General features: G+C 40.3%; 7 protein-coding genes and 1 long non-coding RNA gene across 16 annotated transcripts; 3 read left to right on the plus strand and 5 right to left on the minus strand.

Moving 5' to 3' along the window:
• Positions 1-3,828: 3,828 nt before the first annotated feature.
• LOC114572139 (eukaryotic translation initiation factor 2-alpha kinase 3) lies at positions 3,829-16,308 on the minus strand. Of its 2 annotated transcripts, none has more exons than XM_028603603.1 (10): positions 16,290-16,308; positions 8,327-8,400; positions 8,095-8,244; positions 7,838-7,970; positions 7,651-7,727; positions 7,412-7,531; positions 7,156-7,329; positions 6,980-7,076; positions 6,070-6,132; positions 3,829-4,592 (listed from the first exon to the last, which is right to left on the minus strand). In XM_028603603.1, exons 1-10 carry the CDS (start codon positions 16,290-16,292, stop codon positions 4,467-4,469), a joined length of 1,017 nt encoding a protein of 338 aa, XP_028459404.1. In that variant the 5' UTR covers positions 16,293-16,308; the 3' UTR covers positions 3,829-4,466. The 2 variants fall into 2 exon arrangements, with proteins under 2 accessions (XP_028459404.1, XP_028459403.1); XM_028603602.1 differs by lacking the exon at positions 16,290-16,308 and adding an exon at positions 11,307-11,352.
• A 1,021-nt stretch (positions 16,309-17,329) lies between these two features.
• LOC114571671 (interferon-induced, double-stranded RNA-activated protein kinase) lies at positions 17,330-26,433 on the minus strand. 2 transcript variants are annotated; one of them, XM_028602738.1, is made up of 17 exons: positions 26,049-26,433; positions 25,044-25,167; positions 24,760-24,833; positions 24,538-24,678; positions 24,263-24,395; positions 23,286-23,353; positions 23,104-23,194; positions 22,937-22,989; positions 22,770-22,857; positions 22,443-22,501; positions 22,188-22,307; positions 21,971-22,102; positions 21,687-21,870; positions 20,057-20,188; positions 19,614-19,712; positions 18,942-19,004; positions 17,330-18,790 (listed from the first exon to the last, which is right to left on the minus strand). In XM_028602738.1, the coding sequence occupies exons 1-17, from the start codon at positions 26,153-26,155 to the stop codon at positions 18,656-18,658; spliced, it is 1,803 nt and encodes a 600-aa protein (XP_028458539.1). In that variant the 5' UTR covers positions 26,156-26,433; the 3' UTR covers positions 17,330-18,655. The 2 variants fall into 2 exon arrangements, with proteins under 2 accessions (XP_028458539.1, XP_028458538.1); XM_028602737.1 differs by having other exon boundaries at positions 22,188-22,322.
• Positions 25,925-35,492, plus strand: LOC114571673 (uncharacterized). The gene is made up of 3 exons (XR_003694702.1): positions 25,925-26,006; positions 34,152-34,245; positions 34,469-35,492. It is a non-coding gene; the product is annotated as an uncharacterized LOC114571673 (long non-coding RNA).
• Positions 32,557-41,539, minus strand: eif2ak2 (eukaryotic translation initiation factor 2-alpha kinase 2). The gene is made up of 17 exons (XM_028602739.1): positions 41,189-41,539; positions 40,256-40,382; positions 39,965-40,038; positions 39,727-39,876; positions 39,472-39,604; positions 38,906-38,973; positions 38,729-38,819; positions 37,780-37,811; positions 37,657-37,699; positions 37,485-37,561; positions 37,189-37,308; positions 36,922-37,056; positions 36,597-36,813; positions 36,364-36,507; positions 36,138-36,239; positions 34,146-34,208; positions 32,557-32,838 (listed from the first exon to the last, which is right to left on the minus strand). Exons 1-17 carry the CDS (start codon positions 41,281-41,283, stop codon positions 32,701-32,703), a joined length of 1,809 nt encoding a protein of 602 aa, XP_028458540.1. The 5' UTR covers positions 41,284-41,539; the 3' UTR covers positions 32,557-32,700.
• Positions 41,540-44,453: 2,914 nt separating this feature from the next.
• Positions 44,454-46,896, minus strand: gpatch11 (G patch domain containing 11). The gene is made up of 8 exons (XM_028603753.1): positions 46,744-46,896; positions 46,263-46,489; positions 46,129-46,170; positions 45,908-46,028; positions 45,704-45,794; positions 45,333-45,467; positions 44,630-44,711; positions 44,454-44,548 (listed from the first exon to the last, which is right to left on the minus strand). Exons 1-8 carry the CDS (start codon positions 46,791-46,793, stop codon positions 44,493-44,495), a joined length of 804 nt encoding a protein of 267 aa, XP_028459554.1. The 5' UTR covers positions 46,794-46,896; the 3' UTR covers positions 44,454-44,492.
• Positions 46,897-47,074: 178 nt separating this feature from the next.
• On the plus strand, positions 47,075-66,401 carry heatr5b (HEAT repeat containing 5B). Of its 2 annotated transcripts, none has more exons than XM_028603294.1 (36): positions 47,075-47,155; positions 47,528-47,692; positions 47,783-47,994; positions 48,696-48,804; positions 48,976-49,125; positions 49,404-49,575; positions 49,682-49,839; positions 49,931-50,225; positions 52,130-52,285; positions 52,656-52,906; positions 53,060-53,171; positions 53,282-53,434; positions 53,527-53,626; positions 53,817-53,926; positions 54,000-54,163; positions 54,320-54,495; positions 54,655-54,760; positions 54,855-55,045; positions 55,325-55,484; positions 55,650-55,839; positions 56,039-56,208; positions 56,307-56,445; positions 56,546-56,725; positions 56,913-57,164; positions 58,176-58,357; positions 58,464-58,532; positions 59,546-59,725; positions 59,828-60,068; positions 60,503-60,718; positions 60,988-61,115; positions 62,341-62,485; positions 62,690-62,962; positions 63,320-63,544; positions 63,675-63,826; positions 63,953-64,166; positions 65,078-66,401. In XM_028603294.1, the coding sequence occupies exons 2-36, from the start codon at positions 47,567-47,569 to the stop codon at positions 65,383-65,385; spliced, it is 6,165 nt and encodes a 2,054-aa protein (XP_028459095.1). In that variant the 5' UTR covers positions 47,075-47,155; positions 47,528-47,566; the 3' UTR covers positions 65,386-66,401. The 2 variants fall into 2 exon arrangements, with proteins under 2 accessions (XP_028459095.1, XP_028459096.1); XM_028603295.1 differs by having other exon boundaries at positions 49,931-50,180.
• A 219-nt stretch (positions 66,402-66,620) lies between these two features.
• LOC114571990 (striatin) lies at positions 66,621-96,536 on the plus strand. Of its 2 annotated transcripts, XM_028603342.1 has the most exons (17): positions 66,621-66,958; positions 79,069-79,172; positions 81,233-81,306; positions 83,968-84,046; positions 84,793-84,963; positions 86,368-86,503; positions 86,599-86,761; positions 88,147-88,257; positions 89,594-89,740; positions 90,175-90,311; positions 91,945-92,120; positions 92,758-92,805; positions 92,896-93,017; positions 93,110-93,277; positions 93,379-93,519; positions 94,212-94,400; positions 94,950-96,536. In XM_028603342.1, the coding sequence occupies exons 1-17, from the start codon at positions 66,746-66,748 to the stop codon at positions 95,117-95,119; spliced, it is 2,349 nt and encodes a 782-aa protein (XP_028459143.1). In that variant the 5' UTR covers positions 66,621-66,745; the 3' UTR covers positions 95,120-96,536. The 2 variants fall into 2 exon arrangements, with proteins under 2 accessions (XP_028459143.1, XP_028459144.1); XM_028603343.1 differs by lacking the exon at positions 88,147-88,257.
• Positions 96,537-96,882: 346 nt separating this feature from the next.
• On the minus strand, positions 96,883-117,547 carry vit (vitrin). 5 transcript variants are annotated; one of them, XM_028603046.1, is made up of 23 exons: positions 117,485-117,547; positions 112,113-112,203; positions 111,829-111,894; positions 111,032-111,188; positions 110,803-110,936; positions 110,645-110,722; positions 109,799-109,975; positions 109,097-109,141; positions 108,627-108,665; positions 108,485-108,535; positions 108,101-108,163; positions 107,473-107,535; positions 105,161-105,235; positions 104,339-104,404; positions 103,539-103,601; positions 102,874-102,936; positions 102,576-102,620; positions 101,914-101,979; positions 101,141-101,288; positions 100,948-101,051; positions 99,854-100,080; positions 98,893-99,406; positions 96,883-98,373 (listed from the first exon to the last, which is right to left on the minus strand). In XM_028603046.1, the coding sequence occupies exons 2-23, from the start codon at positions 112,144-112,146 to the stop codon at positions 98,195-98,197; spliced, it is 2,457 nt and encodes an 818-aa protein (XP_028458847.1). In that variant the 5' UTR covers positions 112,147-112,203; positions 117,485-117,547; the 3' UTR covers positions 96,883-98,194. The 5 variants fall into 5 exon arrangements, with proteins under 5 accessions (XP_028458847.1, XP_028458849.1, XP_028458850.1 ...); XM_028603048.1 differs by lacking the exon at positions 107,473-107,535; XM_028603049.1 differs by lacking the exons at positions 108,485-108,535; positions 108,627-108,665.
• Between the last annotated feature and the right edge of the window lie 2,292 nt (positions 117,548-119,839).

Raw genomic sequence — 119,839 nt, forward strand, 5'->3', positions numbered from 1 at the left:
CTGAGTCTATCTTTGACTTATTAAAGATTTAGCAGGTGAGGCTGCCGTCGTGCCCTTGACCTTTGAGGCTGCAAGGTATGGCAGCGACTGCACAAAGACGCTGAGCGGTTTGGGGATTAGAGGGGGCAGGAAGTTGACAAACGACTTTTCTGGCTTTGCCAGTTGACAGCGCTGGCAGGCTGTCAACAGAGAGAATGCAATATCATTTGTAGTAAATTACCAGCCCACACAAAGTGACACAAGGCAGCGTAAGTCAAGTCGTTCTGACAGCTCCTTCAGCTGCCACGCAGAGCACACATCTGCCAAGACAACTGCACACACACACTCAGACACGTACCACACTTTTCCCCACATGTGCCAACTAAACAAAACACACACACCACCATGGTAAGATCCATTTTACATAAACATCAGAAATCTTGATAAAAGACGATAAAAAAAATCCTATTTTCTTTAAAGAAATAATGTACACTTCAGGTGAAATTCAACCGAATATTTCTTTATGGATTAAAGGCTGGGGACCTTTTAATTCAAACTAATAATGTCTTTGCTAAATTCAGTCAAATGTTAGCATAAGCTGACATGTAATATTTTTCTTAAGTCAAGTGAAAAACTACTTTTGGGGTTGGAATGTTTCATGTTATTTCTCGAATCAAGTCAAATCTTCTTGCATCAAATGCTGCATCTTCATGAAAATTACATTAGAGATGAGTTTTAGATATATCAGAGAAAACAGAGTAGAGAGAAATTTGTTTACATCAGTTGGATTTACAAGACAAACCAGACGGGATTGTGAGAAGAAAAGGCAGAGAGGCAGCCACTACCACAGTCTATCCAGCAGTGATAAACAACAACAGGAAACCAAAGAAATCCTGTGATGTGAAAGTGTTATTTCTTCTCTCTGAGAGGCCTACTCTCAGGAGACGGTGGGGTGGTATTTTTGAGGAGTAAATACAATAAGTGAGAATGAATATTGTAATATGCGGAGGAATATTTGGCTGATGTTGAGCAAAGTTTGCCAAGTGTGTTGTCTCTGATTTACAGTGCATAATGTAGATCAGTTGGGAGTTCTCACATGAAATGAGTTTTATGTAACTAGAGCACAAGAACTTGGGGGAGGATGCACTGTAGGTGTGAGGTGGATCTGATCTCCTCTGCTGACTGGAGCTGAATCAGGCGCATGTGAAAGAACACAAGGTGTTTTTCTTTAAAATGGGAGCTCAGATACACAGCTCCAACTTGATTGTAATGGCTTGAAAGGAAAAGTGACAGCAGATCTTTTTGTCCTATATTTAACATAATCTCTAGGGGCAACGGAAATAAACGGGAAACATTCTCCTGTAGTTAAACCTGAGGTAGTCTGTGAAGAGAAAAGTACGAAATAACTAAAACAATTTCTGCAGACTGTCGTCGTGCAAGGACATAATGTAGATTTTTGTGTAGATTTTAACTTCTTTTTTGCATTATAAATATCTGGGGTGAATGCAAATGTATAAAGTCCATGTCCCACAACACACCGTCTCCCTAAGACACCAGATATAAAGTACACTGTATTAAAAAATATATATATATCTTATTCCCAAATCCTCAAAAACAAAACAAAAAAATCCTAGAAATAGTCTAGAAGACATGGCCTCAGTGCTCCAAATGGTAGCTATGTCCCTGTTTGACATATAGTTAAATGGATTGTAACTCTCAATGAACCACAGCAGGGACTTTGTATGTTTTAACCAATTTACTATAATAAATCCATTATCAAAAACATTAAGTCAAATGCTCTAAGAATGTAGATTACAGCTGCCTGATGAGTATAAAAATGAGCAGTTAGAGTGAAAATAGTAACGTTGTGGGCCGTAAACCAAAACAGTGAGCTGAGACGTGATCTTAAACTCTTAAATGCCAGTAGTAAAGTTTCCATAAGTTGTAGTAAATAGGTCAAAACATGCTAAATCACTGGTATGGCCCTTTAAACACCACAGGCAGTGTTGCTTAAATGGACAGTGGCAGAATGTGGTTCTGGAGAGATGGAAAGTCCAGAGTACAAGCCAAGTGGTACCTCGGGCGTGGCACAGCATGCAGTCATGCTCCAGTTAACTGGAGTTCACCAGAGGTCAAGTGGGCTTCAACTTAATAACAGAAACTTCTGAAATATATTTACATACAGGGAAGATGACAACATTATCCAACTACTCGCATGTATCCACAACGGTTATTTGGATTTTGATGTCTGCTGGTGGGCGATAGCTTTGTCTTTGCAGCAAGACTGATTCCTTAAACACACAGAGCAGAACAAACTCTAGTTGTTGCTTCGGCAAAGAGGCTGCAGACAGAGTAATCGTTGGCTCCGACCCCTGGGATTTTGGTGAGACACTCTGCTGCTGTGGTCCTGACTGGTGGTGAGTCCATTTTACCCCAGGCTGCATGGTCCAGGCCACTGACTAGAGCACTGCTTCAGTGCCCACAATGCTTTCAGAGGAAGTGACCTCAATACATCCAATAACCCTGTTCGCACAAGCGCGACCGCTGGGGAAGATTGGAAACATATCAGGTTTCATATCTTAAACACAGCTAAAATGAGAGAAGCCTACATGGTTTTGGTGTAAATGTCGAGAGATTGCAGTTAATATATCTACCTGACAGCTTCAAATGAAAAATACAAATTCAGCTTAATAGTTATTAAGGAAGTGAAATAACATTTAATCATAGAGTTCTGACTATCACAAAAAGCAACAAAACTGGGTACACGTTATGGATATTAAATGAAATAGCAGTATCTACATGCTGGCTAAAACTAAATAAAATAATGTGACTTTTGTTTAGTTATACAGAACACAACTTTACGGTTTTGATTCACTTTTATGGCTTCCATAGTGTCATTTTCAACTGCAGCTGCTTTCAACCAAAAACTGTGATAAACTGACTGGACACTAGCTGCCCAGGTGAACATATAGCGAATCATTTAGCAGCTAAAGAGCCAGATATTTCCCATATGAGTTTGTGAATATTGGACCTATGTTCATCAGATAGACAATAACACGACTCCAGATAAATGCTAATGTTAATACATTGCTGCTTGATGTGTAAATAAGTGACAGCAACATGTTAGCCATAATGAACTTGGTATGGTGGCAATATGTTACTGTTGTTTTCGGTTGGTTGTGCTGCCCTCAAGTAGCCAAAAATCTATATTAATGCAGGTTTTAAATTATTTTGCAATTTTCCTTGCAAAACAAGGAAAGCTGCCAATTAAATCTTAATTCAGAGGGATTGCCTGGAGATCTTTGCAAAACTTCAGTGAGCAAGGTTTAAAATACTAGGTAATTTAACCTACATGAAGGTAGTTGATCTGCCTATGCTTCCATCCACAGGCACTAAGCAATTTTTAGCTCTGCAGTGTGGTGATTGTTGAGTGAACATACTGAGCCGCTGGAGCTGATTTGTGCGGATTACCGGGCCTTACGGGACTGTGTGCGCTACAGCCAGGTGATTGTGTGGGATCCTACATTTGGCACTTGTTACTGTTGTTTTCCACAGAGATGCTAATCATCAAGCATGTGCCAGAGGCATGATTAAATGTCACACAGCTCCCTCGGTTTTTGGCCCTCTCACTGTGAATAAACCTCTGCAGCCACACTGTGAACAGCCTGAGATACACAGAGCCACAGCTCCCCCTACAGATCACTCTACAAAAGACAACCACAATAAGGTCAGTGTGCAAACTCGTTCTAAATCACCCCAAACTGAGCCATTATGCACATTACTTTTTTTTGGATGACATTCATCAAAAACACAAAATCAAACAGCAGTGTCGGGAAGTAGAGAATTGTATGGAAAAACTTGCACATGTTCGGATTTAACAGATGTAAATCCGCATGCTTGCTTTTATTTCATCACCCAAAGGTGCCAAGCACACAGTCTTACAATGTATTACTTTCACTGCATTAAGGCAAGATAAAAAAACTAATTTAAAAAAAACAAAGCAAATGGCAGTGTCCATACATAAAGTATTAAACTAGACAAACCATTGTTGATGCCAGTAAAAAGAAATCTGTAAACATTTACTTGGTTCAGACAGCAATGTCTGGCTTATTTTAAAAACAAACTCAATTCTGAGATCAAGATAAACATTCACAGTGGGATATAACATTTATTTCATTGCCAAAAACATTCATGATTTTTTCAGCAACAATGTTTTCAAATAGAAACACTGTCAATGTTTTTTTTTTTTTTGCTCATCCTTTTTCTCTAAAATCACTTCCAGGTGTAATCTTAAAATCCTGGATTTAAAGCTGGGTTCCCACTACAAGACTTTCAAAGTTAGCAATTTGCTTTACAACTCAGCTTGTTTATATATTTAACATACCCTGGAGATCCTTTTCAGATATTAAAAACAGATCCATCTTTTTTTTAACAGGTATGGGTTAGGATATAAAACAGATAGCCATGATTTTTTCTTCTTCTGAGGATCAGACACTGCTCATGCTTCTACGCATGATTTCTTCAGTTTTGAGTCTTTCCAAGTTTGTCTTAAGCTTACTTGCTTCGGGTCGTTCTTCTGGCTTCACACACAGCGTTGATCGTATTATGAAATACTGTAACACAGAAAGAACAGCTACTGATATGTTGCCTTAAGAAATGATATCAAACTGCAGTATTACTGCACTCTGCAGTTTTTTCAACAAATGGACATCATTGGGCAACCAACAACGATAAGTACTTTAACAGATTGCTTCATTCTGCTGGATATTTGTCTTTGTCAAGAGTACATTGTCCTTGTTTGGCACCATTGAGATTTAACAGAGAGACAATGTAATAGAACTTCAAACAACGGTATGTCCACCTCCCACCTGCCCTGTTGGTGAACATCACAAGTAAACTGGCATCCTGTAGAAAATACTCAGTGGGTTTTCATGCACCTACTTACGACAGTGGACGGAAACTTGTTCTACCTGTGTAACCCAGTTTCTTGTGGTAACCAGTGTTGGGAGTAACGGCATTTAAGTATAACAGCGTTTAAGTATAAAGGCGTTACTAACGGCGTTATTTTTTCAGTAACTGAGTAATCTAATTAATTACTTTTACCATCGTTGCAACCCCATTATCCTTACTGAGAATGTAAAGTGGCGCGTTACTACAATTCGGTTGAATGAAGTGCGAGGTGTCAGGCTTTGGCTACACACCAGCTGCCTGGAGAGAGCAGGTGTGGTGATGATGACACCATTGCAAATGCAATGATGATTGGCGGATGCCCTGCTCACGCTGTCTCACTCATAGACAGTATATAAACTGGACCATCAGATCTCGTTGCTCTGGACGGAGACCAGTGAAGGATATTAGAAGCACTTTTCTGGTGAGTACTGAGCGTTACTTCGCAGCCTCCAACTGAGAGAGAGACGACGTAAATGTGACGTGAGCAACCTGTCTGAAAGTTGTAAGTCTTCTGGTAGCTGTGCCAAGAGAAATCTCAATCATTCCCAATCTTGCAGAGAAGGAGAGCGTAGGTATATGTAAGGAGATAACATAGGCACACAGGCTAATTATTGCTAACTAAAATGCTAGTTAACATTAGTAATTAAACCTAAACAGCTCATGTAAGTCGAAACTGCCTGCGAGCTTCTCCTGTACTATACAGTAATTCCTCAAGCTTCTTGAATCTTATGAAGCATCCCACATCAACACATGCTAACACGACACTTGTTCCTGCTGCTAACCCAACCCCCCAAGCCCAAATGCAGAGCGTGAGCTCCAGCGAAGGAGACGGAGCCACTCTGTTAAAACAAGCAACGCTTGATTTTTCGGGTCAGCAACATCTTTGATGTTAAAGATGTTGTAGAACGTAATAGCGTTATAGAATATAAAAAAATAACGTCACAGTTACTTTGCTGAGTAACTAATTACTTTTACAATGTGGTAAATTACTTTTTGGGAGAAGTAATTTGTAACTGTAACTACTTATTTTTTTAAAGTAAGATGACCAACACTGGTGGTAACCTGGTTACATAAGTGCCTGAAAACATACTGGCTGATCCATATTGCAAGTACATTAACAAAATTTACAAAATGATGTACCTCATCGGGAAAACTGTGTCGAAACCCTTGGGGAAATCTCTGTTTTCTGATATCAGGCCAAACCTGGAAGTCATGCAGTGATAGAAAGGAGAAATATGTAACTGGCTTGGCACATTCTCTGTTGAACTGAAATATTATTAGGATTTCTGATAAAAATTTCTGGCACGTTTACAAAAACATGAAACACAGCAGGCTATTTACAGCTGATAACGACACACTAATGGGGCTTTCACACCTACCTCGTTTGGTCCGGACTTTCAGACTTTTCAGTTTGATCCAAACCAAAATTACGGTTGTGAAACCTCCCCCAGACCACGGTACAGACCAAATGGACGAAATTTGGTCCGACCAAGAGAGGTAATCTCGGTCCGGATCAAACTTCCGGTTCGTTTATAGTGTGAAAGCATTTTTTGGATATTTCGGACTTTCCAAATAAGGGAATCTCTGGCAGGCTATTGTCATGGTAAAAGACTAGGGAAGCTCCTTTAAGGAATAGTTCAGTGCTTAGTGTGTATGTCAGAGAGAGTGTGACAGTGTCAGCGCTCAGAGCAGACAGCTTTTGGCTGTCAGAGCTGAGAACACATCAGCAGTTTAGTAAATGTACAGTGTAGGTTTCCGTTTCTCTGAAAAAATGTTACAGAAAGAACAGCAGTCACGTGAAAAAACTCTGACACACGGTGAGAGGATACGAGAGGACGGGGAAGCGTCTACAAACTAATCAATTCTAAGTATCTGGAGCTCACATAGTTTTGTCACGTATAGATCTTTAGTGCGTTTGCATAACTGCAGTGTGAAACCAAAACGTACCGGATCAAATGCAAAAACATGAACCTTGGTCCGGACCTTGGTTCGGACTTTCAGGTGTGAAAGCCCCCAAGGTATAATTTTGGATTGTGACTAAACAACTCACCACTACCCTTTCATGACCAGTGGGAATTTTCCAAAGGACCTCGAAGAATATCAACCCCAGAGCAAAAATATACCTGCATGAATAATCCATGGAGGAGCTAGAAAAGTAAGAAAAGACAAATAAAGAAATTATGTACTTCCAATAAGTAAATACTTTAGTAATAGTTTGTGACTTACTTTGAAGGGCTGCTACTGTCATCAGCATTGTCCCTTTGGTATCCTGAATCATCCAACCAACATGCATTGTCCCATTGGTGTCCAGAATCCTCCAACCAACATGTATAGTAACGAACAATGTTGCAGTGATTGAGGTCTGATAATGCTCTCACCTCTCGTAGAGCTTTTTCAACCCTAAGGATAACAAAATAGTTCAGCTCAAACTTTGACTTGTTTTGAAAAATATAAAAAAAATATAATTTAGTATTTCACTTACTCTTTAAAGCGGACAATCTTTACAGCATAATCCTTCTTCGTCAGTTTATGTTTTGCCTTGTGAACTTGACCAAAGGCTCCTTTGCCGAGGACAACTTCGCAGTCAAAATCTGATTTAAACCTGTAGAAAGACAAAATGTGTGTCTTTCTTATTGTATATCAGTTGTTAGAACATGCAAACAAATGTACTAAACACCGCAGAAAGAATTCAATTTAATGTTTTGTTTTTATTTACCATACCTCGAACTTTCTGATTGGGTTGATGTCTTCTCGCTGGGACGGTTTCCTGTGTTCCCTTCTTTAGGAACCACTGCATCCTTAGAGGGTTGATAGAACGCAAAACCGATTTTACCTTTTCATAGTTGAAGAACAACAGATTAGTGGTTTACCGTTACATCGGTAAAATGGAGTGGAAAATATGAAATACCTTGCTGTCCCAGTCTGTCTGTTCTTGAAGAGCAGACGAGGCCAGCTGAGCTGCATTTTGTTTGGCTTCCATGGCACTCTTACCCTCACCCACAGGGTACTCCTTATTGTCGATCACTAGTTTGTAGAAAAACCTGTGGAGGCAGAGAGGAAATATTTAGATTATTGTGTTAAAATATCTTTCTCATATCTATCAAGATTTTTCATAGAGTGTCTGTAGTGTCTATTCAGGTTACAGAGGTCCAGGTTCATACTCACTGAGGGTTATGAGATGAACTGCACTTGTTTTCTAAGATGTAGTTATGGATGAGGTCTGTTTTGGCACAGTACTGGTCGAGGAGTCCTATGAAATTTGCCTCTGTAAAACCTTCGTCTTTGGTTATCACGCTCAAGCTCTTTGTCTTTTCACTGTAATAACAAGTAATTCAGATAGTTATTAAAACCTTTCATAATCAAACAGAAACAATGTGTCTCCACCGTTTGTGCTCACCAGATGTCCGACTCATTTTGATCCAATTTCTCCTCTGGTTGACTTGATGCACATCTGTATTTCTCCTCTCCAGGCTTGAAAACAAAACTGGAATTACTACTGCACATTGATTAACATCCCCATTCCCCACAGGTGAAGCTAAGTAGACCCAATTCATTTTATAATGCGTGAATAATGCTGTGATTTGTGTATTAGGCTACTATCAAATTAATTTAGTGCAAGCCAATAGAGCTGGTTATGATTTGAAATGTTTCACCACTGGTCAGTAGGCTACCATACCCGAGTTGTGTATTGGATCCAAAATAATTATTTTTCAGTATACTCAATGCAACAGACCAATACTACATTTAATAGCCTACTCAAATAATATTAAAAGTTCAACACTGTTGAATTAGTCTTTTTTGAAGTTACACCAACATACGCTTAACATTTTGGCTATTGCTTTTTTCAACAGGGGTTGTCAATATGCAGAAAACAATAAATACCATCTCCACGTATGTTGATCCTAAAGTTACATTTAGTTCATGTGTGATTTCAATGTGGCAACAGCTGACAACGTGTGGGACAAACAAACCTAACTCAGGAAGTCAGTGATTGGCCAAAAGCAATATATAGGCAATATATAGGCCTAGAATACACCCATTTTCTATTTCTTCTCAATAGAAAACACCAAATATACTAGAGCATGTCCTTTCAAAGTAGCCTACCAGTTTTCTTAAATCCTACATTAACTGTCCAGGTCGTAAAATCCACCAGTACAGAGATTTTATGTCCTCACGTTTTACTGTGAGCAAGGCCAACAGATCCGACGTCCGCATATTTCAGCTCCAATTTACATTCCAGTGCAGCTACGTCCATTAAATAACTCAACAGTCGGAATGTTAACAGAAAATGCTGCTAATCTCAGACTAGGCCTAGGCTACTATGTCTATATCATTTCTGTTTTCATATAAATTCTGCTTCCATAAATTCGCTACGTCTGGGCGCAGTTTGAACTCCAATTCAGTCTAACCGGCTTTGGTCTAACCCACTGTAAGTTTCGTTTTCTCGATCAACGTCACAGTAGGCTAGTCTCGCTTTGCCAGAACTTCCCTAAAAGCGCGCTGGAGGAGAAAAAAGGCTCGTTCGAGATGAACTGCGCCTCGCCTGTAAAGTAGACGAGAGCAGGCGGCAGCAGCGGGGGGCGGTGACAGAAGTCCGCTCTCAAGTCGGACAGTTTTCCAGCTGATTCCAGCAGCCTTCAGGCTGAACAGGAAGTGACACAAACACTGTGGTTCGATTCCAATTTAATAAAATGTTATCAGACCCATATATCAGCTCCTACACAGTCTCCAGTTGATTTTATTATGACAGAGTAGCTGTCAAAATTCTCTACATGTGATCTGTTGCTGTTTTTAATTAACAACAGACTGTAGATGATCTGTAATCTGAACAGATTTAGTCTCTCTGACTTCTAAACATAACTATAAACCTCACTACAGGTGTTCTGTACAGAATAAGCTTTTAAATCAGACAAATCGCAGTTAAAATCCCTCCGATTCAAAATCAATAAAAAAGTTTATATAAAACGTCATCATGTTGAGTCGATTCTGAACCAATCAGCTGTTCGATCAGCTAAGAGACTGGCGTTTCCCAGCATGCAGTGGGTCCACCTGCGTCCGCCTGGCTCCATACTGTCTATGCCTGGCTCTTGCAGTTGGTGAAAAGCAACTGCGCTACCTGCGTCTCAGAACTGCGGCCGCCTTGGTCTCGTGAGATTATCGTTGCCCACGTGTGCATGACGTCAGAGCAAGTCGGACAAGAATCTAACCGGCATGCATTTGGCGGCGATCGCCGGTGATCGATTCTGCGCAGATCTGGCTCATCTCGAACGAGCCTATTACCACGCCAAGACCCGCCCTACGAAGCAGCTCGATTGGTTGGGGTTAGGCATTTCACCTCGAGTGGTTAAGGTTAGGGTTAGGGGATTGGTCAGGGGATAGGACCTGTACATGTAAGCATGGACGCCTGGCCAATAGTAGTGTGTGAACGCTATTGAAGGGCGGGTCTTGGCGTGGCCATAGTGGGATTCGTAATATCGCTTTCAGGGATGGGAGGAAACCATTGACATATATACAATGGACCAATAGACCCCGTGTCTCTGGACGGAGACCAGTGAAGGCTATTAGAAGCACTTTTCCGGTGATCACTTGCTTTACTGCGCAGCCTCCAACTGACAGAGACAACGTGAGCAACGTGTCTGAAAGTTGTAAGTCTTCTGGTAGCTGTGACAAGAGAAATCTCAATCATTTCCAATCTTACAGAGACGGAGAGTGTAGGTATATGTAAGGAGATAACATAAGCACAGGCTAATTATTGCTAACTAACATGCTAGTTAACATTAGTAATTAAACCTAAACAGCTAATGTAAGTCAAAACTGCCTGCAAGCTTCTCCTGTACTATACGGTAATTCCTCTACTATGCGACAGTAAGTCAATTGGTTATGACACAATCGTTAGCTTATTTTTACAAAAACGTCTGCTACGGAGCTATAACGTGAGGTACAAGGTAATGGAGCCTTTTATACATTGTCGTGTTTCTTTAGAAATAAACAATGGACAAATAGAGTCTTTAAACGCTTCAGATGTAAAGTTATTCGCAGTCAAGTGACGTAAAAAAAAAATGGCGGTCAGTGTAATGCTAACGAGGTGATCGCTTTGTAGCAACAAAATGGCGCCATCGGAGGTTCGCGTTCTGAAGCGAAGCTTACCCCCTTGGAGGAAACATGCTCTGGTTTATTGCCATTTCTTTAAACCAATCACAATCGTCTTGGGCACCGGAGAAAAACCGCGGTGCAAAATAGGCTTGGAAGGAACTTGTTTTGGTGGAAGATGCATCAACAACTTTTAAACATAGGACACGTGTCCTATGTTTAAAAGTTGTTTTATCATGCAGAAAACTACCATTGGACAGATAGTCTAGCTAGCTGTCTAGATTTACCTTGCAGATATCTGAGAAAAGGTTACCCATAGTCCTCAATTTGTAACTGGAATAAGATGTCCGTAAAGAGAAAGTGGTTAGTAACCTATTCTTTGTTGACTTTATGTCAACAAACCGTTTTGACGTATCGGCATTTTTATGTTGTTGCGAGCTGTAAAGATTCACTCATGGCCCAGACTTACTGGATTGCAATCTATCTAGCCAAAAACTATATAGGATAGTCTCTGCCCAGACTGGATCAATCCCCACCTGGGTCTTGGTAGGCTAATACCAATAAATGTAAATAAACATAAACACACAGCCTAAATCAACCACACAACACTTAAACCCATACAAAATGCACACCCAAAACATTAACAGATCATCAGAGGTGTCAAGTAACGAAGTACAAATACTTCGTTACCTTACTTAAGTAGAAATTTTGGGTATCTATACTTTACTGGAGTAATTATTTTACAGCATACTTTTTACTTCTACTCCTTACATTTTCACGCAATTATCTGTACTTTCTACTCCTTACATTTTAAAAATAGCCTCGTTACTCATATTTCAGTTCGGCTTGTTTTCATTCCGGCTTGTCATCGTTAAAAAAAAACACACACAAAAAACCCTATCCAGATCGCTCCATCCGGATAGAGTGAATTTGATTGTGGTTGGATGAGAAGTATAAACATAGTCATTCTGACACCCTATTGGTTTGTACGCGATCCATCAAACCTGCACAGACCCGGTGCTAATACGCCACCGGTGCTTTAACGACCGTTATCTACCGGACCGAATAGCAACGCGGATTTCGGTGCCTTATTTAGGTGCCACTTAGATGCCTGCACTTCTCTCTGATGCTCCAAAAACGGACGTTAGAGGGAACCGAACATCGCCGCACGGGACGCTAGTTAACACTACAGTTGGCAGCAGCTAACGTTAGCCTACGGTTAGCTAGCAGCTGGAGTAAACACGGTTAAAATGCTGAGAGCTAAACGGTGTAAAGTGTGTCTGTATTTCACTGGAGAGGATTGTAACACCAGACTGTAGCTGCCGTTGTCTGAAAAACACAGAAGAGATGTGTCACTTTTTTCAGCCCTTCTGAGTTTGCAGGTATGATTTTAATATAACATTATTATAGTCATATGATTTTGTCCTAACGTTTTGGGGTTAAGCTGTTGTCCTTAATGGCATTGTTTCCCCTTACATCAGGGGTCTTCAACGTTTTTTAAGCCAAGGACCCCTTAACTTAAAGTGAGATGTAGCAGGGACCCCCTACTACATATTGTATGAAATTAAGTTGCATATTAAACTGGGCCTACAATAACAGTTAGGGCAACCTAAAGCGTTCTTACATACCCTTTTTTCATAAGCTATTAAAATATTAATTGTTGGCATGATTTTATAAATCATATTTTAATGTTACATGCTGTATGTGACATACTGTATGTGGCACAGTAAATCTAGGATTAACTGTATCTGTGGGCTGATATCTTAGGGACTACCTTACCTATAGGCCAGTAAGCTTATCATCAGTGGGAATTTATGTTTGCTAATAATATGTTGGAATTATGTTAAGGCATTTTAATTTTAAAAGACTCAAAGATAATAAAAAGACTCAAAAATGTACAATAATTTGGAGGGCCCCTGCAATGACTTTGAGGACCCCTTGTTGAAGATCTCTGCCTTACATTACTACTTTTATACTTTAAGTAGTTTTGAAACCAGTACTTTTACACTTTTACTTAAGTAAAAAGCTTGAGTTGATACTTCAACTTCTACAAAAGTCTTTTCAAACCCTAGTATCTATACTTCTACTTGAGTAATGAATGTGAATACTTTTGACACCTCTGCAGATCATTAAAACATACTTCAACTTGGACAGGAACAGATCAAAAAACTATGTCCCATGAGCCTTTGCACTGCTACTGTGCAGAACAGTCACAGCGCACAACGACGTCCTGCTGGCCGTTATAACAATATCGCTTTTTAACACATATCTGCAATATGTCTGTAAGGGCAATGATGCACAAATTGATAGTGTAACGTCTGTTGATAGTTCATGCTAAAATGATGGCTTACCTGGCCTATTTCCACCCTTTTTGTCGTTAGGCCTATTTTAGCGGGGCTGAAGCTACCCCAAAATGTTCCTAAGCCCCCCTAAATAATAATAAGAACAACAATAACAATTCGATTTAACCTCATTCATATTTAGACGCAACAAATGATATAGCCTATATAGCTACAAAAAAATAGCCGAAAAGTCGGAAGTTAGACAGAAGTACAGAGAGTCGTTGTGCTACCAAGATGATGCAGCGCACCGTCTCGTTGCATTGGTGTGAACCATTGACATATGGTGTGAACTGGCAGCTTTAAGAGCGTTGCGAGTAACTGGAGGATTCATCTCGTCTCGTCACTACTATTTGGTCTGAACTCGCTATGCACCCTCCCCCCCACACATATGCTGCGTTCATGCCACCTCGGAATAACAGGCACCGCCCCCCTGGTTACGTTGTTTTTCCGACTGGCAGCGTTCACATGGTCGGGATCCGTCGGGATCATATATATGTCAATGGTTGGGATGCGTGTTCTTCTTCTTCTGTTATATTGGCGTTTGGCGTAACAACTTTTTGCATGACTGCCACCAACGGTTGGCCGTAGCCGAGAGCATCAGGTGTGTGAAAACATGGAGGTCACAATAACAAAAGATTTTCTGCTGTTTTCTTTTGCGAGCATCCAAACAGCACATCGCTGTTTGTGTTATCTGCAGGACAACCAACGGGAAAAGACATTAAAGAAAGAAATAAAATGTTGCCAGCTAGCTGATGATACAGCCATTTTCTTAAAAGATGAATTTCAGGTTAAAAAAGTTATTGATTGTCTTAATGTGTTCTCTAATTTCAGGATTAGTGTTAAATATTAAAAAATGTACCCTTTTTCCACTCAAAGAGAGCAACATACATACAACAGAATTTGAGGGCATTCCTGTTAAAGAGGAAGTAACATACTTAGGAATTAATATCTGTAAAAATCAGACAGAAAGGATGAATTCCAACTTTCAACCTCTCATTCCAAAAGTCAAAAATAAATTTGATAAATGGCTCATGAGAGATTTATCACTCAAAGGTCGGGTACTTTTATCCAAAACTGAAGGATTATCCAGATTAGTTTATCCGGCCAAAGTCTTAGATGTTCCAAAACCTTTCATTAAGAAAATAGATTCTGCATTATTCAATTTTATATGGAAAAATAAGCCTCACTATTTAAATAAAAATACTTTATGTAATCCATACAATCAAGGAGGTTTGAATGTTCTTGATTTCCATACATCTAATATAGTTTTCAAGGTGAACTGGATTAAACATTATATAAAAAATAAAGATAAAATGTGGTATTTTATTCCAAACTTTATTTTTCAAAAAGTTGGTGGTATTGAATTTTTACTAAAGTGCAATTTTGATATTGATAAAATCTCTATTCAGCTATCTAACTTTCATAAGCAAGCTCTTTTATGTTGGCTTCTTATTTATAAACACAATTTTTCACCCCACAAACATGTGATATGGAATAACAAAGATGTAAAGTATAAGAACAAGTCAATATTTTATCCCAATTGGGTCCAAAACAACATTTTATTGATTTCCCAGCTAATTAATGACAATGGTCACTTACTTACATATTCAGAATTCTTAATTAAGTTTAATATTCCAATAATTGCAAGAGAATATAGCATAGTGTTTGATGCTATACCCACGGGTTATAAAAGACTGCTGCAGAGTAGTAATGTGTATATAATAAATGTTGTTAGTAATAAAGTTAAGGAAGTGTTTTTCAAAATTGTCCATTGCATCTACCCAACAAATCAAATTTTAAAGAAATATAAACCTGAACTTTCTGAATCCTGCACATTTTGTGGGGTTTTCACAGAGACGATTGCACATTTGTTTTGTGAATGTTTTTATGTCAGATTGTTCTGGATTGATGTGGAGGATGTATTTTATGTATTGTGTGGTTCTAAGATAAAATTACAAAGTAGTGACATTATTTTTTACTATGAAGGAAATTATTTGAATAAATGCCATATTTTCATTTTAAATCCCGCCCAGAGAATTTGGCCCACCCATGAGAGAGAGACATCATGGCTTTCAAACGAGCAAAGTGGCAGTTGGTCAAGGCCACACCCCCCTGTTCAATAGCTACAGACACAGAAATGGCACATCCTGATAGCTCATTGTGGGACTGGCTCTAGTGGCTGTAATTCTGCACCAAGGCTGAATTTTGGGAAAGAGACTTCAGATACAGTATTAGGGGACCACTATGGCCTATATAAAAGCATCCAAAGAGCACCATGTTATGGGACCTTTAATAATATTTAAAATGAAAGAAAACAAACAAACCCAACTAAGAAAGAAAACAAATTATACAAATAAATGCCCGTTACTCTAAGAAAAAAAATGACAGTCAATATTACACTCGAAGCAGTCCTATTAAAAAGATAATTAGACCACTTTCCAGCATATTTTAGTACACAATGCGTTTCATAAAATGGTCAGACAATGTACCTACACCTTCAAGTCATTTAGGTTTAATTCAGACCAGCAGCATGTTTTAATGTCATGATGACCTATACTAAAAAAGGCAAAACAAAGACAATACACTGAACATCTCATATACATTCTAATATATTTGATATATTTCACGGTTCATAGTTTACAATTATAATCGCTGCTCCAAGTTTGAGCTTATCTAAACAGCTGACTGGAAATGCAGTCTTCTGCATTCTATGAAAACAAATGCACTTCCTAATTGAACAACTTTTCTTACACACTCTCGCGTTACATGCTGTAGATGTTTAAATGAACACAGCACCTACTGCAAGGCAAAATGTTTGACCTTCATACACCCCGCTGCACTTCCTGATTCTGCGGACCGATAGAGAGAGCGCAAATTACCGGTGTCCCATAACCTTTGCCCTTCCAATAGTCATGACGTCATACCCACCATAACATCAGTTTCACATTAGATCACGTTGTGGATACATCCTGTAGACCTCTTCTTATGCGCATGCTCTGTCTGCTTCTTTACTGCTGTTGTGTGAAGCCATCACTTTATTCGTTCACAAAATTCACCCAAAAAATATTTATTTCCCATCAAACTCTATCTTGTGTTAAGACATGAACGTGAGTAAATCATTGACAAATAGTAAAAAGGAATTATATTTACAAAATCTTTTTAATGAAGTAGTTAGATATGATGGTAATGTTTTTTAATATTAAAGAAAATACTGATATCAACATCGGTGATTCTGGCCCTGTATTACTTGTCATTGGATTTAAATCAACTAATTAATTAATCAACCTCTGAATTCTGTTCAACGACATTGTTGAAACAAAATAGAAATATTGACAGTATTTCCATTATTGTTTTTAATGATTATTTTATGAACAAAAAACACACACAAAATGAGGGTCCAGCCTTGGGAGACCATGGCCATCCAAGCATTTTTATCTGGCTACCATACTGTCTACATGAATAATGTGTGTGTGTGTGTGTGTGTGTGTGTGTGTGTGTGTGTGTGTGTACATTTAGTGTACTGTAATAATAATACATTTTATTTATATAGCGCTTTACATGGTACTCAAAGACACTTTAAACATTAAACACATTAAAAACAGATAAGCAATAAAACCAACACATAAAATAAACATATTAAAAGCAATTAAAAACAATAAAACCAGTAGCTATCAGGTGAGAAATGTAAGACTATTGTATGTAGAAAGCTAATCTGAAGAGGTGTCCAGGTCAGTACAGTCACCGATGTGTATGGGTAGGGAGTTCCAGAGGGAGGGGGCTGCAATGGTGAAAGCTCGGTCATCCCAGGTACGGTGCTTGGTTCTGAGTGGTGGGGAGAGGAGGTTCGCGTCAGAGGAGCGGAGGTTACGGGGGGGAATTATGGCGGTGGAGGAGGTCTGTGAGGTAGGAAGGAGCCTGGTTATGGAGGGCTTTGTGGGTGAGGAGGAAGACTTTAAACTGGATGTGTTGGGAAACCAGCCAGTGGAGGTTCTGAAGGACGGGAGTGATGTGATCACAGGAACGGGTGTGGGTGAGGAAACGGGCAGCAGAGTTTTGGATGTAATGGAGTTTATTTAAGGCTTTTGCAGGTGAACCATAGAGGATGCTGTTGCAGTAGTCAATTCCGGAAGTGATGAAGGCGTGAATTAAAGTTTTGGCAGCAGAAAAGGTGAGTGATGGGCGGAGACGGGCAATTGTTTTGAGGTGAAAGAAGGCAGTTCTCGTTATTTGGTTGATGTGGTTTTCAAAAGTGAGGTTGCTGTCGAAGATGACTCCCAGGTTACGGATGTGTGGGGATGGAGATGGGGTGGAGTTGTTGACAGTGAGACCGAAGTTATGGGTGTTCTTTGTGAGGGATTTCGGGCCGATGAGCATCAATTTTGATTTATTGTAGCTGAGTTGGAGGAAGTTGGTTTGCATCCAGGTTTGAATATCGGTTGTAGGATGTAGGATGTAGCTGTGGTGATGGATTTGGTAAAGATGTAGATCTGGACATCATCGGCGTAGCAGTGGAAGTGAAGACTATGTTTGCGTACGATACTTCCGAGTGGCAGGATGTAAAGGATGAAAAGGAGAGGACCAAGCACCGAACCTTGGGGGACACCTTGTGACAGAGGAGTTACGGAGTAGGTGCAGTTGTTGGTGTGTGTGAACTGTTGTCTCTTGGTGAGATAGGAACGGAGCCAGGAGAGTGCGGTGCCACTGATGTCGCAGTCGGGACTGTAGATGCATGACCATTATGCTCCAAATAACCATTATTTAATTTTTAAAACTTAACATACCGGTATTCAGTACAAAACACAGGCTGTAATGTGACACCACTTTAAATACATTTAACCATTTCCAGCATAGAATAAAATGTCAACTGTGAACACAGAAATTACAGACGTGATTATTTAGAATAAAAGCTGGACGGATGTGAATTCATGTAAAAGTACTTTTTAAAATCATGATAAAACTTGATTTCATTTTTCTTTCCCTGTCCTTCAAAACCAATAATATTAGGTCCCCTTCTTAGGTTATTCATAATTTGCAGGGTTAATAATTCCAGCTCCTGTTTGCATGTTGAAGTGTCTTTGAGCAAAACATAGAACCCCAAATTACCACCCACTGCCATAGGAGTGTCATTTCAAGTTCAGGTTAAAGCGCTATACAAGTGCGGTACATTAAACATTTTCATAAAAATGTAATAACATATTTATAACAGTATATCAGATCATTTGATTTAAGTCACAGACATCAGAAGAGCCACGTTTCTATATGCTAATGTGACTTGTCACAATTGCTTGTGATAATCAGACAGTTGCATTTTCCTGACGCACATTTTTTGTGCTGAATGTCTGAGCCCACTTCTCCAGCTCTGCCTTCAGTTTACTGGCATCAGGTCGGTCTTCTGGCTTCTCACGCAGCATTAACTTGATGACATTGTTCTGCAAAAAAACAACAAAAGACAGTGCAAAGCCCTGCATGTCAGCCTCCCTGCTACATGGTGACCATCATGACTAAACTGACACCCTATGGGAAATACTACTTCATGTTCTAAAGGGAATCAGTAATGATAATAAGGATATTGTAACCTACCTCTTGGGGAAAAGTCTTTGAAAAGTCTATGGGAAGCTTCTGATATCTGGCGTTATCCAGAACCTGGTATTGAGGTAATAAAAGGATGAAAAAATATGTTAGCCTGAAATTAGTCTATATCCTTCGCGTTCCACTTCCGGGATTGCTCCGGTGCCACAGAAAATTCCGCCGGATGCATGTATTTTCCATTTCCTGCCGCTTTCTTTATGTTGGAATTTTTTATTTGGTGGATTTATGAGGACTATTGTTGACTGCTCCTCAGATCTCTGCATGGTAGCTAGACTATCTGTCCAATCTGAGTTTTCTCTCGCACGACTATTTTATAGCGGCTCTGTGCGGAGTTTAGCACCTCCCATGACGATTCTGATTGGTTTAAAGATATGCCAATAAACCAGAGCACATTTTCCTCCCATCCCCGAATGGTGTGTGGAGTAGCCAGACTCTCTTTCAGCGCGCTTTGGAGGAGGGTCTGGCAAAGCGAGACTAGCCTGAAATTAACTAGTAATTCAAAATATGCTCTGAGAAAAAGGTTAAGCAAGACCAATTACAAGAGGAACAATAAAGTTTCATCTCATCTCCTATCTTCAGTGATGTAGTTAAATTTTTGTGGTAAGTCATTTAATCAATCTTTAATAACAACACAATGTTACGTCCTATTTATGCAAGACTCACCACTCGTCTTTCGTGGCAAGTAGAGACTTTCCAAAGAAGTTCCAAATATATCAAGCCCAGAGCAAATATATCCACTTTTCGGTCATAGTTCTTCGTCCTCTTTTGGGACAGAATAAAAACACAGTATTGACACAAGGTAGCAGCAAAAAGTTATATTTCATTAATCATTAAGATGAGGTAATTGAAACTTCATTTTTCAGCTCAGATTTTAGGGATTAAATTTGCAATTCAGTTTAAAACATTTGTTATGTACTGTATATTGATATAAAATCTCTAACGCGTTTGATGTAAAAAAAAATTGATTTGTAAAGCTCTCACTGCCAAAGGTAAAGATAGTTGAGACTTAAGTGTGAAAGGACATATAGGTAGCCTAACTAATTAAGCATATTAGAAAAACATATTACAGACAAATTAAAAGTAATTGTCAGTAAAGACCATCTCACTTGTTCCGGAGCCATGTAAGACCGGGTTCCTGTGTTCTCTGTTCTGTCCATCAAAGCATCATCATCTCTGGTGACCAGACCAAAGTCCCCAATCTTCACTTCTCCATCCAGTCCAAACAGGATGTTTTCAGGCTAAACAATAAAAAGCAAAAACAGAAATTGAAACAAATAAACATCTATCTCCCCACACGATGAGTATTAAAGTGCTCATATTATGCTCATTTTCAGGTTCATAATTGTATTTAGAGGTTATATCAGAATAGGTTTACATGGTTTAATTTTCCAAAAACACCATCTATTTGTTGTTGCAGCTCCTATTTTCACCCTATGTGTTGAGCTCTCTATTTTAGCTACAGAGTGAGACATCTCACTTCTTCTTGTTGGGAGTCGTACATGCACAGTAGCTAGGTAAGGACTTCTACCCAGTCAGAACAGAGTATGAGGGCGTGCCATGCTAGTAGCTAGGCGAGCATTATAAGGTGTGTTACAAAGTGACGCAGGTTCGTCACAGAAGTAAAGGCTGGACTACAATAGAGCTGTTTGGAGCAGTTTGTGAACACTGTTTTCTGTTGGAGATGGTAAGTCCTTTTGGGCTTTGGGCTTTTTCACTTTTTAAACCTATAACGTGCACAAAAAAGATATATAACAAAATAAGGGAAAGGGGAAAAGCCAAAAAGCATAATATGAGCACTTTAACACATGAACTAGTGAACTTAAAGCTTGCAGTAGCAGCACCTTTCCACTAGGGGCCGGATCTGGCCTAATACTAGTGAGGGGCAAAAGTTTAGTATGTGGTGCTGCTACTCTCTACCAGTGAGCACCAATATATATATACTGGTTCTAGGTACTCTGCCCTCAGACAGGCTTCACTACTGGTTGATTTAGGATCTGTCTTAAGGTACTGGTGGAGCTTCGGCAGGGTAAACCTGAGGACATTACAAACGCTCATACACCTGAAGTTACATACAGGGACTGTTGGGCAAGTTACTTTCAAAATGTAATACATTATAGATTACTAGTTACTGTCATTTGAGAGTAATTAGTTATATTACAATATTACTGTGTCTGAATTGTAATGCTTTACACTACTTTTGCATTACTTTTGAGTTACTTTCACCAAAATCAGCGGAAGTTTGACTTGGCAGGTAGCTTGTGAATTTCACCAACGGATCAATAAAGTCTCATCTTTATCCACATACATCATAGATTATTCATAATATTTTGTATAATTAATATATATAAGTAAAATGCTTTTTTATTAATAAGGAAAAAAAATTCCACTAATTAACCCTGACAAAGCACACCTGTGAAGTGAAAACCATTTCAGGTGACTACCTCATGAAGCTCATTGAGAGAACACCAAGGGTTTGCAGAGTTATCAAAAAAAGCAAAGGGTGGCTACTTTGAAGAATCTAAAATATAAGACGTGTTTTCAGTTATTTCACACTTTTTTGTTAAGTACATAATTCCATATGTGTTCATTCATAGTTTTGATGCCTTCAGTGAGAATCTACAATGTAAATAGTCATGAAAATAAAGAAACACTTTGAATGAGAAGGTGTGTCCAAACTTTTGGCCTGTACTGTATGTCAGCTTTGCCTCAGCCACACACTGCAGAGTCTGCTCTCACCTTGAGGTCCCTGTGGATGTGCTTCTTGGAGTGAATATATTCCACTCCACTAACTATTTGCTGAGTAATGCTGAGACTTTGTTCTCTTCTCTTGGAGTCTTGGGGAGACTGACTGTTCTTCTCATCAATCCAGTCTTTAAGGGTTTTGGTGTCACATAACGCCATCTTAATATAGAGGTACTTTCTAGAAAAGTAGGAAAATGATTGAAAATGAAAAAAAAATTAATTTCACCTTCAACTTAAAATGAGAAAGTTCAGACATAAGGTAAGTGCCTGGGACTCACTGGGAAGAACTGTTCCTGTTGCCAGTGGAACTGTCCCCTTGGTATCCTGAATCCTCTGTCCAAACTGTATAGTATCTGACGATATTATGGTGGTGGAGGTCTGATAATGTCTTCACTTCTCGAAGAGCTTTTCTGATCCAAAAGTAAACAAGGAAAATTAATGAACAAAACACAAATGCTGCACATGCACAGTGGAACCTCTCTACTGCATACTTACTCATCATATTTGACGATTTTTACAGCATAATCCTTATCCACCAGTTTCTCTCTTGCTTTGAAAACATTACCATAGGCTCCACTCCCAAGACACTCCATGGGCTCAAAGTCTGAAGTAAACCTGCCAGGCATAACACTATCGTTTTGGCAAAAAGTTAAAACAAATGTATTTTTGATTGTACAGCACTTCTTGAGTGAGATTCAAGTTCACTTCAGTATAAAACGCTATAAATGCTATAATGCATTTTGTTCATACCTTAACTGGGTGGATGTCTCATTCTGACTTTTCCCCATATTCTTGTCTTTGACAACATGCTTAGAGAATAAAAGAATAAAATGTATTTATAAATTTGATCCCTACTCTGATTATTAAGTTTTACATGCTATATGAAGTATGACATATGAAACAGCCAAGTAGTATATTGTCTTTTGGACAATATACTATCTCAAAATGTGCAACTCTCTATTTTCCTTGACTGGACAAACTAAACTTTCTACTCACCATTATTCTGTTCCCCTATCCACATACTGAGTAAGCAGATTATAACATTGTTTTTATGAGATTGTGATAGAAAGTGCAGACCTGATCCTTGGAAGAGTTGGATGAATCAGTGAATATTCCTGAGCCACTTGTACCTGTTGACATACTTTGTGGCGATGAAAGAGACTCCCTAGGAGAACATAATAAGATGCATTTTTAGCATTAAGCTCTACAATCTGTTTTAACAATTGGGTCCATAAGTAGCTTACAGTGAAGTTGACAACCTGGCATCATCTTCAGATGCAGTTGACCTTATGGGAATCTACAATTCAGAAAAAAGTGGTTGAGTAATGTAGAATGTTCTAAATAATAATTAATTATTTAAAGTGATTTTTCACTAGATTTCAATTAGATTTTTTATTCTGAGAGAGCACACCTGATCCTTGGGAAGGTTTGATGAATCAGTGAATATTATTGATCCACTTGTGCTCACTGATGTGCTTTGTGATGATGATTCATGGGACTCCCTAGGGGAATACAATGAGAGATATGAGTACAGCTTTCTCAGTATTTAACTCAATGTTCTGCTCTTTTAGTAATAACAATTAAGTGCCTTACAGGGTAGTTGATTGCGGTGAGAACATAGGTGGTGCACCATCTTCGGACACTGTTGACCGGACGGACACCTAAAGTGCACAGAATGTTAGACATATATATTTTATGTGATATTTGACCTCAGTGGAACCAACCAAGTATTAGGAAATATCACTATGGTGTAATCTTTGATGGCACACAACACCATTAAAAAGTAAGACAGAATATGTGGCTGGGTTAGCACAGTTGGTACAGCAGGCGTGGGCCTGTCACGATAACAAATTTTGCTGGACGATAAATTGTCCCAGAAATTATTGCGTTAAACGATAATATTGTCGTTCATTGTCAAAAAATTATTGAGCTCATTTTTATTTATCGTGCAATCAATTGATTTATTGCATATTGCGACAGGCGATATGCAATAATAGTCTGACCTGGACGATTTCCTGCATGTCTTCCCCTTCTCTCTTCCCTTTCACATCTAACTGTCCTTTCCATTAAAGGCTGAAATGCCCAAAACAAATCTTAAAAAAATAAAAAAATAAAAAAAAGTGTCAGAATGTGACATTTTCTAGAAAGAAAGAAAAATTCTATCCCTGGAATAAAAAAAGAAAATGTGTTGCTTGAATGTTTATCGAAAGGTCTTTCAAAATAAAAGCAAATATGCTGTGGTGACTGTGGCCCCTGTGAGCAGGACATTTAGAGGCTGATTAAAAGCATCAGGAAGAATCTGTGATGAAAATATACTTAGCTGCCAGTTTATTAGACACACCTAGCTGAAACTAATGCAGTCTAGTACAACTGTCCTGCAGTAAATCCTAGCTTCATGAAGGTTATACAGTCATGTACAGTGTGGTTGTTTTAGATCTTCATGAAGGTAGGCTTTATTCCAGGACTGATGTATTAGCATTCATTTTAGCCATGCTAAGTGTACAGTACCTAATAAACTGACAACTTAGAGTGATTATATAAAGGGAGTACAAAATATAAATAAATAATACCTTGCTGTCCCAATCTGTCTGTTCTTGAAGAGCAGACCAGGCCAGCTGAGCTGCTTTTTGTTTGGCTTCCTTTACACTCTTACCCTCACCCACAGGGTACTCCTTATCGTTGATCACTAGTTTGTAGAAAAATCTGTGTAGAGTTTAGAAAAGGAGCAAATAGTTAACATAATTATACGTACGCTAACATGTTAATGTTGTTTACAACTGAACATCAATAGCAATAGAGTGTCTGTATGTCTATTCAAGTTACGGAGGTTCAGGTTCATACTCACTGAAGGTTATGAGGTGGACCGCATCTCCTTTCCTCAATAAATTTAAGGGAGGTTTTTTTTTTCTGACAGTAGTGGTTGACAATTCCTATGTAATTTATCTCTGTAATAATGCTGTTCATACTGAGGCATCTTGTCGTATTACTGTAATAAAAAGTAACATTTCACACTGATGATTATTATTTGGATATGATTAAAAATGAACTGCTGCTATGATTTACTCACCAGATATCCAAAACATGTTGATTTGTTTCCTCCTTTTGTTGAGCTGATGTGGGGTTGTGATTCTCATCTGCAGTCTTGAAAAAGAAAAAGAAAATACAATTTTAGCCTGCTGAGTATGTGACGCCCTACAACATAATACATTGGATAAGCCAGGAGAAACTAATAATGTGTTGTTTTAATACTATAGCATGTAAACATGTTCTAATAGAAACCCAAAATACAGGTACAAAACTAAAAATTAGCATAATATGGGAACTTTAAGCAAAGAGGAGCAATAATCTTACTGTGTCAACTGAGTCCAACAAGCATTTCAGGACATTTTTAGCAGCATTTTGTTTGGCTTCCTTCTTGTTCTTTCCCACACCATCTGGATAAACTTTTCCATTTAGGACTACCCTCTGGGTGAATCTGTAGAGGAATTGTCACATATCAGTTTTTTGGCAAGTTGATTTGAAATTATGTTAGTGGGGCTGGGGTGCATTAAATGACATGACTCTGCAAACCACCATATTCAGCCTGTAGAAGGACTGGACCAGGATATTCACACGCCAAAGCCTAGGTCAAATGTGATTACATTCATAGGCTGAAATTGTAACACACATTATTCAAAGAATGTAGGCCTACGTAAGAACAAATTTCAGCTAAGCCTACCTATACTCGATGTAGCCAGCCTTCTTAAAGTATTTTGTTTTAATGCAATTTTACTGCTCTTCTCTATTATACCCTTTACCTTACCACAATTTACTATTTACTTCACAAATAAAGATTTTACAGGTCACAGGGCATAGGCTAGCTGATCCAGAGCTAGGTAGCAGGTCATTACACCCATGTTATCTGCTGCAATTAAAGGGCTTTATTATTACAGTATGGCCACCCATTCACTTTACCCCCAAAACATTACTTGAGAATTATCACATTGGGCTCTAAGTAAAAAGTTGACAGTCCTTGGGCAATTATGTATTGAGCTAGCCTCTGTTAAATCCTGCAGTGCCGGTTGATACATTTATACTGTATTTAGTTGGTTCTAACCAACAGGTTTAATGGTAATTTTGGAGTTCTCTGATTTACCATCTGTTCTCCTAAATCTATTAATGAGTGACGTTAGCTTTTTTTTTTCTGTACTGGATATTGCACCACCACCACCCTCAGCAGCGCCATAGTCATCCATGCCAGGAAGACTCTCGCCCAAAATTACACCCATTGAAGTCTAGCACGACTGCGACAAAATATGTGCAAAGCCAGCAAAGGTGTGTAAAATCCACGGTTAACAGAAATTGTGTTCAACTCACGTTTTAAGATGAGCGGGGCCAACAGAGCCGACGTCCTCATATTGCATAACAGAGCTTGTTTTCTGTACGTACTCGTTTAGTCTAGCAACATAGTTTCCAGTTTCCATCTTTAATGACGAAGCTGTCGGACTTTCAGCTCAAATGATATAAAGTACAAAGCTCATAATAGTACTGCTCCTCGTCCTGCGTATATCCGTGCTCCTCTGTTTCGAATAACTATGGACTCATGACAAACCTGTAAGTTTCGCTTTCCTGGTATGAACGTCATTCACGTAACGTGCCGTAGCTTGATAATCGAAACTAATACTTGGCACCAATAAAACCCAGCATATAACAGTAAACGACGGCCGCTGGCAAAATTGCAGTAAGGTGTTGTTCGCATGGACACTGGTTTCATTTTAACATTATTGGGGGCATACATATATATCTGTATTGCTTTGGGGATGCCCTTTTTAATGTGCATGCATGTGGCACCTGTTCGAGTCAATTAACTGATTCATTGTTAATTAATTTATAAACCCCTAATTGTTGTTTGAGCAACAGCTCTGCTCATGCACATGCAGCAACACAGAGCTACAAGTCAGAGGAAAGACCCCACACTGTAGTCCAAACGTTTTACACGTCGAAATAAACGATAACTGGAGGAACATGTCTATGCATTTAATATCAAATTAATGGTGGGGACAATATTAGGTAATCAGAAGTGGTAGGGACATATCCCCACCATCCCTACACCATGGTCGTTTGGCAGTAGTTATCAATAACTGCAGTTATTTTGTTATAGTTGGTGCATACTTGAGTTAATCTGTCCAGTGGTGTGCACACAGTGTCTCAGGGTGCTGGCAAAATTCTTGGTCTAATGTCACACCAGAGTCTAGGGCTTAGCTCTGACTAAAGTCATACCCAGTGGCTGTGACCATAGAGCTAGTGGGCACACCCAGTGCCAGCTGGTTGTACCTGACTGGGAGTGGGCACAGGTAACCTGTAAATGTTTTGTGACACTAGTCATGCCAGCCTAATGACAAATGTATTTTATATTTATGCTCTGCTAGATTAGCTAGATAAATGCAGAAATAGTAAATTTTAGTTTTGTTACAGTACAGTTTGTAAATTGGAATTGTTAGTCACAGTGCTGTGTGAGATGGCAGTTGAAAATAATGTATATCATGGTCAATGATAGCAACTCCACAGCAATTCTTTATCATTGCAGCTAATGTTCTCTGAGAGCCTCCTAGTGGTGCAATAACTTTATCTTTAAACTTAAAGTTATTATTATTATTGGGATAAGACTATGGCTGTGGCTATAGATAAGAGCATTGCTGTTGCTGTGATTGTTTTTTTGCACCATTAACAGACCTACATGCCAGTGTCAGCTGAAAAGGTCAAGCTGGGTGAGCGCTGTGGTGAAGCTATTCCTGAACTACTGCGGTGTGCAGTAGGTTGATAACAGATCTGTCTATGTGATAAAAGTAGACTACAGTAATGGCTCAGCTTTCCTCTCAGACTGGCACTTAAAGGTGACAAAACCAAAGCACTTAGGTGTCCCATTAAGACGGTCTTAAAAAGAGCTTTCAAGTCACGTCTCTGCCCTTTACTATCAATTTTATTTATCTATCTAACTATATCATTAGAGGATGCCACACCATCCAGCACCCACTACCATTCACAAATTCAGCAAAATACAACTGTACATATATTAACTTTTATACAGAGGCTGAATGACATTACACCCTAGTTGGCAATGTTTTATTTCGCTATTTAATTTATTCATTACAAAGCAAAGTGTGTAATATCACTTTAAACACATTTAACAATTTTCAGCATAGAATACATTATTTTAATATCAGTTGTCAAAATAATTACCCAGGACATGATTATTTGTTAAAAGTACATAATGTTGGGGCGACGTCTAGCTCACCCGGTAGAGCATGCACCCCATGTCGTGGCCATTTGCTGCTTGTCATCCCTTCTCTCCTCTCTCCCCCATTTTTCTGTCAATTTTCAGCTGTTCTAATATAAGCAATAAAAGCCCTAAAAATGTAATAATGTTCCATTCAAGTCATTCCGTGTTAAATCAGAGTTTTGTTTACATTTTAGAAATATTCTGTAAGATATTTGTATGGTGGCCCTGAAAGGCAAACCACAGCATTAAATTCCACAATGTGACAGCAAATGCCACAGCACGACAGCATTTCGCCACAACACGACAGCATTAGTAAGACTCAAACGGAAAGGGTAGGTACATACTGGACACTAATCCTTGTCCTGATTGGTTGCACTGTCTGTAATTTACAAATGGGTCCGTGTACATTTTGATAGTTTTTATTTTTTTCATTTGAACCAAGAAATGATCAAACAGAAATAGCAATTGATTTTTGTTTCAGTTAAAAAAACGGAATAAATAAAAATGCAGAGCCGTATTTGCGTTTTTGGATTATGATTTCAAAATCGAAAAATGGACCCATTTGTAAATTACAGACAGTGGAACCAGTCAGGATGAGGATCAGTCTACACTGTAAATGACAGACAGAGCAACCAATCAGGACGAGGATCAGGTCCACTATGTACCTAACCTTTTCGCTTCAGTCTTACCAATGTTGTCGTGTTGTGGCGAAATACTGACGTTGTTTGCACTTCAGGGCCAACGTAATTTTGGCAGAACTATGAGAATTGCATATTTTTTTGCCCCATGGAATTTTCTCATTTTAGTACCCTAAAAAAATGTCAAAAAAGGCCATATTTGGTAGGGGCACAGACAAAACGGTGAACAACAAATCCAAATGATTGAAAGGCACTTGGCAGATGTCATATTTTTTATTACCGGCCCTTAAAATGGAAAGAAAGTGCAAAATTTGTGGATTGGGGGCCCCAGGCAGTCCCCTAAAGTACAGTATATACATATGGAATTTCCATACTTTTTTTCTGGCTAGAAAAGCAGCATTTGATTGATTGTATTCCACATTTCAGGGACTAACATAAACAGAATCTAATATATGGTAAGTATGACAAGCCAAGGTTGCAATTTGATGCCTTTTTGAGATGCTAAAATGGCAATGTGGACTGTTGTGAATCGGTTACATTCCATTCTGTGAAAACTCTGAACCTTTCTTATTAGACTTTGATGCACAGAACTGTTTCACTGTTCTCCCTGACGATGTATCTGTGTGAACCAACCTTGAATCAATCCTCCTTTCTTTTGGTGCCCCTTACATATCATAGAAATGACTGGAGCAATTGTTACTGGCAATATGTATATTCTCGTGTGTTGCATTAAAGGACAATTCTGGCGCAAAATGAACCTAGGGGTTAATAAAATGTGTGTACTATTACTGTGTAATGTGTCTCTAGCTTGAAACAAGCTAGCGCAAACCGATGATTAGCTTATAACGCTAGTCTTCAAGGCAGAGGGTAAATCGCTATTTCTACACCACTAACAAGGCTCAAAATAGCACCACGCTTCAACTGTAGCATAATGAGGGTCCCATCTTGGGAAAACAGTTGTGACTAGTCGAACACCGGCGTTCGTGGTTCGACTGGTCATGACTGTTTCCCCAAGATGGCGCCTGCCTGTATACATGAACGGTCTTTATAATCTATCTTTTTAATAAACGGTCTGTACACTTACAAAGTTCTCAATGCTTCGGTTTGCATGTAGGGACCCTCATTATGCTACCGTGGAAGTGTGGTGCTATTTTGAGCCTTGTTAGTGGTGTAGAAATAGCGATTTACCCTCTGCCCCGAAGGCTAGCGTTATAAGCTAATCACCGGTTTGCGCTAGCTTGTTTCAAGCTACAGACACATTCGATTAGCATGAAAACAGATCCCAGAGAACGCTCGACTCGGTACACATATATTATTAACCCCTAGGTTCATTTTGCGCTGGAATTGTCCTTTAAACCTTTAGAATATTGACCTAAATCCTGCTTTGTGTCACTTTGTTCTGCAGCTTTCAGAGTTAACTCACAAAAGGACAAGATGATTGTCATCTTGTCATGATGACAGAACCATCGCGATCAGATTGATTCACATTGACTCATTCCTAGGACCATGAATGTGTGAAAAGGGTTTAATATATGGGCGTTTTGTGTGTAAAGTTACAAGTTCCTTCCATGTTGTCTTTATATTTACATTGAACAGGATATGAGGCTTATAATACATAACCAGCAACTCATGCACACTGTATACCTGTATTGAGCAAATGAAGACAGAAATTGATAAAACTCAATAAACGTAATGTTTAAACACATCATGACGCTGTAATATGGCAAGTGAAGTGGAAATTAGTGACTCCTAAAGGTAAAAATGAAAAACAATGCAAAAGGTTATTATTCCTTAATTAAATGTACATTCTGATGGTTTTCCTATACAGATTGTATAGTCTTCTCCCAGTGGTAGTTGGGTTGGTGTACAGAACATCTACAGTTGGCATCCAACAGATATCACTCACTTATATATCCAATGACATAATCCTAACCCAATGTCTCCAACCCTGCTCCTGGAGAACAACCCTAATCAATTACACCTAATCATATGTACAAGAGAAGTCACATTTTCTCTTTTTAAGCCGCAATACATGGGTAGTTGGTTATGCATAATAAGCCTCATATCCTGTTCAATTTAAACATGCAGAAAACGTGGAAGAAACTTGCAACATAACACACAAAATTCCCACTTTTCACGCAAATGTTCATTGTCCTCGGAATAAGTCCACATGATGATGTTAGCCCTTAACATTTGGCAAATCAATCAAATACTGTATTTTTGGGATGAAATATGGACATGTCCTTATGTGTATACTTTGGGGGACTGCTTGGGGCCCCAAACCACCCATTTTGCACTTTTCTTTCCTTTTCCAAGGGCCAGTGCTAAAAATAATATGACATCTGCTTGTGCCTTTGAATCATTTGGATCTGTTGTAAATTGTTTTGTCTGTGCCCCTACCAAAAATCATGGCTCTAGCTCCTTGAGTCTAGGAGCTATATTTCTGAAGATTAAATTTGCTTAGCTTTTAAATGTTTTTTTTAGGGTGCTGAAATGATAAAATTTCAAGGGGCAAAAAAACAAAGAAATTCTCAAAATTCTGTGAAAATATGTTTTGGTCCCAAATAGCATACATAAAGTTTGAATAAAATCGAAAATGTAAAAAACTAAAAAAAACTATTTGATTTGACAAAGAATTACCCAATTCTCAGATTATGAAATGCACTATTATGATACATTTTGTCACAACCGTTCATGAATACAGTTATAAAAAGAGAAACTCTCCTTAGCAATCAAAAACTTGCAAGTTAAAGGACAAATCCGGCGCAAAATAAACCAAGGAGTTAATAACATGTGTACCGATTTCGACCGTTCTCTGGGATTTGTTTTCATGCTAATCGAATGTGACCAGTTTTAACGCAAACCGCTAATTACCTTATAACGCCAGTCGTCGGGGCACAGGTAAAGTAAAAAGAAATCACTATTTCTATACACTGACAAGGCTCAAAATAGCACCACACTTCCACGGTAGCATAATGAGGGTCCCTACGTGTAAACCAAAGTATTGAGAACTTTGTAAGTGTACAGACAGTTTATTAAAAAGATAGTTTAGAAAGACCGTACCTTTCACGTATACAGGTGGGAGCCATCTTGGTAAAACAGTCCGACCAGTCGACAATGAACGCCGTGTAACCGTATGGGGCCCCTTCTTCCCCGTAGTTAGTAACCCATATATTTTAATAAACAGATATAATTCATGCATTTCCATGTAATTACATTTTACAAACGTAATTTCTATCGACCCGCTGGGAAACCATGGACCATGGGAGATTTCAAGGGACAGTTCAGCTCACGTTGCACGGCATTCTTCGTTCGACTGGTCGTGACTGTTTTCCCAAGATGGCGCCCGCCTGTATATGTGAACGGTATTGTCTTTCTAAACTATCTTATTAATAGACTGTCTGTACACTTAAAACGTTCTCAATGCTTCTGTTTACATATGCTACAGTGGAAGTGTGGTGCTATTTTGAGCCTTGTTAGTGGTATAGAAATATTGATTTCTTGACTAAATGGTCTCAGATTACGACGTATCTTTTCAAATGATGTAACTTAATTCTCAGTGTTTTTTTTTGGGAATGCTTACTTAAAAGAGAACATTATAACCAATATCTGTATGCATGCATGCATGCATATGTATATTTGTGTCTCTGTCTCAAACTCTTTACATTTGTCTCTTCCTTGTGTTTCTGGGGGATTGTTGCTCGTCCAAACTGTGAGTGGATATTAAGGTGATGCTGAAATCCATGGACTGATTTCCCAAGACACTTATGCTTGTATTGTGTCACTGAACGGTTGACTGTACTGTCTGCTTGATTGCAAAAGGAATAAAAAAGTAAAAAAGAAAAAAAAAAGAAATATTGATTTCTTTTTACTTTACCCGTGCCCCGACGACTAGTGTTATAAGGTAATTAGCAGTTTGCAATAAAACTGATCACATTCAATTAGCATGAAAACAAATCCCAGAGAACGGTCAAACTTGGTAGACATGTGTTATTAACCCCTAGGTTCATTTTGCGCCAGATTTGTCCTTTAAAGTACTATGGACTATTTGATGCTGAATAGTCTTGCTTGTGATGACTGATGCTTTGCTGATTGCTTTTCCTTGTAATAATCAGACAGTCCTACTGTCACGACGCATATCTTTAAACATTGTAATTGTAGGAGTGCACTCTTCCAAGTCCACCTTTAGTTTACTTGCTTCAGGTCGGTCTTCTGGATTCGCACACAGCATTGACTTAATGATTTTGGTCTGCAACAAAAAGAACAGCTATTGTGATCTCCATGATATTAATAAATGCTGCTAGTGTATTTGAGGCGTCACTTAATTGTATTACCCTCAAGCTGACTTTACTTTGGCAAACTAACAAAGCAATTCTTTTCCCAAAACAGTCATCTGTCCTGCTCGATATTTAACGTTTTAATTACATTATACATACACACATCAACAGTCCTGCTTTGGCTCCTTATCCTTTAAAGGGTAACTACCATTTTTTTCAACCCTATTTTCTTATGTTTTTGTGTCTAAGTGACTGATGGGATCAACAATCTTTGTCGTTGGTCCAGTATTAAGCAAGATCGCTGCAGTTGGCAGCGGTAAAACAAGCTACAATGTAAGTTAACAGGGCAATTGTTAAGCTTGTATTTACATTCACAAAAGTGCTTGTTTGGCCACTGACAGGCTCGGATTAATATTCTAAGGGCCCTATTTTAACGATCTGAAACGCAAGTATCAAACGTGAAACGCAAGTAGCTTTGTGGGCGGATCTCGGGCGCTGTTGCTATTATACCAGCGGGATAAATGACTCTTGAGCCCGACGCAAATCTAAAATGGGTTGGTCTGAAGTAGCTAGGTGTGGTTTGGGCGTAACGTGCAATAAACCAATCAGAGCGTCATCTCACATTCCCTTTGAGAGCAGGCGCGCTTGTTCCATGGCGGATTGCTATTATGACGGCGGATGTGCCTGGCGCACGCCAGCGGGAGCTGTCCGGGATGCGGCAAAGTAATAAATGCCGGTCTTGACCGGGTGGCGATGTTGCTGCGGCCTCTCGGGCGCATCTCTTCAAGTCTGTGTTTATTTCAACCCATACTAGAGTTGTGATTGTTGGAAAAGTGGAAAGACGACCTAAAACGGCTTTTCATAGTTTTATTTTGTTTCTGTCAACTTTGAATGAAGTGTATTTTACGATACTAAAATTACTGTTTATCTACAATTTCACGGATGTTTTTATGTTTAAAAAAAGGATCTTACTCTTTAACAGAAAGGTTGACCTCCTTAAAAATCCTTTCCATAATGTTGTCAGACACGTAAAATATTAAACCTGAGCCTGTCAGTTGCAAAATGAGCACTTTTGTGAATGTAAAATACAAGCTGGACAATAGCCCTATTAACTTACATTGTAGCTTGTTTCGACGCCGCCGCCTACTGCAGCGATCTTGTTTAATACTGGACCAATTTCAAAGATTGTTGTTCCCATCGGTCACTGAGACACAAATGACGGCCACCTTGAGGAAAATACAGTTTTATCTGTCAAGTGAAAGAAATAATGCTTGTGTACCTCCAGGGGAAAATTATGTGGAAATCTTTGAGGAAATTTCTGGTTTCTGGCATCATCCCAAATCTGGAGACCGTGCAGTGAGAAAAGGAAGGAAGAACATGTAAGTGGCGTGATACAAATTGATAAGCTTTCCATAAAGGCCCTTTTACAGGTGGCATTTTGACATGTCACAGTAGAAAAAGTATAAATAATGTGTTCACCCCAAGTTTAACTGACATAAATATTATTTCTGTTATTTAATATGTTTTGTTTGTATATATATTTTTTATAAATATTGATGTGTCGATGTTAATTAGGAACTTAAGTTCATTTTGGCGTTGCAGGTGAGATAAACATCAAAGATGCTTTGCTACAAGCAGAAATTGCAAGAGCTACTTGGATATGGTGTCTTTGTGATGGTATTCCACGGTAAGAAGGTGGGCGGAGCATCCACATTGTTGAGAACCCCTCTGCATCGTCAGCAGGTATCTCGGGTTCACTAGCGTTTCGCCCCTTAACCTGTACGCTTCACATGAGTGGGGCAGCAAAGAGCATTTAGCCTTCGCCTGCAGAGGGGTTCCAACTGTGGGCTCTCTTCAGCCACAACCATCTTGAGCTAGTCTCGGCAGCCACAGTTATCTCCCTGGTGGCTTTCTTCAGATGTTTTGGATCCAGGCCAACCTTCTGTAGGAAATAGCGCAAAGATGTTGCTGGGAAACCCCGACAGCCGACTTCGATAGGATTGGTTGCGTGCCATCCTTTGATAAGAGCCTCATCGATCAAGTCCTGGTACTTAGCTTTCTTGATTTGGTGTGAGATAGCTAGCCTGTCCTCCCATGGCACCGTAAGTTCAGCTACTAAGATGGTCTTGGTGATCCTGGAAATCAGGACCAGGTCTGGACGGAGTGAGGTCGCTGCGATGTCTTGTGGGAAGACAAGCCTACTTCTCAGGTCCACTTGCATCTCCCAGTCAAAAGCACGCTGTAGAATGGATGGAGAGTGCTTGGCAGTTGCCTTTACCGTGGGAGTATGGTTGCCTTCACGCTGGAAGTTGCACACAAACACTGTGAGGAGCAACACACACACGGGGCGAGAAGATATTCTCCGTGTGTGGATGAAAGTAGTTACTTTGTGTGTTGAGCGAAAGAGGAAAGAAGAAAATGTTTTTCATTTTTGTTTGTTTGAACCAGGTATTTTCAAGTGAATCCATTCCCTCTTGCAAATGTAGCCAGCAAGGTGTGTGTATTATGCTTGTATTACCCAAGTGTATTTGTATTTACTTTTTATAGTTTATGAATGTGTTTATCTTTTACAATGTCATACTGTAGTACGACAGTGGATTGTAATGACGGTGGATGTGATGAGGACGACAAGTGCAATAAATCCATCAGTAACCAGAACCATGGTGTCCTTTATTTCCCCGAGGGAGTGATACCAAGTCTGAAGCAAATTTTCATTTTGCATTACTCACCAGGGTTTTTCCTGCATAGAAGAATTTTTGGCACCCCCAAAGAGGTTTTTGCCAGTCCCAAAGGAAAATCACCAGCACCAAAATGATAAGAATTGAGAATAACAATAGCAATTCAAATCTTCTCTAAATGTGTTTAAAGCTTTAGTGCGTATGTTTTTGATATTAATGAATGTCCGTTACATTCAAGCCATTGCCAAATGAGTTGCTACAAAGCTAGTTAAGACTGTCAGGCTGTACCGGACTCTTCCCGTGATTTATTTAAATATTAATATTTTTAACCAGTTTGGTTAATTTGGGGTTTATGGTTATGTAATCAGTAACACTTGTGCTTTCCCTATCAAGACAAGTCAAAATCTCTACTGTGAGAAAGGCCTATGATATTCGGTTAAAATTTGACGACCAATCAATCAACGTCTGTTATCTGATTAAGCATCTGGAACTTTGTTTATCTATAAAACAAACTGAAAGGCAAAGCAAAAAGCATTTATTAATTAACAGTTATTATTGACATATAGCAGGAATTTGGACCTTAATTAACTCACCACATTCCTTTCGTTGCCGACAGAGAGGTTCCAAAGGAGCTCAAAATATATCAAACCCAAAGCAAATATGTCCACTTTTCGGTCATAAGTGTTCTTTCTCTTCTGTCATAAAACAAGAACACAATATTTAAAAAAGGGACTCTAGCTCTACAGCACAGAGTAGTGGTTAAAATCCCCACGTTTGCCTTTGACTACCAATATTTAATAATACAGAATCTAAAGTCACCTGCTCAGGAGCCATGTAGGATGGGGTTCCTTTGTACACGGATCTCTCCAACAGGTTCTCAGCATCGTCATTGTTCTCAGCAGTGACCAGACCAAAGTCTCCGATCTTCACTTCTCCATCTTGCCCAAACATGATGTTGGCAGGCTAACCGTGGGAGAGAAATTAACAAATGAATATGTAGCTCCATGACTGATGTGATGCAATAAATGATGATTTTATTCACTTCGTCTCACCTTCAGGTCTCTGTGGATGAGCATCTTAGAGTGAATGTACTCGACTGCACTGACCATTTGCTGAGCAATAATTAGACTCTCATCTCTTCTTTTGGAGTCTCGCAGAGATTTCTTCACATTCTGAATATTCTTCTCGTCGATCCACACTCTAAGGGTTCTGGTGTCACACAGCTCCATCTGAATATAAAGGTACTTTACCAATGAATTACCAGTCGACCTAGAAAAGTGGAAACGGAAGAAATGTGACAATGTAGTCATGACATACCTTCGTGTTCAGTAAAATAAGTACATATCAGTTAGGATTTCATTAATGGATGTGACTTACTGTGAATTGGTGCCACTGTCATCTGTCTTTTCCCATTGGTATCCTGAATCCTCCAACCAACATGTGTAGTATCGAACAATGTTGCCGTGATGGAGGTCTGATAATGCCCTCACCTCTCGTAGAGCTTTTTTTATTCTAAAAAGAACAAGAAAAACGTGACTCAGTTAAATAAACTGTCAACTTATTTTGCATTGCATCTGTAACGGATTTATTTTTTATTTTATTTTAAAAAAGAACAAAAAGAAACATCTTTCTTACTTGACTTACTCTTTGCAGCGGACAATCTTTACAGCATAATACTTCTTCAGCAGCTTATGTTTTGCCTTGGAAACTTGACCAAAGGCCCCTTTGCCGAGAGACACTATCGAGTCAAAATCTAACGTAAACCTGTTGAAATTAAGTAGTATTTGAGGCAAAAAGGTGAAAATATGGATTACATTTTTTCAAGTATATATAAAAACATCATTCTGGTTGTATATAAATGCACAAAACACAAACTAAAGGCCACATCACTGCTATAAATCACTTCTTATATTGTAATACAATGTTTTCATTTTCCATACCTTGAGATCGCTGCCTGGGTTGTTGCTTTCTCACTCTGACTATTATCTGTATTCTTGCCATTGAAATTGACCATATCCTTGATGAATAAAATAGTAAAGTCATGTTATGATATCATCATAGTGAAACCAACTAACAAGATAACCTACAATAATTAATATGTTCTTACTTTACCTCTTTGCTCTTTCTGCAGGCATTTTGGAAATTTGCTGCAATTCTAACAAGAAAAGAAAAGGTACAATCAGCACTAACATCAGGTGAATACTATTTTACAGTGAGTCTCAAAAGATAGCTTACCTTATTTTGGGCTTCACATCAGGACTTTTAATCTTTTAATGGGAAGTAGAAAAATATAGCCAATTATAGTTAAGCATACAAATATTCAAATTCCATTATACAAGGTGAAGAGGCACAAATTCCTTTACTTTTCAATAATCTAAAGAGCTGAAAGAGCAATGGTGAAAAGTTATTTGGTTAAGAGTGTGCTAAGAACTAACTTGGCTAAAAGGTACTGACAAACTCTTGGTCTTGCAAGACTATTGTTATCGTTCACAATTGTGTGCTCTCACCAAATACATGTGTAAACCTAAAAAGCACCCTGGTAATGTGTTAAGTGAATTTCTGGCTTTGGAATAATGTGAATAATACAGGCCAGTTAAGTTAAACTGGCTTACCCTAAAAAGTAAATTAAAGGAACATGCCGACTTATTGGGAATTTAGCTTATTCACCGTAACCCCAAGAGTAAGTCGATACATACCCTTCTCATCTCCGTGCGTGCTGTAACGCTGTCTGACGGCTCCAGCATTAGCTTAGCCCAGCACAGATCCTGCAGGTAACTGGTTCCAACTAGCCTACTGCTCCGAATTGTGACAAAAGTGACAAAATAACGCCAACATGTTCCTATTTATTTTTCTATTTTTGTACACGATGTGACTCAACAAATCACAACATGTAAATAGGAACATGTTGGCGTTATTTTGTCACAATTCGGAGCAGTAGGATTGCTGGAACCATTCACCTGCATGTTCTGTGCTGGCCTGATGCCGCTGGAGCCGTCAGACAGCATTACAGCACGCACGGAGATGAGAAGGGTATGTATCGACTTGTCTAACTCTGGGGGTTACGGTGAATAAGCTAAATTCCCAATAAGTCGGCGTGTTCCTTTAAAGCAACTAATCTTTTGCAATAGACTGAGCATTACAACTGATGAACAGCTTTAGCAGGATTACATAAGAAATAACAGACCTGATCCTTGGGAGGATTCAATGAATCGGTGAAAACTGCTGAGTCACTTGTAGTTGTTGGCGTGCGTACTGATTTTGCATCATGGGACTCCCTTTAACAATACATTGAGACACATTAGTAGAATATGCTCAACATATAAACTTTACCATCCGTTGTACTGCTTGGTCAGTGCCTTACGGTGTGCTCGGTGGGGTGGACAGCTTGGCTGGCGCACTGTCTTCAGACACAGCTGGCCAAACAGATACCTGAAAGCATAAAGGAAGTGTTGGGCTGTTACATGGTACCATGTTTTAGAGTAATTGACGCTCCGACTTTGGGAATCACTGGTATAGAGATAGAAAAGCAACACCACTGCTACATACAGTTTTACAACTGTGGGAGGTGCAACCAAGTTTAAACAAATGTGTCTTCAACCCTTAAAGTCATTATGATCAATCACTGCATTGTAAATTTGTTTGCACGCACAGCCATGGTGAGAGTTGAACACAAAACATTTACAATGGACAGCGTGGGTAGTAACTGTAATGCTGATCTTGGTTCGAACTTCTGAATAAATGGAGTAAGTAATATGAGGATGTTTAAAACCTGCTTTTGACATGATGGCTACAAAAAAAGAAAAGAAGAAGACTGGGCTTTCATATTATATAGTAAGAAATTTCAAAGAAAGTTGTGGCACCTATGGTTTCATGATGCAGAAAAAATTTGATGGTTAGCATATCAAAATAAAATAAAATATGAAATACCTTGCTGTCCCAGTCTGTCTGTTCTTGAAGAGCAGACAAGGCCAGCTGAGCTGCTTTCTGTTTGGCTTCCTTGGCACTCTTACCCTCACCCACAGGGTACTCCTTATTGTTGATCACTAGTTTGTAGAAAAACCTGTGTAGGCAGAGAGGAAATATGTAGATAATCTTGTTAAGATGCATCTCTCATATCTATCAAGGGTTTTCATAGAGTGTCTGTAGAGTCTATTCAGTTTACAGAGGTTCAATCATACTCACTGAGGGTTATGAGGTGGACCGCATCTTTTCTCTAAGATGTAGTCATGGGAGAGCTTTGTTCTCTGACAGTGGCTGTTGATCATTCCAATGTAATTTGTGTCTGTAAAAACTTCGCCTGTAGTTCTCACACTCAAGCTCTTTGTCTTTTCACTGTAACACCGAGACAAATCAGAATCAAATTAAAACCTTTAATAATCAAACCCAATTAAAATATTTAAACAGAAACAAATGTGCTCACCAGATGTCCAACACATTTTGATTCGATTCCTCCTTTGGTTTGCTTGGCGTGCCACTGTATTTCTCTTCTCCAGTCTTGAAAACAACAAATATGATATTATATTAAGTGGTCAGAGTGCTTATTTGAAACTCCAAAATACTACATTCATGACAATATTTCAGCTAATAACATGCATGTCAATTCATTACTTCCTGGGACTTTAATTAAGCTAGGAGAAACTAGTGTGTATTACTACTTACCTCTGTAGTTTTACACAAACAGTAGGTCAATAAAGAGGTATAATAATCTTACAGGGTCAATTGGTTCCTCCAACAAGCATCTCAGTGCATTTCTTGCAGCGTTCTGTTTGGCTTCCTTCTTGTTCTTCCCCACGCCATCAGGATACACCTTGCCATCCACAACTGCTCTTACGGTAAATCTGAGAAAGAAATATAAAGGTTGTTAAATAGACAAGATAATAAAAGGAGTACAGACATGAATTTGCACACTTAATTAACATTCCCACAGGTGAAGTTATTATCATATGTTGGACCCCCTTAGGCCCTCATTAGAAAACTGTGTGGGACTAATGGGACTAATGTAAAGTCATTAATTTTATTACATGTGAAAAATACTGTGAAATGTGTGTATTAATTGCTATGCAAGCACTAGAGCTAATTACCTCAAATAAATGTATTATAATACATTTTTTATTTTTTACTACTTGTGTCAGTATGATACATGAGTTGAGTATCAAATCCAGAATAATTATTTTTCAATATCTAACTCAATGCCACAGTAACAGTAGAAACAATACTTAAAGACTATTAAGGTTCAACACATTTGCATCTATTAGTCATTTTTTAAAGTTGCCTTACACTCATACCATGCCATTCATCAACATTTTCTTACAGCTATTTTCCACGTTTGTTTTTTACAATATAATGTAGTAAACAATTCATAATATCTGAACTCAACTCTAAAGGTATACACTGTTAACTTATGTTACATCTATTGCCTGCGTGGTTTAAATGTGGTAAGGAAAAAGTGACAACAGCTGGGACACTGATTGGCCTAAAAGCAACATAGAATACACCCTAACCAACGCCATGGGAAAACACTATCCTTCCATTCAATAAGAGTATGAGTTTTTCCCATTGAAGTCCCAGATCTTTTTAAATCATACATAGCCTACAGGACATGCATGCAGGTCGTAAACCCCACCAGAGAATGCATACAACTCACGTTTTAATGTGATCAGGGCCAACGGATCCAACGTCCTCATATTTCAGCTCCAAGCGTTGTCTCTGTGCATACTCGTTCAGTTTAGCTACGTTCATTATAAATGACTAGTCGGAATGTCAGTTAAATTACGAGCACAAAGTGCAAGGATACTATATATTTTTCTTTTTCATCTCAACTTTACTTCCACGTCTTGTCCTTCGTACGTCTGGGCTGTTTCAATTCAGCCACAGTAAGTTTCGTTTTCTCCGGCAACGTCACACAACATGGCTCCTTCAAAGGATGTCAGAAATATCAAAACTGGTTATGAACCAAGTGGAAGCTATCACCGTGGATACGTTTTAACAGGGGGGAAGTTAGTATAGTGAAAGCATGGATGTATTAAGAGAACTAAAGTGCGGAGTTTCTTTGGGCTAGCAGCCGTTAATGTTAAGTATGCTACTGTTAATTATTTTTACGGATATGTTAACTTACGTCTGCTTGATTTTTGTTTTGTTTTGGTCTTCTTGAAATGTTTTAGCTTCAATGAAAGTCTTTTTTTGGGGACAAAACCATAGACTGTGTAAAACAGGACAGCGTTTATTTTGTTAGCAATCGACAACTACAGTTCCCAAGAAGCTTTACCACCGCGCCTACAGCTAATACTCATGGGAGTTCGAGTTGTTAATGCCAATTAAAAAAAATAAAAAATCGTTGAGGAAGCTACTGTCAGGGTCTTAGGTGCAGCATCCGAGCCGTTTTTGTCAGCACCTTAGCTGAATGAATGTGAAATGCTGCAAAGAAGCGCCAAAAACGTTGAAAAATCATCAAACTAACTAAAAGCCTTTTCAGATCTTAGATTGATTTCTTTAGCAAGTTTTTTCATAAAGCTTTTTGAGTGTTAATTATTATCTGCTCTAACTTTTCCAAAGTTTTAGACACCAATATGGTGATGATAATGGTCGAAATTATATATATATATATATATATATATATATATATATATATATATATATATATATATATATATATATATATATATATCAGTGATTCTTGAAACCTTGGCAAAAACATGTCCCACTAAGAAAAATGCCAATTCTGTTGGAAATTAATAACATTTTCATGAATAAAAAGAATCAAGGTTATAATCAAGGGGTCCTTTGCACATATGTAAGGTTTTTTTATAGTTTAATTTTTATTAATTTAATGATTATTTGCTGGCCCATTGCCTACAAAATCAGTTGTCCTCGGATAGGAGATAATCATTTCAACTTGATTAAAAAAACATAAAATAATAATTGAATTGAATAATATCTTTACCACATGAAATAGTACATTGTAATATGTTTTAAAAACTACAAACAGTGATTTTTTAACAATATTTACTATTATTTTGTGCTTGCTCAAAATGTGTCCCACTTATTCGTCAACACCGTCAGACATTTATAAAAAGCAATAAAGTCAGGCAACTAAAAGGTCAACTACATTCCTGAGGACCCCATTTTCAAACCTTCAGCTCTACTGCATGCTTCAATATCACTCAAGCTCCCTTAAGTTTGCTATTTTCTCTTAAACTTGTTCATATTTTTGGACACTGCTAGTGTCAACACTGTCTCTTTTGTATAAAAATATTAGATTAGATTATGACATAAATGTATACTTTTTAAGAAGAGGTCTGAAGTAGCTAGCAATAGAGGGGAAACAAGATGGCTAATGTGAACAACTCATGCATATCGTGTGAAAGAGTAGGTTTTTATCACCACAGTCAGACGTCACCACCGTCAGGTTTTCGTGAATATCACAGCCATGAGCCCGTATTTATTGTGATCAACAATTATATTCTAGCCTCCGTTAAGGACTATATGGAGGTTTTTGTCACCACCGTCAGACTGTACGTCACAAAAAACCTGACGGTGGTGACAAAAACCTACTCTTTCATATGATATGCATGCTCAGGATTGTTATTTTTTGGACCCAATAGTTAAATGAATTTGTTAAGCGAGAAGCCATCTTGTGTGGTATACATTTTGGAATTGTTTGTTGTTATGAGGCCATTGTCACCAGATTAGTGTCACCAACGTCAGTTCTAAAGTCACCACCGTCAGAGGGAGTTTTATTTGTTTTAAATGAATATGCTTACAATATGTTTCTTCAGTGCTGTTGAGTTAATAAAGTAAAAGTCTCTTTTAATACAAATATGTTTGTTAAATAAAAAACATTACTTTTTCTATTTAGGCTTAAAGTAAACGTTGTATGATGTTAGATCTTGTAAATGAGTACACGTGAAACAGTATAAAAAATGAACAAAAGTGAATATTCAACATTTAACAGCATATCTGTGTACAACAAATGTCAGATAATGATTTCAAAACTATACAAATACATATTAGACCAAATAATACATAATATGCTTTTTATTGTGTCTGACGGTGTTGACAAAAACAAAGTAATAAATGGAAAAACGTCTATTTTATGAAAGAAATAAAAAATGACGAGGTTGCACCAGTACATTGCTGAACAGCCAACACTTTTGTCTATAATGATATACCTTCAGATTTTGTAATTTAACTAACTTTTTATTTTCAAAATTAAAACCTGTTTTATCCAAATTCCCAAGAATCAGTGATATATGAATGTCAAGTAGTAGATGTCCAACAGAAACAAACTCACAGTCTGAGGGAACTTGGACCTTTCAAACAAGCAAAAAGGAAACCATAGTGTATTTACTGGTACGCTTATACAGACTATATCCAATATTGTGGTGGGAAAAATGGTATCGAAATCCAACGGGGACACCAGACAGGATATTGAAGCAAAGACACATATAAACTCACAATTGAGCACATACGCTATTATGGCAATATCAGGATTAGAAAAGAGTGTTAGGAGTACCTCTTACATTTGTAAATCAAGCAAAGTAATTGATTGTATTAGTAGCTAACTTAAAACAAGATCACAAGGTAAGATTCTTAAAACATTTTAATGAAAAAACAGGTATGCAATTGCTCTTAAAACATTTCTTAATAAAAAAAAAAAAAATCAGCATCTTGCAAAGTGCATCTTTTCAAAAATATAAACATTAAAAAGGTATTATAAATTTCCTACAGGATTTCTAAATGTAAAGAAAAATTCAAGACCACCACCCTCAAACAGGGTTAGTTTCTTCCTTCCAGAGATGGAAAACAGATTCAAATAGGGATGATAAATAAAAAAAACTCCACTTCTGATCACCTAATTGCCTCAACTGCATATCAAATATAATGCTTCCAGGTCAAACATTTGTAACTGCTTTTTCCACTGGGAACTACTGCACATATTTGTATTAAGTTCATTCATGGTCTGCTGCTGTATCCCCGGGACAGTTGGAGCACAAGTCCTCTTCATCTGTAAAAATATATACAGTATATCAGCAAAGGCAATAAAAAACAAACATTAAAACTACAGCCATGTGGTCATCACTCTTACCATTATATGTTGTCCCACACCATATGCAGTAAAAATGGATTCCTCTCAAATAGGAGGTCAAAATGTGCAGTTTGTCAAACGACTGTAACAGAGAGGCACATATCACATACACTTTAATTTTACTTTGGATGTCACAGCATATAATTCAACTAGATGCATTTATCGTACCGTATGATCACTGATCACACCCCCATCAGACCTCTTAGGTCATAAGGCAGAGGTCTTCTAGTTATACCTATAGACTATCTATGGTCTATGGTTATACCCAGAGTTAGATCCAGGTCCAATTAGGGGGGCTTAAATTACTGTGGTCCTGCTCTCTGGAACAAGCTGAGATCCATCACAACTGTGTCCACATTCAAAAGTTAATTCAAAACCTTATTTTCTCAGGCAGTGGGCATTTGCACAGTGTGTGTGTGTGTGTGTGTGTGTGTGTGTGTGTGTGTGTGTGTTTATATTCTTGTTGTGTTGTTGTTTTTGCTGTATTATTTCTTCTGTTTATGCTTGTAATGTTTATGCTGTTATTTAAGCACTTTGGGTTTCTGTGTAATGAAAGGTGTTGTCATTTGCCAATTTTATAACTGTGTACAATACAATGGCAGATTGTGCCAGTGCAACCTATTTTCATTACCAATGGATTTGGGATCATATATTAGGATTACACATGATATCATTGAATAAACAAGGTAAACTAAATACTAACGGTTAATTCCACAATCTCCTCTTCCTCCTCCTCCTTGTCGTCCTCCTCATCCTCCTCCTCCTCCTCAAGACCGTCTTCATCGTCATCTGTCTCTGCTTTAGGCCAGTACCATTCTTCCCTAGGCACAGTGATGCCCTGAAAAGACAATTTAGCCAAATAATTCACAATGAAAACTCCAAGTGTTGTTTTTATAATGATGTAGAGTGAATTGTCAGAATATACAGAATTCCTTCTCTGGATTAAGGCATGGCAATTTTCTTGGCACGTTTGTATTTATTTTCAGTGCAGAAAGACTGAGTAGAGATCTGCAAAAACAGCATTTGCTCTGTGATCTACTGATGAGCCTGTGCTATAGCCATAATTCTTCCAACCTTCTGACTGTCAAGCTGCTCACAGGCTTGCTTACTCCTTCTGAGATCTCCTTCAATCTTTCGCTCCTCTCTCTCTGTCCTTACTCTTGACCTGGAATGAAAAAATACAACATTACACACACACAGTCTATGAAACATGTGTATTATAGGAGGGTGGCCATGTTTAGAGACATGGTGCATCTCATAGACAGCTGCAAACTTGACCTAAAATCTTCCAGAGACTTGCTCTCATTCTGTTGTCTGGCTCGTACTTTCTGACGATAATGTTCAAGTTCCTCCTCTGCTTTTCTTTTTTTCACCTCTTCCATTCCAATGCCACCTCGGTCTGATTTAGCATAACAAGAATAATACATGTAAGCCATCAGTTGGATTGCACATGTTGTTTCCAAATACACTAAATATAAATATAAAAATGTATCACCTACCGGTTTTAATATTAAGAGGAATTGGATCAACCCTTCCTGCTCCTGTAAAGGAGATAACATAGATTAACAGTATTACAGAAGCAACAAATGGAAAACAGATTTAAATAAGATAACTCAGTAAAGAAGAAACTTGCCCGCCTTCCCGAGGCCTTGGCCAGCTTTGTAACCCATTTTCTGCAGAAGTGCAAATCCCTTGTTCGCATTGCAAATGGAGTTTTGTAAAGCTGCCTCTCTGCTTTCCTTCTCCTGCTCCTTAAAGGTCTTTTGACGGTTTTTGATGTTCGTCTCCTTTTGCTGTGTCTCCTTCTTCAAGGCTTCTTTTACTCGCCTCACCATGCTGACACCTGGCTTCACATCTTGTCTGACACACAGAAGAACACAGAAACAGTTATTGGCATAACACAACACTGGTAGCTATTATGCCAACATGACTGTAAACTCCCACTACTTTGAAAATCCCAGAATTAACTTTAATTTTATAGGACTGACACCACAGGGCAATACGATACACATGTAACAGTGCATGTAATGTAACAGTTAACGTTAGCTAAGTTAACAATCTCGACACCCTTATTTTATGTATTAATATAAACTGCGGACACACAACATGCTTACATTTTACTGAGAAATGCATCAGACATATAGTCCTCCTCCTCATCAGACATTATGGCCGCGCAAAAGAGAAATAATGTAGAAAAAAAAAGCTACAGCGCTGAATTAATAATCCAGTTGTGCATTTGTAATGGCTTCACCCGATGTTTGGTTCGTTCAAAGATACATTCCGAGTAGCTACATGGTACGCAACAATTATACAGTTCCGGCGGTTTTGAAAAATATTTTAGAAGAAGGTATTTATATTAAATGCACAGAGACAGCTAGAGAAAAAGAATACACATAGATAACACTTAAAAAAAAATTAGGACACAGCAGTATATTCTGCCCATTATTTCCTTGGTTTCACATCGGGCACTTTCTAATGCGACACCGCTGATACTCGTCGTCATTCATCCTTGGTTATCGAAAACAGGTAGAGGGAACAATTTTCAAAATATAGCACATATTTCATACATGTGTTGTTACTGAGCAGTTTTTGAACAGCTGGATGTTGTAATGGATTATGATAGATAGATAGCTAACGCTCAGTTTGGGTGAGAGTGTGTAGCCGCAGTTTAGCTTTTTCCTCGTAGGAACTAGTTAGCTTGTGTTGCTAACCAGCTCGCCTATCAACAGCTGGAGTCAGGCAGCTGTCAACCCAGAACAGCAAAGTGTTAACGCTACCCAGCTTTGACAGTTTAGTTTGCTACACAATACGACAAATAAGCAAAAACGTCTAAAGCAGTGACAGCTTTTTATAACTTTGTAATTACTTAGGGATATGTCCCTTGCATAAACATTGCAGTGGCGAAGGTGTACAGGACTGTGTTACAAGGTCTTCGCCATGGAGCTGGCTCACAGTCTACTGCTCAATGAAGATGCCTTGGCCCAGATCACTGAAGCAAAGAGGCCTGTCTTCGTCTTTGAATGGCTGCGCTTCTTGGATAAAGTGCTTGTGGCAGCAAATAAGGTGACTATTCAGATTATGGCATTGTTTTTTCTGAGTGAGTTTCATTTTTAATGTGTTCCACTGTGATTTTGTTTTGGGTTTGAATGACAGGTGGATGTGAAGGAGAAGCAAAAGAAGCTGGTGGAACAGCTGACAGGACTGATCAGCAGTGCCCCTGGACCACCGACAAGAAAACTGCTGGCCAAAAACCTTGCTACGCTCTACAGCATCGGCGACACCTTCACCGTTTTCCAGACTCTGGATAAATGCAATGAGATCATCAAAAGCAAGGATGACACACCTGCGTACTTGCCAACAAAACTGTAAGATATAATTGCTGCTCTGTGTATTTCCATTGGCTATTTTTTGAATACAGTCATTGTGTTTTTACATATTCTACTTGATATTATACACATTTGCATTAAGATTTAATCCATCCAGCACTGGTTTCCCTGTTGCATGCATATGCTGTAGGCCCACCCTCAAGGGTATTAGCTGTGAAGCCAAATGTTAATCTGCAGAATGACATTTCATGCTTAAAAGGGGAGCTTAAGTGTAGATGAGTAGATATTATGCTGTGTTTCTTGCTGGTAATGGAATCATGGAAACAGTGGTTAAAGCTACATCAGTGTTGTTGCAGGGTTTTATCCATCATTCTTTCATACCTGCGTGTGCCACTATTCTACTCCTGTCGTGTTTTAGTATTGATAATAATGTTTGGAGATCTGAGGTTAAATCTAACTCATGGCACAGGGTATTATGTTGTTAACATCAATTATCAATGCAATAAAAGCCAGTCTCAGTGTTCTCAAGAGGAGGTTTACGTTATGCATGTGAGAATATCTGGATTTAAACAAAATCCACAGTTATGGCAGTTCAATTTCAAGAGATGATTCATTTTATATGTTCATCAAAATGATACTGAGTTGTCATCTGATTATTGCATTGCATTGTTTATCAAATAATTTCAAGTGAACTATAATGTGCGCTTTTATTTTAATGCATACAGTAACTTTTCTTGCAGTGCTGCAGTGGCATGTGTTGGAGCTTTTTATGACAAGATGGGCAGGATGCTGGGCAGCTCTTTTCCAGACACCATTAATAATCTTTTGAAGGCGGTAAAGAGTGCAGAGGTATGACTTTTAAGAGTATGGATTTTCTTATGGCAAGTACTGTATGTATTAGGTCCAATTGTATATAAGAATATAGAAACAGAAGTGGATAACTAAAAAGATTAATTATTCAGAAACCGATGTAACGTTTATTTTTATCCTCCTGTTTTCACCTTTCCCTTGTTGATGTAGTCTCAAGGCAGAGGAGAGATCCTTCTCAGCCTGCAGAAGGTGCTGTGTGGACTTGGAGGAGCTGCAGCTTCATGTCACAGAGATATCTACAAGAATGCCCGCTCTCTACTCACAGACAGGTCCATGGCTGTACGCTGTGCGGTAGCAAAGGTTGGTCTTAGAAAAATGTCTAATGGAGCTGTAAACCAAATTACACACATTTTTGCTATGTCATTTATGTTGCCCAAACTCAAATGTGTTATGCAAATCTCCTCCCTGTTGTGACGCAAAATATGACAGTTGTACTGCATATTGAGCAAATTGTGTGGCCAGTACATTGCAAAGATAAGTATAAACTTAGCATCTGGATTGTTTGCATGCATCATCCGTATGTCTATAATAAATCAGATGTTTCCTGGACTCCATCTTTATTCTTCTTGCCTGATCAGTGCCTGTTGGAGCTGCAGAATGAGGCAGTATTCATGTGGACCACAGAACTGGAGAACGTGGCCACTTTGTGTTTCAAAGCCTTGGAAGGATCTAACTATGGTGTTCGGGTAGCAGTGGCCAAACTGCTTGGGACAGTCATGGCCACTGCCCTGATGCCCAAACAAGCAGCTGGTAGGTTAAAGAGTTGATTTTTGTGGTTTATGTTTAGCTACTTTCCTGTTAAGTAGACTAGGCTCCCCACTTTTGTTCTTCATGATCTCAATAAATTTTTCCTCAGTGATGCGTCAGAACGTAAAGCGAGCCACTCTGGAGGAGGTGCTGGAGCTAATGGCCACAGGATTTCTGCGTGGAGGATCCGGCTTCCTGAAGAGCGGAGGGGAAATGTTGAAGGGGGGAGGCTCTGTCAGCAGGGAGGTGCGAGTGGGCGTCACACAGGTGAGGTGAATTGTCAAACATAAGAATCTGAGCCTGCGTTATCTGAGTCAACCACTTCACATGGGATTTTTTTTTTCCCAATTTCCCTCAGGCCTATGTTGTGTTTGTGACTACACTTGGTGGTCAGTGGCTGGAGCGCAACTTTGCGACGTTCCTGTCCCACGTTCTGGACCTAGTGTCTCACCCACGAGCCACGCAGACACATGTTGAGGCTGTGTACTCACGCCGCTGTGTCTCTTTCATGCTACGTGCCACCCTGGGGGGCTTACTTGGAGAGAAAGCACAAATTGCAGCCGGCAAAGAAATCTGCCAAGCCATCAGCAAGCAAATGAGGGCTGTGGGTAAGGAGGATGGGGGGGAAATATCACGGTTCAGAGCATTACAGAGTAAGTACTCATCCATTATTATTACTTTGAATTCACCCTTCATTCAGTTTCTGCAATTCTTGCATGGTTTGGGCTTGTGTTGTATATAGAGATGGCTTTTCTTTTCTGTCTTTTGTTGCGTGGCTTTCCCTATTTCTGCTTTCCTTCTTGCTTTCTGCCTTTACTTCTTTCAGAACACTCTATTTTTTCCTTTCTTTTTAACCACAAGCAGCATCATCAGTCAGTAACATTATCCATTGCCAGCTCAGCATTTGAGTTACTCATGCTTGCATTATTGCATAGCCTCCATGGCTGTTTGCCATTCTGTTATCGTATTATAATCCCTACAGAGCATGACAAACTCTTTCTGACTGTTGACATCTGGCTTACACCAGCAGAAAAACTGCATGTGCCACTAAAATTCACAGACACATAGTTGGAACAAGCCATTTCCCCCCACAGCAACAAGACATGACATTTGCAAGTTTGTCATCATTTAGTTTAATTGGTTTCAGTTCCTCCAAATTTAATTTCTTCCCCTGTAAAATAACACATCAATCATTTTTATAATCACCGTTATCTCATAAAAAAGGATGATTCTTGCTCTGATGTGCTTTGCAACCTTTACACTATGTTAAACATACATGCTCTTGTTCACATTGATGCTAAAACAGAATTTGAAAAATATGTTGAATGTCGGTTTCTCTTGAGACGAGGTCCTGGGCTCTTCACTATACTTTACTATATTTTCCAACCAGCTGGATCTGTGAGACTTGTTGAAATGAGACTTTGGGAAATATCTATGCTAAAAGTAACTTTAAAAATGTTTCCTGGAGACATGATGATAGTGAGGCCTCCTCATGTTGGTTAGTTTGGAACAACATGACTGACGCAGTTTAAAGGTGCCCTGCCACACGTATTTCATTACTAATTTTTGTGGAAATGCCTTGGTTACCTTGATTCAAGCCATTCTAGCTTGGTATAGAATGCCTGCAGGAAGACTGAGCTCGATTTGTGCCAGTTCTCATTAATATTCAACAAGCTAAGCTGCTTGACTCTGATTGGCTAACAGCTAGCCAATGAGAGCCTGACTGTCAGCATCCTTTACCCAGCCCAACTGGGCGAGCTCATGAATAGTAAGGAGCTCAGGCAACACCACATCAGACTGACCAGCTTTTGTAATTGGCCTGATTTCTCCGCCTATTTCTTTTCAGTGGCTAGAGCTGACAGAGGAGATAGCAGTTCATTTTCACATTCACGACATAACACAAACACATATGGACCTAACATATTTCAAAAAGTACAAGTAAAAACAGTTTTGTGTGGCAGGGCACCTTTAAGAAGATCTGTCTTGACTGCTGCCCATTTAGAGCTCTGAGGGTTTAAGATCTTCATAAATGACCATCAGATGGCTTATCAGCGATTTACTTGAATTCAGATTTAGTTTTACTGTTATTCTCTTGCCACATCCTTTATCCTTTAATACAACTATAACCATTATTTAATGCATTGTACTTCTAAAAAAAATCTTCAGAGCTCTGTGTTTGTGGCATATAGCAGAGTGTATTTTAGTATTTTAGAGGATTCTAGTGCTGCAGTAGAAAAACTTTAAAGATTGATGGTGTGTGACAGCAATACATGGACTAATGTGGACAGTCAGTTATGTTTTTACAATGTATTTTGATGTAACATGTCAGAATTGTGATTTAACTAAATTAGTTAGTGCCGTATTTTGAGAAAAATCTTAATCTAAGTTGCAATTCAGTGCAGGTCACCTTATCCATCAATGCTGCACACATTCTTAGTTAGTATTATTATCATGTTTTTAAGGATTTGTGATCTTGTTCAGCTTAGAACATTTTTTGCATTTTATACTGACAAACCCTTCTTGTTCATTTCTCTTTCTCTGACGCATGTATTTCCAGAGGCAGTTGTGAATGACATCAGTGGAGAGAACAAGGCAGGGGCAGCGGATGTCTCTGCCAGTCAGCATGTCATGGTGTGTGCCCTAAAAGAGCTGGGCAGCCTGGTTCAGAGCTTGAGTGCCACAGCTTCACCACTTATCCAGGAGCCTTCTATAGGTGAGACACACAAAATATTCAATGGGACATTTGTTTCAGTGCTCTTAAGTTTCTATAAACTGTGATTATATGGATAAAAAAATTCTCCCAACTGGCGTGAAAATGTATGACATTGGCCAGCATCTTCTCAAATTTTGTGTTTTAACATTTTCACTATCCATTGAACAGAATATTAGCTGCTAACAGCTATGTTCATCTAAATTATTGACTACTTTTACTGACTAAAATACATAAGTTCCCACTGTATATGCAGTTGTTGCATATTTTTCTTAAAGTTAATCGAATATGTTGAAATCTACAGTCAGATAACATTTTTTTTATTTAAACCGGATTCAGTCACAACTCAAAAACACCACGCCCTCTTCTCCAGGACTCCTTGAAACTGTGACCTCAGTGCTGCTGCACCCAAGCATGGCAGCTCGTTTAGCTGCTGCATGGTGCTTGCGCTGTGTTGCCGTGGCGCTGCCCTATCAGTTGACCCCACTGCTGGACCGCTGTGCGGAGAGAATCAACAACCTGAAGAGTTCACCGGAGGCCGTGAGCGGCTACAGCTTTGCGATGGCTGCTCTTCTGGGAGGCGTACACCAATGTCCACTGGGTATCCCCCACTCCAAGGGCAAGGTGTGTAGCCTCAGAATGTACAGTAATCTTATGGGTTCCTTCTCTTGCATAACTGTCATTGGGTCTTTCTACTTATTTAAGCCCTGATCGAACTTCTGTATCAGCCTCTTGGATTACCCTGTATAGATTTAAAGATTGTCTGTGTACTTGTAGTTGGTGGTGAGTATAGCTGAAGACCTCCTGAGGACCGCTGCTCAGAATAGTCGACTGTCCCTGCAGCGCACACAGGCTGGATGGCTGCTGCTGGGAGCCCTCATGACTCTAGGTGAGCCTGCCAAGCATCTCTCTCTTATCTCTTGTTTTTGATTTGTCAACAATTCTGTCTCCCTCTGCCTCTCGCTTACAACATTGACACCACATTGTATTTGTGCCCAGGTCCCTCCCTAGTGCGCTATCACCTTCCCAAGATGCTTCTGCTCTGGCGAAACGTGTTTCCTCGCTCCCAGAAGGAGCTTGAGGCAGAAAAGGCCAGAGGAGACTCATTCACATGGCAGGTCACCCTGGAGGGCCGAGCTGGAGCACTGTGTGGTAAAGAAACATACCGGCCTGTATAACTGCACATCCTCTGTAATGTTAGAAGACACAATTCTGACCCACACGCCTGTTATTTTCTTCTGTAGCCATGCGTAGCTTTGTGGCCCACTGTCCCGAGCTGCTCACAGAAGATGTGATCCGTAGACTGATGACTCCCATTGAATGTGCCATGACCATGATGTCTCAGTGAGTGTGATGCTTTCAAGTATGATTGTTTGTTGACAACTTAAAGACAAAGAGGTATTTTGTCTTTGTTGCAGGATTTCAGGATCTTCGTAACACACAGTTCATTAATTTGTTTTTGTGTGATAACTATTTCCTGGATTTTTTTCATTGTGTTTGGATTAAATATCTAATGATTGTAATGTTTTGTCAGAGTCCCTGCCATCATTAAGGTCCATGGTGCTCACCTGAAAGCAAGTGCAGCGATGGTGAGGCTCCGGTTGTACGACATCCTGGCTCTATTGCCTCCCAAGACCTATGAAGGTAACGCAGTAACTTTTTTAGAACTTAAGAACATTTATGGAAGGTGTTTTTTTAAAACATTCTTCTCATGTAGGCAGCTTCAACGCCCTCCTGAGGGAGCTGGTTGCAGAGTTCACTTTGACTGACAACTCGGCCAACACTACCACCTCCTTGCTGCGCTCTCTCTGTCACTATGACGACAGTGTTCTCATGGGTTCCTGGCTACAGGAGACTGACCACAAGTGCATAGAGGATCAAGTGAGTAAAATCATCAATGGCATGATGAATCCAAAGTATAATACTAGCACATATTCTAAGAATAAATGTAACTGTCACTATCTGTACTAAAGATAATCCATTATTATCTGATGTCTTGGTCACTGTTGATAATACTGTGTTATCGTTCCTACACAGCTGCAGCCCAACAGTGCGTCTGGCAGCGGAGCTCTGGAACACGATCCCTCCTCAATATACCTTCGTGTTCCAGTAGGTGAGGCCATCCCAGGGCCTCTCCCATTGGGTGTGTCTGTCATCGATGCTTCGGTGGCTCTGTTCGGTGTGGTTTTTCCCCATGTCTCCTTCAAACACAGGTGAGAAGTTTAGTTATTGCTGCAGACATACAGACATATTTGCAACATGTGTGTATATATATATATAATATATTATATTATATTATATTATATTCACTGTTGGCCTGTTTTAAAGCTCTTTGTGGCATGCTTGTTTACCCATCTTTGTATATGATTCAGGCTGCAGATGCTGGATCACTTTGCAGAGTGCATAAAGCAGGCTAAGGGAGTTCGACAGCAGGCCGTCCAACTGAACATCTTTACTGCAGTGCTCAGTGCCCTCAAGGTGAGAAGACTTGCCTCATATCCTCATAAGATAGGAATATAATGTTTCATTTGTCATGTAATGAGAATTTTTTTTTTTCTCTTCCTGAATAAAGGGTTTGGCTGAGAACAAGAGTACTTTGGGTCCTGAGGAGGTGCGTAAGTCGGCCCTGGCTCTGGTGATGGGAGCGTTGGACAATCCCAACCCCATCCTCCGCTGTGCTGCTGGAGAGGCCCTGGGCAGGATGGCTCAGGTGGTGGGAGAGGCTACCTTTATTGCCAGAATGGCACAGACCAGCTTTGATAAGTACGCATTTCATATATGTATTATCGGTGGATTTTGTTTTCTATATTCTTTTATTTTTCCTGTTCAAATCAAGACAGACTTGGTCAGCACACCATATAAAATCAGTTACACATAAAAAAGCAATATTCCTACATTTTATTGTAGGTCAAGGATGTTTCAGCAAGATACAAGTTTCAGTTTTTGATTGTCCTCATAATCTATCTTGATCTGAATCAGTCTTACCTCTCTATCCTTGGCTTTAATCATGGATCCATATCTCTCCTCCTCCTCTATTTCCAGACTGAAGTCGGCCCGTGATGTAGTATCGAGGACGGGCCATTCCCTGGCTCTTGGCTGTCTGCATCGATATGTTGGAGGAATTGGCTCAGGCCAACACTTAAAGACCAGTGTCAGCATCTTATTAGCTCTGGCCCAGGATGGGTCCTCTCATGAGGTCCAGGTACAGTGAATGGATATTTTTAATTCAATCACAGTTGAAGGAAAATAGGAGAGATATTTTTTTTTCTGTTGTATTTAATTTAAAAGCAAAGTTTTAATTCAAAAACATCAGAATTTCTGCTTTGCACATAACTTATTCAGATATTCTCCATTTATTTTGTATCAGACATGGGCTCTGCACTCTCTGGCTCTGATTGTGGATTCCAGTGGTCCCATGTACAGAGGCTACGTGGAACCTACGCTGTCCCTGGTACTCACCCTGCTCCTCACTGTGCCGCCGTCTCACACAGAGGTGCACCAGTGTTTGGGCCGCTGCCTGGGAGCTCTCATCACCACTGTGGGACCAGAATTGCAGGGTAACTGTGGCAGAAATAAAATCACAAACCTGCTTGTATGACAGTGACTCTCTCATTTGACTCTCATTTCTTTAAAAGCCATGTAGACCAACAGGTGGCAGTGTAATCACACTACAAGCCACTGAAGTAGCTACTCTAACTACTAAAAATGCTGTTCCTTTTTGTCTCTCTTCCTAATCTGTGTCATTGGGTTTGCTAGGAAATGGAGCCACTATCTCCACTATCCGCTCGTCCTGCCTGGTTGGTTGTGCCATAATGCAGGACCACTCTGATTCCCTTGTGCAGGCAGCTGCCATCTCATGTTTGCAGCAGCTGCACATGTTTGCGCCACGTCATGTCAACCTGTCCAGCCTGGTGCCCTGTCTATGTGTAAGACATAATGAGACATAATGAGTTTCATACTATCGTAGTTATAGTTTGTCTTAATCTTAATCATAATTTCCTACTGCACTATGGGATCCCTGCAGGTGCACCTATGCAGCTCTCACCTGCTGCTGCGCCGAGCTGCCGTGGCCTGCCTGAGACAGCTCGCTCAGAGAGAGGCTGCAGAGGTCTGTGAGTATGCCATGAGCCTGGCCAAGAGAGCAGGAGACAACAATACAATCAGTGAGTAAAAATCGTGAACCTGACTAGAGGATTCTGTTTAGTTGATATACCTCAGTGAGACACTGGGACTCTTACTGTGTTGACTTTGTCCCTGGTTTAGATCTAAATATCACGGAGACCGGTCTGGAGGGTGTTCTGTTTGGCATGCTGGATCGGGAGACAGACAGGAAGCTGTGTTCTGATATCCATGATACACTGGGCCACATGCTGTCATCTCTAGCTGTGGAAAAGCTTTCCCATTGGCTGAAACTCTGCAAGGATGTCCTGGCAGCAACTACAGGTAAACCTTCAAAACAACAAAATATGACGCATAACAATTTTCTGTCTCCAAGGAAATTAATGCTGACACAGAAGACAAAATAAGTATCACACAGCAGTCAAGTTTATTCTACAGTCCAATGTCAGTTTAAATGTTTTGTGACAAAACCTTTTCTTTTAATCATGAATGTGTCCCTCTCCTCTTTCAGATGTAGCAGCAGTCGTCGTATTCGAGGTGGAAAAGGATGAGGAAGACTCTGAGAAAAAAGACGAGATGGACGATGACACCATGTTCACAGGCCTGGGCGATGATGACAAGTCCAAGCCCTCTGTGGCGCCGCGCTGGGTGACGCGGGTATTTGCCGCGGACTGCTTGTGCCGCATCATCCTGCTGTGTGAGAATGACAAAGCACACTTTGACCTAGCAGCTGCCCGCTCTGCACAAGCCAAAAACCCCAAAGGTACCATTCATCAGCATGCTACCAGAATAGAGTAGCTCAGGGTTCACTTCAAGGATTTGGGATTGATTTATGCCACCTGTGATCTGTGTCTGTGCTTCACATAGATTTTCTAAAGTCATATACCAATATTAAAACTGTTGCCTACATAATAATAATAATTCATTACATTTATATAGCGCTTTGTCATAGACACTCATAGCGTTAGGAACTGTTTTTCTACTATCCAATAGTCAAACAACAACTGTTTGTTTAGTACAGACTGCTGTTTGGTTTGGTATTTGATTTGAATATCTGTTTGCGACCTTCAGGCAGTTCAAGTGTCAGCTGCTAAATAAAGCTCATTCATGTGCTTTTATGTAAAGATGGAACAAAGCAAGAGATGAGTAAGCTCAAGTGGGAGGGATTTTTTTTCTCCCACTGTGACCGATAGAGAAGCCAGTATTTATATAAGCTCCTCCGAAATAAGGCAGCATTCTACAGACCAGACATTAATGGCACAGTGTGTTGATTTTGCATCTCTGGAAGCAGCTAAGCCAAATTTAGTGGCTGGGATTAAGTGGATGGTTGGTCTGCGTGTTGGTGTGTCCAAACAAATCCCTTCAAAGGTGCTCAGCTGAAACTCAATTAAATCTCAGCTTCAAGGTCAATATCTGGTTTCTTTCGAGTCACTGCAAGCATGCACTGAAACCCTAAAAACTGGTTTGTTGTGTCCTTCTGTATTTAATCTTCAATTCATTCTCAGGAAAGTAAAGTGTCAGAAAAGCAAACACAGAGACCTTGAAGGAGGCAAATCATTGTACCTTCTTGCTGACGTGCTATCCTATGTCAAAGGATTACAAAAGCAGAAAAAAAACAATGACTAGCAAATGTTGAAATGACCAGAAATCTTTAAATTCTATTTTTTATTGATTAATGTGGCTGCTCACTAAGGTCACATTCCTTGCAATGATTGTGAATCCATTTCTATTCCTCACACAATCCTTGTTTTTCTTTCCATCTCTGTTCATAAAGGAGATCAGTTGGTGCTCCATTTGTCTGACCTCATCCGCATGGCCTTCATGGCTGCCACGGACCACAGTCACCAGCTGAGGATGGCCGGCCTGCAGGCCCTAGAGGACATCATTAAAAAGTTTGCATCCGTACCAGAACCTGAGTTCCCAGGACATGTTATCCTGGAGCAATACCAGGCCAATGTAAGTCAAATTGCATTATGCTGCAAAAGTCCCACATTAATAGTGACAAAGCAAATGTTAAACAAAGTCAAAGAAGTGAATATTCACCAATCATGTATGCATTTAGGTCGGAGCTGCCCTCAGACCTGCATTTTCACCTGATACTCCATCTGACATCACAGCTAAGGCATGCCAGGTAAGACACCCTGCTTCGTTTACGGAAATTTGGAAGAAACATTTTAGCAGCTGAAATGGTTATACACCATTGCACTTCATAGCCCTGTTTGAGGTGTGCACCGCCAAAATGAAGAGAAGCACCTAGCCAGTCTGTTTGTACTGTAACATTCATTCTAATCAACAGCCCCTATATACAGTATATTAATATATTTTGATGATGCTAGAGGCTTTTGAAGCAATTCTACTCCTCTGCATAGTGACTCATCATCTCCTTAGAACCCAGCAGTGTCTTAAGTTTTCTGCCTTAATGCTTTACTTATTTTACTAATGTGAAGAATGAGTGACCGTGGAAAATTACCAACATGCCTGTCAGCAGTATTATCGAAAGAAAGCGTTCTCTCTTTGACATTCCCCTCTGTTTCACTGGCTTAGGGTGAGTGCCTACTGAGACTATCTATGTTCTTTCGGAAAGTGGAAAGCTTGATCACAGGGTTTCTCTTTTCTAAATAGAATTAGTAACGTTGAAGAACATAGAACACAAAGGAAATATCCATGATACCTTGTATCCTCTACGTGGTAAAACACATATACATAATTAAAAGAGCATTTAATACATACCTGTGGAAATTCAGGCTCACATAACATGACCTATGGAGGAATGTGACTATAGTTACACAGGTAACAAGGTGGCTCGCCGAGTACACTTGCAACATGACTCATTTGTATCTCTCCTTCTACTGCCCTTGGGCAAACTGACACTTTAATAGCAGTTCTCCTCAGAAGTATATCACCTTATATAAGTTTCTACTCCACTTGTACAGCCCTATTTATAAATAACTGTTCTTTGACAACCCCAACCCCTTTACTGACATGTATGATAGCTAATCAACCTTGAACACTCTGTTATGTAATGTAGGCGGCTTTCATTTTTCTGATTAGTTGTAAGAGAAGTAGCAGTTAAAAGGCCTTGGGTTCTGTAAATGGTCAATTTGTTTCACTATTTATTACCTTGACCCCTCTCTGTGACTACAGGTGTGTAGTACGTGGATTGGTAGTGGTGTAGTCAGTGACCTCAATGACCTGCGGCGGGTCCACACCCTGCTTGTGTCGTCGCTGGACAAGGTGCAGGCTGGGAAAGGCTCATCCAGTCAGCTGTACAGTGAGAGTGCCACCACAATGGAGAAATTGGCTGTGCTAAAGGCGTGGGCTGAGGTGAGACTGAAGAGCCTGATCAGACCACTGTCTCATATTTGTTATACTGCAAATGATGTACACAAAATAAAGCTGACTATACGCACTGGCTTTCTTTCTCAGGTATATGTGGTAGCGATGAAGATCAAGAAAGAGGCCCAGTCTAAGCCTTCCAAACCAGTCCGAACTGCAGACGAGGATGAGGAGGATGAGGATCTGGGCACCAACGTGCTTCCACCCGACAGCCTCATCACTCTGGTGCAGCCGGAACTGCCCTCGCTGAGCCGCCTGTGGCTGGCTATGCTGCGAGACTACGCTCTGCTCACTCTGCCTGCCGAGTTTTCCAGTCAGCTGCCCCCTGACGGTACTAGACAGATTCTTGCCTACCGAATGCAGTCTTTCTAGTAGTACATGGACTATAAGTTCTTTGCTCTAGTTTTGGTCCCAAATTTGTGGTTTTATTTTCCTGACAGCAACTCCAGACAAAAAACAACCTTCAATGTCATTTGGACAGTTTTTTGATAAAAACAGCTTTCTATTGTACTGTCAGATAGCCCTTTTGGTTGAATAAGATGTTCCAACACATTGTTGGAGCTGTCTTGGGGCACTTGTTCTTAAATTAGAATTTGTCATTTGAATAGTAATGGAAGAAATGTAATGAATATTTAAAGTAAACATAAATATACAAGTAAGGAGCATATATGTGTATGTGTCTACTGTAATTATTCTAAACAATTCACATTACATTTCAAAGTAATATGGTCAAAACAAGTCTTTCCCATTATTGTCTGTATTTAGGTGGAGCGTTTTATACTCCAGAGACTATAGACACAGCAAGGCTCCACTATCGCAGTTCGTGGGCCCCCGTCCTGCATGCTGTGGCGCTGTGGCTGAGCAGCACTGGGTTCGGAGCTGGTGAAGAGGAGCTGGCTCCTGCCATCCCTCAAGCAGCCTCCTCCACCACCACAAAAACCTTTGAGGAGTCGGTCAAAGACAGGATGCATCTAATGTTGGGTAAAGAGACACCCATCATTTGTTGTATGTAGTATTCATGTTACTGTGTTTTTTGTTTCAAACGGTTTGGCTCTTATTGAGGTGGTTGTCGTAAAGACTCAATACCCCCTTCTGCAGGTATTCTTCTAAAACTTATTCATAACCGCTTTTTGTTTAGCTACAGCCATGGGTCCACCTCGCATCTGCCGACAGTGGAAGGGATGGTGGTGGATAGAAAAAGAGAATAGCATGAACACACCCTAATTGCATTTCTGTGTTCTGTCTCTCAGGTGTCAGTATAGAGTTTCTTTGCTTCCCCCGGCCCGAGGAGCCCATTGAAAATGTGATGTCATGCCTGTTCGCCCTATTCACTCTGCTGGAATCTCCATGTTTTAAGATCCATATCGCAGAGGACCAGGTAAAGACACAAGTCGGAGTACAGAAATTACGTGTGTAAGAAAGAAAGATATGGTGGAAGATATACCACTCTCCTAGAATTTTAATTTTGTTTAAAAATGTATTCTGAATGACACATTCAGTGTGGTGTTTAAAACCAAATCCACTATATATAAATATTAAAACTCTGTGCTGCAATTTGTATCTGCATTTTAAGAAACTTTCTTATTTGTATTTAAGAAGCTGTTTTTTTAAAAAACTCTTTTAACTTGCAATTAAACAACAGCATTACTGTCATATCTTAACAGAAATTTAAGCACTGCATAAACCAAAATTACAAATTGCAATGACCGAGCGCGAGTTTCTGTGATTGGCTTTGTTGATTGCAGATGTTCTTTATTAAAGTAACAAATAGGAAACAGCTGATGATGATTTAAGCATGACATGATGTAAGCATGGGCCCTGTTATTTACACCTTGCAGCAGTTATTTCATTGGTCTAGTTGAAGTGATATATTTAGCAGTGACTGATTACCACCTTGGTGCAAATATCTGGTGGATACCGCAGAGTCAAGTGATGTTTACTGACTTTACAAGGGTGACAATGCTCACTCCGTTGCTCTATTAAACAATTGACTGCCACATAGTGGTTAATAGGATACTGGGGGCTTCAAAGGATACAGAGATTGTGTCCTACAAATAAAAAAATAAAAAAAAGGCTGTCTGTATTTCTCGGTTGCATTTGGTGGAGCATTTGAAACAGGACAGGTCTTAGTTGGCCCTATGACATATTTGGCCTCAGAGTGTGGACTTCAGAGGATCCAGACCATAAATTAGGACACAGCATGTGTCTCTGCTGCTGCTGCTGCTGCCACACAGTCATTACAGTCTCCTGTCAGACTACAGTAGAACCACATACTATGTTGGTGTGCGTGGAAAGGATTTGATAATTCTCACTTTTAGCCTATTTTATACATTGATGATTTTCTTTTCTTTTGTATAGAAAATAATGAATATGAATTTCTGTTAACATACAGTATGAACGTTATCTAAAGATGTTTTTATTGGGATTGAAACTTAATTTGGAGAAACTGTATAAAACCATTTACTACTCTGACAAAACATCTGCTTGCCTGTTGGCAATGAGCCAGAACAGATGAGTATGATGTGTCGGGCATTATGAATATCAATGTTCACATTCCCAGTTTTTCCACAGAGGCATTACTGTAAATGTTATTTCTGTTGTAGCTGTTGGCAGTGGAGCTCCTGAACGTGCTCCACAGGCTGCTGTTGACCCGGGATCCTCCTGCTGTACAGCTCCAGGTCACGGCTGTCGTACAGGAGACCATCAGGGCTGCACAGAACCATCTGCAGCGACAAAAGGCCAGCAATGGTCAGGAGCTAACTCATTCTACATTACACCTAAAAATTGTTACAGTATATTCTGAAAACACAAAACTCAGCATTCTTATTTGCTTCATCTGAAAGATGACTGATCAAAAGAGTGTTAATATGTTGTATGTTTTATATTCATAGTAAAGTTGTTTCAGTCTTGCGGCTGTTTGAGTGATCTAGGTCACTATGTTATTTTGCTCAGGCAAAGAGGAAGAAGGCGAGAAAGACTCTCAGCCCAGCGTAGGGGAAGGAGGAGACACAGGGGAGCTTGTCCCCGGCAAGTCTCTGGTGTTCGCAGCCATGGAACTGCTCGTGTTCGTCCTGGTCCGCCACTTACCACAGCTCAATGCACGTGTGAAGGAGTCACCCAGCCATGTGCCACACAGGCCTCAGCGACTACCTGAAGAAAGTGCCCGCCTGGTGGCAAACACCGTCTCCATCCTGGCAGAACTGCCCTCGCTCTGCTCTCCTGCTGGTGAGGCCTGGAGCACACTGCAACAACAACAACAACAACAACAACAACACACAAACCATGCAAAATATGTAAAAGACCCATAGAAATTTGATAGCAAGTCTTTGTTCCAACTTAGAAGTTTTATTTAGAATTATAAGCTTGGCCAGCGTTGTTCAGATTTGTGTATGCTAATGATAAATTAAACTCACACTGACAACGCTGTTGCTGCTGTGCTTTCTTTGTGCCTTTCAATGATCATATGTTATTAGAAACTGCAATAGTCATTTGTGTGAGATTACTAGTAAGTATGGATATTATTAGCATAACAATGTGGTGTTCACTATGAAATCTCACTGTTTTTTTTTCCCGCCTCTACAGGAAGCATGACCATCCTACCCACTGTGCTCTTCCTAATCACGGGGGTGCTGAGGGAAACTGCAGTTAAGACTGCTGACAACTCGGTGCCTGTGACTGTGTCAGCTGCGCTGCAGGGCATCAAGACCATAATCACCTCCCCACTGGCCCGGGTGGAGAGCATGCAGACACAGTGGACTGGCCTTGTGAGGAGCAGCCTGGCATCTGTACTTGAGCACTCACAACCAGGTAAGCAAATACACACTTGTTTAACTGTAACCGCTGACGCTGACCTTTCTGTGGAGGAGGCAAGAAAAAAAGTATGACATCATTACTCATTGACAATATGTACTGTATGCTTGTTCGTGTTTTTCTGTAGATGAGTCCAGACCTGACATGGATGAGGTCAGTATGTTAACAGCAATCACACTCTTCCTGCTGTCTGCCAGCAATGAACTTGTAGGAGTAACCGTCCTGCAGAAGGGCTGCATGGACCGCTTCCGAAACGCCCTCAACTCTAGTGATCCCTGGGTAAGAACCTGTGTATACAAACCCAGCTGAAGTATGAGAATCTCACATTTTGAATGCCCGATCAAAAGGTGTATTCCAGCTGTGTGTGGCCAAGTTAAGTGAGGGATTTCCTTCTTTTTGCCACAGGTTCAGGCACGGTGTTACCAGCTGCTGTTGTCAGTGTTTCAGCACTCGAGCCGTGCCCTGTCTACGCCGTACATCCACGCTCTGGCTCCACTCATGGTGGAGAAGCTGAAAGCAGTGGAGCGCAGTCGGCCTGGGACAGCTGCCGAGCTGCAGGCTGTGCAGGAGGGCATCAGGGTCCTAGAGAATCTGGTCGGCATGGGTGAAGAGCAGAACCGTAAGTATGCCTCCGCCTAATGGACCACTAAAGTACCGTATTTGTTCCATTAAAGTGTTTAGCTCCATTAAAGTAGGTCTCTTAAGTATTTAGCTCAGTGCCTTTGGATGTGGGCTGTCAACGATCAGAGCAATATAGCATTAAATGCTAAATTTAGAATCCCTGCACTGGTTTACTGTCATATTTACTATTGATTTTAACATTACACTATATTATATATCATTTATTCAAATAATACATTTTGTATTTTGTGTCTCCGATTATCTTATTCCTGCTTTCTCTTGTTTTTATTTCCCTAGTGAAGCAAAATGCACAGCATACTTCAATTCAAAAATCCAATTAAAAAAAGTTGATTGATTTCACATTTGTGTTAAGCTGTTGTGTATTGTAGTTTATTCCATGTTTGGGATTCAAACTGTTTCTATTTAAGATACAGCTAGAGCTATGCATAACATATTTAGGGCCCCAACTACAGATTATTTTTTAATTACAAATTGATCTGCATTTTGTTTTCTTGATTAATCTATAAATCTCTTGGCCTTTAGAAATGTCAGGAAACACAAATATACATTGCATTTTCATCGCACTCATTGAACTTATGTATAATTTCGCAGATATTTTAACATTTTTAACATACTTTATCTGGGTTGCTTTGTTGTAAGGTCTTTTTTTTAAATACATTTCACAGTGTGGTGAATTATTCCGCCAGGGCCTTTTGGTAACCACTGTCTCACCTCTCACTTGAGTGGTGCCTCATAAATCTGGTCCAGGAGTATTGAGTCGAAATGTGTGGCCTCACTTCCATTTGTGTTCATTGCAGTTGAACTCTCCCTGCCTTTTTCTGTTGAACTAATTACTTTTTCTGTTAGTGATTATCTTTTTTTTATGTCTTGTTTGTATGTGTTTAATAGGGGTGCAGTTGCTGGCTCTTCTTGTACCAACTCTCATCTCTTACCTTTTGGATGAAAATGCCATCTCCTCTGCGCCCCAAGTCTCCAAAGGCCTGCATGATTTTGCCCTTCAGAACTTAATGCGGATTGGCCCCCTCTATCCAGCTGCCTTCAAGATAGTGATTGGTGCAGCACCTGAGCTCAAAATCCGTTTGGAATCTGCTGTACTGGCCAACCAGGCCAGCAACAGAGCCAAAGCTGCAGCCAGGCAAGCTCAGCCGACTGTGCAAGCTGCCCCAACCATCAAACTCAAGACAAGCTTCTTCTGAACTCTCCAAAATAACCTGTACACTCTCACAGCCTAAATAAATGTTGTCTTTTTAGGTTTGTTTTGTTGTCTGTCATCAAGTACCACAGAAGAAGAAGAAGAAAAGTACCACCTGTCATGTCTGTATCACCTACAGTTTCTTAAGTGTATTTATTTATTCTACATATACATTCATTTTTGTTTTTGATGGGTGGGAACTCTTATTGAAGTAAAGAAGGACATTATGTAAATATCATTAAAAGGCATTTGAATGTTCACTTTAAAAAAAGCTCACTTTAAAATCTGTAGGCAGTTTTGATTCTGTGAATGTATCATTTCTGGACCCGATGCACATTTATAAAGGGACACCATTTACATTTTGTTTAACATAGTTTTTTCTTGATTTTGTTCTTTTTGTCTGGTCATTAGCCCTCACTATCCAAAAGTTGATGTTTACTGTGCCATACTTTGCATCACCATGAGCATGGCAGCTCCCCCCCCCACACCCACCTTTTGATTCCAATTATGCATGTTTGTTTAATTGAGCTGGTTTAGTATATGACCTTAGAGTCTGCTGATTGTTACCAATGGATGTTTTTAAAATCTTTTGTGTCATTGTTTGAAGAGGGGTTTTTCTCTTTATGTTCTAAACATTCCTGCTACATGTTCTTAAACATACCTAAGCAATTACTTTTGATCATAATTTTGAGTCCAGAAAGAGATTTTATTACAGCCCTTTTAAATGTCAAATGCATCACACTTTCAAATTGTTTTTGAGCAGAAATTGTAATTATTACAGAGACAGTTAATTGGTCTGCTGATAAATGGAGGGCATACAGGGGGCATACAACATAATATAATGTGCTGCATATCATACAGCCTGTTGTGTTGCTTATAATTAGATTTTTGCTCCATATCTGTCTGTCTATGTGTATAATAGCTACATGAATGGGTGAGCATCGGCATTTGTTGTTGAAATGATCCTGTTACATTCCACCCTCATTTCTTCGAAATGTAAATAAAGTTGCTTAGACCTCATTGTGCTGATGTCTGTATTTGGTTACACAGTTTTGAAATAAATACTGAAGCAGGATCTGTAACAGAATTATGAGATGTTAACCTTTGGTAAAATAAAACATGAAAATAAACAAGCGAGAGTGTTCCTTCGGGGAGCCTGGGTAAGAGAATCGAGCGCCCCCAGCCAACATGTTGTGGGCGTGGCCGTTGTTACTGACGTCATTCAATGACAGCTAGCTGTCAGAAAGTGAGTTCATTCCCTCGAGCCCCGAGCCGAGCGCAGTCGATAGATTTGTGCCCTTCCGTTGATATCTAGCACTACGAATCAGCGAGACAACGGACAGAGCTTCTCACCGAGCCCGGCCATGGACGAACAGGCGGGGCCCGGCGTGTTCTTCAACAACAATAACAACTCTGTTTTACCCGGCGGTGGGAAAGGACCGCTGCCTGATGGCGACGCTGGAGAGGCGGCTAGGGCGCAGTATAGTATCCCGGGGATCTTGCACTTCCTGCAGCACGAATGGGCCCGTTTCGAAGTAGAGCGAGCACAATGGGAGGTGGAGCGGGCTGAATTACAGGTGAAAACCACTACATTTTATGTATACACGGATATATATTAGTGGCACTACCTGGGCATTGCGCTGCTCCTTTCTAGTAACTTGCGTTGAGTTTCTGTGTTTGATTGTTCTGGTTACTATGCTAGCTTGTTAGCTTTAGCTCAGAAGCTAAAGGAGCTGCAGCGCCCCCTGACCCGACTGCACGACGACTGTTTGAGACCTCTTGTGACTGAAACCACTGAACTTGCTTGTTGCCTTTAGGAGTTGCAGAACAGGCGTTATAGTAAAAAAATAAGTGTAATTAAACGACCTACTGGAAGCTACATTTATTAGCAAAGTAGTGAATGTATAGTGCTAAAACGTTGTGTAGAAACACACAACGGCTACCTGCCTACTAACAGCTAGCTAACGTATAACGTTAGCACCCCGCCTTGATTTTTATTGCATTTTACCTCTAAACCCACAAAAAAAACGTGTAGGAAAGGTAGTAGCTACATTTCTTCTTAATTGCTTTGATATCTTGAGAGCCGTCAGTGCAGACCGCTTACAACACGTAAGAGACTGTGGAATCAGTAGACTATGTCTTGTTTATGAATCTTATTATGAGCTAGTTGCCAGGATACTGCCACTACTGGAGAGAAAATAAAAAAATGCCACAGTGCTTTTAATTGGTCCACTCTTTAATAGTATATTTGACCCTTACTTTATGGCCAAACAACTCAAATATTCAGCTATTCATAAGATATAAGAAGGCAGTAGGTTTTCCTGTTGTGAACCAGACATTTCCAAAGGGAAACATGGCACAAACCTGGACACTTGATTTGTAGTGTGCTTGAACTAGAAGTTAATACCCAGGTTTACTCTTAAATCTTTGTTTTGTTGTGTTTTCCAGTCCAACTAGACTTCTAATGTCTTCTTTTTCCATGTTTGATTGCACTGTTTGGGAGTACAAAGTGCTATACCAGTCATCTTGCAGGTGAATTGGTTGACAGGAGTAATGTTTATAATATTTTCTTTAACTGACCCTAGAAACTATCATCATCATCCTACATCATCGACTTCTCACACTTTAAGTATATAAATGACTTTGGACACAGTGTGCCAGACCATTCTTATTCAACATTTGAGTAGGAATTGTTACAGCTTATTACTATTTTACTTGAGTCTACTGTTTGGAAGAAAATGCTATTTTTTTCCCCATAATTTTGACCTAGTTGTGGGGCTATAATTGTTGGATCACAGACTGACTTTTTGGGGTCTGACAGCAGGCAGATCCATTGACAGACTGACCTCATCTAACAAAGAGACGAGAGGGAGACACTGCATTGTTTTTAGATTGGTGACGTATACCCTGTTCAGTGTAGTAGGGTTTTGACTCATCTGGCCCGTGTATTAAGCTTCCTGTCTGCCGGCATTAAGCAAGCTTATCAGCGAAGCAGCAGCAACTGCAGCGTAGCACAGTGAGGTTCCTATATGGCTTGTTTGGTGGTTTGTTTTGTGGCGGCAAAATAGTGCGCGCTCAATTTGAGTTCTTGTTTTTGTTGCACCTAACCCCAAATATGAGGCTAGTTAAGGTTTTGAACATGATTTTAACCTGCGTTATACAGTACCCATTAAAACGTCTGCCTTACTTACAATTGTACTCTAATCACTGTAGCACATTACCTATCTGAATAGATGTTTGAAAGGATGAATTCTCTATTTTGTCAGCTGTGACCATAATGGTGGTCTCACCCATCTGGAGCAATAATGACAAATCAAGTATAGAAACGCTTTGAAAATCCACATAGGATGTTACCTTGTTTTGTCCTTGAGGGATGTGTACATATTGCAAACATATACAGTACTTTTACCCATAGAAGATATTGGTGGATTAACCTTCAGTTAAGGGACCATAGTGAGGAAAAAAAATAGAAAGTCATTTAGATGAACCTAAATAGACATGTATGAATAATGAAAAGTTCTGGTGGGCATACTAGAGCCTTAATGGAAGGTACCCTGCAGCATCTACTGAGCCGTATGTTCTTTTTGGTCCACTTCATCCTTCTGAACATGCTGCTCATCATGTCCACACACTTATGTTTTAGAATCAAAACTGACGTGCTTCTTGTAAGGGTGGGGGGAAAAAAACGAAAATCGTATGTAACGTGATTTTTTTGTTGTTGTTGCGACAATTATTAAAATCAATTCTTTTCCCAAGAATCAATATTTTTTTAATTATTTTTGTTACCAAAGATTTACCTAATTATTTTTCAGTTTATACGGTACCGCCGATGGCGTCTACACCAAATTCGTTTCCGGCTAAACTGAGCAAAAGCAGAAAATACCGTTACTACTTTACAAATTAAATAAATGTCTGACTGACTGACATGTGATGTGCATTCTTTTTAGAAAACAATACATTTTTAGAAATGTCTCCTGATTAGGGCTGTAACGATACACCAAACCCACAATTCGGTTCGTATCACGATTTTTGTCCCACGATTCCATACAAACCTCTAATCTTATAGTTACGAATAGTAATTTAAAGATGTGGTAGCATTGGATCTGGACAGGATGGATAACTCCGGGAGTTGGAAGGGGTGTGTCGCGATCTGCCTTCTCACACTGCGACACAGGTTCGTGGATCTGAGTGTTGCGATTCCGGTTTCATGTCGCATATCGTTACAGCCCTACTCATGATACATTGTCTCTAGAAGTCTATTATTCAACTTTTGTTTTTGTTAAAGAAGGAAAAGAAAATCGCATATACATATTTTCCCAGCCCTACTATCTTGCATGTTTTAGGTTACACACAAGAGTTCAGATCAGAGACCATTAAGACTGTACATAAAGAAATCGTCCCAGCCCAGGGAATACTCTTCTCCCAGGTTTTTCTTTTCCTTGTTGGCTGTATAGACATTGAATGAAAGACTGTTGAAATTATGCCTTATGTCGCTGTTTGGGAGGAAGGCGAACCCAAGGGCTTGGAGGAATGTCGTCCAGCCAGCCTGTTAGGTCATGCTCAGAGCCACTCCTTTCTACTGGAGCAGCACAGAAACCGTACTGTATGTGCCCGACTTGTCCTGCTGCTGAGCCGTGTCTGTGTACAGCATAGGCTGCTGTCATTCATGGTTAGACTCTAGTTGAGTGTTCATTGATAATCAATTGATTGGCTCAATCAAGCTGATTTGCTTAGCTAGTGATAGGTTACAGCTTTAGTCAGTTTTTAGTATGTTATCTTGGTAATCAAAGTGACAAGGGATGCAACTAATAAGTAGCCTAATTTAGAGCTGGGCAATATATCAATATTATATCGATATCGTGATATGAGACTAGATATCGTCTTAGATTTTGGATATCGTAATATCGCGATATGACATAAGTGTTGTCTTTTACTGGTTTTAAAGGGTGCATTACAGTAAAGTGATGTCATTTTCTGAACTTACCAGACTTACTGTAACTGTTCTATTATTTGCCTTTACCCACTTAGTCATTATAACCACATTACTGATGATTATTTATCAAAACTCTCATTGTGTAAATATTTTGTGAAAGCACCAATAGTCAACACTACAATATCGTTGCGGTATCGATATCGAGGTATTTGGTCAAAAATATCGTGATATTCGATTTTCTCCATATCGCCCAGCCCTAGCCTAATTCATTATCAGTTAACCAATTCATTCTTTAAATTGTCAACAAAAATAGTGAAAAAAATGGTCTGACTGTTTAATCTATAAAATGGTCAAAAAATGTCCATCGGACCATCACAATTTCCAATGTGACATCTTGAAATGTCTGGTATTGTCTGACCAACAGTCTACAATAAAATAAAATGGAGAAAACCAGCAAATATTTTCATTTTAGAAGCTGAAACCAGAGAACGTCCGTCAGTTTTGCTTGGGAAAAAAAAGCTTAAATGATAACTTCATTTTTTTTTTACAGTCGTTGATTAATTTTGTCGATCCACAATTCGTTGTCGAAATGGTTGTTGATTGATTTCCTTCCTGAATAGTTATTTGGCTAATCATTTGAACACTTAGTAACCTTACCCAACCTAACGTATCCCCATTTGTGTTTTTTTTTTTTTTTTTTTTTTAAACCGCACTGTATACACATCATGCTGGCATTGACTTTAAAGCATTGTTTAAATGGGCAGGGTATAGTTATAATCATGTAGCAATTATCATTGAAATTGCATTGTGTTAATGTTGTTTTACAATATTCTGTTGTCCAAATGATTTCAAGCTCATTGTAATGAAAGCACTAAATGCATTTTTGCTTTACATGTCTGCAAAGATATACAATTTGCTACATACTGTTGCAGTAAAAGCAGGTTTGTTGTATTTAACTATACTGTGATTGTATTACAAGTGATTGTGCCATATTGTAACGTAAATCTGTCAGAAAAATAGTCTTGTGTTATATATATGGTGAAATTGATTTAATTGATATCACGCTGTCACACTGATTAGCACAGATCTTTCCCATGCCGGATGACTGAGTTGAGTCGAGTTACGCCCTGTTCAGGCCAGGCAATGCTCCAGTGTGCTTCATCAGCCCTCCAGTTATGGGGAAATCCCTGCTCCATAGGGTATCTCTTTGCCAGAAGTATCTGTTAGCAGCCATAATTTGACACCAGGAAAAGGTTGAAGGTGACTCAGGGTGTAAGGTGGCTCTTTGTGGGTGCAGACTGAAACTTGGACCAGCTTATTTTCTCTGGATAGAAGTGTCTCTTGTATTTCTAAAGAAAAGGCTTTTAACTTGAGCAAGATTGTTTTGTGGATAATGTTATTCAGTTACGTATCTTCATGACGGAGATGACTGCAGCTAACTGTGGAGCAGCCTAGAATTAGCCTGCCTCTGTTAGATGACTTATTACTGTGATCTCATGTTTACTTTTGCTAATGACAAAGCCTGAGGCATATTTGGCTCAATGGTGTAGCAATAAGAATGCACAAACATACACATGCACGTACCATGGCATTGAGAAATTCAGAAATGGGTGTCACCGTCATTCCTCAGTCGACTCTACCTCAACCCCCAAGCTGCAGTTATTTTTGTTTGCCCTCCCAGTGTGCGTCTCGGCGTAGGAAAGTACAAAAAAAGTACATGCTTCCACACCCAGAGTATAGCAGTTCACATAGAAGCTAATGCTACACCACTGCTCACCTCTTTCTCATGTAACAAGGCTGTAGACCACAAAGAAACATCTCCATCCTCAGCCATAGGGTTTAAGACAGACCGCAGTAATATTCACCAGAAGCACCACAAAGACAGTCATTGCAGTGTATGTGAAATATTCACTGCATAGATAATAGAGAGTGATTTAAAAGCGTTTGTGTTTTTCCCAGGGAGAGCCTGAAGGGACCCTTGTTTATTAACTAAAGCCTGGTCCTCTGAGCTATGCTCTTCTGTCCCTGTTGTACTTACACTGGTAGAGCCTTTCTCTTTGCTCTAGAGCTGCCTGTTAATTTGCCTCTCCTTGCTCTATTCACACTTAACAGCCTTCATCTGTCTATGTGGGTGTGTGGGACAGCTGCCTGGTCCCCCAGTTTTACAGTCACTCTGAGGTTGCCAGTCTGTCAGAGTTGTAAATTGGTGTACTCACCACCAGACTAAATTGCTGTTGTCTGAATGTGATGTGGTGATGATGATATTGTTGTTTTCACACATTTTGATGGCACAACAGTGTTTTCCTGCTTCGCTATGTATACTATACAGTATATACTGTACATCTACGGCTCTATGTAGATTTTAAGTATATCGTGCAACTTTGTTCTTTGCACAAATTACTGGATTTTTTTTTTTTTTTTTTTTTACATTGACCTGGATATATGTTAACCTGTAACACGTGTTAACAAGTTAATAATTTTATTCTGCACCTTTTTTTCATCATAATTATGCAAACGTCCTTAAAATTGGGGTTAAGGTGCCAATCATAAAGCACAATGTCTCAGGTTCAACTTTGGCCGTCTTTCATTGGGGAAAATTTGTCTTTGTCTGCGCATGTCCTATTTCTCTCACTTTAGCAGAGCACTTTAGTACTTCTGTCTGAGATACTTACCCACATCAGTATATGTTCTCTCTCTTGATAAACTATATAAATGCTCATGGTTTCTGATGCTGGTTAGTGACAAGACACCAGAGTACTTTCCTCTTGGGGGATCAATAAAGTATGTCTTCTTTGTTGAATAATTTTTACCCTATTTTAAATCTTCGCTCGGCAGTGCATCTTTACTCTAGATTGCGAAAGCTGTTGTAAATGTTGTTTTCAATGTGGTTGTGTCAGGACCACACCTTATAGTCACACAACATATTTGTCAGAGAAAATGTTGATGTTGAAAAACATAACTCTTTGCCTGCACACAGCATGTGAGCATGTAAATGTGCGCCAAGCACCTTTATGTAATATTAATGCAGCAACTTGGGATGCGACACCCTTGTCCTCAAGAAGCCTAACATACTGCCTTTGTTTGCAGCCTGTGTAAAGTAGCACTGCAGTGTCAACTTGACGCAAGCTTTGTGACAGCAAAGTGTAAAATGAAGCTCAAGTGGAAACTCGTGATGAGATTAAAACCACAAATCTGTGTCTCTGTGAAGGTTTAGTAAAAGAGAGAAGATGAACTTTTGTTGGTGAGCAATCTTTGGAAGTGTAAGGATTCTCTTTTGTTTAATTATATAAGAGGTGAAAAGCACAGTTTGGCTCAGTCCAGATAACTGAGCAGAAATATGTATTAAATCCCAGTTTGAGCAGCTCACTGTCTCACCCTGACCCTCAGAGCAATCCTGAATCTGTGTCTGGGCCATGTTGGATCGATGTGCAGCGTCTGCATTGTGAAGGGGTGGGTGAGCTCCAGCCACAACTACAGGTCCTCAGTATTTTACCATGTAACTCACTGCTTCTGTGGCACACGAAGAGTAAACTGGAGCAGTGGATTAAGCTAAGCAGTTTGTTTGATTCCCACACCCAACAGTCAGTCAGATGGTTGTGTTATACGTGTACATACAGTCAGTATGTATCCTTTTTACAGGTGGTCTCCGAGACAGAATGCGGTTTTGGGAAGACGACCAGTTTAAGTACAGAGACTGAAATGACCCTCTCCATCTTGAGCAGAGAAGGAGGTGAAGAGGCAGCTGGAAGTGAAACTGTAGTTAGTAGTTACTGAAGCTGATTTAGGAATGTAAAGGATAATCCACCTGAACTTGACCTTCATTTTAGAAACCAGTCATTATAGTCAGACATCAGGTCATTGCAAATGAGGGTGGGTGGAATGATGATGTATACGGTCAGACAATATAAATATATCTGTCATCAGAAATATTACCCTAAATTGCCCTACCTCGTATTTATTTTATTTATTTAGACCATTGTGATCATCGATGCACATCATGAACTTTGACTTGTCAGGTATTTATTTGCTGGATTTGCCAAAAAACTATCTATATCCAGGGTATCTGCAGGTCTATTAAAGCATTGCATTCAGGTTCCTCTAAAAAATACCTGTTTTAAAATTTACAGAAGTCTGTAATGTGACTATTCCTGCAATAGGCTGTGTAACATTAGTTGTGAAATGTTTTTTTTGTATTTGATTGCAAGGTTTAGGTTTATAGCTGTTGTACCTACAAACCAAAAGTGGGATTGTTTTGGCCGTTGATTGTACATACAGGCCGCTCTTTTTTTGTTTCAGTCAACACTGTCAGACCTGTAGCAAGTCCCCAGCACCTCTGTCTTGCTTGAGTTTTTTTAATCTTGCTACTAGTGTAATGGCATGTGTGGAATGCACTTGGCTAGCCATCAGGTCGGCCATCTTGGTGCTCATTGGTTTGCGGTAACTGTGAGCGTAAATCCGGTGTTCACTGAAAGATTGTTTGCATTGTAAATGTGGGATTTACTCCAGCCCCTCTCCTTTCTTCAGCTCTCACAGCCGCCACGGGGCTAACATGTGTGACCATTTTGTTTGTGTGTCAGCCCTGAGGTTGTAGGAGTATCCACTGCATTTCTTTTACAAATGGAGTGAGCTCAGTCTTGCCGCTGCTTGAGATGTACCGGATTTTTCACATTGTTCACTCTGTCTAGATTAAATGGCCTCATTGTGGAATGAACGTCTTTGGCATTGATTTACTGAACAAGTATGGAAGAAAACATGTCTGGAATTCACAAATCTCAGACTTCATGGTCTTTTCTATTTATAAATTGAGTCATCATACATTCATTGACTGCAAATTAAGTTGAAAAGAAGATGTAAAATTGGGTGGAATTTTTTTCCTCTTGTTACTGTCTGTGTAATCCACTGCAAACAATGTGAGAGTAAATGATCTACATGTTAACTTTGTTTTTGCAGTTTTATGCGTATATGTGCTTTCTTCAAATGTGTCTCAAATAGGACTGGAAGCTGCTGTCAGTCCATTTTTCCTTGTTTTACTGATTTAATTACCGGTAATTAATAAAGAGTAGAAAATTTACATCCAAACTATGATTGACTTTATGCCAAAGGAGAAGGTATTGTGACCAACTTTCGTGGCTTAGTTTACCAGAATTTAGGCAGTGGGTGGTGTTTATTTTTCCCCCTAGCTATTAGCCTATCTCTTCTGCCTCCTTTTCCTGTCTCTGAAAAGGCCTGCGCTCTAGGTGGATGCCCAGTTCTTCATGTCTCTTACTCAGACAGACTAAGGAGCCCTTATCCAGCAGCCCAATAATGCAGGCAGTGTGAGGTCGGGAATTAAATGCTTCCTGTGTCTCTTTATGGCCCTAGTTGACTCATTGCATTTCTCCCAAGGTTAATGTTTGATGGAGGAGAGATGGCGAGCCAGAGATTCACAGAGCTGCACTCTTCTCTATCTCTGGCACCGCAGGACGCCAGCGGTCCCTGGGCCAGCGCTTCATGTGGATGAGGAAGTGAATGGTCACTCGCTATATCAATCAACGCAGATGTACAGTTTATCCACGGTGAAACATGAATCAATGTGCAATCTCCATTTTTGACATGTGAGGTTATTTATTAAAGGTGGAGTCTGCGATTCGGGAGAAAGATTGTTGATATTTGAACTCAACACCCAAACAAATACACCCCTCCCGTCAATGCTCCTTCAGAACTTTAGCATGTGCCAGATTTACCGTCCCTCTCACTGCCTTTCTGTTTATACATCCATGGCCTATCCCTTGTACTTTGCACGAGCATGAAAGGAATAGTGTTGTATGGCTCGGTCAGAGAAACTTTGTTTCCCATTTACAGAGCCAGGGCTGTGTTTAAACTAGGGCTGGACGATTAATCAAAAATCTATCGACATCGAAATAATAGTTCCCGCTTTGTGTTTTTCCTTCTATTATTTTAAAATCACAAAATTAAGCAAAATATATCTCACCTTCAATATTTGAGCCTATTTACTGTACAAAAAAAAAAAAATATCACAAAAAAATGTAATTATCGTTATGGAGGTCAAATTTGCAATTAATCGTGCAGCCCTAGTTTGAACACCAGATTTATTTATTTTTTTTCTCAGCACACAAACAACGGACAGCTGAATTTGACAAAATGTCTATTGGATTAGAATCACGGGCTACAATTTTGAAGTGCGTCCAAATTAACAACCTATTAAGCTGTTCTTACACTTTGTCATCTGACATTCTTGAGGACTTTAATGTGTGGTCATTGGTGAAACAAGTGAGGTGTTTTAAAATAATGATGGCACTTTTCTGTTGGTATTTTATTGTTCTTTGCCTTTCTGCTCAGCATTTGAGCCATACAGACTCACTGTGTTCAGCTGGACATCAAGAGACCTTTTAATGGAAAAAAGCTCTGCAATTAGCCTAATGAAGATTTGTAGCTTTTGCAGCCCAGTTGCATGTGATGCAGTGTTAATGCCCCGAGGCAGTGGTCCACACTGATATTTGGATCGGAGCCACTTTGGCCAGAGTTAGTTATTTTGGGATCCATACAGTCTGGCCCAATCCAAACTGAAAAGTTTCCATACTGTTTGCCTTATTTTTGCCCCTTTTTATGTGCCTCTTCTTCCATCCTCCAAAAACAGCACTGCTTTATTGAATATAAGCAAGTTCATCTTTTTTTACTCCTGTCAATTCAATTTTATTTATAGTATCAAATCATAACAAGAGTTATCTTGAGACACTTTACAGATAGATTCGGTCTAGACCACACTATAATTTACAAAGCCCCAACAATTCCAGTAATTCCCCCAAGAGCAAGCATTAGCAGTGGCTGTTGCGACAATGGCGAGGAATATCCAAAAACCTTTGTTTTAATCTGCCTACAAATCAATATTTTTTTATTAGTTAAAAATGAATGGCTTACTCACTCTTCTATGACTACTCAGACTTTACTAGTATTTTTTCTATTTCTGCTCCATGTTACTGTAACTGAGCTTATAAATGCACCAGAGGCATTTTCATGGAGTTTAACTTCATACAGAGCCACCTTCCTTTCTTGTTTTGGCTTTCTGTTTTAACCCTCACTGATACTGGTTTAAGGATGTCAAAAGTCAGATGCATTCTAAACATTAACAATCCTGAATGCATGTATAGATCCAGCTGAGGCTAGATGAACATAAAATAGAGTGATTAAGAAATTATACACCATGTAGAAGTAATCTGTATAGTGTGAGAGTGTATAGAGTGATGTATTGTGTATGTATTGTATAGTGCTGTGCTGACACACCTTTCAAGAGCATCAGTTGTTGACATCTATGCAGACTGCTATCATGTGACTGGTGCCAACTAAACCTGGTGCTGTTTACATTGTCAAACTGAGAACCAGTAACCTAAATCCTCAGTGCACTGTAACAGGCAGGTTTTCTATGAGTTCCTCTATGGGGAACTGTGGATGGTAAGAAACTGTTATTAATACGAGGCAGATTGAAGTGCTCTCATGACTCATTATTGCAGGCAGCAGCAGCGCTACTTGCTATCCGTGTGAAACTGTGATCCAACCCACTCAAGCTCACACCATCCTCTGGTTCAGAGTAACAACAAAATCAAGTCAATATTCATTCCGATACGAGGTTAAATGTGTGGTTTTAGAATTGTAATCATTCCCAAGGGAAGACTTGTATTCTCTTATTGAAGTTAGACAGTTGAAGGCTACCTTTTCCATCCTTGTTTTCAATAGATCTACCATCATGCTGCCGCTCTTTGTTTCAGGCATTGTTTTCCATTTTGTGTTAATCCAAAATAAACATTGCACTCAAATGATTGTTATTTTCTTCTAACTACAGAGTGGTTGTTGTCTTGCTGATAATTTTCAACAACTGAGATAGACTCTAAAGAAGAGTGTAATTTCGATAAAGTGGCGAAATGAAAACAAACTTTCTGTAAACAGTGCAGCCTTAAGCGACTCAATGGTTTGGTACACAATGCACTTTAATAAAAGCCTAAATAATAATGCCTTTTTATTGATTCAAGAATTGTTTTTAATCTGAAATTGATTCTGAATCAAATTGAATTGTGAGATTGCCAATGATTCCAACCCCTAATAGTAACACCAGATAAAGCAGTCCTGCCTAAAGCTACCTAGCTTAGCTTAGATACCCTTTAGACTATCACAGTGTGATTTTATCTTTATCTTTTTTTCCCATTTGAAAGGCTGAATATATTGTGATGATTACAATGGTACAAATGTCTGGTTCTGCTGTAAGATGGATACAGGTTTGCCCAATGTGTGTTCTGCTCTGTTCACCTCGACTACTCTCATTACAAGTGTGTGCACACAGACATGCATGTTTGTGTGGTACCCAGCTATTCAATGTAATGCTGACTCAGACTGAGTGCGTCAACAGCTGCTGCCCGTTACTGAAGAGAGACAGTGATGTGTAGAGGGAAGGGATTTTAGAGAAGGGAGGGGGGACGGTTGGTGTGTGGGAGAGTGAGTAGGTTAGATTAAAATAGAATAGAACAGATTTGTCTTTTTTTTCCCCATCATGCCACGCATATTGATTTGACATCTTCCTATTTCTGTCTTGACAGAAGTAGTTGTTCTCAGATGCTGCCTCATGAAGGTTGTCTTTGAAGTTGAGTCTTTGTTGCTAGCTAGCTCATATCTAAGATGCCAAAACATTGGAATTATTAATTCTATTTATAAAAGCAACTTTTACTACTTTAAAATGTGACCTGACAATCCTATTTATGTTTTCAGGCCCAAATCGCCTTCCTGCAGGGGGAGAGGAAAGGCCAGGAGAACTTGAAGAAAGACCTTGTGAGGAGGATCAAAATGCTTGAGTACGCACTGAAGCAAGAGAGGTGAGTTCCTTACCACCCACTGCTGCCTCAGCCCACCCACAATACACACAAACATCTCAGCTAGTTGGCAACAACTGCAGTGTTTCCATGTTTTGCATGCTCCTAAGAATAAATTCCTGCTTCTGAGAAATATGGAAAAGGAGAACATGGCATTGTTAGATTCTCACTGGTCAACATCTGCTGCACCTGCACAGAGCTAGTACACTCCAGAGTGCAGCTCTCTGCACATTTTTTGATAATGTGTAAAAGCGTACCAGTCTGATGTCTCAGCTGTCGTCAGCAGAGGCAGTGTTGGCACGAGAGTGTCAGAGAGATTCCCGAATCCAGTTGGTGTGATGTCTCTGGACGTGAGCATGTGTTGGCATGAAGGCTTTATTTGCTGTCAGATGCTGATGACTCTGCAGCGTCTTTAGTAGGAGGACGAGACAGGAAAGGAGGAAAGAGGAATTCTTTCACCACCCAAGACGAGGTCACCGTCGCAGCTTTCTTTCTCAAGTAAACCAGAAGAATTACATTGTTCTCATTCGCATGTGCATCAGCCCTTCCCCGTCGCACAAAAGGTCGCTGTGATAGCTGTGGTGATACACTTTGCATTTCCCTTTCTCCTTGACGCATGGCTGCACTCTGGAACAGAGATATATTGGTGATTTCAACACGTTACACCTCTCTATTAATGTGACTTTAACCATTGAGTATGTCATTCAAACAGACTGAAGAAGTAGACTTGTACAAAATCGTGTGTAAAGCATTTAGTTCAGTATTTCTAGCAATAAAGCCCAGGGTCAACTCAGTCAATTTTAAGGATAATTCCAGTTTTTTACAAGCTGGCTTATAATTTTGTAGTTTTGGCCATCATTGCCATCGATGATAACACAAAATCGCCAAGGTAATTGCTGAGAAAAAAGTCAAACAGGGTAAGAAACACGAGCAGTCAGACAATTAGACAGGTTTTATATGTAATTTTATTAGATTAACCACATTCATTCAGAACTGAAGCAGAAGGCAAACGGTAAAATTATTACCCAAACTGTGTGTCATCAACATTCATCACAGGTTACAGACTGACATCTTTGTCCAACTTTGTTCCTCCAGTCAGCTCAGAGGTTAGTTCCATTTTGCCAATCTGTGCTCTGAGGAACATCATTTGATTTGTGAAGTATGGAACTGTCCTCTGGCTATTTGTAGTGTATATTTATCTACTTTTCTCCGGTGAGATCATCGCAGACTCTGCCTCAGGAGCAACGCTTAACCCAGAATTACTACCACTTTCCCTGGTTGCTAAGCAACAAGTCATGTTTCCGAGGGTATCTGAAAGCTATATCAGAAATGGCTTTCTGAAAGTGGGATGTACCCAATTTAAAATAAATTTGATCATTGGGGTTGCTTCCTCTGGATCACAGGGAGCTCTCCTTTTATTGACTCTTTCCCACTGATGTGGATGTGTGCTATCACTGGAGGAAATCTCAGTATTGCAAAGGCACGAAACTGTCCAACGCCATCTGTTTCTAAATGCCGGTGATTTTTCTTGTTTTTGTGAATCACTTTTCCATAGAATCATATTGTGATTATATGTGTATTTTGTATTATTATGTAGTGAGTTAAGTTTTTGTTTTACATGTGTGAAGAGTCTGATAACTGGTGATTATCATATATGTGATTTTGCTTACAATTGCAAAGACGGCTGAAACAATTAGTAATTTAATTAATAGAAAATGAACTGTTTTTTTGTGGAAAAAAAGCCCAAAATGCAATGTGAGATATATAATTTTTTTTTTTCTATAGTAGTAAATGTAATGTCTTGAAAAAAATTCTGACAGAAATAGCAATTTGAATATGTCAACTTGGAGCCCTGTTTCCTGTATCATGATACATAATGCTATCTTGTAAAAACTTGAAACTGTCCAACGAGTGAACGTGTTTGTGAAAAGTAGAGCTAGTTGGTGTTGGGATGACTTTCAAAGCTTATGCAGATGCCATGCATAATACATTTTTTAAATAGCTTCTTCTCAGACCTGTTTGCTTATTTGTGTGCTTCCACTTTTTCTTTTCTTTTTTTCCAGAGCAAAGTACCACAAGTTTAAATATGGGACAGAGTTAAATCAAGGTGACATGAAGCCTCCGAGCTACGACTCTGGTAAGTCTATGGTGGCTCAAACAGCCATCTCCACTCTTCATACTAAATCACTGTGATTGTTGAATTCACATACCTCAAGTGACAGGACTGCTACGCATGCGAAGGCCGCATTCATGTAGGATCTTGTTTGCCTCAATAGCTTTTCTTTTGGTGTCCTTTCCTGAATGCAGAGTGCCATTGTTGTTATGGATGTACTGAACAAATATTAAGCTGCTTAAAGAGGCAATGTACAACAGATTTGATCAAGTTGATTTAAAAATATTATAGATTGAAAGCTATCTTATTTATATATCATATTTTTACTACACCATATTTATTTACAATTGCATTCTTCTAGCTGCTGATGTTTTTTTTTTTTTGTCTGTTTTTATGGTGGTCCTATGCAATGTAATTTTGTCCTACACTGCACTTCCTGAAGTGTTTTTTGGAATGACAATAAAAATAATCTTGAATCTTGTTGGTACATGTAAGACAGAAACATTTTGAAATATCATTCTTCACTTTAATATGTGACAAAGACATCTATAAATGCTCACCTTGTTCATAGTGTGTTGGTTCACCCAAATAACTTTTTTTCAATTGCCTTTAGTGGTATCTAGTCATGCAGCCATGCAACTAGTTCTGGTTTTATTTGCCCAGGTTTGGATATATCCTCCTCGGATATTTCTATCTCCAGCCAAATATGTGGTGCTCCAAACATTGAAAATTAGCATTTAAAAAAAACTTCAACAGCAATCATTTCCAGAAACAGTGTCCCTGTTATTCTACATAATCCACAGAGCTGTCAATAGTTATTAAAGCTGCAAAAAAGTATGTTTTGTGGGTTATCCTTAAATAAATGTATTCATTTCTGGAGAAAGATAATATTTCATTTTATTTAATGTAAATAGAGCTAAATTAATTAGTTGAATAATGAATGTCAATCAACAGAAAACATTATCTATTTTCAGCTTTTCTTTTTGCTGCAGAAAAGAGAATTCACTGCCCTCTTTTTCTCATAGTCAGTAAACTGAATCTCTTTGGATTTTTTGCTAATTTAAGGACATCACCTTGCTCTGTAGGACATTCTGAAAGCCTTTTTTTGACTATTTACTCTATCTGAATGATAAGAACAATAAAAGCTCCCAGTGAAAAAAAAGGTATCATCACCACAAATGAGAAATCCTTAAGAGCTTAGAAATATTGGAAATTTGAACATCTACCATTCAATGACAACAAACTATTTAAAAGGCTCCAGGAGAGCTACATATTGGACATTGTGGTGAGATTGTTTTGTCAGCTGAGTGAGCATAATGCTTTTCAACAGATATCTTAAAAACAAAAAAATAGAAATGCAAAACTCTGCCTGGTTTAATACCACCAGACGCAAGTGAGAAAAATGCACACAGCCTTCATAAAGCTCAAACTTCTTTATCCCTTCAAATCTTAAACATTTAAAATGTTTCTTGCACTTTTAAGTGTTCACCCTTTACAGCACAGTACCTAGTTTTACCTCCGCATCACTCTGGAATCAGTGCACTACTGTTATATTATTATTGTTCTTTAAATGACCTCTCATGTTCAAGTCCTCTGCCATCATTAAGTTAGATTGCGACATTTCCTCTCCTCATCTCTATTCATGAGGGCTGTTCAAAGCACCCGAGCCCTTGAAGTGTTGATGAATGGTGGGGTGGGGGGGCGTGAAGGGGAGAGGTGTTACTGTAGGTGGAAGAGGGGGAGACGAGGAGTGGGAGGTGTTGTTCATACGGCGGTGCACCTGCCCGCTCCTCACCCGCCTGAATTAGGTATGACCCACTTTTTGAGGCACTCTCATCTTGCCCTGCCAAATCAACCTCCTCGACACACACACACACACACACACACACACACACACACACACACACACACACACACACACACACACACCTTATTAACACGTCTCTCTGTCCCATGTAAAATTCCCATCTGACTCGCGAGCGGAGTGCTGACGTTGTTGAATATCAAAGTGAGCTTTGAATCCCATCGTCTCTTGTTTTGTCAGAGCCGTAGACAGTCATAAAGAGTGGGTGTTGTTCTGGATGCTGCAGGCGCAGGCACAGACACACTTCAGTGCTCTTTCCAGTATGTCATGGGACATAGTTGGAGCCAGCCATTTTGAAGGTGTCGGAATGCATCATTAAATATAAAATGTTTGTGTTGTTGTAGCATCGAGAACAAGCCATTGCTAATGAGTTTTAAATCTCTTTCTGTTTTAACTGCTAGTGCTGTTGTGTACACACTTTTCAAAGAGGAATAATTACCTACTGGGATGTAAATATTTGAATAGAGGCTAGGTATTAAAATTACACATGTTGACTAATGATAACTTGGTCCAAATTCAACCATGAACAAAAAGGTGAATGGGTTGGAGAGCGTAAATACTAATTACACTCTCGGGCACGGCTGTTTTCAAGAATGTTTGGTTATTTTCTTTTCACTCGCACAATTTAAAGAGAAGCAATACCCTTTTCCATTTAACTCTAATCCACTGTGGACTTGCTGAAAGCAACTAAGCACTGAATGTGTGTAGTTGCCAGGATGCTGTGATGCAGGAATGTTCTGGTCGTGTTTACAGAGTGGAAATAATGTCAGAGGCTGTGCTGTTTGTGGAGCCCTGATTTGTGTCTTCCTCTTCTCCTGCAGATGAGGCCAACGAGAACGAGTCTTCTGGATCGCTCAACAATCAGCTGTCCTGGAAACAGGGCCGTCAGCTCCTCAGACAGTAAGTGCACATGCTTTAATCCTTCTGTGACATTCTATAACCCAGAAAACTAATAATACTGTGCCTTAAGCGCCATGGCCCAAAACATTTGTGGGGAAGAGCTCCCTCACATGGGCAGCAGCAGTCATTACCTGCTCTGTGTTTTCTTTTCTCTGGTGTAGCCTGCAGGCTCAGGGAAGTTTGGTTATCATGTCATCCCACTCTACAGTCAGTCCGTGTAAATTAAACCAGACTTCAGCCTTTATCCCAGACACCATCGGGTAGCATCACACATCATCTGGCAGCCAATTTATTCTTGACTCTGTGTCAAGGGACAGATTAATAATGTGCTAAACCACCCCTCCCTTTCAGTCAGTCGCTCGCTCAAATTGCTTGAGCTTCTCCTGCATATCTACTGATTAGGTGTAATATTTGATGAGTAGCTCTTCTTGCCTCAGCAGAGCTGATACCATCGACTAGACAACTGCCAGAGGACATGGCACTTTTGGCAGTAACAAAAAGTACTCAACTCTTCCTCATATCTGATCATGTTGAAGTGTTTGTAGTAAATGAACTGTAGTGTAAATAAGAGTTCATTTAATTGGCCTTTGCAGCATTATGAATGTCTCTTTCTGCATCTTCTCATCCAAACTTCCTCCATATTACACTACACATACATATGTTTGTATTCCTTTCGCAATAAACAACACTTTTAAATTGGGTTCGACCATTTGCAACCAGGTTTAAGTTAATTAAACTCATTCCAGGTACCTGCAGGAGGTGGGCTACACAGACACCATCTTAGATGTAAAGTCCCAGCGGGTCCGAGCGCTGCTAGGACTAGCCGGGGATGGAGGCGGAAGGACAGGGGAACGAACCAGTACTGAGCCTTTGGTCAATGGGACGGACACATCAGCAAAGGGCATGGGCACCAGAGGGTAAGTATTCTCCTCAACTGTAAAGCTATCTATAGACTGAGTGACAATATTACAAGTTCATTGCATGTAACGCTGTGTGGCGCAGGTCTAAATAAAAAAATGTCTTAGTATTTTTTTTTTAGTTATTTTTTTTAGGCATATCAGATTAAATGTCTAGTGAATCGTTGCAGTACAATCAAAAAAGACTGATGCGAGCAGAGACATGTCATCAACTAGGGCAATCTGCGCCGCTCTTAAAAACAAGCTTTGGTTGTAGCTCTTGCACTTCTATGAATAAAAAAATCTCGGAGGAGAATATGAAGTCTTTGGTTACTGAAGCTCTTAATCAACCATCAGTGCTCTTTTCTGAAAGTCCATTTTTGATTGACGGCCACATTTTTTGTCTTGATTGAACTTTTGTCTGGGACAGCCCAAAATGGCCTTAAATGGCAACACACACCAGTTTGCTGCATATGGGTTGCACTTAAGAGTGAATCGGTACAGATACTACTACTTTTTATTGTTGCATAATAGGGTTGGGCGATGTCCCCTAAATTGGCAGTTGACGAGATTTAAATGCCCTAAATGGTGGCCTGCTGGTAGGTTTTACAACTTGACCTACTTTCACTTAAGTACGGTGCAGTAAAGTCAAATCAGATCTCCGTGATATCTGCGTAACGACAGTACAGTGGGACGTCTGCCTTCAACAGGGCGACAGTAATAACCTAACATACCATCATTACTGAGTTTAAACTACATTATCAGTTATGTTTGCACTGAATAACGCATTCAATAAACAGAAACATAACTCTTGCAACGCACATGAACAGATGCGCAATATTAGCTCGCACATAAAATAGCACCCTCGTGAATTAGCCTACTGTTGCTAACGTACATTCATAAATCCTGCATAACATCGTCCCGTACCTACAGGACCTCAGACTTACTTATTGATGCACGCACAGAGTAGTGTCGACAAACTTAGCTAGTCCAATGAGGGGAGAAAGGAAAGTGTGATAGCGTTCCACTTTCAACGCTTTTTTCTCTCTCACTCAAGACCGCTGTGTCCAACGTTACTAGAAGGTAGAGCGAGCTACAACTGACAGGGAGAGAGAGAGAGAATGTTTCACTACAGCCAGTCCAGTCTGCTCAAAGCGATGGTCTTTTTTTACAAATAGGTTGCACGTAAAGGGGGAAAAAGTAGCTTCCACTTAAGGAGCCCTATGTCCTGTCTTTGTGTCTTTGCTAGTTTAAGACTGACGCACTTGTCAATTTCCCATCCAGCGCCCGCGACTAGGATTAGTGTGTTTGTAGTGTAAGGCCATTGTAAGGCCATTAGTGTGTCACGATGGTGGCTCTCCATCGTGATGTCGGCCAGCCATCCTATTGCATAATATTCTGATGTGCATCTTTCTTCCTCAACAGGAAAGCTGAGCTCTCTGACACTAGTGCTGTACTGGAGGCCTTCAAGTTCATTGAGAATGCAGCAGCTGATTTCAGCGATGAAGATGATGAAGAGGATAGCGACGGGAGGGACAGGACTAATGTGGAATCCAGGACGGTAAGAAAACAGTCTGCCATCATCTTCTGCAATCACACAAAGTAGAAGTTGTCACTGTGGTATAATATAATAACGGCCCTCAATATTTTCCCCAGATCCTGAGGAAGAAGCCCCCGTCGTCAACGACGCCGGCCAGTATGGACACCAGTGAGGATCCTGACACAGAAGAGGCACTGAAGGGCTTTGACTTCCTGTCCAGCCCTGACGAGATGGACACCTCGCCGGAGTCCAGAGGCAACGGGGACGGCACAGACTGGGGTGAGTCATGGATCAGTCACTATCTTGACACCACAGAAACAGTTCTAGTGTCTGTAATATCAACGTTTTTATTTATTTTCTCTTGCACAATGATGGCCTTGCTACAAATTGAATACACTTTCAGAAGCCCTGGAAATATCACTACTAATTATTTAATGCTGTAATCTTATAATGTGCCTGCTTCTCTGAATTTGACTTTTTCCTCATAGTTTGGTTATGGAGTACTCGTCATTCATATATCACGCTGTGGTCATAAATCATGATATTTGGATGTTATTGTGTTTAACCCATAGTTTGTGATCTCTTCCACTGTGTGTTCCCATAGCCAGCCTGTGACCACAATGTCTCTTCCACTCCTGTGTGTCGTCAAATCAACATGATTCCCTTTGAGTCTCCCCGGTCCTTAATAAAAAATGGGCTTAATGTCATGCTGAGGTGTTTCTTTGTATTCGAACGTGGGTTTCAGTATTTGAGTCATGTCTATACAACATTTTGATTATCACTAGGGTTGGGTATCGTTTGGGTTTTTTCCGATAACGATGCTAAAAACGATACTTTTAAAACGGTGCCGGTGCCTGAACGGATACTTTAAAAAATAGGGTAATATGGTATTTTACAATAACTTTGAATGCACCACGAGGCTTACTAGTTTCAAGTGAACTCACCACGTCTGTTTGTTTTTTTTCGACAACGGCAGCTGCACACTGCTTAACGTCCCGCTGTTGGAATCCTCTCCAGTGAAATACAGACACTCTTTACACCGTTTAGCTGTCAGCATTTTAACCGTGTTTAATCCAGCTGCTAGCTAATGGTAAGCTAACGTTACCTGCTGTCAGGTTTAGTGTTAACTAGCGTCCCGTGCAGCGATTCTCCTGTTGCCTCTAACATCTGTTTCAGAGCATCAGAGAGCAGCGCAGAAGGCATTTAAGTGGCACCGAAATCCGTGTTGCAATTTGTTCAGGTAGATACCGGTCATTTAGGCACCAGTGCCGTATTAGCACCGGGTTTAGGTACCCAACCCTAATTATCACAAAGATTATACAGTGAGGAATTTATGATTATATTTGTCATGACTCAGAAATGTTCAAATGAAAGAATTCCCCACATGGCATTAACTTTCCTCCCATCACACACGTCTTTCAATAGAAAAGAAATTCTAAAAAGATTAAACAAGATAGTTAGAATCTATTACTGAGGTGGTATTAGTACTAGAAAAGATGCTCATCTCAGGTCTCAAAGGCCTACTACTCTTCTGGAGGCTTAGGAACCTCCAGGAGAATCTGAGAGAGGTCTCTGCACCTTGTCCACCCTGCCAGGCCACTCGGGCCTCGACCAGAGCAGTTTACTCAACACTCTCTCGGCGTGGTTTTGTTCCCCCTGTGTAGAGAAGGACGAGCAAGGTCCCATTTCTGAGGCCTGGGACGTGGACCCGGGCCTGATAACCAAACTCAAGGAGCAGTACAGAAAGGAGCGCAAGGGGAAAAAGGGGGTGAAGAGTAAGTCCTGTCAGGCGTTGCTGCCTCCCTCCTGCTCCTCTCTCTTTAAAGCCTGACTTTCTTAAGTTCAGCCAAAACGCCTCAATTCAGAAACAAAACATCTTGGCTGTTTTTTTCTCATCTCCTTTTTCAGCTGCTCCTTAGTATGCCTTCTACCTGACATTGCTCTGTCCATTTGTCTATCATTTCATACTGAATGTCTCTTCTGTCTTCTTTTGAATGTACTGTACATACAAAATCTGCCACTTTTATTTTCCTACCCCCAAAAAATGCATGCATTTCTGTCCCGTTTAAACATTTTAAATCACATTCACGTCATCATCTTGTCCACACTGTCAAATATCATTGATGTGATGACACGTCCATCTCTGTCCCATCTGGGCTAGTGCCAGTCATAACATAATTACCACCATCTTCAACATCCTCATCATCATCTGTCAGCCATGTTGATACTACAGTCATTTTGCTGCTGTTTTTCAGCTTTTTCAGTGACTCAGTAAAGTGACTCTTTGAGCTGAAAACTACTGCTCTGAGTAACAGCCCACTTCAGATGCAGCCTCATTCAGTTGCGGAGACCTATTAGATTTCACATTTGCAAGGCCAAAGCTCTGCATTGCTGCTGTTGTGTTTTTTTTTTTTTTTTTTTTTTTTTTTTAACTGTGATTGAATCATGAGTTCAACAACTCAGTTCATATCACTTTCTTTTTTTATTTGATTGCAACACCACATTTTATACACTTGGCTCTGGTTTAAACAAATCTATTTTTGATCTTCATACGGTGTCTGTATTTTTTATCACTTTTGTGGGTATGTAGAGAAGATCATCATTTGTTGGGCAATTGTACAGTTGGTATTTGCACCAGGGTTAGATTCCAAGGCCCCACATGTGTTAAAATGCTTGTGATCATAAAATAAACACCCATACTTGGTTCACTAAATGATTCTGCCTGGGCTGAGACATCACAAAATCCATCTTTTATGTTATATTATTCTCTCCACATAGCCCACACTTGGAGATAAACATACAGTATCTCAACCCTTTTTGTACCTCTTCAATTCATCTAACAAGGATTCTGGTGCTGACTTCCCTTCCCATTTTCTCTTCTTTTACATACTTTAATTTATTAATTTATGTTCTTCTCTTTCAGTGCTGCCTTTCTTCTATATTCATTCTGCATTTTCTTTTTCAGCTTGTACTCAAAGCTCTAAAATAAAATATTGTATTGTTTGGTTCTTTTTGCCTCCCTTTTTTTTTATTTATTTTTTTATTTCTTCTCTCAGCTCTCCATCACTGTGTGTCCGTTCAGTAACACTGTTGACCTGACTTGTTAAACAGGGCCAAACCGGTCCAAGCTGCAGGACATGCTGGCTAACTTGAGAGATGCAGAGGACTTGTCCCACATGCAGCCTCCACCATCCACCCCCCAATCCCGGCCCAGCGCGGTCCGGTTCAACGAGCACGAAGGGAACCGACCAGACGAAGGTACATGAACAAAAACGGCAGTAGATTGTAGCGATTAAGTGTTGTAATTTTCTTTATTTAAACATAGAGGGTGTACAATTAAACATTAACCTTGTATAAGAGCAGGGAGAGATTTTTAGGCTTTAGCACCAAGTGCTATTTTCCACCTGTAGTCCCTGGACAACAATGTTAGACTGGCTTAAATTATGTTCATCTCTGGCTAACTGTGTCCACAGTTTGATTTAGTTTTTGATTTGATTTATTTATTTAGCACATAAAAAGTTTTACATATATGAAAAATGAAGTAAAAAAGACATGACAAAAACAAAGGAAACCCAGAAAACCCTCAAGGGGCTTGGCATGTTGAGTTCCCTAAAATAATTCAACGAAAGGTAACCTATAAAAACATATAGTCAGCGGTTGTATATTCATTTATTTATTTGTTCTTTCCCCAGTTGAGGCGATGACCTTCCCGCCCAGCTCAGGAAAGCCGTTCATTATGGGCACAGACGAGGCCATGGAGAGCGAGCTGGGCCTGGGGGAGCTCGCTGGACTCACCGTGGCAAACGAGGCTGACAGTCTGGCATACGATGTGAGTAGAAGGAGGCAGAATGGATTTTAAGAGCGATGGGACCATTTCTCTGGGGGGAAACTATTTCGGATCATGTTATCATTGGAGCCTTTTTAAAAAGCACCCATCCCACCTTCCTCCTCTAATCCAAGTCACATCACATATGCTGAAAATGTGTGTCAAACAGCTATTTTTACAGGCAGCGTCTGGGAAGCTGCTTTGAAAAATGTAATATTGGAAGTTATTTTTGAGATCAGATTTACAATAGTAATGTGAAAGTAGTCCTTAATGTGAAAGTCACATGGCTATAAAAACGTAAGGCAGATTTTAGTGTGATAGCAGGCTTTTTTTTAAATCACCAAACAAGTTATTTACAGTATTCCAATGCACCCTAATGTTACAAAAACATATAACACTACCTTTTGGGTTATTTAATCTCACTTTTCTCCCTTTTTGATCAATGGATGTATTGTGTTTTACTGGTTTGTTATTTGTGCAAATAAACACAAAACTCTTAGGGTTTAGTTAGGGTGACCAAACGTCCTCTTTTGCCCGGACATGTCCACTTTTTACCTACTGTCCAGGGGGGTTTTATAAATTCATTAAAATGTCCGTTTTTCATGGGACCATTAAGCGTGTACTTAAATTGACTGGCACTTTGCTCAACACAATACTACGGTAGGCTACTTTGTTGTGTGACGTAATTCCCGAGAGGCTGCCTTGTGAGCGGCTCTGCGACGCGCACATACACAGGGACCGGGGCAGACAGACAGGGACCGGGGCAGACAGACAGGGACCAGGGCAGACAGACAGGGACCAGGGCAGACAGACAGGGACCAGGGCAGAAAGCGGAGCAGCATTACACACAAAATGCAGAAGCGTTTCCTGCTAAAGATTTCCCACCGTGGTCAGAAAACACAGGGGAGACACTTTGTTTCTCTCACTATGACTCTAGAGTCGGTAGGACTCGTTCACTGTCACTCTCACTTCTCCCCCGCTCTATATCACCCACTCCCCCCCCCCCCCACACACACACACACACACACACACACACACACACACACACACACACACACACACATGCCGTCTCGACGCACACACTAGCGCACAAGTATAAACATCAGTCCACTTATAACTATAAAACAAGACTAGTGCAGCTTCACAGTTGAACTGCAAAAACAATGTCCCACATACGTTCCGGGTCGGGACCGGACAAGTGGGAGGCGGAGTGCACCGTGTGCAAAGCTGGCACATATATTTCAGTGTCTTTATTATTTATCTTATTACATTGAAAAGGTATTAAGAGATATTTTGTTGAAGCTGGATTTTCTAACACAGAAGAGGTCATATTTAGAACATTATTTCATATTATTTATTTATTTTAAAAGAGAGCTATTGTTACAGATTTTATTTTATTACAGAAGTTATTTTTGCACAATTGAGGCATAATAAAGCATGTTCATTAACCTCTGAGAATCACCACTGTCTGGATTTGTCTCGAGGCCAGGCCGAGTGTCCTCTTTTTTTGGAAATCAAAATATGGTCACCCTACTCTAAGTACTAAAGGAGCTGCAGCTCATTTTAAGACTGCTGATTATAGGTAACAATACTGATATTTGGATGTTGAGTTTCTGATTAGATGTCTCCTCCTCAGATTGGCAACAATAAGGATGCCATGAGAAAAACATGGAACCCCAAATTCACTCTGCGGAGCCATTTTGATGGGATTCGAGCTCTGGCCTTTCACCCTGTGGAGCCCGTCCTGGTCACTGCTTCAGAGGACCACACGCTCAAGATGTGGAACCTGCAAAAGACCGCTCCTGCCAAAAAGTAAGAATGTATTCATGCAAGTTAAATACCTGCAAACACTATTCCAGCACAATCCAGACCAATTTCCCATCAATTCCTACTGGTGGTTTCATTTCTCTCAGCTAAAAGGAGGAAAATGAACGGCTTTAAATTTACTGTTGATTAGTATTGATTAGTTGTCCATTCCTTCCTCATCAGCTCTGTTAAAGACAATAATACTCAGACAGCAGTGTGTTTGGTTCAGTCTCTGTGTACCTGTAGCAGCAGAGTGAACATTATTATTGTTGTTGATGACAGTCCCATAAGTAGCATAGCTCGTCTTTGATGTTGAACTGTCACATGATTCGGCTGCATGAAACTGTCCCCATGTGACAAAGAACTGATACAAGACTCGTTATGTCAAGTCACAACTCTGCAGCCCACACACAGTCTGCGGTAATATGATGGATTTTATTTTAAGAGGCTGAAGTTACTTTAGAGTCATACAGTATGTGCAACTAGATCACTGGTATAGCAGCAAATATTACATCCATTTATGGCTTTGTACACTTCAACGGCAATCATTTTTAACCTAATCATCGACATATACATCGACATATATTATTATATGCTGTTTGGTTTTGTATGTTACATTAATGATGACAATGTTTTTCCACAGGAGTGCATCTTTAGATGTAGAACCAATCTACACCTTCAGGGCCCACAGGTAAAAACACTGCACATTAAAAAAATTAAAATAATTTTTTTTTAGCGTTAGACAAGATGTTTTGCTAATTCATTATTATTTAAACCACAGGGGGGCTGTACTGAGTGTGGTGATGAGCAGTACAGGGGAGCAGTGTTTCAGCGGAGGGGTTGATGGGACTATACAGTGCTGGAACACCCCCAATCCCAACATTGACCCCTATGACTCCTATGGTAACAGCGCCACCAGTTTTGTCTGAATCAGAGAATTCTCCAATTAGATCACAGCAACTGACTTTGATGGTTTGTTGTGCTTTCTGTGACAGACCCATTGATGCTGCGTGGAGCGTTGTGTGGACACACCGACTCAGTTTGGGGTTTGGTGTACAGCAGCGCACACCAGCGCCTCCTCTCCTGCTCAGCAGACGGGACCGTGAGACTGTGGGACGCCAACACCACCTCCCCCGCCCTCGCAGTATTCAACGAAGACAAACGTAGGCCTTAATGCTTGTCTCCTGACTTTTTTTTCTTTCTTTCTCAATCTTTCCTTTAATTGAATAGTTAACATGAATGTATCTGTTTTTCTGTGTACAAGAGCTAGGAATTCCCTCCTCAGTAGACCTGGTGTGCAGTGAACCAGCCCACCTGGTCACATCCTTCACAAATGGGGAGATTGGCCTCTTCAACATGGAGACCCGCCAGCTGGTCCTCAATCTTGAGTCCAATTTGGAGCCGGGTAGGTTTGCCAGCTGCGGCATTTAGACTTCCGATCAGTAAAATTCTCCACTGATTTCAAGAATGATAAGAATAATAAAACACACTACGTAACTGTATAACTAGCACTTGTTGAATTCAATCATAATGTTAAAGTAGAATCCGAAAATATAGACTTAAGGAACATCTAGTGGCAGCTGTAGGAAAGTAATCATTAGCACACATTGTTTCATACCTGCAAACTAGTCGCTTTTCGGCGGAAATCGTTTTGAATGGGGAAAATGTCATCCACGTGAATCATGTACCGGTAGATCCGAAGAGTTTTGAGTCTGCAGGTATGATGTTTTCTGTTCATTACTTTATTTGGTTTGATTTACAAATTTCAAGTTCACTGCCAGTTATGTCACTGATAGTCATTAGACTTAACTGTGCAAATCATAACAATGTTACGTATATTTTTCTAGTGTTACTAAGTTGTTTACCAGCAAGTACTCATGTTCGCATCAAGTACAGACAGACAGTGTCTTACCACACTGCTTAAAAAAAGTTAAATTTAAGTTGGCGTTAAGCTAAAGTTAACATGCCTAACATCCACGCATACAGCACAATATCTCCACAGATCAGATTTTTAGTTGCTAAAGATTTCACCCAGATGGACTGTTGATCACTCCTGCTCCTGCGTGGTGTCTGATGCACTTGTCTGTTTTTAACCAGGCACTTCCTGTCAGATCAATAAGGTCCTCAGCCACCCGACTCTTCCCATCACCATCACTGCGCAGGAGGACAGACACATTAAGTTCTTCGACAACAACAGCGGGAAGCTGATTCACTCTATGGTGGCTCACCTGGATGCTGTCACAAGCTTAGCTGTAGACCCTAATGGACTTTATCTCATGTCAGGCAGTAAGTACCTCTTAAGCAGTGTCACCTTTTGCTTTAGCTAACATAACCGTTTTCCCTTCATACATTAGTTCATTAATAGATTGGCTGCCTCAGACCCAACCCAGCAGTGACTGAGTGTAATGTGTAGGTGGATATGTAAAAGTCTCTGCTCAACAATTGCTGTGTAAGGACAAAGTCACTGATAATTATAGTCCTTTTATGACATGCACTGGTACAGTCTGATCTGTAAGCAGTAACTACACTCATCTATAGCAAACATGAAGGCTGATGTCCTCAACTTAATGTTTCAAAGCCATTTTAGATTCACTTCATTATTCTCCTGAACACGGTTACTACTTTTTTTTTTTAACTTTACACGTTGTTTTTTGGGGTAAATAAGCTTTTCCCAGACACCATACATGTGCCACAAAAGCAAGTCTTATCATCTTAGTTTTGGGAGAAACTGGTTAATGTTCAAAGTTGCTTATTGCACTTCCTTTGGATATCACAATCATTTTTGAATTGCTGTTCCCCTACTGCTAAATATATAACCTGTTATGTCCTCTGTAGGTCATGACTGCTCAATCCGTCTGTGGAACCTTGACAGTAAAACCTGCATTCAGGAGTTCACGGCTCACAGAAAGAAGTTTGAGGAGTCGATCCACGATGTGGCGTTTCATCCATCTAAGTGCTACATCGCCAGCGCCGGGGCAGACGCTCTCGCCAAAGTGTTCGTATGACACGGAGCTGCGTCTCTCCCTGCAGCCCGGCTCTCTGACTCAGCCTCCCATGATCAGGGACCAATAGAGACACAAGAGGGGGAGGACCTTCAGGCATAGGTCCAGTCCCACCTCTCTCAGCCCACTGGTTTCCTGTCGGACTGGTAGACTATGTAGCCGCTAGCCTCAAACAGGCCAGGACTCTCCATAAAGAGGGTCGGCAGGGGAGGACAGTCAGGAGGAGAACTGATCTCTCGTCCCCCATCTACCATCCAGGCAGGCCTGGGTGTACCCCGCCACAGCACCCCCCTCTCAGACAGACTTATACTTAACCTCCGTCGCTAGGAGGCTCAGGACAAGTGTTAAAGAGTGTGGAGTGGAGAAATGAGGTCTTCTGCCCCTGTGACTTTACGCTCATCCCATAGTCCTCTGGCCCTCGACCTTCCCTCTCAGACAAACCAGGTCTGGGCCCTTTACTCTAAGTCAGGTTTTGTGTTGTGTTCCAGAAATGTGGAGTACTGAAGGCTCGCTGGAGCTGTCCTAGGAAGCCTCTCCCTTCTTCTTCTCTGCTTCCCAGACTGACTCTACTTGCTGGCCTGCCTTTATTTTCCTTTTTAAAAACACGTATTGAAAAATGTGCCTTTGCTTTAAAAAGGTCTTAAAAATGTTATTTTAACAAGCTTGTTATGGGAAACAGGGAGGGAGGGGATGGTGGAGAAATGGAGCTGGCTGTCACAATGTTGTCGATTTTAACATTGGATGTAAAATTAAAAATGCTTATAATAAACAAAATATATATTCAGTCTTAAAATTTACTGTGCAGCGTGAGTTTGAGTGCTCCTTTTTGATAAGTGTGGTTGGGGAATCAATTTTGTGCATTTCAAGGCAAAACTGGTGGAGTGATACAGACAATTAAATATAATGCCTGTTTGTTAGATTCAAGTAACTGTACACTTCAGAAGTAAGATTACAAGCATATGTGTCCAAAGTAAACCATCTTGGTTATATAATTACAATTCAAACTTCTAGATGTCCATTTTAGGAATAACTAATTGATTTTGGCCAGTTTGCTCTTGTGTGAATTGAATGGCTTGTACTGTATGTAGTTTTCCCCAATTGTGCAGACATGCTTGACTACAATGTGATGTATCATGTCCAGATATGTACAGTAGTCCAGTGTTTAGCAGGAATTGAGTGCAGTACTGTGGGACTACTTTGAAATAATGAGTTCACCATCCACCACTGAGGGAAGAGAAATCTCCTGCAAATTCCAGTTTCCTGTAAACTGTGAGGACAAAACTATAAAAAAAAAAAAAAAAAACACACAAATCAATCAAGATGTTGTACGTGTAGAGTACAGCTTCAAATGAGCCATTTTCTCAGTCACTGGTTTGTATATGAAAGTATGTTCAAAATAAAAACTGCTGTAAAATGTTAACTGGTCGCTGATGTTGGTCATTTGACAAAAACATGATTCTCAGGCAAGTTCTAGAGTTATAAGGAGTGACTTTTTTTCCTCTGATTTCTAAGTGGATTTATGGACAATCATTTGCTATGGACATGAGAGATAATTTGTCCATGAAAAGTGTCAATCTGAATCTAAAAATATGCGTACAGTATAATGTCCGCATGTTCAGATTTGACTGAGTTAAGACTCCGAGAGGAGGTGCGCTTTTGACACACAAATTGGATCAACAAAGATTCAGGAGAAAACTGCCACTTTTAAGTTGTCTTCATTATCTTTTCTTTTATTATAAATTGCAAACAAATATTGATCAATTATGAACATTATTAGTGAAAGGCGTTTAATATGCATATGTACAAACAGGATATAACCGGAAGAACATCATAAATACTCTTTCAACAAAACTGAGAAATGCCTGCAATGTCAGAAGCAACCACACGGTTAGAAAACGAGTGAAGAGATGAATTGCATGGAAGCACATTTATGATCTGCCATCACTCTGTACAAAGATATACAAGCTCCTCTTTCCTCCACTTCTTTGTTCCGTGTTGTTGATTTGCCTTTCACATAAGCCTCAGTTCAACTACCACTCATACCAACAGCAACATCAGCACCATAGTCTTTTAGAGGAACTTTAACAATGTCCCTACTATAAAAAATCTCCTATTAGGAAGATTAAAATGCACCAATTCTAAGAAGGTATATCCTCTTTACAGAGAATTGTATAAAAAGCACAAGTTAATGAAGTATGTTAAGCCATAAGAGGAAGTGCTAGGCATGCTTTAAAATCTACATTTCTCTGTAAGCACCATATCGCAGTAAGGTAGCTTTATGTTTGGCACCACTGCCTAATAAGGAACCCTTTGTAAAGGTGCTGTGAGTTGTACTTGAGGCTTTAACTTTAGGGTTGCCAGAAATCCCTTTGGCTCCTCCAGCATGTCGTGTGCTTTTACAAGATTGTAGTTACAAATTCAATCCATAAAATGTGCGGTTAGTAAACTCTGAAAAGTTGATAATGAATGAATTTTGGTCCAGATGCTCTTTTCCAGAAGGACAGAGGTAAAACTGCACATTGGAGAGGTTTGCAAGATGAACTAAAAAGCTAAATGAGCTTTATTGCCAGAGAAGGATCTACTGTAGGGCTATATTTCACAACCCAGATGTTGTGATTTATTGAATCTAACTGATTAGGAAATGATGTATTAGCATTAATAAAACCCTTTGTTACAACTTATAAACACTTTATAAAGGGTGACTTATTAGTACGATAATTAAAGGATTAGGAATACTCTGTTCTCTTTATGGCACCAACAGAGAACAACTGGCACCACAGTATACATGAAATGTCAGTATGTCACTGTGACATGAATGATCTGAATGCACACCCTTTACCGTTAGCACCGTCTGCATATTTGGGACCGAATGCTGATTCACTTTAAGATTTTGTTTTTTTCCAAACCCACAATCCTCACCTAAATTCAAAACCCCTCCCTGTTCAAATATGGGGCGCTGCAGCCAATCCAGCGCGGCCATCTGGGCAACAGAGTGAGTAAATTTACCATCAGCGTTCTGTTAAAACCGCCCAAGATCAAGATGTCCCTCTCTACACCTCCCCTCCACCCGTCCTGTCTTCAGTTTCTGGGCTGGGAGTTGAACTCCTGGCAGATGTTGTGGATGATCTTGGGTACAAATTTGTAGAGATTGTCGAACTCATCAACGAAGAAGGAGTGCTCCTTGTCTGGGTCCGTGGCGATGTACTCCAGCTCATCCTGGGCTGCCCAGGCAATGCCGATGGAGTAGGCGATCACACCTAGATCACAGGAAGGGACGGCAGATTACACACAGAGACCTCACATGTGTTTGTCACATCCAACACAAACTGCATGACACCTCACTGTGGACTGACTCACACAGGAGGAAACTACTTTTTTTATAATTATATTGTTGATTCTGGCCTTTTTTCCTCCAAAAAGAATACAACAAAAATATCTAGTTTTAGATTAGGGGATTATGCATTTTTTTATTTTAACAATGAGTTTTGAAAATGTTTTATAACTGCAAGGATATAATCACTGCTTGACTTGACCGTATCTGCCTAAAATGTCTAAAATCTTGGGGTTTCTAGATAGCTCAGTTGGTAGAGCGATCGCCCATATATAGAGGTTTACTCCTCGACGCAGCGGGCCGCAGGCTCAACTCCAACCTGCGGCCCTTTGCTGCCCTATGTCATTCCCCCCTCTCTCTCCCCTTCCATGTCTTCAGCTGTCCTGTCAAATGAAGGCCTAAAATGCCCCCCCAAAAAATGATCTTTAAAATCTTGATCTCTAACCTTGGCGATGGACGGCCAGTGCAGGCGCCCTGACATCGTCGTAGGAGCGCCCGTCTGTAATGACAATCATGATCTTGCGTTTGTTGGGTTTGGATTTGCTGAAAAGCTGCTCTGCGGCGTAGGTGATGGCAGCACCGGTGCTGGTCCCGCCGCTCCAGTAGTTGATGCGTTTGATGGCGTTCAACAGCTCGGCCTTGTTGTTGTGCTGGCCGAAGCCAAACTCCAGCCTCTGCTCGTAGGTGTACTGCACAGCTCCGACCCGTGTGTCGGTGTCAGAAATCTCAAACTCCCGCGTGATGTTGGCCACAAACTGCAGCACCGTGCGGAAGTTGCCAGTTCCAACGCTGCTGGAGCCGTCGATGACGAAGGCGATGTCGTTGGCATTGAGGCAGGTTTTGCTGCACACCAGGCGGTCTGTGTCACACACTCTCTTCACCAGGGGCTGCACGGCCTTCCTCAGAGCAAACCAGCTGGCCACGGGGAGGGAGAAGAAGCCGTTTGTCCGACACACAGCCTGTGGGATGAAGGATAGGGGTGTGAATCTTCACTGGTGTCACGATTCGATTCAATTACGTTTATCCGGTCAACGATTTGAATCGATTCGATATCGCGATGCATCGCGATGCGCCACCTCCTCAAATTTATTACATATTGCTACACATGGTTTTCATCAGCAAGTTCAAGCAGTCAGATATGTATGAACTCCCCTTTTTAAGGAGTATCTTATCTTAAAAAAAAAGACATTTCCTGAATGTAACGGTGTCTGAACTCAGCAAAACAAAAACAAAAAAAGCAGCGACCGGAAAATGAATGGGTAACATCCTCCCGCAGTAATCGATTATGGTCTGTCACCGCATCGATGCAGAATCGTCCAGGTTCGCATCAATGAAATGATTAATTTCAACACCCCTAATGAAGGACCCACTTCAAACTGACACACCTCTGTGACAATACCCCCCACCTTGTCAACAAAGTTGGTCTCAACCAGGTTTTGTTTCTCGTTGTCATCAGCGCCCTCGATGGTGACGAAGAATATGTTGATGCCAGACTCCCGAGCGAGCCGAGACGCCTCCTCCACCTTGTCTGTGGGCCAGCCGTCCACCAGGACCACGGCCACGTTAGGAGCTCCGCCTCGGTTTCCATTGACATCACTGAAGTAGTGCTTGTTGATGTAGGAGAGGGCCTTTCCTATTAGTGCACCAGGGGGCAGCAGGGAGACGGTTAAAATGATACTACATCCACTTTCTATACAAGTCTGTGGTTGAAAGGCAGGAATGCATTCGAGAGAAGAAGCAATCTGTTGTTCACAAAGTACAAATAAATCAAAATACACATAGACCGTAGAGTGTGAAATGAAACAAAAGGACAATTGAGAAAAAATATATACTTTTGAAAGTGCTCATTACGTACATTCAGTGGACTGAGATTTTTTTGGGGAGATGTATTTATTTCCTAACCAGTATGTGCGGAAGCAACCTTCTAAAAAAAACACCTGTGTACAAATATACATGTCTCTGAACATTGCTTTAACTGTATATCATCACAAAAATAGTGATATCCCATCATTTAATCTGCCATAGTCTTATTGATGGTCTGAACGATGGCAGAAAAGGAGAGCCTCTGTTGGGGACTATAGATGCTTTTACAACCACTCATGCTGTTGTATGATTAGAGAGCACTTCTGGGCGAACACAAACAACACTATTTGTACGTGAATACAAAATTTAGCAAGTCATAAAGACACATGTGGCAGTGGGATGCATGATGCTGACGTACCAACCAGAGCAGAAAAACAGCACTTGTCCTCTGAAAGCTGACCCCCATGGGCTGGTAAAACCAAACGTTTTTTGGTCAGAGCAGAGGGAAAAATACGGCTTTCAGAAGCAGGACTATAATTTAGCTAACAGTGTCTCGCAGCAGATTTAGATTTAATTCTATCCTTGCATGTGAAAATGTGCCTGGCCAGTAAACCATGCGATAATTGCATCCCTTTCACTTTCACACTTGTGTGTGTAGGCATTTACAGTAGCTGGCAGCTAACAGCAGGTCACTCACCTACATTGGAGAGGCCTCCCTTCTGCGCAATCTTTTCTATGGCTGACTTCACCTCTCTGGAGCTGGAGTAAGACTTCAGACTGATCTCTGTCACAGGGTCATCCCTTCAGACAAAACAACAAGGGATCACATTATGTTTTCTTATCTAAAAAATGGTACATAATGAGTGACACAACAGGTATTGTGAGGTTACCCGTATTGGATGAGACCCATCATGGGTCCAGCCACACCCACGTTGATGGTCTGAGCCACCTCAGACAGGAAGTCTTTCTGGATCTTAAAGCGCCTCTTCCCAATGCTCCAGCTCCCATCCATCAGGAAGGCCAGGTCCACCTTACAATCTGCAAAAACAGGACACACCACAGGGTTACAGCAAATTGAAAATGTTCGACTTTGACGCCCTGCAGCATTAGTAGCAGAGAAGTCAATGTAACAGACTTAAAGGGCATTTTAAGCATTTTAAAAGATTTTTTTGCGGCATTTTAGGCGTTTATTGGATAGGACAGCTGAAGACATGAAAGACGAGAGAGAGAGGGGGAATGACGTGCAGCAAAGGGCTGCAGGTCAGAACCGAACCCGCTGCCACTGCGTCGACTACTGAGCCTCTGTATATGGGTGCGCGCTCTACCAGGTGGGCTACCCAAGCACCGTGAGTTTTTGACCACTGGTAGCAAATTTCAAAAAATGTGTGAAAATGTATTATGAGGGAAGAAAAAAAAACACTTTAAGCATCAGAGATACATACAGTGTGTTTTGGTGAGAAACACTGAATGTAAACATGACTGTTTGTTCATGACAAAATGTTATCAGTACCTTTAATTCACGCCACAGGTTTTGACACAGGGACACTGAAATGAATGCTCTGGCCCAGTTTTTACCAGGATTGTCAAAATTCTAGGCAATAATTTATAATTTAGGAGATGCAATAATCAAACATAAGGCTTTAAAGAGGGATGAGGGACATACTTGGGTCTCCCTGTGACACAGGCTCAGGTGCTCTGGGTACAGGTTCCTGCTCCCTCACGTTGAAGCCTGAAAATCAAGATACAAACAGCAACAAGCAAATCTTGCTGAAATCTGCTTTTTAAGGCTTTATACGATAATGAAGACTTTTCATGCATTTCACTGGGCATATTGTGTCCTTTAATAATCACTGAAATCACGTGGCATTTAAAAAGGATGGTGCAAAGAAAATTATAATTGACAGTCATAACCTTATCAACCTGTAAGGAAATTTAATCATGTGTTGGAATTATGTATTCCTAAATGTTCTACTCTCTCACTACAAAGCAATACAAAAGGTCTATCAACCTGAAAGTTTGTTTGGTAAAAATATCCATTAAACATGGCACCTTTGCAGCTGTTCACTTTCTAGAGATCATGATCCAGTATTTGTTGTGGCAAAAATGATGCAAAACAGGAACTGATTTTATCCGCAAGCAACCATGCCATTTGACTTTGACTCCAAATCCCTTCAATTACAGGCTGAGTACAAACCCAGATGCTTTTCCTTGGATAGCCTTGGTTTTGTTTGTACAGTCCGAACTGATGACTTACTGGTAAAGTGACTTTTTTTTTTTTTTTAGGGGGGCAGAAAAGTAGTAGTGCAGTAGTGCAAGCAATCTCACCTTCATAAAGGTTTGCATCTGGCTTCCAGGCATCCACTGGCTCCACTGCATAGATGATATCATACAAGCTCAGCATTAGCACATTTCTACCACAAAAAGCACTAACACTCATAATGTTAGCTACACCAAAAGGTTAATATCTTTTTTTGTAAGCTCTACTCATAAGAAAGCAGCAGCAGTTAGGGTAAACTCACAACTTACTGAATAGCAGAGCAAATGACGATGAAAAAGTCGGATTGCTTTATAGATGCTATATGATGTGCCCAATCTGTTTGTAGCCATGGTAACGACTGCTTACCTCTAGTGTGGGTTGTATCCAATGGCACTTTACGGATGCCATCTGAGTCAGTGGAGCGAGGCACTAAAAGTAAAGACATTTTTAGTGACGACAGACTGTGACACATATGAAACAAATGTAAACGCACCATGGTGTTAAAGCCTGCTCCCAGCCACTCCATGTCATTTGGTCGGATGTGTGGTGGTATTGTTGTGGTGCACTCTGGAAATGGCTTGGCCACTCAGTTTTCCAAACCAGGCTCGGCCGTGTCAAACAGATGGAACCATGGCCTATAATCTGGAGGTAAGGTTTTTTTTGCATGCTCTTTTGTGTCTTGTCAATGGGCCATATTGTAAGTGGTTTGTATTTTCTAGTGTTAAGACTGTGACAAAAAAAACAAATCAAATGTGCTACATGTAGTTCAGCATTTTGGGAAATACACTTATATTCTTGCCGGGAGTTAATGACAGTGCCACCCATTTCAATTAAACAAAAGAAAGGAATGAAACTAGTCCTGTGTCAGAAAATAAATTGGGAACATGAGAGTGTGGTCATGCCTGGGACGCTGTGTCACTGTGAGAAAACCGGTTTTACATCTGCAGAATCACAACCCATACACATTACAATATAAGACCTGAACCCCAAGGCCTGTTAGTTCCCAGTAAATAGAATAGAAAAACACTTACGGTACGGTCCAAAGTTATAAAACCAGCGCTCATACTCTGAGATATCAGGCCTAGGATCCCGTGCTAGAGGAGGATGTTGTGAAACCTGTTAGTATTCCCACAATGAATTTCAGAGGGAAAAGCACACATTTCCATGGTTGTGATTGGTCACATATTTCCCCCAACCAATCCCATACCAGTGAAAACAACAGCTTTGTGCAGAATTATCACTCACAGTGTCTCTCTCTCACATGCAAACATTATAAACCTGCCCTATGCTCTTCTCTTCCACGCTTTCTCTCATATGGCAGGCAGATGGCATGTAAAGACAATGTCCTGAGACATAGGCGTAGATTTATGTAGTTGTTTTTTTTTTTTGGGGGCTTTAACAAGGTCTCGTTCTCTAACAGATTTGTTGTTGAGATGTACATGATTCCTAAAAAAAATATACAGAAACATGTGATGATGTTTTGAATATGCAGAAAGTTTTGATGCAGAAAAGGCACAAAAATACGCCAGAATGGAGGAAATAGTGTGTGACGCACAACATTTCATGGGGTAGGACCCCCAGACATAATGTGCCCCCCCCCAATGCTGAAACAAAACCTACGCCCTTGTCCTGAGAGACAATTTGCATGTACTTACAGATGGAGCCAATTAAAAACATACATGGTCAGCAGATACCTCACTGTATCAGTCACACATAAGCATGCCATGTTTGCACATGCAACATCAATGGATACAAGGTGTAGTAACCTGTCGCTATGGAGGGGGGCAGTGCACACCAAACTGTCATGTTGTGCTGCCTTAGACTGACTTACCCGTAATCTCAGGTGTGTCCGTCTCACTCCACGTGTATCCTGAGTCTGGAGCTGCATAACTAACGTCTGAATGTACAGCAGAGAAGGTGGAGGCATCAGCAACGACAAGGGTTACATTTAGGGTGCTTAATGACACACCCATCAGCCTCTGCTGCACTTTGTATTCAGTGCTAATTAGCAAATGTTAGCATAGGAAACTGAAAAAGATGGTGAACATGGTAAACATTCTACCTGCATGAATGTAGAGATGAATGTATTACAGGAAGAGGAATTGCTCTTAATACAGTACATCCACGTTGTAAAAGAAATGTTAGCGTGCTGTCGTTAGCATTTAGCTGGAAGCACCACTGGGTTAAAGCACAGCTGTAGACTCTTTTATCTTATCTTGTTTTGACAGACATTAAAGTAGAGGTTAATACAATCAAAGACAGCTTATTCTAATGGTATGATGCAACGTGTGTTTGGGACCATAACTTGTGTTATTCAGTCATTTATTTGCAACATGACATGCTTCATTGCAAAACCGACTTTCAAAGTAGCTCCTCTACGGTTCACTTGCATTGATCACCATAGATTAGGCTGTGAGATGAGACAAACTTACAAAATTGTTTCTTACTACAAGTGAGAATTCTAATTCTAATATATTCATTAGGCTATTTAATAGGCATTGGATTAATAAATCAAAAGCTTAGATTTATCTTAATAATTGCACCCATATCAGTCTTACCTTAGTCAGTTTGAGCAATATACAAAATATTTACATTTGTATTAGAAAAAGCTTATGAATTGTTGAAGGAGGATGATCTATTTTGTATTTGGTACCTGTTGGTCGTCGAGCTCCAGGGAACCAATCAGCACGAGGAAAGGAGGGAGGTGTCCACTCCCTTCTGGGAAAAGCTGTGCAGGGGAAGATTAGAAAGCTGGGTTAAGCGTCAAGGGGGAGCATACTTGTGACCGCCACTAAACCTGCCACGTTATTAGTGGGGTATGCACAAGATGTTCAGCCTCAAGTCTAGACACTAATACAGTAGTCAGACAGACAGAGAGTCAGAGAGACAGACAGACAGACAGACAGACAGACAGACAGACAGACAGACAGACAGACAGACAGACAGACAGACAGACAGGGACTAAGCGACTGAAGGGGTTGTTTTAGTGAATTTCAGCCTAACTTTTTCAGGATAGAGACACAGAGGAAGCCCAAATCTCTGAGAAAATGGGTTTCTCATTTTTTCTGTTTTCTACCTGCTGCTCTTGGATCACAATTTGTTCGCAAAGACTCAAAGTTTTGGACTTGTAACGTAGCAAAAACATCAGACAGTTTAATTGGCCAGACTCTTGTATGGCTCGAGGTAAATTGAAATGTGATTGACCACTATAACCCCAAATAGCTGAGCAAAACCATAACAGTGCATTGTATTTGTCTTCACTGACTAAACCATGACAACACACTTCAGTTAACCCCTCCCTGAGGTAGATGGGTAGCTTACACAAACACACAGCCTGGTTCCCATCCAGTGGCAGCTAGTGCGTAGGGCCTTTGTTGACCGGGACGGGCTGGGAGAGCCCAGCCAGCGGCCCAGTGAAGCGTAGGAGTATTATTCTAAAGTTGGTGTCAAACTAGGGACAGTGTAGATAGTAGGACGCAGAGATTAGCCTAATCTGCTGCAGGTCAAAGGCCCAGCACTACACAGCAGACAGTGTTGTTATTTTTTCTGATGAAACAGGTGCTTTAAAAAGGATTGAGTTTAACTCTCCTGATCATAGCCACTTCAGTGGTCACTGCGGCCAGAAGGTCAGAGCAGGATTGGGGATACTGATCCTCACCTTGGGTTGTAGCTCAGTCTACAATAAGTTTGCAGGGGCGTTGGTAATGTATGCAATTTCTCTGAAAGTCATAAAGCAAATTTGATTGCATTTCAACACCAACGAACAGAATTGTAACATGTTTAACAGGTTTTTCATGAACCTTTGTGGTTGTCAAGTGGGCACATCTCATTGCAAATGCAAGGCTAAACTGCATCGTAACATTTCCAGAAAGCTGAGCAATAATTTTCGAACATCTGTTTGGGGCAGTAGGGTGGCAAAGTGTCCGGGGAGAAAACCCTTCAACTCATAAACCCCAAAGTCGGCAAGCATCCACCTTGCTGTAGTGTCCTTGAGAAAGACACTGAATCCGTGGCGGCTCCAGGGGCGCTGCTGTGTAGCTGATCCTAACCTCTGACCTCTGACCTCAAGCCTAAAGAATTTCCTTAAGGGTTCAATAAAGCATCACTCTATTATCCACAAGCTACTGATCTGAATAACTGTTCTCTGCACTGATCAGAAACTTTACAAACTCTCAGCAGAAACACGTTAGTCAGATAAATGATGCACTAGCTTAAAACAGCTCAGCTGAGACTGCATTTTAGACATATCATACAATCAACCATCATTTAAATGGATATAACTCTGTCTAATTTTAGGGATCTATGGTTTTGCATTCCACAGAAGCAAAAACAAAAGCACATTCTCCAGCAACCCAAACCTATCCTGGTTTAAATGGCGAGAGCTTTCTATTCTTGACAGGCTGGAGAGTGGACCCAGATCCTGCAGCGCTGTGGATCGGGTCATACGTCTCTCTGGGAGCGGCACCGGGCCACTTGGTGCTGCTGCTTTCATCTCTATCTCCCTCTCTGCAAGCATTTACAAGGGAGGGGAAGAGGCCAGACCAGATGGGATCTGTCATAAGTTGTTATTACAGTACTGACAGAGCGTGTTTCTCATCGTGGTCTTATCTAGAAGAGAGAGTTGAGAGTTTGCTGCTGTCTCAGAATAGTGGAGATACGGCGCAAGATGAAATTCAGGACCATGATATCACATTGTCGCCCATCTCTGAGTCGTATCAACATACTCACTGCTCATTTTTTCACGTTGGGTTGAGTGAAAGTATGTAATTGTATTCCTGCTCGTCGAGGACTGGCCACGCATTGAACCACAGTATCCCACAGAGGGTAAACATTAGTGCTGCTTTATAAAACATTTCAACCAGGGTTTAATGGCCCTAGTTGTTCCCCTGTTTGATCCAACCTGACGACTTCTCTACGTCAGTGATTGCGTCTGCTAGTGCAGTTTCAGGGTCTGGAGATACTTACCGGGGTTTGACTGGCTCATGGTTGGAGTCCGCTCGGGCGGAGCCGGCTGAACCCTGTTAAAAGCTGTTTGTTGCAATGAGAAACAGGCAGATAGAAATAAGAGAGGAAAAGGAGGGAGAAGGGGGACAGAAGTGAGCTTCAGTTCGGGGGCTCCATCCACAAATGCAGCCCAGCTGTTTTGCTTTGAGTGAACTTGAAGGCATTTTCTCCGCAGCATGATATCAAAAACAAAGGGATATATGCTGGGCGTATTTACATGCCTTAACTCTGCCTTATTTGCCTCTTTTCATCTCGGAAAATGAAAACATGAATAAGAGGATGTGCCTGATGACAGAGAACAGTGACTATCCTGAAAGGAATGTTAGCTGAGCTGCTTGATGGAGGGGGTTAGTGGTGACCCTGGGGTGAAGATCACAGGGCTTATGGGTGTGGATACGAGGGTCAGACTTACAGAGGTCTACGTCTCCTGGATTCTTGTTCCAACAAAGACATCTGTCCCCTCTGCTGCCCCTGGCCCACATTCCCTGTCAGTCCCACCATGTCTACCTATTTGTTACTCTGAATGTGTGTGTGTGTGTGTGTGTGTGTGTGTGTGTGTGTGTGTGTGTGTGTTAGTGATGAGGCTTACCTGGACCAACTGGAGAGGATGGCTGTCTCCTGATGGTTGCCCCTGCCTCTGGTCTGCGCATGCCTGGGACCAAGATTGAAAGACAAACGTATAACGAGACAACATGAAAATAACACTCCTCTTTTTTATCTGCACAAAACATTGGGTTAAAAATTGACCTTGAAAGACAACAGAACAGAAGTTGGGCTTCTCCAGAACAATCTGGTCTGACCGTGTGTTAGAAAACTAGTCCAAGTCTTTTGAAGCAGTTGTGCACATACAGTCATGCAGAGTTCACGTATATCAGTACAAAAGAACGATAGAGCAAAGATCAAATGTTGAGGCAATCTCTGGTTAAGGTAGAAAACAAAAATGACACATCAGGAAGATTAAAGCTTGGTTTACCTGCACTGGCACGTTGTGGGAATCTATTCGGATAGGCACTTCCTCTGAGTACTTTGAAGAAATGCCATGGTTTAGTTAAATTGTTATATGTGGTGTAAAGGACTTTTCAAGAGCTGCAGAATCAGTGAGAGTATAGACATACCTTGGCTGGGACTCTTTCCTTGACCATTCTGTGACTGTCCTATCCCAGTGTTGAGAATAACAGTATGGGCAAATTTAGACAAAATGTTTTTTCATGTAAATTAGATGCAAATGTAGCAAATACAACAATGTTTTGGATTTAGTATGAACCAATAACCCAGGGCATGGCTTTACTGTTTTACGTTTTGGGCTTAAAACAAGTGAACTGAACGGATGTCCATTATTAAATACACAAGTTGTGCCATTCATAATGACAAACTTGCTTTGAAAGCAGGCCAACCGATACCTTTAATACAGAATACTTGATTAATCCTGATGCACACTATTCCCAGAGGACAGACGTAATGCCAACACCACATGCTTGATGTAAACACGTATTCCTGCATACATCCCAGTCCAAAGGAACACCCTCTCATGCCACCAAAAAAAATAAAAAAAATAAAACTCTTTCCTTTGCTTTGCTTCACTTACTTGAACTTGCGGCTGCCACAGAGGCAAGGTATGGGTGACTGCTGCCTAGATAAAAGAAAGACAAATGGGGTGCCAGTATGGAGAGAAGAGAGATAATGTTACAGAAAATGAAGGAGAAAGAGACGGGTGGGAGGTTGTCTGGCAGAGAGCCCATCTCATTTACACACATACCTTAAGATATTGCTGCATTGTCTACTCACTGTTGCTGCATTTCTATCCAAAAAATAGTGCAGATGACTCACAGTGATTACCGTCTGATAATGTTTTCATTTAATGAGAGTGATGAAAGGTCTGGTGATCAAGTGTACGGTAAAGTCAGTCAAGCAGCTGAGCAGCATCGTGCTAACTTCGTCACAGACCAGCTGTAATTTGTCATAATTGCAGTTGCGCCTTGAAATTACCAGCTGCAATCACTCGTCTTCATCACTCAGTTTCACACAAATGAAAGCTCGTTCTGGCAAACAATCATTTCTAGTTACAAGCTGCTAATGTTAGTAAGACGTCCGCTAGGCGACACACTTGCTGCAGTGGATCTTCTGTGTGGATTGGTATTACTGGATCATTAACAGCATCCTGCATCCAAGTAAATACGCAATCCTGCACATAACATACATGGGTCCATTGATTTCGAGGAAAGAATTAGCTTTTTGTACATTTTGTACGTTTAGATGCAGAAATGATGTGCGTGGTTGTTTAAATCACCTGCATCCCTGACTTTATGCACAGCAGCACGAGGCTTGGTAGTAGTCGGTGGTGGTGGAGGTGTAGTGGTGGTGGTTGTGGTGGTAGCCAGTGTGGTGGTGGTGGGTTCAGGTGTTGTAGTTGTGGTGGGTTCAGGTGTTGTTGTCATAGGCAGCGCTGTGGTGGCCTCCTTTTGACCTGAAAGGAGATGATAAATTAAGGCGGTCTTGTATAAGACAGATTGATGGGGAGGAAGAGCGTCTACAGTAACTGCTGTGTTTTAAGCATTCTCGACATTCTTCACCGGACTGCAGTACTCTGACTCCTCATTCAACCTGAGCGAAGTTCAACATGCCAGACTCAAGTGGGGGGGACGTCTCTGTAGTAACTTTGTCCCCAGAACACACTTATCTGGTGATTTGTAAACCAAAAGACGTCAAGATGTCAGGGTTAAAACTGGGCAAAAATTGCTTGGAAAGTAAAGGTTTTTAGATGTCCACCTTTCAATTAACCTTTGTTTTAACAGCTTTTCAATAGCTAGATTTTAATGTGAAAATGTCCTAACTATAAATAAAATAAATATAGTGAATGAAAATGCTGTGGAAATAATGATTATATGTTGTCTGGACATCTAAAAACCTTTCATGTTTTAACCAAATTTCTCTCAGTTTGAACCAACATGTCTAGATAGTTTTTTGAATTACAAATCACCAAATCAGTACTTACTGGGTCCTAATTAGATGTCCTATCATTGTGAAACACCAGGGATCTGTCAATCCACTCAATGACGAACTGATTTTAATGCACCAAAATTCATATTCACGTAAAAGATGCATGATGCTTGTGTAAAAATAACCCTCCTCTCACTTGTTTTCACGTAGGTTGGTCTTGAGGGGACGTAGTCCAGAGTAGATGGGTAGATCACTCCTTTCTTGGGCTTCCCCACTGAAACAAAATAAAACCATCTGGTTGGAGGTCTAACTCTAAAGAACTGTGTTTAACAGTGTTAATTTCATCATTAATACCTGAGACAACGAATGACTCCCTCCACTTAGGTAGAGACAGTGAGCGCACTCCATTGGCATTACTGCCTTTGTAGATGTTCTTCCCGGCCATTTTCCTCACTATCACCTTCCCTCCTGTGTTGGTGATGACGCCACTGTGGATACAGAATGTATTATCAGATATATTACTGATAAAAGACTATTTTGACTGCCATAAAGATGTCTCACATTCATCACAACTACTGTTAACCTGTGTATGGCTGCGTTGCAGATGCTGGAGATGGAGGCGAACACGCCTGTCCCATAGACTTGCTGCTTTGTCTCCTTACAATGTGCGGGACATTTGACTATGAACTCTGGGAGATTGATCTTTCCTGCTCTGACATCACACTCTATGGCTGGAACAACTGTGGAGGGAAGAAGAAGTAGAGCAAGATGGTTGAAAACAGGATATTAGACAGGTCAAGATGTTACGTATTACCATTGTTTCGACAGCAGTGCAATTAGAGCTTAAACAATTAGTCAATTACAGTCAATGAGTCAGTTTACATAAATAATATCTGCAACTATTTTGATGAACAAATAATTGTTTCAGTTATTTTGCAAATAACTAACTATTTGTGTAAGTTCAGATTTTCTTTTTATTATGGGATAGTTTACTGAATAAGTTTTGGAGAGTTGGTCGGATAAAACAAGCAATTGGATGACCTTACTTTGGAAATCATGGTGGGCATTTTTCACATTTACTGGCATTTTATGGACCAAATGATGTATTGATTGATCAAGAAAATAATCATCCCAAAAAAAACAATAGATAATGACAACAATTAGTTAGTTGTAGCCCGAATTCCAATGACTACACTTCAGCATGTATCAAATCAATGTTAACTGTTTCCAGCCTTGTAATGTTTCCAGCCTATAAATAAAGATTGGAAGTTTTTACATTTTGAAGTGACTTTTTGAATAAGTGAATTAAAAGAGACTGCAGTGGAGACAATAACACTGGGGCTAACAGAGATTACAGGCTTGCTTGTTGATGATGTCTACCTAGCTTTGGTTTCTTGTTCTTTGATCCGTCAGGCCTGGCCCAGCAAGCACAGGAGAGGAGTAGCGCTGTGTGTGAGACAGAGGGAGTTTCACATAATAGCAGACAAAGTAACATAATCATCGGTGTGTTTACTGTACACACAGCACCTACACAGAGGATGCTGCTGTTTGATGAATGCATAGAAAACTGAGTCTGAAGGAGTATTTTGGAAATATGAAACGTTGTGGAGGATGATATATTTAAAACCAGCGTACTCCTGCAGAAAGACAGACGGGTTGCTCACCGAGGCAGATGGCAGTGAGTGATGCTCTGCTCATGATGGGTGGTGTGCTGCTTCAGCGGGTCAGCCAGATGTCCTTGTCTAACCTCCCAACCTTAGAGAGAAGAGAAGCAGCAGAATGTATCCTCTGAAACTCATTTCCTGCTTCCTGACTGCTTACTCACTGAAAGTAATTTTGGACACTTTTTTGAGTGTCAGCTAGAAACAAGACAGAGTAAACTTGTGCCACTGAGATACACTTTCCAGAGATTTTTGGATAAATAGCAGACAGACTGTGCACTGTAACTATACGCAGAGCTGAATGACTCATCCAGCGTCCAAAAGGCCAAATGTGGACAATTAAACATTCATCGTAACTCACATTGTCTCGCCTACTTCTAAGATCAGTCAGATCAAATACCGATTGTATTTTGGCATAGCTCAATGTGTCTTGTTCCAATTATTTGGTTTACACAAGGCTGAAAGTATTTGCCAATCAGAAGCTCCACAGCAAACATCTGGGCTGAGACAAAACAGTATGTAAGAGCCCTCCCTCTATCTGAGGAGTCAGACTCAATTAAAGAGTACACAGACACAATTTAATGTGTAAGGAATGGGGGAATGTGTTCAATCAGATGACTTCTTTGTTTGACACCGACAACCACAACAAGCTGGATCCCAGTTTGAAATACAGTCTGTTTACAGTACACAAAACATTTAATTATGTGCTGTAATTCTGAGTCAAAAGATTTACCCATGTAAAGACATACATTAAAGTGGAAGCCTGTGATAACAAGAACAGAAGTGGGTCGCCAAGACCTCCTTCCAGACACTGCAGGTCTCTTGTAGTAATGATAGTGTAGCCCTACAACAGCAACGTCTGAACTAAGACAGACAGCCAGAGAAAGTCTTACATTGGCTGGAAAATAAGCTAAATATGAGAGCTACCCCAGTCCCTGTCGAGGCGATGGGATGGAGCTCCTCATCCGGGAGGTGATGACTGAGGCCTCCCTGTTAAAAGGGGACTGCTGTACCTCCCTCCAGGGCGGCATCTTGTCTGTCACTGCCACTACACACCAGCAGGTTCAATCTGATCAAGAGGGAACATGTGATACAGCGACCTCTGAGGCATAGTCAGATGCAGTTCAGACTGTGCATGTTAGCAATATGAAGTAGTACTATTGAAAATGCAATGTAAAAATAAACCTGTCTTATTCGATCTGACTAGAAGATCGCCAATTGGATCCCAGGAGGATACATTTATGTGAGGAGAGTCTCTACCTTAAAACAACTAGTGAGGTGCCTTTGAGCAAGGCCTTTAACTTCCAACTGCTCCAGTTAGTGTGAATAACTGTGTAAGTGTGAACAGGGCAAAACATAAATAAAAGGTTTAAAAAAAGAAATAAGTCATGGGCTTTATTGGGGTTTTATCATAGACTGTATAAAATATGGATGTAGTCGCCATCTCGGCAGTACCTGACATCGGCTAATCCAAAAATGGGCAAATAGGTGGTGTGTGGATGGAGCTGAGGCTACAGTCTACGCTTGCCTCCTGTGATGGCAGCACACCTGTCACTCAAAGCAGAACTTTAATCCTGAATATTACAAAACAGGCAAGTTATAATTGTATTGAAGGGGGAACTTAGCTATAGGGAGACCAAAACCATTTTTTGTACCAGGCTGGAAACATGTTTAATTCTGCTGTAAATTTAAACATTTTAACATGGGGGTCTATGGGAATTGACTCCCTTTTGGAGTGGCAACTCAATGAACTGCAGTTTTTGGCACTCCGCAATGGCTTCATTTGACAGCACCAGAGGCTGTTGCTTGGTTTTTATCCTTGATAATTCTAACTGGAGTGCAGAGGTATACATACAATCCCTACATTTTATTGATCAAATTAAGTTAGTCAATCTCTCATAAAGCACGGAATTGGCAGTGACAGAAACATTTCACAATTTCCCAAAGTAAAAATTTTTTCAAACAGTCTGTACGCTAAATATGAAGCCAGAGCTAGCAACCTGTTAGCCTAGCTTAGTAAGACTGGAAACTGGAAAACATCTAGCCTGGCTCGAAATCTGCCTACCAGCTCCTCTAAAGCTCACAAATTAACGTTATATTTAGTTTGTTTTAATTTATACAAAAACAGAAGTGTAAAACCGCAAGCTGTGGTTTTAAGGGAGGTTATCACTTGGACGGGCGCAGTAACTTACTGTAATCTTTGCAAGTTACTTGGCAATGTTAAGGTGACAGCAGGACCCCAGGAATTCACTGTGCCTAACCAAGAAATGCCACCGTATGAAATAGTCTGGCACATAACCCCCAATAAAAACACAATGTGTTTTACACTTTGGTTTGTGTCCTGATTTAAAAAAAAAAAAATCTAAACTGTATTAACCATTGGATTTTATAAGATTTGGACACAGCATCTACGTAAGTGAATAGGTGCATTCAACAAAATATTGAACCATCCCTTTAAAATTTAAGAATGAATCACCAAATGTCTCCTAAACAATAGCATCCTGTGATGGATCTGTATCAGATTGCATCACAGTCCTGTCAGGCTCCTAAACATGAGTATCAGTGTAATGAAATGTTACCTCGATCAGCCATTTCCATGCATAGGTCTGTATTGCAGCTTCTACATAATGTGTGCACAAGGTGCTTGTGGTGTACTGAAGTGCATGATTTTTCATCTAATGATGGTATTTTTGAGTCAATACACACCGCAAACATAACACATCATGTTAAGGTAAAATGAATATAACTGCAGTTGGCAGTAATAGGACTTTCCCTAATGCAGCTCTACATTTTTATCTGACATTCATGAGCACTGACACGATTTTTCCACAGTGTTGTGCTTTGACAGGCAGATGGTTCACTGCTGCACAGTCAGGACTACAATTTGTCCTTGCGGGGGAAGAAAGCTGAGGCTGGGAACAAGCTTGGACAGATATGTACATCTACAGTACAGGAGACAGACCTGCAGCATATGTGAGGTGAGTCAGCGCACTTCACTGGATAATGTAAATTACAAAACTGATCTGTAATACACCTGCGAGGAAATCTGAACCGTGAACCCCAAGTTCTCCGACATTGAGCTACTTCTAGCGCACAAACACTCCAAAAGAAGCCTTTGTTCAGTGAGTCCTTTAAGAGAGGCATGACATCATTGTTGGACAAAATGAAATGTGCAAAAAAATGACAATAATTTCAGACCTCTTAATTTGTGTTCTCAGTGTGAGCCTCTAAATGCCTCCTTCTCCGAGCAGTGAAAAGTGGGGCAAATGATATCCTTTGACAAACACTGTAGGGAGTTTCCTGTACACTAGATAATAATCCTGGGGAGACGCGCGCAAAAACACACACACACACACACACACACACACACACACAACTAAACTAAACAACTAAAGGATAAAATAATCAAACATAAACCGAGATCTGGGATAACTTTTCACATGCTCAGATAGCTTTGGAGACGGCCACTGTATGAGAGGGCATTCAGATTCCACCACCATACGTCACAATCAGGGTAGGTTGCACACTGTAGGTGTTTTATATCCTACGTACACCTGTGCTAAACTTTAGATAAGGCATGCACTGCTTTACCTGGCCTCTGCATTGCCAGAATGCTTTATTTTTCACCACGTTGCGCATATTCTGCATCTGATTTCTACTGGGTGGGGACATAAATCAAACAAACTGTTACAGTAATAACTATGACACACTTTGCAAGAAAAACCACTGAAGATGAAAGATGAAAGGTTCTGTGCAGCAGGGGGCTCAGTCACTTTCAAACCCAGCAGCTCAGACAGTCACATAGTTTGAGGAATTAAAGCGCAATTCAATTCGGATAACATTCTTACTACAATGTGGATTACATGCACAAAATAACCTAACTGGGATTACAAGGCCCAGCAGATTTGTGCAAAGACTGTTGGTCTACTGTTTCAGCTCCTGCAGGCAAATAATAATGCAGGATGAAAATCACACCTTGCAGGAGTGTCCCAGATAGGCTATCAGTGGCTATAATGCAAACAGGATGTACAGTAGCTACCTGTGCCTATTCCAAATACCAGCACACGTGTTCTCAAAGCATGGGCAGACCACACACCTGTGACTGGTGAACCACAGTCTTAGTTGTTGATAAGCACTGATGATAATACACTGAAAATGTCATTATCTCCAGCTTTTCCATCAGTTATGATGGTCTTTAGGGCTATGCAGCTTCATGTATTTTAATCTTCCTCCATTTCAGCAGCACCCGCATTCCTTGGCTGGGGTGGCCAGTGTAAATGCAACAAGTGTAAGCACCAAATGGGGACTGAGGTTTTTTTTGAGTGCTGTGACCTGACTAGAACTTTTCACAGTGTTCCTAAGTGATGGCATGCCTACAGTAAGACAGTATTTACAGACACCCAGTGCCAGGGACTGTTAAATCCCAGCATTCACAGGTGTCAAAAAAGTACTGTAAGCATGGTAGATGTGCCAAGTGCTGTAGCAACAAGCCAACTAAACAACCATAGAAGAGATCAGACACACAGGAAAGCCAACATGTCTCTACAAGGTCATTTCTGTAGCCTTTTGGTCTGTTGCTGGGACAGTATTTGTTTATCAAGCACATAACAGGCTGAATTACTTTCATTCTTGGCACCATCTTAAGTGCAAGCCAGAGCCTGTCGTCTGCTGCTGGACATAATATATATAGAGACCACCTGTGCCTAATCAGGCTCATTCAAACCATACAGAAATTTCAGAAATAATACACAAAGAAATGTCAAACATAATGTGCAAGACATAAAAATAAAAGCTGAAAAATTCACTTGTCGGGTTTGCTTATTATTTCATTGGCAAAATGAGTCATTTCAAAATAAAGGCTTGGGCTAGCTGGACAGAAATATAAATAAAGACGTATCATTTCCCACAGATCAGTTTCATAATCAGCATTGAGAGTTTGTAGGCTACAGTAGGAATGATCATGAAATGTCTGAATTTATTCAGATAAAAACCTCACTTTAGGAAAAAGCAAGTGGGTGTTTTCTTAAAAAAGAGCGAAAGACTAAGAAACATTTACAAAGTAAACACTGAACTGAAGCAGATTTACGCTTATTTGGGCCGCCTGTCGAACCTCACAAGCTGAAATGAATCATGAGTCACATATTGCAAAAGACATTAGTTAATAAAAAACAAAAACTCTAAAACCTCGTGTAGTGTTGGTTAAAACTCCTTACAGAGCTGATTACCGAAGGTTTTTCGCTTGTACGCAATCAATTACGCGCAATTACGCACCATTTAAAAATGTATTCACGCCACGCATCAGTAAACTTCATATGCTGAATTGTAGCTCTCTGTTCAAAATCCTCATCTCCGTAGAGCAATAAAGGTAAACTTACCTGAGAAGGTAAAATAGTTCTACAGGAGTTAAAACAAAAGTAATTCCTTGCGCAGTCTTCCCCGAGTCCTCACTCTTTCATTGAAAAATAATGTTGGATCAGCGGGCGTGTGTGCAGGCGCTGAACTGTTCCACCTGGACTTTTACTCCTGCATGATCGGAGCGCTCATTAAAAGTGGAGGACGGGACGGGGCCAGAGTTTCCCCTCTTTGCCCATCCCACTTCAACCACCCAGCTCTCTTCACCCAGGCAGGAGTAGATCAGTAACCCGGGGCCATCATGAGAGGATGCAGAACTGGTACTAGCGTAGCAGTGCGTGCAAGCATCCTTTTGTTTGTTTGACATGGTTTTTTTTTGTTTTTTTTAGGACAGAAGCAGCCAACACATATAGTATATTCATAGTTTTAGCACGCCCAGGGAATGGATGTGCTTTATATTGGCACTTTAAGCTGCATATTTTCTGTTATGTAAGGGAGGAAACCCCAGCTATGTGTTCTGCAACTCACTCATCCCATCATCTGACTGAGAAATAAATCAACTAAGAGCAGTGTGTCAACTCTCACCAGAGTAATCACCCCTCCTCCACTAAATAAACCAATCAACACCTGTTTGAGAAACAGACACTTGAAGTCACATCCACTGTCACTTTGGGGTTTGTGGCTTTTGTCTGCTGCTGGTCTACAGTACATGTGAACTCCAACAACATCCCCCGTAACACACATTCATATCTCAACCTCAACTACTTTAACAGGGAGAGCCTGTTAGATTATGCAGATTGGCACACATGCTGCTGTTATTATGCACTATATGGATGCTTAAGCTGAAGCTGATTGCAATTTTGATTTAAAGTTCTTAAGGGCTGCTGTAAAAGAGCTCATTGTGCATGTTATTATGGTATTTGCACAAACGCAGAATCCACCTTGGGAACTTTTTATTAAACATTAAACCTTCATGGCTCAAGTAGATAATTGCCCATTGATGTTGCTAGAAAGGCTTTGTTTCATGGTTGATAATTTCTCTTTCAACAGTGCCAAGTTTGAAAGCTTTTCAGCAGAAAAAAGGTTGTCCTAAATCACCACACCCATGGAACAGTGGAGGAGTTTTTATAGTTTTCTGCTAAAAATAGAGCCATGCTGCATCACCTGACATGATGCTTTAGTGAATGGAGATGTAAAAAATGACATATTTCTATAGGTGGTACTTAGCTAAGTTTAGCATTTATCAGGGGATGATGGATGTATGGTAGATCTAATGGCATCAGTGCCCTCAAAGGCAGAATTTAGTGCCATCACAGTTGAGCTGAGGACAGTTCAGCGTTTCCAGACGTTGTTATGCATCTGTCTCACTACATTACTGACTGCACGTCTCATCAGCTGGAGATACTCTGAGAACATTTTGTTAAATCTGCTGTTACTAATTTGGATTGAATGGTCACTAAAAAAAAAAAAGCTGCAAGCAGCTTTGGATGGGCCCTCGCACCTCCTTGCACGTCGGGGTTACTGGCGGACGCCGTTGCGACCGTGCATTTGCGCGACACTCAGACACTGCAAATCGTCACCAATGAAAAGGGAACTCTCTGCTGAGTTCAACGATACCTCACATAAGACTCTATGTCATACAGTTCATTAGCTGTGAAAGGGGGCGTGGCTTAAGCTTAGGGGGCGGGCTAAACCATGACCAATGAAAACGGAACTCTCTGCTCAGTTCAATGATACCTCACACAATAGTGTACAAGAAACTGGTTATTAGTTATTAAAGGGGGCGTGGCTTAATCATATGGGGAGGGGCAAACCGTCACCAATTAAAAATGAACTCTTTGCTGAGTTCAATGATACCTCACACAATAGTTTAGTTTAAACTGTTCACAAGTTTTGAAAGGGGGCGTGGCTTGAGTACATGGGCATGGCTAGAGTATAGGGGACGGCTCAGTATCACATGTAGATCACACATTCTAAGTTTCATGTCAATCGGATGATGTTTGTCATTTAAGGCTGATTTCCTGTTGCCAGCAGGGGGCGCTATGACCAAAAGTCAACTCAGGCCTGGACTCTTGTCAATCATGACAAATTTCGTCCAGATTGGAAAATGTGAAATCGAGTTACAACAACTTTCTTGTTCATTGCTAAACGATCAAAGTGGCCGCCACGCCTACACTGTTTGACAAAAAGTCTTGATTTTAATAACTTTTCATTGTTGAGGTCTTTAGATAGCAAACACCACATTTGAAGTGGATCTGATGAAATCTCTAGGAGGAGTTTGTTAAAGTATAGTACATTGACTTTTAGGTCTACTTCCTGTTGCCAATAAGGGGCACTATGACTTTGAGTCAATAACGGCCTGTAGATGTCGTCAGGGT

The sequence above is a fragment of the Perca flavescens genome, chromosome 17 (genome assembly GCF_004354835.1).
Source record: "Perca flavescens isolate YP-PL-M2 chromosome 17, PFLA_1.0, whole genome shotgun sequence".
NCBI lineage: Eukaryota > Metazoa > Chordata > Actinopteri > Perciformes > Percidae > Perca > Perca flavescens.

Coding starts and splice junctions, on each gene's coding strand:
- eif2ak2 (XM_028602739.1), bottom strand. CDS start 41,283: ATGAACGTAGCTAAACTGAACGAGTATGCACAGAGACAACGCTTGGAG. Junction 39,605..39,726: donor GGTCCACCTCATAACCCTCA/GTGAGTATGATT, acceptor CTGCCTACACAG/GTTTTTCTACAAACTAGTGA. Junction 36,240..36,363: donor CCTACATGGCTCCTGAGCAG/GTGACTTTAGAT, acceptor GTTTTATGACAG/AAGAGAAAGAACACTTATGA.
- LOC114572139 (XM_028603602.1), bottom strand. CDS start 11,336: ATGGGTAACCTTTTCTCAGATATCTGCAAG. Junction 8,401..11,306: donor TTTTCTCAGATATCTGCAAG/GTAAATCTAGAC, acceptor TTTGTTTTCAAG/CCTGGAGAGGAGAAATACAG. Junction 7,330..7,411: donor AAGATTGTCCGCTTTAAAGA/GTAAGTGAAATA, acceptor TGTTATCCTTAG/GGTTGAAAAAGCTCTACGAG.
- vit (XM_028603046.1), bottom strand. CDS start 112,146: ATGAGCAGAGCATCACTCACTGCCATCTGCCTCG. Junction 102,937..103,538: donor TTATAACTTTGGACCGTACC/GTAAGTGTTTTT, acceptor CTTTACTTTTAG/TGCCTCGCTCCACTGACTCA. Junction 98,374..98,892: donor ACTGGCCGTCCATCGCCAAG/GTTAGAGATCAA, acceptor CCTGTGATCTAG/GTGTGATCGCCTACTCCATC.
- LOC114571671 (XM_028602737.1), bottom strand. CDS start 26,155: ATGGAAACTGGAAACTATGTTGCTAGACTAAACGAGTACGTACAGAAA. Junction 22,502..22,769: donor CCAACTCTTCCAAGGATCAG/GTCTGCACTTTC, acceptor TTATTCTCTAAG/CATGTTGTCAAAGACAAGAA. Junction 19,005..19,613: donor CTTGCCACGAAAGACGAGTG/GTGAGTCTTGCA, acceptor CCTCAATACCAG/GTTCTGGATAACGCCAGATA.
- heatr5b (XM_028603294.1), top strand. CDS start 47,567: ATGGAGCTGGCTCACAGTCTACTGCTCAATGAAGATGCCTTGGCCCAG. Junction 52,907..53,059: donor TCCCCCACTCCAAGGGCAAG/GTGTGTAGCCTC, acceptor GTGTACTTGTAG/TTGGTGGTGAGTATAGCTGA. Junction 62,963..63,319: donor CTCGCTCTGCTCTCCTGCTG/GTGAGGCCTGGA, acceptor CCGCCTCTACAG/GAAGCATGACCATCCTACCC.
- LOC114571990 (XM_028603342.1), top strand. CDS start 66,746: ATGGACGAACAGGCGGGGCCCGGCGTGTTCTTCAACAACAATAACAAC. Junction 92,806..92,895: donor TACACCTTCAGGGCCCACAG/GTAAAAACACTG, acceptor TTTAAACCACAG/GGGGGCTGTACTGAGTGTGG. Junction 94,401..94,949: donor ACTTTATCTCATGTCAGGCA/GTAAGTACCTCT, acceptor TGTCCTCTGTAG/GTCATGACTGCTCAATCCGT.
- gpatch11 (XM_028603753.1), bottom strand. CDS start 46,793: ATGTCTGATGAGGAGGAGGACTATATGTCTGATGCATTTCTCAGTAAA. Junction 46,490..46,743: donor GATGCATTTCTCAGTAAAAT/GTAAGCATGTTG, acceptor TCTGTGTGTCAG/ACAAGATGTGAAGCCAGGTG. Junction 45,795..45,907: donor AAGTCTCTGGAAGATTTTAG/GTCAAGTTTGCA, acceptor TTTTCATTCCAG/GTCAAGAGTAAGGACAGAGA.